Source organism: Monodelphis domestica, chromosome 1 (assembly GCF_027887165.1).
Source record: "Monodelphis domestica isolate mMonDom1 chromosome 1, mMonDom1.pri, whole genome shotgun sequence".
Classification (NCBI taxonomy): domain Eukaryota; kingdom Metazoa; phylum Chordata; class Mammalia; order Didelphimorphia; family Didelphidae; genus Monodelphis; species Monodelphis domestica.
Window position 1 is genome coordinate 741234311 of NC_077227.1, and position 144179 is coordinate 741378489.

The window sequence follows — 144179 nt, forward strand, 5'->3', positions numbered from 1 at the left end:
AATCCTTAGTACAATGTGCCATGTGAAGATTGGATTTAGCTATCTCCTGATTGTAACAATGAAGATACTTAGCTCTTCCTTTATAGTGAAGCTAGACTTGTAAGCTACAATATATTTTTTAGAATTAGATTTTAACTACAAAAAGGTGTTAAGAAGCCCAAAATGATATAATCTAACCAAAGAAGGTGAGAACTAAAGAATGGGCAGTCCTGGAGAAAAGCATCTGCTGTGATTGGTAGATGTGAAAATTTAGAGGAGGTGACACAAGAGAAAAAGGTCTTTAAATAGAGGATAAAAAGAATGAAGAGTTATTTGGATTCAGACATTCAGAGGAGTTCGGACACAGTCAGTCACCCAGGCTTGATGTGAAGGATCAGTCACTAGGAGCTGAAGAGAAGGTGGACATTCAGAGTCAGTCCCCTGGGCTTCGAGTGAAGGACAGAGGAGTTACTGGAAGAACCAACGCCCAGACTTCTTTTAGACTGTTACCATTGGTACGTGAAAAGCTGACTTAGTGACCCCACCTTTCTGGAGGTGTGAAGCCTCCAGGAAAGGCCCACTTCTTGAGCCTCTCTTCCCCTGGCTGTGGCTTCGAAATTCTAACTGGTATCAGAAACAGGCCAGAGGTTTCTCTCTTTCATTCTTTGATATCTTCCTTCTTTGTAAACATTGTAAATAAACTACCATAAATTCCATTTACTTTAGTCATTTATTTTGGGATTTAGAAATTAAATCCCTGGTGACCACTTAATTATAATGTATTTCAGAGTCAAAACAAAATTTAATTTTAATATTGCCCTCATGAAGCTTACATTCTAATGAGAAGAAATGCATAAATTGATAAATCAGCTTTTATTAAGCACTGTGTGCTATACATTCTGCTAAGTGCTGGGGATACAAAAAAAGGATGAAGGACAGCCCCTGCTTTCAAGTAGTTTATAATCTATGACAACTGGAAAGTCACATCACTTCTATCTATTTTTTCTCACTTGTGAATCTAGGATAACACTTTCACTGACTACTTCAATGAGTAAAGTTTTGAAAACTTTTCAATGATACAGAAAGTGGTATTCGTCTAGTTTATTTATTTCTAATCCACATCACTTTACTTTCCATTGCTCATTTCTCTCATCCATGTACAAAATAATTGAAAAATTGTTGGGAAATTATAATATCATAATTAATTGAGGTTGAGGAGTCTTGGCTGGGTTGGGGGCTCTAGTTGGAGTAAAAACCATAGTTAGGTGTTGAAGAAACGAGTTATTTATTGTTAGAAGGAACAGTGTGGATCAGGATCTGGTAATCAGGATCACTAAGAAAGAAAAAAGGGAGGCAAAATTCTGTCTATTTCACTTATAACCTGTATAATTTGGAGCAAGTTTTTTCAACTCTTGGACCTCTGTCACTCACATATGTCATAATGGGGCTTAGCTACACCATTTCACAGGTCCCTTTCAGGTCTAAATCTTTTATTCTATTTTGTTTTAAGAAATTCTCTAAATTTTGAAGTGATTCTACATCCCCAGGATACCAGGACCAATATCTATTGGTTTTATCTTCCTAGATTAACTTCTACCAGATGCATATTTTGTGTATGAATGTCTGATATACTGCACTAGACTTTACCCTGAGTAGTTTTCTCTGGCACAGACAACTTTACCAGCTCTCTCTCTCTCTCTGTCTCTCTCTCTCTCTGTCTCTCTCTCTGTCTGTCTGTCTCTCTCTCTCTCTCTCTCTCTCTCTCTCTCTCTCTCTCTCTCTCTCTCTCTCTCTCTGTCTCTGTCTCTCTGTCTCCCTCTCTGTCTCCCTCTCTCTCTCCCTCCCTCTCTCTCTCTCTCTCTCTCTGTCTCTCTCTCTCTCTCTGTCTCTCTCTCCCTCTCCCCCCCCTCTCTCTGTCTCTGTCTTCCTCTCCCTCTCTCTCTCTCTCTGTCTCTCCCTCTCTCTCAACCACCTTGGTTCCTGTAGAAAGTGAGTAAAAGATGGCTACTCTGCACATTTGCCCCACCATGCTTATTTCTGAGGGTAACAGATATTGGACAAGACACTCTCTTCCTGCAACATATACAGCCACTCAGCTACTCTGAGATGATTCATTTTCAGGCTATGTCTTGCCAGTCACTTCTTGGTGGTGGCAGTCTTCACCTGTTTTGCTGCTGAAAAAAAAAAAAACAACAACTATCTTTTGACTCTAATTCCTGGGCCTCTGGTGGACCTTCCCATTTTTCCAAGACAAGACAAAGTTGTAGTTTGGCCCCATTGTATCTCCAATGATCATTAACCTGAGGACCAAAAGAATAAACACCAGAAGGTAAAGAACTAAAGGAGCCTAATCCAGTGGGTAAGACATGGAAACTTTCAATAGGTCTTCTTCCATTACAACCAGGAAAAAGCAATTGTCTCTGGTTATTGTTTTGTCACACATACTCAGTTCCAATCTGTTAGTCAATTAAAAGACTTTTATTTGCTACACCATAATCAGACAGGAAATAGACCCACAATATTTGGAAATCTTCAGAATGAGAAAGCAGCCTTTCCATTCTGCATGATCCCACATTTTAAAGAAGCATCTTCGCCAAGGTTGCACCTGGCATATAGCAGGATGAACTCCAGTTCTTTTACTCCACTTGGTCAGCCCCCATTTTCATCCATAAATATACATATTGTCTCCTCTGATAGGATATCGGCTCCTTGTAGATGGGTTTCATCTTTGCATTGCCACTAAAGAGGATTACAAGGGAATGAGCATTTTTATATATCACCTACTATGTGCCAGACACTGTGCTAATGCCTCATAAATATCATGTCATTGATCCTACAACATCCCTGGGGAGTTGACATCGTTATTATCTCAGAAGTTGAGGCAGGCAGAGGTCAAATGATTTGTGCAGGATAACAAAAGGGTCTAAGGCTGAATTTGAACTTGGGTCTCCCTAATTCTAGGGCAGCACTCTCTCCATTGCACTGCCTGGTTATTTAGCACTTAGAAAAATAATTTCAGTATAGGAGATACTTAATAAATGCTTATTGGTGGATTAATCTGTTTATGTTGCTCCCTTGAACTCATATCAAAAAAATGTAGACTCTTTGAAGGTATGAGCATTTATTTCATTTTTGTTCTTATGATCCCAATTCCTAATTTTGTGCCTATGAATTGAGACATCATAATATTTGCTGAATGAATGAATGAATGAATTGTGGGGAGTTCCCAGAATATTTTTGGATAGTTAGAAAAGGAAGTACATGCCAAAGAAAGGAGAGTTCTACTGCTTTACACTATGGTGATGGTAGTTACCCTTTAAAACAAAGAGAAATCCCTCCTGCCTCTGATAGGATCACAGGACTCAGGAAAGGACCTTTGCAACCCCTTCATTATATAGCTGAAGAAACTGAGGGATTGAATTGTTAAAAAGCTCAGCACCCCTTTCCTGGAACATAGGAGCTTTTGCAGAGGCTTCTCACCCTGTCAGTGCACCTCTCCCACACTAAGGGGAACTGCTTTTCAGGGTGTGGCAATGCAAGAGTGCCATTGAGCTTGTCTGTCTTCTCTCTCCCTATAGGGCTCTCTGTGTTTTCCAAAGTGGCAAAGGAAGCAAACATTTCAACTGGTAAATTAACTCTGACAAATGGATCTGAGATGAAGCATAAATGGAAGGGATGAGGTCATGATAACAGAAGCTTTCTAGGGACAAGAGTTTCAATCTCTTACACTCTGCCTTAGAATCTTCTGGTCCCAGCAATTAGTTCTAAATCCTTCACAGGTATATAACTGTGTCTTTCCACTTTTATTTGACTGTTTCTCTTAGAATAGATAGCTACAAGGGGAAGCTAGGAAGGAAGAAAGGAAGAAAGGAAGAAGGGAAGGAGGGAAGTAAGCTCAGTGAATTGAGAACCAGGCCTAGAGATGGGAGGTCCTAGGTTCAAATTTGGCCTCAGACACTTCCTAGTTGTGTGAACCTGGGCAAGTCACTTGACCCCTATTGCCTAGCCCTTACCACTCTTCTGCCTTAGAACCAATACACTGTATTGACTCCAAGATGGAAGGAAAGGGTTTTTTTTAAAGGGAAGGAAAGGAGAAGGAAGGAAGGAATGATGGAGGGAAGGAGGGAAGGAAGGAAGGAAGGAAGGAAGGAAGGAAGGAAGGAAGGAAGGAAGGAAGGAAGGAAGGAAGGAAGGAAGGAAGGAAGGAAGGAAGGAAAGAAGGAAGGAATGAAGGATGGATGGATGGAGGGAATGAGGGAAGGAAGGAAGGAAGGATGGAGGGAAGGAGGGAAGAAAGGGAGGAGGGAGGGAAGGAGGAAAGGAAGGGAGGAGGGAGGGACGGAGGAAACGAAGGGAGGAGGGAGGGAAGGAGGAAAGGAAGGGAGGAGGGAGGGAAGAAGGAAAGGAAGGGAGGAGGGAGGGAAGGAGGAAAGGAAGGGAGGAGGGAGGGAAGGAAGAAAGGAAGGGAGGAGGGAGGGAAGGTGGAAAGGAAGGGAGGAGGGATGGAAGGTGGAAAGGAAGGGATGGGAGAGAGGGAAGGAGGAAAGGAAGGGATGGGAGGGATTTGTTAAATGCTGCCAAGTACTATGCTAAGTGATTTACAAATTTATCTCACTGGACTTCCAACAACCCTGGGATGTAGTTGCTATTCAGCCTCATTTTAAAGTTGAGGAAGCCAAGAAAGATGAAAGTTAAGTGGCTTCTCTATAGTCATACAGCTAGGAAGTATTTCAGATCATATTTGAACTTGGAAGTTCCTGACTATAGATACAGCACTTTATCCACTTTGTCACTAGCTGCCTCAAGGCTTGATAAATAAAGTGATGTAGGGGGAGTCCTAATGATCAGAATTCAAATCCTGTCTTAAACACTATGAGAGATAAATGGATAGACAGATAGATAGATATAATATATTCATTTATCACTTAATACATGCCAGTCATTCATTAAATAAGTTAGTCTAGACAAGCCACTTAACTGCTCCATGTGTTGGTTTCCACATTTGTAAAGCAAAGGGAAGACGGAATGTAGTATCCACTAATGTTTCTTCCACCTCTACATCTGGAATCCTTAAATCGCCCTAACACTCATATCTATTGCTAGTATCTATAGCTGGAAGGGACCTCTGTGATCTAGTCCAATGCCTTCATCTCATGGAGGAGAAGGATCAGAAAATCCAAGCAATTAAGTGACTTTTCTCCATCAATAAACCAACAAGCATTTCTTATGAGCTGGGTGCAAGAGATGTCACTACAAAAGGAAAACAAACAAAATAATCCCAGCCCTCAAGACTGGATTCTGCTGGCATGGGAGCAGGATAGAATGTCCATACAGAAAAGTAAATGGGACAGCAATTTATATAACACCAATGCAAAGTGGGTACAGAGGAAGAGGAGAGTGCCCTAACAATTAGAGAATCAGGAAAGATGTCTTAAAGGAGATACATAGAGTTGTATCTTGACTACAGGGTTTCTAAAAGACTAGAAGAAGAGAGGATGCATTTCCTGATATAAGAAATAGACTTTCATGTATAGGGAACAACCAGCAAACCAATGAAGTCAATCATACACTGGGAATGAGAGTAATTGCTAATCATCCTAGAAAGAGGGACAGAAGCCATTTTGGGAGGGGCCTTAACTGTTAAACAGATGAGTTGTTCATTTATTCCAGGGGCAAGTAGGAGTCTGTCAAGCTTTTGGAATCAGTTATTGTCGGAGGTATGCTTTAGGAAGATCAATTTGCTCTCTGTGTGGAGAATGGATTTGAAAGAGGAGGAAAGCAAAGTGGAGACAACATTTAAAGCCTATTGTGGTAGTCCAGGAAAGTGATGAAGCCCCAGATTAAAGTGATTGTGATATAAATGTCAAACAGACAAATAATAGGGAAAAGAAGAGTGAGTGACTCTGAAGTCATAGGATGTGGCTTCAAATCCCACTTCAGCACAGTAGATAGAGTGCTAGATCTGGAGTTAGGAAGAAGAATCAAAATACAGCTCAGACCCTTAGTAGCTATGTGATGCTGATAAAGTAAACTCTGCTTGCTTTAGTTTTCTTATCTGTAAAATGGGGATCATAATAGTACCTCCCTAGATAGCTTTGGGAATAAAATAGTATTTTTCAAGGGCTTTTCCAACCTTAAAGCACTCTGATAAATATCAGCTACCTAACTAGCTCTCTCTGTGACCTTGGGCATGTAATTTAAACACTATAACTCAGTTTCCTCATCTTTGAAATGAGTAGACAGAGTGAACTAAACGCTTTCTAAGATTTCTTATATTTTTACATTCATGTTGCTCTGGATGTGAAAAGTTAGACAGAATTAAGCTTTTGCAACTGATTGGATTTGGAAGGAGCACAAAAGAGGGGGTAGACTTCTAGGTTGCAAACTGCAATGATTGGAAAATGATAGTGACCACATCAGAAATAAGGAAAAGGAAATTAAGGACCATAGAGATAAAGAGACTTGTCCAAGGTCACAGGGAAGTGATGCTGATGCTGATGCTCTAATAGAACAAAAATGACACGACTTCAACACAATATGATTTATTCAGATTCATTAGCATTAGTTAATTTCCCTAGACTTTTAGTAGCTGATCTAAATCTTGGGGCATCTGTCCTGTTGCATTTGACTCCTTGGTTTCTGCAGAATCTTAGGAGTTATTGACTGTAGCTGTTGTTGGTAGACAATTCTTCCTATGGATATTGGTTTGCCATTTAAGGATCAGGTTTCTATCCTCAGGCCATATTCTCAGCCAGGGTAGACCAGCTGCTCCCACAGTGGGAGGCCTTCAGTTTCCAAGCAAAACTTTTCTCTGAAGCCCATGGTCACCATGGTGATCATCACCTGGGTGTTCCATCACCATCCCCAGGTTTCTCTTTGGGCCTTGGACAGTTCAATGCCCATTTCTTTCCTCTTGGTGTTATCAAAGGGCAAGCCCAATTACTGAACTCTCAGGCAGGAAAAATACATTTCTTTACTGCCTGCTGTCACCAGAGTCTGACATACAGCAATTAGGAAAAATTGCCATGTAAAAGCACCACTAGGGATAAACTCCAGTTTAGGGGCAAAAGGCAATCAATCATTCATTTGAAAATAAAAGCTTGGAAAGCTTCCCAAGCTTGATTTTGACACAGGAATACTTTTCTATTACTGTGGATATCTGCTAACTCATTAAGATCATTTCCTTGTTTAGGAAAGATCCAGATTCTTCGAAGGTGACTCAGAGGAAATAGCCGAGTGATATAGTAATACCAGCTTGGGTACTGGAGAACCCAGAGTCAACACCTATCTTTCCCACTACCTCCTTCCTGGCTTGGTGCCAGTGGCTCATGGGTATTGACTCCCAGCTCTCTTCCTTGGGCCTGATTATCACTTTTATTTTGCTCCATATCTGATCTTTTCTTTTGTATTTTGGTCTTAATTCATGGAAATCAATATTCTCTCCTTCTAACCTCTCACTCTACTAGACCAAAAAAAATAGTTTTTAAGAGATATGCATAGTCAAGCATAACGAATTGCCATATTGGCCATGTCCAGAAATGTATATTTCATTTTGCACCTTGAGTCCCTCATCTCTCAGTTAAAGGAAGAGAGCATTTTTCAATATTTGTCTCTGGGGGGGGGTGGGGAGGAGCTGGGTGGCTCAGTGGATTGAGAGCCAGGCCCAGAGCTGGGAGATCCTGGGTTCAAATTTGGACTTAGACATTTCCTAACTGTGTGACCCTGGGCAAGTCACTTAACCCCCATTGCATAGCCCTTACCACTCTTCTGCCTTGGAAACAATACTCAGTATTGATTCTAAGATGGAAAGTAAGGGTTTAAAAAAATTCTTGTCTTCTGGAATCATGGATGGCTATTGTACTGATCATAGTTCTTGTAACTTTCATTGTTTTTTGTCTTTATCATATTGTTGTGATATAGACTTTCCTCTTTTTTCTGATCATTTTATTCCTTATCAGGTTAAATGTCTTTAAAACTATTCATTTTTATAATTATGTCATGGGATAAATTTTGCTTCTGGTTGTGCTAACTTCATTCTCCATCAATTTATACAGATTTTTCTGAAATCCAGCTCCCCCCCCCCTCCTTCTTATAGCATAATGGTATTCCATCACATTCATACACCACCATTTTTTCAGCCATTCCCACATTGGTAGGCATCTCTTTACTTTAGTTTCTTGTTCATGTCAATATAGAATTTCTCTAAATATATATTTTTTTATTTATAGGAGCTTTCCTTCTTTCCTTGATGTCTTTGGAATATTAATCTAGCAGTACAACAGCTGGTTCAAAGCTGCTTAGTAATTGTGTGTGCACAAGCATGTGTATGTGTGTTTGTTTAATGTGTAATTCCAAAATCATTTTCCAAAATAGACCCATTTATAGATCTATCAATGTATTCTTTTCCCCACAATCTCTGCAACTTTCATCATCTTCAATTTTGTCATCTTTTTTTTTTAAAACCCTTACCTTCCATCTTATGATCAATACAATGTTCTAAGGCAAAAAGAGCCATGGGTGTTAAGTGTTAAGTGACTTGCCCAGGGTCACACAGTTAGGAAGTGTCTGAGACTAGATTTGAAACCAGGACCTTACATCTCTAGGCCTGGTTTTCAATCCACTGAACTACCCAGCTGCCCCCTATTTTGTCATCTTTACCAATTTTATGACTGTGAGATGAAACATTAGAATTGATTTAATTTGCATTACTCTAGTTATTAATGATTTGGAATATTTGTTTTAATTTAGTTATAGATAACCCAGGTTTCTTCCCTTCAGGGTTGTCTACTAATAACATTAGATTATTTATTGAACTGATTCTAATTTTTGTAAATTTTAATCAGTTCATCATGTATCTTGGAAAAAGACCTTTATCAGAGAAACTTGGTGCAAAGACTTCCCCAATTATTTTCTCCCTCTTAATCTTACTTTCATCATCACCATCACCATCATCATCATCACCAGTAGTATAATAGTAGTAGTAGTAGTAGTAGTAGTAGTAGTAGTAGTAGTAGTAGTAGTAGTAGTAGTAGTAGTCGTAGTAGTAGTAGTAGTAGTAGTCGTAGTAGTAGTCGTAGTAGTAGTCGTAGTAGTAGTAGTAGTAGAGTTAATATAGTATTTCTGTCCCTGTAGGTCTCTTTTGGCAGTTAAGGTGGGAGAGTCCGCATGCCCAATTAAATCCTCTATCAGGTTTGGTAGGAAAGCATAGAAATAGATATGATATTATTCATGCTTCCTTCCCTGCCTTTTTTCATGACTTCCCCACCTATCTTCTTTGTTTCCTCTGGGAAGACAGATCTATGTTCCTCTAGACCATGTATTCATGATTTACACTTTTGTAGCATCATCATTAGACTCACAAGAAAAAAAAATTCAATGTATGTGTTACTCTACCATCTTTTATGTACCTACCCTTCTATGCTACCAATCTTTTCCATTTAAAACCATTTTCTACTTTTTTGAGTGGGAGTCCTAGATCTTATCTTTCCTGTTCTATTTCCCAAGAAAACAAGAAAGGGACTGGGCTAATTTGGCTGACAACAAGATGCTTACATACAAGATTGGAAGAACTGCAGGGGATTTTGACAGTGTACTTGATTGTAGCTGTTTAGACACACAGAATGGAAAAATCTGACTTATGACTTCTGAATCGCTGAAATGTCACAGTGGATAATTTTGACTTATACATTTATCCATCCCTACAAATCCAACTCTGAAATAAAGTCCCTTTCAAATTCTCTAAAATGGTGGTTTTAGGTTAAGCTTGGAGTCTGTAAATGTAAGAAAATGGATGATAGATAGATAGAGAAGTAGGTAGGGAAGTAGGTAGACTATACTTAAGTACGTTTCCTTTCTACATTCAGGGAATTAGGGGTGCAGTATTCCTGTGATCTAGAAAATCTATGTAAAATATTCTTGACTTTCCCTTGAAGCCAGAGAAGAAATATTGTTTTTTTTCCTGATTGTTTTTTTCTTTTCCTTTTATGGAATGTTTACATATGCATGTATGCATTTATGAGTTATTAAATATAATTCTGTACATGTATTTTCATTCTATACATGTATTTGATGCATTGCTTAGTTTTTAAACTTTTTTCTGTGTCATCTGCTAGCCTTTGCATTTTATCTGTGGCTTCCACAAAAATCCCTCCATATTCCCATTTAGTTTTATTACACTAACACAAAATATATCAAAACTGTAATGGAAAAAGTCATAATGTGGGAGAGATGCTTGATTTTGGTTCCCTTTATAATGTATTTGATTTTATGTCTTTGCAGACATTATTCTGAAAAGCATTCCAGAGACTTCACCAGATTGCCAGAGGTTATATAGAAAATGTTGAGAGTTCTACCTTAAAATCTAATATCCATCCTTAGAACACTACCTGATATCCACAAATCAAAAATCAACAAGCAGCACACGAGTACAAGTATGGTTGTGTTATATCTTTGGCCACCAATTATTTCTCCATCATCTTCTCCAATTTTCACACAAGGCTCTTCTTTCTTGTCATATTTGCAAATTAAAACAATTAATGACAACTGGAAAGTGTATAAAGATTAAAATGTAGGGGAGACTGAGGCAGGTAGAAATTAGTTTCTCTCTGCAAGGAGTATTATATTTTATGAGGTTTATTAAAGGTTGAGAATTTAAGAATATACAAGTAAGAAAAAACACGTGCCTAGTCCAGAGGCCTAGACAAGACCTCACCTACATTATGGAAAGAGCCACGTCTGCTCCAAACAGAAGTCCAAAAAAGAGCTCAAAAGCCTTTGCAATCAGGTTAAATCCCTTCTCGATCTTGGCATTCTGGGGAAGTGGAGCAAAGGCTTGTGTGGATTGAAGTCCTGGATCCCAATCCATTTTTATAAGTGTTCCAGATCACTCATTGCCTTCTCAGAAATCTGAAATCTATAAAGCTTTTCTCTCATATTTGACACATCAACTCCCGGGTTAAAACATTATAGGTAGTAAACATCATTTCTATTTTTTTTTATATATGAAGAAACTGAGATGTCAAGAGGATAAGTGCTTTACCCATGTTCATACTACCAAGTGTTGATGGCAGGAATTCACAGGTTTATAGCATTACAAATGAAGAGCTAGAGAGGACTTCAAAAGACTTTACAATTCATATATGGGAAAACAAAGCTCCACAGAGCAAAATTATTTTTCCCAAGGTCATATATACATATATATATATATGTGTGTGTGTGTGTGTGTGTGTGTGTGTGTGTGTGTGTGTGTGTGTGTACAACTACTATACTACATATAGTAGTTGAGGTAAGATTTGAACTCAGGTCCTCTGACCCTGACAGAAGTGCAGTGTTCTTTTTAATTCATTGCAGACAAGCATATTTACCTAGTAGTTTTCCACAAAAATATTTGCTAAGCCTTCCTTATTCTTGTGTATTTCTGCCGGATATGACTCTATCCCTCCTGTAAATAGCTTTATTCATGTACCCTTTAGGAAAAAAGGATGAAGTAGGTTTTGGTGTATCTACAGAAGCTGCAATGACTGTGGTTTATTTTCCTGGAGTACACAGAGGGCAAAAAGCTTATTTCTTAGTCTACATCCCTAACATAGCCACCTGAGAGTCTTCCACCATTAAAAATATCTTTACACTGGCCACTTTTTTTTCTTTTGTCTATAAAGGTGAGATGCAGAGATTTTTTAAAAAAGGAGGCAGTCCCCTGAGGAGGGGAAAGTAAGTTGAACAGTGCTTTCTCCTAAATAGAATTCTAGGGTTTTTCCCAACCCACCCCATTGTCCCTTAATCTCTCAAACCACTCTGACATTTCCTCTGTAATTAATCATATGCAAAATTGTATCCTAGTTATTTGTCTTACCCAACCTTTCCCTAGCCCTAATGACAAATTCCCTGAAGGAAAAACAAGACTGTTTTCCATCTTTGTATGTTTTTAGACTTGAACTATAAATGTTTCATAAGCACCTACTAGGTTGTTGGTGTTTTCCGGAGTTTGAGCTGTGTCCGACTTCCCACCATTGCATTTGGGACTTTCTTGGCAAAGATACCAGAGTGGTTTTTCATTTCCTTCTTCAGGTCATTTTTTTTTACAAATGAAAAAACTGAGACAAACAGGGTGAAGTTTACACAGCAAATAAGTGACTAGGGCTTAATTTGAATTCAGGGATTCTATTCTAGATGCTGTCTGAGAAGCACAGATTTATAATACAAGGTCTCTGCCCCCATGAGGCTAGGAATCTAGCAAATTTTTCTCTTTCCTTCTAATTTATGAGGAAGCAAAAATAATGTGCACACTTCTCTATCTTTAGGGCTCTTAAAAGGCAGGGGGGGGGGGTAGGTGGATATGACCTCATAATCAAATGGTTCTGGATTCTCTTTGATTTCATCTGCAAGTCAATAATGTTGGACTAAATGGCCTTTAATTCTTCTTAGCTATAAAACTGTGTTCTTGGCACCCAGCATTTCCAGGGCAGGAATTCAGTCCTGTTCCCTTTTTCCTAGTCTGTGTTGATTTGCAGACTTGTTCTTTTAGACCACAGAATCATGGAAGGTAAGAGCTAGAATTTACCTTTGAGAGCATCCTGCCCCACTTTTACTGTTAATAAAACAGAAGTCCAGACAAAAGAAGTAATTTGGCAAACAAATATGATAGTATGAAATGCCAACCAAATAAGTTTTATATTTGCAAGGGAAGACAGGAAAAGGAGCTCCATTAATTCCAAAATGAGCTGGCTATGAATTTAAGATAAGGATAATGTCTTGCAAGGAAGAGGAAGTTTTCTCTGCCCCTGTAGGGCTGCTGCAGTCTGCATTAGTAATCAATTGTCTGCTGGGCAGTTCAGCTATCTAATCATTTCTATTGTGTTGCTAGATGTGTTTCTGGGAATGGAAGAGAATCAAAAAATCCAGTCAAGTCTGATCATCTCACTGCACCAGACATTCAGAGAAAGAAGATGGAAGGTTACTTGTTTCCTATAGAGAATAAACCCATTTGGCTGCTAAAATGTCTGCAATAAGATGATTACTTGGAAGATGAGAAAAGCTTGTTCTGGTGTGGTCCCTAAGGGACTGGGAGATGAATTAAACCAGAAGAACTCAGTGATTATAAACTAGTCATCAAGCTGGAATCTGGGGCCAATTAAAAGAATCCAAGATGTGTATAATAGATGGAGTTAAGAAATATTTGTAAGAGCTGGGGTGGGGAGAGAATCATAAATCATGTAACCATGGAAAAATATTCTAAAGATGTGGAGATATCTCACTGACTGTCCTGGTAAAGATAACACAAGACATATATGGTTGCTTCATATTTTATCTCCTGTCTCTTCTTTAAATATATTCTTTGTTCAAATGACTCCTGTACATCCCCTGAGAATATTTCTGAGTACAAACATATCTCAGACAAACCTTGGTATCAAATTGATGAAAGATATGGAATCCCCCCATGGAGAGAATGTGGATTCCCCCACAAGGGTGTCCAATACCCTATTGTTAATGATTCATTGTACATCTAGGACTGGCCCATTTTAGCCCCAATTTTGATTTTAGAGGGTTTCAAGATTCCATAGCTGGTTCCTCCAATCTTAATTGGACAAAAATTAATCAAGTTTTTCCCACTGAGGAACCAATTGCTCGCTGGTATGGTCCCGAATGGCTTTCAGTCCTTTTGGTCTTTTTTGAAAACCCCTCATCTCCTATTACTCACTACTCTTTATGGAGACTAATTGCTTCCCTCTGCCCTGCTGTTTTATTGTGTCCCAGTGACAAGAAAGATCTTAGATCCATTAATGCCTGTATCAGGTCCCCTTATGCATTGCTTATTCAAACAAACAACAGCTCCTCATCTTTACAACGTAATTCCCCTACAACTTTTAAAATCTCTTGCTCAGGATGTATTTGACAAATTGTATTAACCCCTCCATCTCTGCTACCACTGTATTTGTTGTTAAGCAACCACCTTTTATCATGCTTCCTGTTAATATGACTACTGACTGGTATGATGATTCAGGCATTTATGCCTTACAATTAATGTCCAATAATTTAAGTAGCACCAAGCACTTTATTGCATCTCTTATTCTGGGTATCACTGCTCTTATGTCAGTCATTGGCTGCATCAACCACAGCTCTTGTTCAAACAGTACACACTATGAAATGTGTAGACAACCTTTCAAAAAATCTCTCTCTTGCCCTTTTAACTGAAGAACACATAGACAAAGGGTTAGAAGCCCACATAAATGTCCTAGAAGAGGCCATTCTTTATATTGGAAATCAGTTACAAAATATAAAAGTGAGATTTAAATCAAAATGCCATGCTGATTGTAAGTGAATAATTTGTGTTTCTCCCCTTCCTTATAATCAATCAGATGTTCCTTGAGAGAAGATATAACAACACATTTTTGGAATTTGGAACCTTTCAGAATTTTCTGTTAATCTAAAAACATTACATAAACAAATTATGGATATTAGTCACTCCAGTACCTCCCTTTATTCAGCCTCATCTATTGCAAATTCCTTTTATGACAGTGTCTCTTCCTTTGTATCCCATAATAATCTTATTCATACTTGTTTGCTTGTGGATTTACCCTTGTCTTATTTTTTTCTCATTCTTGTTTGCCTTCCAGTCATCATCCAATGTTTAGGGTCCACCATATGTCAAGTTCAAATTGAGCTGAAGTCATTCTAATTAAAAAAAAACAAAAAAGGAGGAAATGTGGAGAGCCATCATACCCCTGCTGTCTGACAGAGTCTCAGTTTGATAAAAATTAAGGTTGAAGAGCAGCCTTCAGAAAAGATGAGGCATGCACTGAACCCCCTCAGTGTGACTTCTCCCTCTAACTTCCCTTACTAATGGAATTGTTATGATTATTGTTTTCTTCCCAGTATGGGAGAAATAATATAAGAGCAAATACTTACAAGGTTAACACACATATGGCCCACTTTAATCCCACCAGATTATTACCCTAAAAAGATTACATTCACAGAATTAAAACCTAAAGATCATCACCCATTACCCCTCCCTTTTCCCTCTTCTCAGAGGTATACTCAGAGGCCCCATACCCACTGTTTGCCAAACGCACAAGCACCACAATCAATCACCCCTCTGAAACACAAGTTATTGACACACTTCTCTGGGCTATTAATGAAACACAAGAAAAATGTAATTTGGAAATTGAGAAAATTCCTAATTTTGGTCTGTCTTAAATTACCCTCTAACCACATACCTAGCTGTGAAATGTTTTGTTACCCATCTCTTAAATAATTGTGATTGTGAAAGCTGATCAAAAGCAACAACGATTCTCCTAGCTGGTCATCCCACAGGTCAGAAGGAACTAGCATCCAGATCACCCTATCCATATCATTTACCTCCATTGCAAACTTCTCTGTTGTAGCAACATAGTAAATGATCACAGAATGTTGACTAAGTGATTTGTTAATGTGTGACATATTCAATTATCTGTAGAAAATCGTGTATGTTGGAAAATGATTGTGTGCCAGAAAAGCATGTACTCACTGAAGTTATAAAACAAACCAACCCCTGTGCAATGACAGAACATTGAGTGATGCCTAAGCACAGGTCTGAGCACTCAGTTGTCTCTCATCTCTTATTCACCTGACCACTCCACATAGTCAGAAGGACCCTCCACTTTGGAAGATAGCAGGTTTGGCTCTCAAGATAAAGAAAAAAAGAAAAAAGAAAGAAATACTTGATACTTGGAGATGAGTGCAAGATGAGGATTAGGTTTTCATTTCTCCTGGATTTGCCACTGCTAAGTGAGATTTTCCTTCTAAGACTAGAAAGTCCATATCAGGGATAGGCAGTCAGTTTGGTGCAGTAAAATAATACCTTGCATTTGAAATATAAAAATGTAACCTTTAGGAGATCTCTGTTCTACAATGCACTAGAGCTTTGGTTTGCTAATCCAGAGAGTAAGTATAATGTATTTATACTTCTTGCTCCCAAATATACTCTTATGAAAATGATATTGCATTTGTGTATGAAGATCATTTTTAATCCCCAAAGACTGCATAAATGTAAACTATTAATCAGAGTGTAGTATAATGGAAAGGACAGGTTTACTACATGTATGAATTTATACTAGTCATTTCACTTCTCTGGGGATTCAATTTCTTCATCTGTAAAAAGTGGATTAAATATAGTGCTGGTTCTAAAGTCAAATATGTCTAAGTTCAAATCCAGTGTCAGACATTTACTAGCTATTTATTAGACAAGTTCCTTACTTCTGTTTGCCTCAGTTGTCTCATCTGTAAAGTGGAGGTAATAATAACCCTCATCTCACAAGGCTGTTGTGAGAATAAAATTAAATAATACTTATAAAGCATTTTGCTAACTTTAAAGTTATTTGTTGTCATTGTTGGTGTAATTATAATCTGTGGGATTTTATGTTGCTGTCTATAGTGATTACAGTACTGATCTCCTAAAATCCCACATAGTATATTCCTAAATTATTTTCTCAAAATGAAATCTTAAAATCTAGTTAATCTCCCCTCATAGAGTAGCAGGAACATCAGAGATTATCATGTTCCACCTATCCTTCTTGGGCTTTCTTCCAGTTTGCCTTCTACATATAATAAACCTCTCAGAGAAAGGAAGTGACTAGCTGAATTTCCCCACTTTTAATTACAAATTTCTAATGACAAAACTTGGACAATCTCAAGTTTACAAACAAGAGAGACATGGGTAAATGACAGTGATTAAGAAAGAGGAGGAGCTTTAGGGGATTTCATAAGAAACTTAGCTGGGAGGGGACAGAGTCAAGATGGGCAAGAGTCTAAACCTCTCTAACTAGCCTTCCTTAACAATCTTTAAAAAGCCCTAAAAAAAGACAGAAATTCCAACCCAACAATAGGATGGAGCCACAGGGCAATCCTGCTGTATAAACTTGAAGAAGGAAGGCAGAAAGAGGTGATTTCTGTGGTAAAAGGGGGAGAGCAGAAATAAGACTGGGCTGGCTAAACCCTTCCTCTAGCACCATCATGCTGAGACCTGAGATTATACACTGGCTGGCTGTGGGTTCCCAGAGTGGGGGCTACAACTGCAAAGGAGCACCTCAGATCCACCACACAAAGTCCAAGGCTCTGACAGAGGCTAATAGAGAGGAAATTGTGGGGAGGAGGGATCTGACTTGACATCCATGGCCTCCATAACACACTGACTCTGGTGAAGATTTGGCCCCAGGGCAGATTAGCTTGGCAGGTTAGTTCAACTATTCTAATCCTGTATACCAACAGAGGAGAGAGAAGATTGAAGATTCTGCTCCAAGGCAGAGCAACTCAAATGCCCTGGTCCAGGAAACCAGTAGAGGGTCTGGTTTAAAGTTCAGGGATGGGAGAAATGAGTAAATAAGAGAAAAAGAAAATAAGGCAATAATTGAAAACTTCTACAGGGATAAAGACCAAAAACAGAACCAACAGAGGATGGTGGGATACAAGGAACTTCAAACAAAACCTAAAAAAAAAAAAAAAAATAACACCCAGACAGCTTAAAAAGCAAAATAGGTCATCTGGAAATGGAGACACAAGAATAAAAACAAGAAAATAGTGCCTTATAAGCCATAATTGACCAACTGGAAAATGAAGCAAAGAAGTCAAAGGGAGAAAAGAATTACTTTAGTAGAAGAATGGACTAAATGGAAAAGGAAGATCAAAAGGTCATGGAAGACACTGCCTTTAAAAATTAGAATTGAACTATTAGAAGTTAAATATTTCATGAGACATCAAGAAATAATAAAACATAATAAAAAGAATGAAAAATTGAATAAAATATGAAATACCTTAATGAAAAAAAAAGGATCTGGAAAAAGGATCCCAGAGAGAATTTTTAAGAATTATTGAATTAACCAAAAGTCATGACCAAAAACAAACAACAAACAAAAACAAACAAAAATAAAACCCCTAAACATTATACTACAGGAAATTACCCAAGGAGACTGCCCAAATATTCTTTTTCCCCCATAGTTTTGTTCTTTTTTGGAAATTTTTATTTAATTAGTCAATTTAGAACATTTTTCCTTGGTTACAAGAATCATATTCTTCCCCCTCTCCTCCCCCTCCTCTCCACTTCTTTCCATACCCAAAGTGCAATTCCACTAGGTTTTACATGTGTCCTTGATCAAAACCTATTTCCATGTTGTTTATATTTACACTAGGGTGATCCTTTAGTCTATATCCCCAATCATATCCCCATCAACTCATGTGATTAAACATTTGTTTTTCTTCTATGTTTTCACTCCCACAGTTTTTCCTCTGAATGTGGATAGGGTTCTTTATCATAAATCCCGCCAAATTGTTTTGGACCACTGCATTGCTACTAATGGAAAAGTTCATTACATTCGACTGTAGCACAGTGTATCAGTCTCTGTGTACAATGTTCTTCTGGTTCTGCTCCTTTTGCTCTGCATCACTTCCTGGAGGTCGTTCCAGTTTACATGGAATTCCTCTAGTTCATTTCTCTTTTGAGCACAATAGTATTCCATCACCAACATATACCACAATGTGTTCAGCCATTCCCCAATTGGAGGGCATTCTCTCATTTTTGAATTTTTTTGTCACCACAAAGATTGCAGCTATGAATATTCTTTACAAGTCTTTTTCTTTATTATCTCTTTGGGGGTACAAACCCAGCAGTGCTATGGCTGAATCAAAGCTGCCCAGATATTCTTGAAAAACAATGTAAAATAGAGATTGAAAGAATCCAAAGATCACCTCCTGCATTAAATCCCCTAATGACAACTTCCAGAAATATTATAGCCAATTTTAAGAGTTCCCAGGCCAAGGAGAGAATATTACAAACAGCTAGAAAGAAAAAAATCAGATATAATGAAGCCCCAGTCAGGATTACACTGGGATCTGGTAGTCTCCACATTGAAGGACTGGAAGGCTTGGTATATGATATTCCAGAAGACAAGGGAGTTGGGTTTGAAACCAAGAATCAACTATTGTGAAGAACTTATTACTTCAACAAAAAAGAATGGCAAGCAAGTGCAAGCAATGGAAGCTTGAAGATCTGTAAACCAGGAAGATCCTAAGGAGAATGTGGCCAGGAGGAAGGCAGTTTGAATAAGCTGGTACAAAGTGTTTTACTCACCTTTTCTTCCTTGAATTCTGAGGAAGGAGCTATCAGAGATTTTTACACTACCTTTCTGGCTATTGGCTTCTCCGTGAAAGATTTGTGGCTCAGCTCTGAAGATCTTTTCAAGTTACTAACAATATCCCTTAAAGACTATTCAACCTTACTTACTTATATTGAATTTATTAATAGATTAGAGAAACCATAAATTCCCTCTATTCTATCCCAACTTCCTTACCCTTCCTTCATTTAAAATAAATTCCTATTTTCAGTATTATAGAGTGAGATTCGTCTGTTGAAAGCTACAGTCAATTTACCAACTCTGAATCACTGTTGAAACCAATAGAAGGAAGTAGGAAGTGGGAAGGAGAAGTGAGAATTCAATCTCTCCATTACCTTATTTCTTAGAGTCATTGTTCCAGCCTTTGCCTTTCCCTTAAATACCTTAATAACTGAGCCTTGAACACACTCCCCAGCAAAACTGACTGTATTCTTTCAGGGGAATGTATGGTCATTTAATAAAAAGGAAGATTTCCAAGCATTCCTAAAAAAAGACCAGACTTAAACAGAAAATATGATTCCCAAAGAAAAAATTCAAGAGAAGCATAAAATGATAAAGAAGAAAGAAAAAAAGGCTGAAGGCATATATTCTTATATGGAAGGTTATTAGTTATAACTCTTAAAATTGTTATCATTATCCTAGTAGTTAGAAATACACATAAAGGATATGGTAGTAAGCTATTTAGGATGATACATCAAAGCATATAAAATGGGGTGAAAAGAGGATAATTCTATAAGAAATGGGAAAAGAGAAGTAAAATGTGGTAATAATATGAGAAATAGGAAAAGAGAAGTAAAATGTGGTAAAATATATCACAAGGGGGCAGCTACATGGCTCAGTGGACTGAAAGACAGGTCCAGAAATGGGAAGACCTGGGTTTAAATCTGGCTTTATATACTTCCTAGCTGTGTGACCCTGGGAAGGTCACTTAACCCCCATTTCCTAGCCCCTAGCCCCTAACACTCTTCTGCCTTGGAAATAACATATCACATTCATTCTAAGATGAAGTTAAGGGTTTTGAAAAAATAATTAAAAAATAAAATATATCACATAAAGAAGCTTTTGTGATAGGGAACCAATACAATGGAAGGGAGGAAGATATTTGTGGCAGTTAATATTTGAACTTTACTCTCATTGGAATTGGTTCAGAGAAGGAGGAATAGCCAGATTCAATGGGGTATAAAATTTCATCTTACCCTATAGAGAAGTAGAAGGAGAATAAGAAATGGGGTGGTGGGGAGGGGAGTAATACAAGGGAGGGAGAAGTTATGGGGACAATCAAAAGGCCCTATAGTAAGAGGAGCCTAGGAAGGGAGGGGGATAAAAGGGGAGTAATGTAAAGGAGGGGGAAAGGGAGAGTCTGACTGAAAACAAAACACTGGAGGGGAGGGAAAGAGTGAGAGGAGAAAGGTCAGGATTAAAGGAAGAAGTCAAAATGGAGGGGAATGAACAGATAGTAATTATAACTGTGAATATAAATGGGATGAACCTACCCATAAAACAGAAGCAGATAGAAGAATGGACTACAAACCAGAATCCTACTATATGTTGTTTTCAAGAAACACACTTGGGGCAGATAGACACACAGAGTAAAGGTAAGAGGCTGGAGCAGAATCTATTGGGCTGCAACTGAGACAAAGGAGGAAGGAATAGTAATCATGATCTCAGACAACGCTAAAGTAAAAATAGAGTTGATTAAAAGAGATACAGAAGATAATACATTATGATAAAAGGCAGTATAAATAATGAAGAAATATTGGTACTTAATATATAAGCACTAAATGATATAGCATCTAGATTTTTAAAGGAGAAATTAAGGAGCTTATAGAGGAAATAGATATTAAAGCCATACTAGTGGGGGGGGGGGCGCCACTTCACATATCATAACTAGGTAAATCGAACCAAAAAATAAATGAAAAAGAAGTAAAGAGAACGAATGAAACATTTTTAAAAATAGAGTTAATATATATCTGGAGAAAATTGAATAGAGATAAAAAGGAATATGCCTTCTTTTAAGCAGCACATGCTACCTATACAAAGACTGACCATGTAGTAGAGCATAAAAACATCACCAAAAAAATGCAGAAATTTAATGCAGAAATATAAATGTATTTTTCAAATGATAATGCAATAAAATCATAATTAATAAGGATTCATGGAGAGTCAAATTTAAAATTAATTGGAAACCAAATAATCTAATTCTTCAAAACTGGTGGATCAAATAACAAATCACATAAACAATTACTGATTTCATTGAAGAGAATGACAATGAGGAGACTACATAACAAAATCTATGGGATATAGTCAAAGCAGCATTCCAGGGAAAATGTATATCCCTGAGTGCCTATATATATATATATATATATATATATATATATATATATATATATATATATATAATAGAGAGGAAGGAGATTAATGAAATGGATATGAAACTTAAAAAACTTTAAAAAAACAAATTAAAATTCCCAGATAATAATTAAGTTGAAATCATAAAAATCAATGGATAAATTAATAAAATTCAAAGTAAAAACCTATTGAATTAATAAATACAAGTCAGAGCTGGTTCTTTGAAGTAACAAATAAAATAAAATATTGATTAAGCTAATTTAAAAAAAATTAAAGAAGAGAATCAAATAGTATCAGAAATGAAAATGTCAATCTCATTTATAATGAAGAAGAAATTAAGGCAATTATGAAGAGCTATCTTGCCCAGTTATATAACAATAAATATGACAATATAGGTGAAATGGATGAATACTTACCAAAAAAAATTGTCTAGATTAACAAAAGAGGAAATAGAATACTTAAATAATCCCATCTCAGTAAAAGAAATTGAACAAGCCATCAAGCTTAAGAAAATTCATTTAAAGAATAACTAATCCTAATATTATACAAACTACTTGACAAAATAAGCAAAGAAGGTATCTTACCAAATTCTTTTTATGACAAAAATATGGTACTGATTCCTAAATCACAAAAAAAAGAAAGAAAAAAATATAGACCAATTTCCTTAATGAAAATAGATGGAAACGTCTTAAATAAAATACTAGCTAAGGGACTATAGTAAGTTATCACAAGAATATGCTACTTTGCCCATGGTATCAGCAGAACCCAACTGGACCATGCTTTATGGTTTGTGACAAGCCTTTATAACTATTTTGGTAGTCTCAGAGCATATAGTGCCCTTGTTCTTCAACTTCCTCAAAGTCATTTCCTTTCTTTACTTCTGTACTTTTCACACAAGACCTGAATTATTGCTTTGTATTTGAGGGGGTTATGAGGAGTATTAGAAAGAGAAAGAGTTGTTTCATCTTTTATATGACTTTTATTAATGTTAGGGGGAAGGGATAAAAGTAACTAATAGCCTCAATCTTTTTAGGAAGCATGATTGTCTACTGTTAATATGGGGATTTAATTAGATGGCAAAATGGAAAAAAAGGGGTCAAATGGACTAAGCATTGTAGAAAATTATAGATAGAATAAATGGATTATTGAGTAGTAACTAGGTCCCAAGCAAGATTATATAATTCCCCCAAATATAGTAAGTTAACATTATTTGTCAGTAATTTATAGCAACCCTAATGTTAATATGATAAACAATGGTGGGCTTTATCCATTAAGGAGGTACAGATTGGGAATGGCAAAAAGAAGTCAAAGACTTGAACATGTAATTCAAATCCATATAATTAAATCTACTTTGAAAATTCAAGTTCACCTGTGATATGTATTTGTTTGGGGATTTTTAGATGAAGGAAATAGAGATTGGGGATGTCAAATGTGTCCCACAAAAATTAAACTCAAATTTTCAAATTTAATATCCTGTGAATTAGTTTTACAATACAGCTATTTTTTATATCCATTAACTAATTTCACAAGCATTTATAAGGCATAGGCCAGGCATTATGGTTGGCATTGAGTATAAGGACAAGTGAGAAACTGGTTCTTTCAAGTTTATCTTCTGTTGATGGAATCAAGGCATGCTATTGTACTAGAGATGGGATTTGGTGAAGTAAAATTGGGAAATCAAAATATGTCATACCAGGAAGTAGTTGAATGAAAGAAGCTGAATCTTGAGCCCCTCCCCCTCTCTACCTCCTGTTCTTCCTTCACCAAGCAACCTCATGGAGGTTTTCCTCACAGATATTAAGTCAAATTCCTCTCTCTAATAACAATAATCCTTCAAACTAATTTCTTTGGTTAAAGCATATTTTATTCTTTTGGGGGAAAGGAAATAAGGATGAGATTGGGAAAGGGGGAAAAGGACTCCATATTTTCTAAATTTGTAATATTGGTTGAAGGCTTTGAAATAAGTCTTCAAAAAAAAGGAAATGAATATGGAAATGGATAGAGATTGAAAGATACAAAGAAGGCTCAGAATAAACTCTTGGAGTACATACACTCTTACAAAAGATGAGGGGCATGGGAAATAATCTACAATACCAAAATGAATTGATCAAAAGGGAATGGGAACCAGAAGAGAATAGGGTTGTAATAGGTCAAGAGATGAAATTGTCTAGAAATAAGAGGTGGTCCATTGCATCAAAGGTTCTAGAGAAGAAAAGGATATCATCTATTAAGAAGTCATCATATCTGCCAATTTAAAGATCATTGTTAATCTTCGCTAAAGGAGTGTCAGTTGAGTGATTTGGTTGGAAACCATGTTGAAGAAGGTAGAAGAAATAAGGAGAGAAGTAGAGATACAAATGTTACCTGTGTTTTTTCCTGGGACTTTGGCAATTCAACATGAAAGGATCCAGCAGTTAGAGAGATGAAATCTTAGAAATATGGAATCAAAGTACAAGGTTATTCCTACCATAAGACCATAAAATGAGTTATAAGTTTTGAGTTGGAAGGCACCTTACAGTTCAGTAAATCCAACCTTTTCATTTTAAGGATGAAAAGACTGAGGCTAAGGAGGAAGGCCATGATCCAAAGAAATCAAAGAATACTGAAGGAAGTGACTTCTAAAAGGATGTATAGGAGTTAGAGGCAGAGAGAACCAGCAGTATGTAGCTCAATAACCCATACATTCATCTTTACAAGACAAAGACATTTTTGCTTGATAGCAGACAGAAAAATACCATTTCAATCTCAACCCACAGAAGTCAGCTATATAAGTTTATTACAAGAGGGGAAAAAAGTCTTGAATCTGAGAAAAATGACAAATATTGATTCAACAAGAGATTTTTAGGATCATTCTTTAGAATCCTTCTCAGATCAGAATTTTTATTTCCAAACTGTTATGGGGTAACATGACAGAGACAGGATGTTATCCCAGGGTCCTGATCATAGAGTATATCAGTTATTCTAAAGGGCTTGGTATTTGTGGGGGAAGACAAATGCAGCTATTGATCTGGCCTGGCTGCTTTGGTTTGGAACCAACCCCAGTAATCTTATTACTGCAGTATGTTCAGTGTGCATTTTTTTTCTTCCTCTGCATCAGAATTAAATCTATTTATAGAACCAGCAGCTGCACTCTCAGCAAGACTTCAAGGTAGCTCATATACCCAAGAGCTCTCTTACCTGCCCATTTTCATTTACATGAGGGACTGGTGACAGATACCTTGTCTTTGACCCATGATTTCTGTAGTCCATAGCTTTCTTTCAGTTTACTGCTTATTTTAATTTCTGAAAGGAGAAAAGGTGCTGGATTAAGAGTCTGACAATTTTAACTATATTCTAACTCCTGACTCCAACCAAGCCTTTTTCTTACACATGTCACTTAACCACTCTAGACTTCAATTTTTTCCACTAGTGGAGTATCAGTTTTTGTTCAGCTGTTTAGTTGTACCTAACTCTTCTTGATCCCATGGACCATACTGTCTTGGAGAGCCTGGATGGGTTAGGAAGACCCGAATTCAAATCCATCCTCAGACACTTCTAAAATATGTGAACCTGGGCAAGTCACTTAACATTTGTCTAGCAAAAGCATTCACTAGACACACACATATACATATACAGATATATAAGCATATATATGTGGAAATACATATACACATACAAATAGAGGAGTCAAAAGGACTGGAAGCTGGAGATTGGGAAAGGAGAGGCCTCTGGGGGTAGAAACCTGTGCAATTAGTTATGCTTTAAAGGAAAACAGGGATTCTAACAGGTGAAGGTGAGGAGAGATAGAATATGAATCAAAGATGTAGAGGTGGGAAATAGATCATTGTGTGTAAAGGCCAGCACAGAGGTCAGTTTGGTCATAGAATGACATCATGCATAAGAAAACTGAAAACAGGAAGGGTCAGACTATAAGGAAACTGAAAGGATCAAGAGAGGAATCCTGATGATAAATGGAGAGATTCTAGTGCTAATGAATAGGGGAATATGTTACAGTGATGGAGCAGAGTGGGTAAAGGGAGTATCTTCAATATCAGTTCCCTATAGAGTGTGTATGTATGTGTGTGTTTGTGTGAGAGAGAGAGAGACAGAGAGACAGAGAGAGACAGAGAGACAGAGAGACAGAGAGAGAGATGAAATGACAAGTAGGCATCTCCTTGTTGTTGGGTTTTTTGTAGGGTGCAGGAAAAATCTCTAAATTAAAGTTCCTTGAAGACAAAGCTTGTGCCATTTGTGTATTTGTATTCCAATCACTTGGGGTGTATGGGGTGCTCAGGTAGGGGTAATATCTCTGGTATGGAGGGCTTGTCGTGCCTTCCTAGGGCAGCTCTCCAGCCTCTGACCCCCACCTGACACCCAGCTTTCCCTTGTGGCTCCTAGTAGCTGCTAGCATGCGGCAGCGGCCACACCCCTGGCAATGGCTTCGACAGGCTGACCAAACCTTGTGAGGGTAGCCATCGGGTCGTCGACCCCTGGTGAACCAGGGCTTTGCTCACCCAGCATGTGAAGACTGCTTCAGCCAAACAGACAGAAGAAACCAACAAGGAGGTTCAACGGCTGAGATGGCGACGCAGTAAGGCACTGTGGATTTCTTAGGGCATGTTGGAGCACAAAAGACAACACGGCCATCCAATGCAGCTGAGGAAGTCTCCAAGTGTAACGATTTTTCGTGCCAATGGGCCCAGGCTTCCAATGCCAAGAGAGTGGGACTGTCTCTGTGCATCGACTTTTCCACTTAAATCTTCATGCACAGGTGTCTTTGTGCACAAAAAAGCACGAAGACAATCGTCATCCTCGGTTCGAGAGACAACCAACCTGATTCCAAGCACTAGGTGCAGAAGAGTATTGGTTGGTTGATGACTAGAAGAGGATCAAAATTACACTACTGGCAATATCTTTTGAACATTTTTTGAACTGTGCATAAATGGGATTTAAGTGAGGGAGAGTTACACAAAGTCAACAACAGTCTTACTCTTCCTTCCAGAGTTCAATGGCAAGAGACAAGTCAAAGAGACTGTTGATGGCTCAGGATGCAGTAGATGACCTTAACTTCTGCAATGTCTAACCTAGCTCTAAATGCTCCGCAGCATCCATTTTTGCTGCCTTCATGGCCATTGGAACAAATTGTTCTCATCTGCCCTGTCTACCAACAGAAACTTTCACACATAATAGATACTTATTAAATGAGTTTTGACTGGTTACCAGAAGAAGAAGTTCTTAATGTATAAACTCTTTCCAATGCTGCAACTCAGAATTTTTAAAAATCTGGTTCTTCACCCTTTTTTGTATATTTCATAGACCCTTTGGGTAGTCTGGTGAATCCTATGGATCCCTTCTTGGATTTAATTTTATTTTTTAATAATTGAAGGGAATGTTGGTTTAATTAGCAAAAACTAAATTTAACTAAACTAATGATGTAATTATTTTTCCCAACCAAGGTTGCACCCCAAAAAAATCAATCACAAAAAGGGTTCAGGGTCCCAGGTTTAGAACACCTGCTAAAGAATTGCTAGAGGAGGAGAGGGGATAACTAGAGATTCGGTGACTTATCTATGATCACAAAGTCAGTTTGTTTCATAAGAAGTAATTAAAAGCATTTTTTTCCTGACTCTGTTTTGACCCTACTTTCCCTTTGCCATCCTGGTCATAGTAGCTTAGAATTCTGCTTGCTTCATTTACCATATACTACATTTGCAGTGCGTGCTATACACTCCCAAGTCAGGGGAGGGTAAGACAGTTGATCCTGGAGGACCCTGTCAGAATGGGTCTCCAGCATAGACTTCTTTGCTCTCTCCTATTTCTTGCTAGTTCAAATCAAAAGAACCAGTCAGAGTCATTGTATGCAACAGAAATAGCTGTCCCCTAATGGGCAATAAAGAATTTTGCTAATACTTGTAGGTAATTTAGCATTCTTGCCAACCACCCCACTCTCATCAAACCCCCATTCACAGCCCACCAGATGGGACTTTTTCTGCCCTAGAGCAATGGATTATGAACTGCTACAACAGCTCAGTACATTTAATAAAAGAATTGAATATGAGTATTTCTGTACACCTGAGTTTTATCACTCAAAAGGAATGAAAGAAGAATCTAGAAACAGAGCTAACCCTTTGAAGCCTAGAACTCAAACTGGGAGGGACCTCAAAGGTCATCTAATCTAACTCCTTCATTTTAAAGGTAAGGAAACAAAGGCTTGGAGATGTTCAATGAGTTGTTTCTAGTCATAGCTAGTAAAGAGGAAAGTCAAGATTCAAACCCAGATCCTCAGATTTCCAACTCAGCATTCTTTCCATTAAATTATTTTATAGCTGGCCTTCTGAGGTTACATTGTATGTGTATACACATGTGTATGTGGACATGTATGTATATTTGTGCATTGCATACGTGTTTGTATATGTATCTGTGTGCATGTAAATATAGAGGTAACATACATACATAAAGTAAATATATAAATATATTAAATAGGTATACAATGTTACTTAAATATCTATTGTCTTGCCCAATAGAATGTAAGCTCATTGAGGGCAGGCTTGATTTCTTTCCTTTCTTTCCATGTGTCTATGGTGCTTAGCACAATCCCTTGAGAAATATCTCTCAAGTCACATAGGTAATAAGTGGACAAGGTGAGAGTAAATGTGGATCCCAGAAATCCATACCCAATATGCCATTTAACTACTATATGCTGACTTTGAGATCTCAATCACAATTGACATTGTTTTCTTTCTTGTATGTCTATATGTCCCTTTCATTTTTCCTTCTCTCACAGGTAAATCCCTCTTAAACCTGACATTTTGGAGATGGGTACCAGGTCAGCTATTCACCATTCATCTCCTACCTCCCCTTCTGACTCCCTTGACTTTACCCCCATGCTGAAGCTACCTTCTCACTCTCAAACTTCCCTCAGTGTCTATGCTTATCTCACCTTCACATTCTCCTTCCTCCTGTTACTTCATTCTCCTTTTGCTGATTTTCTTCTTGAAGATCCATTTGAGGAAGGACTTTAAGCCAGTTTATCCACCATTCTTCTCCCAATGGCTTCTGATTTCTCAGACTTCACCACCATTCTCTTCTCACCTCACTTTTTAGCTCCATTTTCGGTTGTCTTCCACCACCAGAATTTATCTTCTTGAGGGCAGCAAATATATTCTTTTTTGCATGCCTTAGAACTTAGTACAGGGCCTGGAATGACTGCTGAAGATATGGTGTGCAATCCAGACATGTAACTTGAAATATGCAAGAAATTCTGAGTGAGGAAACCCTCGACCAAGACAAATCAGATCTAATCTTCAACTGAGTGTCTTGGTGAGTTTCTTGGAATTCTTGTTTAACCTGGGCACGGTTCATTGACATATTCAGGATTCCCTAGGCAGTATGGATCAGAGGCAGGCTTTGAACATAAGACTTCTTGAATCCTAGGCCAACTTGCTATATACACTATGCCTTTGTGATACTTATATAGTCAGTGCTTTAAGCTTTGTAAAGCACTTTATACACATCAATATCCTAAATTTGAATGAATCCTAATTTCATTATATGAAATTCATGTCTTCCCTATGATGGAAGCAGTTGATTTTAATGAATACCAATGTACCTTTCACCCTATTTTCTTAAAGTAAAGTCCTAATTGAATCCAGATAGCCCAGTTTTCATACTACTCATCTCACCTGCCCCGTGTGTGTATTCCATGAATAAATAATGCACAGAAGCATCAGCAGCCAAGTCACTGTCACTAAGCTGCCTGTAAATCTCAGCATTTCCATCCAGGCTGAATTCCACCCAGACTGCTTGTCCCAGCCATAAGGGCCAGCCTGTGTGAGATGCTTTTGTGACTAATCAAATATCTTTTGCTGAAACAACTTGAAAGACTCTTTAGAAAATGAAATCTTGTCTTAATCAGGATTTGAAAAGTGCTAATGAAATGTGTTTGCCCAAATGCCACTTTCCTTCTGTCCTTGACTAGAAGGTCACAGGCTCTGAGAAGGGGGGGTGTTCTACCCTTGCCCAAATCCAATTGCATTTTGTTCACATGGAAGTATCTAAAAGTCACCTTCTTCCACTTGAGGCTGACACTGCTGTTTCCCCCTTTATCTTCTGTAATCCAACAAAGAATCTGTACGAGTCTGTGAAAAGAAGGATGGCTGTGGAGTCAAAGGACATTGGTTCAAATTCTGACTCTCATATTTGCTATTCTGGATAAGGATGGCCTTGAATAAGCTTAATCTTTCTGGCTCTGTTTCTGTTTTATTCCTCTCCTTTAATACACCAATAATCATGACCCTGGTTCAGATCCTCATTGCCACTCTCTTAGATTATTTAAATAGCCACCTCTTTGGCATCCTGACATCCAAATTGTCCATCTTCTAAAGTAGCTTCCACATAGATTTTTTCGTAACACAGGTTTGACTGTGGTACTCCCTTGGTCAAGAAGTCCAAGTCTCCTTTTGTTGCCCACTCATTTTTTTAAAAGTCTCATCTGACTCTTCATGGTCCCCCTTGGAGTTTTCTTGGAAAAAGTATTGGAGCACCTTGCAATTTACTTCTCCAGCTCATTTTATAGATGATGAAACTAAGACAAACAAAGGTAAGTGACTTGTTCAGGGTCATGTAGCTAGAAAATACTGAGGCCAGATTTGAACTCAGAAAGATGAGTCTTCCTGGCTCCAGATCTGGTATTCTATACACTGTACCAATGAGCTGCCCATTATCTTCTAAAGGCAAATCTGAACATTTTCACTGGATGTTTAAAACCCCTTACCAAATGCTTCTAGCTAACTTCTCAGATTTACTTCAACATGATCACCTTAAGGCAGTCTTCATTCCAGATAAACTATCATTTTTCATCTCATTTTAGAAATGACTTATCTATGGCTGATCAGTTAGAACATCTCTTTCATCTGTCCCTTTCTCTCCACTCTTCCTCTATATTAGTTCCAATAAATCAACAACTCTGAATGGTTTTAGAGACTTAAAATCTGTATTTTTTCTATTCACTATTTTAAATTACTCTCCTTTTTACTCCTTCAATCTCAATCACCCTACTCTGTTGGTGATTCCCCATATGTAAAAGTCCATCTCCCATCTCCTTATATTTGCACCCCTGCCCTTCATATGAAGCTTGACCATTTTTCCTTAAATGAAACCACTGACTGGATCAATTTCATCGAAAGGGTCCTCCTTGTAATTCTCTATAAAAAAGCACTTTGTGATTGATGTAAAGAATAAGTTAGATATATATCGACCAAAATAGAGAAAATGCCAAACAACTAAAATGCTAGCATGCAATAGAACTTCTGACCTGAAAATTTATAGCCATGATCATTTGAGTCTTCATGAAATGATGAAAAATAATCCATGTCTCTTAGAGATAAATGACACATCCTGCTTTTCTCAAATGCAGCTAATGAGGAAGCAAAAGAGAAAAATCATGATAATAATTCCAAACCTACTCTAGTTATTGAATACCATGACATTTAAAAGGCTCATTACTTAACTATTCACTACAATAGCTTTTGAAATTTTTAGGAAAGTCCATTGATCAGATTGCCCTTATGAATATTTTGTTCCAGTGGTTGAGCTTCTCTCAGATTATACTATAAAAGTGAACCAAGGAGCTTTTGCTTCATCATCTTTGAAGCCTTTTATAATAAATAAGGCCTGGGACAAATGCAAGAACCACTGAAAAAGTTTCACTAACATGGTTGATGGCACTGAGAAACCACCATTCTGGTGGATGTAGAATAGAAATTGCAGCATTCATCTGCCTATGACCTGAATGGAGAGGAAGGATTCATAATTAACATAGGTTTTAGAGATAGACAGGACTTCAGAAGTTATCTATTATGACACTTTAATTTTATATCTGAGGCATTTGAAGATCAGAAAAGTTAATTTATCTGTGACATAAGATGGTATTTGAATACAAAACAAAGCTAGAATTTGATTATAAGTGCTCTGATTCCAGGTGAGTACCCTTACTCTATCCATACTGTTACCAGAAATAGATTGGATTTCAGGTTCAGAAACCAGGTTTCATATCACAAACCTATGCCCAGTGCAAATCACTTAACCTTTCTTAACACAGTAATTAAGCTTATAATGCCTACTCAAGGAATCGCTGTGAAGAAAGCACTTTGAATAGGTGTAAGCACTATAAACTAGAACATTGGTGCTGTATAGACAAACTATTACCAAAGTTAGGCCATTCTATAGCATCTAGCCTGTTTGAATACTTCTAATGATTGAGAACTAATCACTTTCCAAGGAAACTCACTTCAGTGTTGTATTGATCTAATTGTTTAAAAATAAAGAAAACAGAATATTATTTTCTGAAACATATAGCCTCTGGTGTCACTCTGCTTGGCAAATAGCACTAAGCATTTTGAGGGAGTGGGCAGATAGGTGGCTCAGGGGATTGAAAGCCAGGCCTAGAGATGGGAGGTCTTAGGTTCAAATCTGACCTTAGAAATTTCCTAGCTCTGTGACCCTGGGCAAGTCACTTAACCCCCACTGGCTAGCCCTTACCACTCATCTGCCTTGGAATGAATACACAGTATTGATTCTAAGGCAGAATGTAAGTATTTAAAAAATAATAAGCTTTCAATGGTTTTTTTCTTACATTTACCCTCATCTGACTCAATATAGCAGACTACCTGTTCAAGCCACAGCTCATTTTATTCCCACGCCATCTTGCCATCACTCACACGGACTTTTTCAAAACAAAATGCTCCTCCTTGACTATTACTCTCCAATATGTCTCTCTCTACAATTAAAATATACATTTTGGGGGGGGGGGCAGGACTTGTTTTCATTTTTGTATTTATCTTCAACATTTAATACAGATCTGGGAACACCATATACATTTTCAAATGTTTTTCTTTTAGTTCATTCAATTAAATTCTACTTTAAGAGTAACATGGAAAAGCCTGACTGTTCTAAGTGCCATTTCTTCAGTTGACCCAATGCAGAAGCCCTCTTTTCTCTAGCTTACTCTCTGAGTGACTTTCCTTCAGTAGACTATGCTTCCTGAAGGGCAGAATGGCTTCATCTTTTTTTCTACAAGAACTTCTGTACTGTAGATCCTTCATAAACATTTGAAGAAAAGAAACAAATTTCTTCATAAAACAGCATTTCCCTTGGTTTCTAGGGCTGACATTGTCAAAGTCGGATCCTCTATGTTGATGACTCCATATATAACACTGTTGCTTGCTGTTGGTACCCAAGTTTTGAAAAACTTCATCTGCAGTCCTCAATTCTGCAATATGTACCATGGGTTGAATTGGAATGCATATCTCTTCTTCTGCATGTGTTTTCTCAGAGATCTGGCTGCTACCACGTCTTGGGCTGGGAAATTCCACTCTCAGAACTCCTCAGATTACCCATGAGCACACAAAATACATATCTACATTTCCTGAATGGAAGGAGACTACAAGATTGCACCAGCCTGAGAAACATGTTCTCTATGATACAGACTGGTCTGTCTCATGACTAAAGGAAGATGACAAAGGAGTCCGAGAGAACACACTGGACTAACCGAGTCATTTTTATGGGTCATGGAGGGAGGGAGTTCTTTCAAAATGATTCTATCCTTCTGATTCTCAGCCAGTCAAATATTAGGAGCTTCAAGTTTCCTCTCAAAAAGGTAACAGTGGACATACACTCTCTAGGAAGGTACCCTCACATGCTTCCAAACAAAGAATAGCATCCTATGATATCATCATTTGAGTGACTTCCTTTTGTCAGTGCTCAGAGAGAGAAAAGAAAATGCTATGAGGAGAGAAGACTTGAGCCCTTCTCATCCAAAGGCTGATGTGTTCATCTTAAATGCAAACCTTGATTCTTTGCCTCAGTGGTTTTTCTCTCATTTTAGGTGAAGGGGATGACCATAATCTAGTAAGTTTTGAAAGGCCAGGGAAATATATCACTAGCAAATCTGAGAGTCAAGTTCACACTGGGTTTTGTTACTTGTCTTGGCTTGAGGTCAAGGGAAGACTGACCTTCAGCATCATCCCCAGATACCAAAGATGAAAGAAGAGAATGTTCCCTGAGGTATTGGGGAGAAATGTTTGTATCTCTGTTTTTGTCATATCATTGAGGCAAATATCTTTTTGTCAAACCTAAGAACCAAAACAATAAGAAAAAACCCTCATCAAATTGATCAAGATCATCTAAATACCACTCTGATGACTTTCTAGTTTACAAAACTTAACTTCCAACAATGTTGTAATGTAGGTAATCCTAGTGTTATTTTATTCATTTCACTGAAAACCCATTATCCTGACTCTGTTTACACTATATCCCACATGCACATATATGCATACACAAAGACACAGAAGCCCCCAAGTTATACATTCAACAGGGAGTTAGAGTCCAGTTTCACTGGCATACATTAATATGTACCTTTGAGAATTGTTCATCCTTTTATTTTTCTAATACCAGTTCTCTATCAGGCCCAATAATCCATACCCCAACCCTTCCGTAAACCTATGGGTAAAATGAAAGTACTATGCTTGTGAATTTCCTTAATCAATTACAAAGGGCCCACTAAGTGTCAGGCACCATATAAGTTAATGACCATACAATCCCAAACAAAAGAGTTCCTGCTCAGAAGACCCTTGTGTTTTTCTTGTGGAAGAAAATGGGTGCATAGAGAAGCAAAGATAAAATAGATATAGATTGGCTTTGTGGAGAAGGGAGAAGGGGCATAGTCTTCTAGAGGAGATGATTTAAATAAGATGAACCTTGACGGGGAAGAGTAATTCAAAGAAGTGGAGGTGACAAAGAAGAATATTGTAGGGATGGAGGACAAGCAAGAACTTGGGATACTTTGGGATACTTTTCCTGGTGAAAGACACATAGATTACTATGGCCAAATGTAGGCTGAATGAGGGAGAGGCATATGACTGGCCTAAAAATTTATGTTGGAGTCATCCTGGGAAGATCTTTAAGTATCAAATGGATAAATATGTATTTGATTCTAGAGACAGGGGAAGCCATTAAAGCTACTTAAATAGGGGGATTGACAGAACCAGTTGTGTCCTTTAGGAATAAAAATTTGGCAGTTTTGTGGACAATTAAAATAAATTAAAATTCATTAGCTCAGATTTATTAAGTTTCCAATAAATGCTAGGAACAGTTATAAGTGTTTGACGAGCAAAGATATTTTCTGATCCATTAGGAGGCTCTTGCAACAGTATAGGTTAGAGTTGATGAGGGCTTGAACCAGGATGTGAAAGATTCCACAGACATCAAATAGAAGGGACTTGCAACTGATTCAAACAAAATGCTGAGAGAGCAAAAACTCAGGGATAAACCAAAGACTATGGAGCTCTGAGAGTAGAAAGATGGGTAAGCCTTTGTCTGAAATAGTGTACAAGTGCAGATTTGGGGGTGGGGGGGAGTCTTTCTTGGAGCTATTTAATATAAAATGTCTATAGGCCATCCATGTGGGTGATTTCCAAAAAGGAGTTGGTAATATGGGACTGGAACCCAAGGAAAAGACTATGCAGGTATGAATAAGTTATCAATGTACTCATGGGAATTTGTGAGAACAAGAGAATAAAGGAAGGATCATATCAGAGTGGTGGTATATAGCCATATGCAGGAGGTGTGGCGTGGGTGGCAATCTGTTACCGGAGATTATCAAATGGTTAGAGACAGAGTGTTAAAGAGGAAGAGTAATGCTAAAAACACACAGAGTAAAGATAATACCCATGAGGTGGTTAGGTTCTAGCCAATAACCTTAAAAGTTGCAGAAAGGACAAGAAAGTTGAATCTTAAGAAAAAGGACTATTGCTAAGCTTTTGGGGAACCAGAACATAAAGGACTTAAAGGAGAATCAAAAAATGAAGAAATGAAAATAATGAATGTAGACTCTTTTTTGTAGTGTTTTTTTTTTCAATTACAGGGTGAAAGGAGATATAGAACTATGCCTTGATAAGATGGTAAGGCTAAACGAATATTTTTGAAAGCTACAGCAGATCTGGAAATATTTGTGGGTTTCAGGGAAGGAGTCAATGGATAGGATAAATGAAGATAAGAGGGGAATGACACAACTGAATGAGGCAAAGCTCCTAGGAGACATGGGGAAGAATAAAATGAGGCACAAGTAGCAAATATGATCTTGATATTGAGAAGGGCCACTTCCTCAGGAACTGGAACTAAAGAGGAGATAGTAAATGATGAGATGGTGAAATTTAAGATAACCTATTTGAGAAGAGGGAAATTAATGCAAATGATCTCCATTTTTTCCACTATTTTATGATTCTTGTCAGTTGCTTAATACACTACTCAGAGTTATCCACTTATACTATGGCTACTCAGACTCAGAAGCATATGGAAACAAATGGATGTAAAATGTAGCCTCTCTTTCTATATGTTACCAGCTTTCACTCGATAGCATTGTTAGAACTGAGTGTAATACAGCAATTTCCCCTTAATGTGCTGCTTTAGGAACATTTAGCAAAATGATAAATCAGGCTTTCCTTCACTATATACAAGATTACAAAATACCTCATTCTATTTTCCCTTTGCTGGCAGGATGACCTTTCAAAAGTTCATTCATTATGGGAGGAAGGGAATAAGCAATGATTGCCCAGACGAAAGCTCTGTGCACTGAATCCTCAAGCAGATAGATCAACAAGGTGGCTGGACAAAGCCAGTTCTAAGGAGACTAAGGAGTCAAGGATCATTCATCTCTGGAAAGTTCTTGTCATTCTGGACTTTTCCTCATCCCTTATTCCTTTTAATTACTTATTTAGCAGAACCCATTAAGTTCAACAAATCTATCAATCAACCAAAATGTATTAAGTAGCTACTATATTCTGAATATTAAAATATAAACACCTAAAGGCAAGAAATGCTTATTTTTGGCTTTGATTTCTAGTACTTAGCATAATGCCTAAAACATAGGTTCTTAATAAAATAAATATTAATCTTAATACATGTTTTAATTTGTGATTATGGTGTATAGTATATGGAACAGTGAGTAAGGATTTGAGGAAAATGCACATTTTAGACAAGAAGGCTTACCTACCCCCTAAGTAAACTTAGAGTTGAACACAGCATAAGAGGATATCTAGTCAAGGTGGCTGCCTAAATGGTCAGCAAACAGCCCAATTCCCAACCACCTATTCAAAAACCTAAAGTTTTCATTGAACTAAAAGATCGATATATCCAATGAGAAATTTCAATAGATGACTTCTATCCCAGAACCATAGAAAACTCCAGCCCCAAATCCAATACTAGGAAGAAAGATGACCCTCAGAAAAGCCAGCATAAAGCAAGGTAGCCTCCCAGTGAAACCAGAGACAAGTCAAGAACAGAGATTACACTCAAATCTCCTTATCTAAAGACAGAAAGAGTGGAAGGTTTCCCAGTGAAAGTCCCAGGTTATTCAGGGAATATGGGAAATTTGGAAGTATGGAAATAGCAGGTGTCAATGACCTGGGACCAGCATGGTGTTACTATGCTCAGACCAGGACAACACAGGACTATGGCTTTCAAGGTCTCTAATAACCTTACTGAAATACATGAGATGGTCTAAAATATCTAACACTCTGACAAAGATTCGGAGGTTCCTAATCCTGGGAAATAGATGACCTTTACTTAAATTGACAGTTATTAAATGATAACACCAGATTTCTAACTGATATCTCCTGATATTCACATCATAAGGCTCTTTTCCCTAACACTATTCCACCTCCTAACTTACAATCTAGTTCAAATTCTACCCATCTCACTTTAGAGAGACTGATAGTATCAAGTACAATAAGAAAAGGCCAGGCGACTCCCTTTGAAGGGGCATACATAAAACTCATGCAGAAAACATGCCACCTATTACCCCAATCCCCATTACAAGAAAATTAAAGAAACCCTGCCGCAATCCCCAACAATATACCATATGCCACAATGAGACTCTCTTTCCATCAGCAAATATGAGACAACAGAATTTTGCCTTGGCACTCCTGATAGAATCAGGCTTCTAAAAATGGAGCTAGAGTGAGGAGCATTTTGTAATGTTGAATTCAGTCCATACCAAGCCATAAGTACTCAATGGGTAGTAAACTTAATCTCTAAAAATACACTCCTGGATATTTTCTTCAGAAACAAATCATTTCATTTTTCTCCATGGAATACTCACTTAATGCATTTTAGTGGTATGATCATACAAATTAATGGATTTCAGCAAAGTGAGCCCCAATCCTGGAAGTCTTGAAGAATTCTTCTCTTGTTATATAGAAAAAGAAATCTCATAAAACTCTACTAAGCCAAAAGATGGCATGAAATAGACTATTCGAAGTAATTCAGTGGATATAGTCAATTTTCATATTCCTTCAAAATGCTACATTCTCTTATTTCAAAAGAAATTTTCATCTTTTTTCAATCTTAGAATTCTTTATTCTCTACCTCTCAACTTTGAAAAACATCCCTAGGGGATGTCGCTACCTTGTTAATAATAAAAAATAGTTCCAAAGTTTGTGATCCATGACAGCGGACCCAAAGCTCTATATTTTCAAGAGGAGTTCAATTCTTATCCTTTTTTAAAATCTGATTTTTGACTCATTTTCCTCAATCATTTCTCTCTAGGAATTTCAGAATGTGGCTGACATCTTGGTATCAATTGTTACAGGTAAATAAATCCTATTTATAGTGCAAGCATAGTAAGAATATTTAGGAAACCAGAGTCAGCAAGAAAGGTGCAAATCTTCCCTCAGGCATTTACTCCTCTGTGACTTTGGGCAAGTCATTGACATTCTCTCAGCCTCAGTTTCCTTATATGCAAAATGAAGGTATTGAAACTAATATTCTCTAAATCTTTTTGCAGATGTTGTATTATCCTATGAACCTTTATTTAAATCAGTGCTTCTTATGCTGTTTGGCTCAATCTACATGAGTCAAACCAATGTATCACTTATCAAATGATTGGTTCAATTCCAAAAACATCCATTAGGATTTATTGTATATGGAATAATATGATCTTTATGGAACTTAAAATGTATAATTTTTGGAAAGATGTATTTAAAGGCAAATGATAAAATAATATTTCAAATAGGATAAAAAGCAGACAATTGTATTATGTGATGAGATTGTGAGGTAAAAGGTAAGGGACTCAGAAAATCCTCTAAGAAAGTAATAATAATCAGTGAGTCAACTGGCATTTGTTGAGTCATATGCCAGTCACTGTGCTAAACCCTGGGGATACAATGAAAACAAAACATGCAGACTTTTCCTACAAGTTGTTTATATTCTAATGAATAAATAAAATAACTCAATACACTTTGTAAATAAGAGGTTAATTCAGAGAGGGCACTGGGGGTGGGGAAGAATGCAGAAAGTGAACAGGGAAATAAATGTCTTCTGCAGAAGGTGGAAGCCTGCAAGGAAGTCAAAGAGGTAAGCAGGAAGCGGTCATTTGGACAGGAAATCAGAATCCAAGAAATAGACAGTTCAAATTGGGTGAGGTTGAGAGAGTGTGAAGGGAAGAGAAGAGTTCTAGTGCATGACAGATCAGAAGAGCATCCAGTTTACAGAACTTAATTATCCATGACCAAATCTAAGAATTGGGAGAGGAAGATAAGAGAAAGCCTATGAACAAGGAGAATAGAATGCTAAAGCAATAGGCCTGAAAGGCACATGTGACTTCGTGGAACCAAAAACTTCCATTTTTTACCCATAAGGATTTGAGAATGATTTGCCTCATAGGTTTATATATAATACTCCCCCCCCCATCTTCCTGTCTATATGAGAATGACCCTTTTATTTCAGTGTTTATTGAGAATGAACATAAACTTCAAAATTTTAAATTAAAAAGAAAAATAATTTCTCACCTTGTTATTCATTGGTAAAGTGGGGACTATAAATCATGTCCCCACTGTACCTGGCAACTCAGTAACTCTCTTTTTTTCTTCCTTAACAGAGTACTTTAGAGGATACTATTGAGAGTTTCTATTACATAGAAGTGATAGCTCCCTGAACTGGTTACTTCTCTGATGAATCTGACTCCTTATCTGTAAAATGGGAACAATGAAACCTGCCATACACCTATCTCACAGCATATCAAACTATAAGGATAAAAGATGATAATGTTCATAAAAGATGTAGAAAGGATAAAACATTCATTCAAGAGTCTGCTAGTCCTTGGGGGGAAGAAACAGGGGTTTATCATCACTTAGAAGTCATTTTGGCATGTAGCTCCCAGGTTTCTAGTAAGTCTATCCTACACGTGTTTATAACTACTGTATGCAAAGGGAAGCTTTGGTAGGACAGTGAATTGAATTCTGGGTGTGGACTCAGAAAAACCTGAGTTCTAATTTGGCCTCGGGGACTGGCTATCTGTGTTATCCTGGGTAAGCCCCTTGACCTTATTTGCCTCAGTTTCTTCATCTGTAAAATGAGCTAGAGAAGGAAATCATAAGCCACTTCAGTATCTCTGCCAAGAAAATCCCAAATGGGGTCATGAAGAGTCTGATATAATTGAAAAATGCCTGAAAGACAATTATGTACAAGTTGCCATATTAGCAGCTACCAGAACAGAAATGGCACAGACCTAGACTTCAAGGGTCTTATATTCTATTGTGATCATACAATATGCACACATATAAGGATCCTAATAAGGTCAATGGAGAAGTGGGAGAAAACTATGTTCTAATGGGTTTGGAGAAGGCTTCATGATGGAGATAATATATGAGCTGAGCCTTAAAGGAAGCTAAGACTTCAGAAGGGCAGTGGTGAGGAAATACAACCTTCTAGTCATGGGAGATAGGCTGTGCACATACATAGAGGCAGAGATTAGATGCTAAGTTTGGATTGAACTAGGGTTGACTTTGAATAGAATGAAGTGTGATCAGGATGTGTGCGAGAGAGATCATCTTGGGTGGTTATTGTAGAAAGTATCAAAGATGGTGAATTAAACAGGGCACAAAGGGTATGTCAGAGGCAGTATGAGGAGGGCTTAAGTCCCAAGAGGTCTATTTTATCTCAGATAGATTTTGTGCTGAAGGGGGACACAATTAGGTATGACCTTTGGGAAATTGTTTTGGCAGCTATGTAGGGGATGGATTGGTGCAGGGAAATGCCAGAAGAAAGGAGACAATTTAACAGCATATTATACATATTATACACACTCGACAAAGGATAAGAGCCCGAATTATGTTGGAAGTCATCTGAATGGAGAGAATGGAACCAAAAGGAAAGGCATGTTGTGAAGGTAGAATCAGCAATGGTCAACCACCATACTGTTATAAATCTATGATATAATCCATATCAATGGTCCATCTTACAAAATCGTTAACAGCTCATCCATGCCTGTCCATTCTGACTCTTGTCCATGTCCTTTCAAAACTTTGTCATGCCAGGTCCTGCACACCAGACTGGGGATTTTCCTCAACTTCTCCTGACATGACAAGGTAGTGATGTAGCATTTAGGCAGCTGTCTGTTGGTAATCCATCACAACAACCACATGGCCAGCCTATCTTCCTTCCCTGGGCACACATTTCTTTGTTGGCATCCTTTTTGTTCTTGAAGCAATGTTTGTAAAAATCATTTAGTTCCTCCAGCCAAGGGCTTCATGTAACATAAGGCACTGCAGTCTTTCTGTTGTTCCTAGAAAGGAAACAGATGAGATAGCTTGTTTTCTCATCCTTCATCCATTTCTAGTGAGGGCTGCTTTCTAACAGCATGAATGGTGAGGTAAAGAGCCATTCCCTGTTACTTTGAATAAACCTCATCCTGACAATGTTGACAGGTATCTAGGACTCTCCCTGCTCAGGAATACAATCTAAGACTAATGAACATGGGGGGAATGTTTGGAATCCTCTGTTTTTGTAAATTCTGTTTGACAATCACAGAGATGTGCAGAAAACCTGACATCTGCTACCTCTGTTTATTAGAGGTGACTCCATCACCTCTCACTCTGGTAGAGAATAAATATTAGCAGGGAACTGACACCTTGCATCCTCCTGTGGCCTGAAATATGTCAAATGTTTTAGAGTACAAAGGGAATTCTCTATTCACAATTTGTCCCTTTGGTTCATATAAATACATTTGAATAATCACTAAACTTAGTTTCCACCCTTTTTATTATTTAGAATATTTTTATGGTTACATGATTCATGATCTCCCCCACTCTTTCCTCTCTTCCTCCTGAATCTGACAAGCAGTTCCACTGGTTTATATATGTACCATTGTTCAAAACCTATTTCCATGTTATTCATATCTGCAGGAGTGAGATCCTTTAACTTCAAGACTCCAATAATATCCCTATCACATTATCGATAACATATTTTTCTAATGCATTTCCATTTCCACAGTTCTTTCTCTGGGTGTGAAGACAGCATTCTTTCTCACAAGTTCCTCTGAATTGTCCTGGGTCATTGCATTGCTGACATTAGAAAAGTCCATTTCATTCAATTGTGCCATAATGTATCAGTCTCTGTGTATAATGTTCTGCTCCTTTCACTCTGCATCAATTCCTAGAGGTCATTCCAGTTCACATAGAATTCCTCCAGTTTATTATTCCTTTGAGCACAAGAGTATTCCATCACCAGCAGACACCACAATTCATTTAGCCATTCCCCAATTGATGGACATCCCCTCGTTTTCCATTTTTTTTTGTTTTGCTACCACAAAGAACATGATTATAAAAAGTTTGTATGAGTCTTTTCCCTTATTATCTCTTGGGGATACAAAATCCAGCAGTGGTATGGCTGGGCCAAAGGGTAGGCATTCTTTTAAAGCCTTTTGTGTACAATTCCAAATTGCCTTCCAGAATGGCTGGATTAATTCTGATTTTGCCACATCCCCTCCAATATTTATCATTTTCCTTTGCTGCCATATTGGCCAGTCTGCTAGGTGTAAGGTGGTACACCAGAGTTACTTAAACTTGCATTTCTTTATTCAGGAGGGATTTAGAACACTTTTTCATGTTGTAAACCTCAAAATTCCTTAGACTTATAAATGTTGGAAATTTCACCATTGGGATATTTCATACTTGGAAAATTTCTTACTGATAGTCTATTGGAATGGGAACCCCATTGGCATGGGAGGTTCCTTCTCTTCCCTTCTTAAGATTACTTTAGGACAGAAACCCTTTGCTGAACAATGGAAAGGACTTTGACCTATGCTTAAGCATAGAACAGGAATTTCTTTGAGTCTTGATTGATTTTAGAATTGATACAATGGAGATACTTGGAATAAATCTCCACCCTATTCAGTCCTAATAGGATTGAGTAAGGGCTGCAGCCTAGATCAAAATTTAATTATTCCAATCTCTACCATACTCAAGTTAACAGGATTTAGAAAGGGCTGGAACAAAGGAGTAAAGATTTAATCATTTGAAAAATATGACCTTCAACAGACATGTGCAAAAGCCAGAAACCTCTGGGCGGTCCTGGGTTAAGCGAGAGCCTCCATTGACAGGGAAATTGATGAAGAGTGATTGGTAGATGTGAGGACTGAGGGGAGGCAACTTGGATGGTGTCCTTAAAGATAGGAGGGTCTGGAGACTCAGGGGGGAGGATTGAGTTTTTGGTCGGTGTGGTTCCTGGGCTCTGAGGAAGCTTGCTCTGAAGGAAGCTGAAGGTGGGGGCCCCTGAGACTGTTTCTCCATTTTGGACACGTGAGTGAAAGGGACTGATCTCTTTTCTTTGCCCCAGCTATCTAAGGGCTTGGGCCTTTTGGCCCAGCCTAAACAGAAGGGGTATTTAAGCCCTATTCCCTTCTCTCCCCTTTCTCTCTCTATATATATCTCTAATTCCTTTCTTGCTCCTATTGTAATTAAACTCCAAAAAAGGCTGACGGCTGACTTGAGTTTTCATTTAGGAATTACATAGCTGATTCCTTGGCGACCTTAAATTAATATATATCCGTCTTTTAAAGTGATTCCCTTGTAACATTGTGGCTGACCACACGGGAGTCTAAAGAATCCTCTCAATAAAACTTTTTCCTTGCCTTTTTACTATACTGTTTCACCACTTAGTCCTTTTTTTTAACAAAAAACTTGGCTTAAAGACACAGCTGCTAGAACACGTGAGTATAAAAAACTTTTTCTCTTTTCTCCTTAAGTTAAATTGGAATCAGCAGTTTTTTTCTTTTTCTTCCCTTTAATCTTAAGGGACAGCTGGGTAGCTCAGCGGATTGAGAGCCAGCCCTAGAGGCAGAAGGTCCTGGGTTCAAATCGGACCTCAGATACTTCCCAGCTGTGTGACTCTGATAGACAGAAAACAGCTGTTTTTAAATCTCAGCAACAGGACTCTAAAGTCCTGGCTGGAAGAACTGTTTCTAAATATCCTTTCCCTTAAGGAACAACTTCCTGGATTAAAAAAAAAAAAACCCTGTGGAAAGTTTGTTGCTTTGCCCTGCTCCCCACGTGTTTTGTGAAATTACAAAATATACATATAAAAATGAGTACTACATTCTTTGACAATTATATGGCAGCTGAAGAAGTAGGGGCATTGAGGAATGAAGGATACCTCCAAATTTTTATATTAATAGGTACTGTCATTTTTGTACTCCTCAATACTATATTTAGAGATGAAAAAATAAAAAATATTGAGGATAAAATAAAACAAAATGAGGATAAAATAAAACAAAATGAGGATAAAATAAAACAAAATGAGGATAAAATAGAAAATATTGAGGATAAAATAGAAAATGTTGAGGATAAAATAGAAAAAAATGAGGATAAAATAGAAAATATTGAGGATAAAATAGAAAATATTGAGGATAAAATAAAAAAAAATTGAGGATACAATAGAAAAAATTGAGGATACAATAGAAAAAATTGAGGATAAAATAGGAAATATTGAGAATAAAATAGAAAAACTTGAGGATAAAATAGGAAATATTGAGAATAAAATAGGAAATATTGAGGATAAAATGGGAGATATGGAAGATAAAATAGGAAAAATTGAGGAAAAAATGCAAGCCCAATTAGAAGATCTAAAATGTTTCTTACAGGATCAATGGGCAAACACCCACTCTACCAGAAACAGACCTGTTTCTGAACCTTTGAATGAGGAAATTTCCTTCCCTGAAATAGAGATGGAAAACACCTTCCCTATAGCCCAGTTAACAGACTGCTTCTCTCGTGCAGTGCAAATCTTGTCTGAATTTAATCCCCAAAACCCTTCCCCTGCAATCCCAGCTTCTCATGTTCCTTCTCCTACAGAAAACCAAATTCCAATGCAAGGGAGATCTTGTCCTCCTAGAGAAACCTGTCCTTGTCAAACTGACCCACAGGTGCAAAATCCAACTAGAGGCCTGTTTCCTCTAAGAGAAGTACCTGAAATAGGACAAAATGGGGATGTGGTGACTTTAAGACATAGGATACCGTTTACTCCCCAAGAAATAAATGAATTTACACGAAATATCCCCACATATGAACAAGATCCTTTTCTAGTAACAAAAAAGATGGGAGACATATTTTTTCAATATAATCCGTCTTACAAGGACGTTGAGAGCTTACTACAGGCTTTTTTAAGTGAACGTGAAAAAAATAAAATAATTGCTCATGTCAACAAAACCCGGGGGCGTAATGCAGCACATTGGCCATCTCAGGATCCCGAATGGGACTATAATAATCCTGAGGACTATCTACAACTATACCGTTGTAGAGAGGCCATCCTCACGGCCATGAAGGAATGTGCGGACAGTACAGATAAGTGGATGGAACTGGAAAAAATTAAGCAAAAGGAAAACGAAACACCCTCCAGATTTATGGACAGAATTATCGAGTTTGGGGACAGATACTTAGATTGGGACTTAAATAAAGAGAATAGTTTAAGACAAGTTAGAAGAATCTTTGTAAACAATTCTTGCAAAGTAATTAAAAATTATTTTAAAACACAATGCCCAAGATGGTCAGATATGGACCTTGAAGAATTGCGAAAAACAGCTATATATGTTTTTAAGGGAAACGAAGAAAAGGAGAAAGAGAATAATGATGACATGGAGGAAATGAAGAAAAAAATGAGATGTGTAATAGATAGGATAACTAAATTAGAAAGTGGGCATGATAATGAACCAACGACAATTGCCCCTCTCCAGAAATCCAATTATCAATCCATTACTTGCCACTTCTGTGTGAAGAAGGGCCACAAAATGATGGAATATAGAACCTTTCTTAAGATGTTTGGAAGGAATACACAGTTTAATAATGGTTTTAGAAATAATAACTATAGAAATTATGATAATGGTTATAGAAACCAGAATTCTAGAAATTATAATAATGACTATGGAAATAACTATAATGAATATAGAAATAAGAACTTTAGAAACCAGAATTATAGAAATAGGAATTGGGAATTTAATGACAATGCTCAAATTGAAGAAAATTTTAATGATAATACTCAACAATATATGAGAAATGGCGCTCGTCCAAAAATTACTCGAGGTGCTAATGATCCTCAGAGAGGTGCCCTTCAGGAGGGTGCCCAGGGAACTTCCCAGTATAATAAAGATGATTCTTCTTAGATTGTATTGATTTTGTTGATATTAATTAACCTTTTTCAGTTTTTTTTCTCCTCTCCAAATAGTAGGAAAGATGAATAAAGAACTTAAGACTATGATTGGCAAATTATGCACTGAGACCCATTTAAAATGGCCTGAAATTCTCCCTCTGGCCCTATTTTATCTTAGAAGCAGGCCTAGAGGAGACTTACATATTTCACCATTTGAGATGCTTTTTGGACATCCGCCTATACAGGCTAAGCCTTTCTCCCCGGCTTATACATCGCTATTAGGGGGAGATATTACTATTGCTTCCTATATACAGGAGTTACAGCACAAACTACGTGAACTTCATGAATCCGGAGCTGCAGTACAAGCTGGACCATTAGACTTTTCTCTGCATGACCTGAACCCAGGAGATAAAGTTTATATCAAGAATTTCAAGCGAACTGGAGCAACTGAACCTTCATGGGAAGGACCATTCCAAATATTATTAACTACTCCAACATCTATAAAGATTGGAGAAAGAGACTCTTGGATTCACTGCTCACATGTGAAGAAAGCATCTTCTGCTGAGACTGATTGACTCTATCCTATCATATGAATTGTGACTCTATCTTATCATAGAAATTGGAGATAATAATCCATAGACAAATGGATGCTGGTTTTTTTTCTTTCAAGAATATATTGAATTACTGATTTTTTTTCTTATTTTTTCTTATTTCTTTTCTTTTATTTTTTATCAGAATATTTGATTTTTTTTTCATTTTTGTACTGAAGGTACACATAATTAATATTAATTTTTTTCCCTGCAGTAATACAAGTTAATATATATACTCTTGCTATAATATCAATATATGCCTAAAAGCTTTAAACTATCGGAACCTGCCATTTATTGATAAAATATTATAGGACTGTGATTAATGTTTGTGTCTGATTCCAGGAAAAGGGATAAAAACAAGGAGCACAGACTAAACCTGAATAGTGCCAATAGAGCACACATGAAATATTAAAGTGAGACTCAAGGTTGCGACGCTTAACTTATGTTTAAGTCGTAGGACTTCCTTGTATCTACACTCTTTTTGAAGTACTCAAACAAGTAAAAAGCTTGACTATCATGCTGGCTCCCTATATCCCTGAGGAAAAATCAGACAAGGGAATGACATTTCCCCATCAAAATAGAATTCTAATTCTTTTCTTCTTATATTATGGCAACTTCCTGTAGTCTTGGCTACAAATGGCTAAGTGAAATATTACTGCATTCTGTCCTACATACTTGTGGGATAGAAATTACTTTAAACTGGACCTATACAAGGTCTATTTTGAAATTTTCTTATGTTTTTGATTATTTTTCTATTCTTTTGATAATTGACACATACACCCCCATAACTGAACATTGCATTCTGAGCTAAACTTGATATATATATATATATATATATATATATTTTTAAATACTTACTTCAGGGGGGATTGTATTTTAATTTAAAATCTAAGAATTTTTGAATTTTTTTTTGTTTGAGATTATATTTTTATAAAAATCCAAGACTTTTGTTTAAGATTTTACTGTTATAAAAATTTTCAAAGATTTTGATTTTGTTCGAGAAAAGATCTTCAAGAAAGAAGCTTGAAACTTTTATATCCAGAGAATGAACTGTTGCAGAAAGATGCCAAAAACCTACACTTCATCAAGAAGATCAAGAATGAACTTTGGATGTGATTGATTGGACTGAACTTTTGATTGAACATTTATTGTAACATTTATGCCAAAAGGGACTGCCCCTAATTTGGTTTTCTGTCAATGCGCCTAGCAAACATTGGTTTTGCTTTCTTTTCTTTTCTATTTCCTCTCTCACTATTCTAATTTCTCTTAGAAATTGAATATTGTGTATATCTTTAGTTAGAAGTGAATTTAGAACTACAAAATGATTATGTTAAATGATCAATGGGGAGACTAGTCTCCCAATGATCATCAGGGGGGATTGTAAACCTCAAAATTCCTTAGACTTATAAATGTTGGAAATTTCACCATTGGGATATTTCATACTTGGAAAATTTCTTACTGATAGTCTATTGGAATGGGAACCCCATTGGCATGGGAGGTTCCTTCTCTTCCCTTCTTAAGATTACTTTAGGACAGAAACCCTTTGCTGAACAATGGAAAGGACTTTGACCTATGCTTAAGCATAGAACAGGAATTTCTTTGAGTCTTGATTGATTTTAGAATTGATACAATGGAGATACTCCACCCTATTCAGTCCTAATAGGATTGAGTAAGGGCTGCAGCCTAGATCAAAATTTAATTATTCCAATCTCTACCATACTCAAGTTAACAGGATTTAGAAAGGGCTGGAACAAAGGAGTAAAGATTTAATCATTTGAAAAATATGACCTTCAACAGACATGTGCAAAAGCCAGAAACCTCTGGGCGGTCCTGGGTTAAGCGAGAGCCTCCATTGACAGGGAAATTGATGAAGAGTGATTGGTAGATGTGAGGACTGAGGGGAGGCAACTTGGATGGTGTCCTTAAAGATAGGAGGGTCTGGAGACTCAGGGGGGAGGATTGAGTTTTTGGTCGGTGTGGTTCCTGGGCTCTGAGGAAGCTTGCTCTGAAGGAAGCTGAAGGTGGGGGCCCCTGAGACTGTTTCTCCATTTTGGACACGTGAGTGAAAGGGACTGATCTCTTTTCTTTGCCCCAGCTATCTAAGGGCTTGGGCCTTTTGGCCCAGCCTAAACAGAAGGGGTATTTAAGCCCTATTCCCTTCTCTCCCCTTTCTCTCTATATATATATCTCTAATTCCTTTCTTGCTCCTATTGTAATTAAACTCCAAAAAAGGCTGACGGCTGACTTGAGTTTTCATTTAGGAATTACATAGCTGATTCCTTGGCGACCTTAAATTAATATATATCAGTCTTTTAAAGTGATTCCCTTGTAACAATGTGCTTATTAATAGTTTTGATTTCATTGTGTGAAAATTGCCTATTCATGTCCCTTGACCATTTGTCAATTGGCAGATGGCTTAATTTTTTTTTGTAAATTTGACTTAGTTCCTTGTATTTTGGGGAAATTAAACCTTTATCAGAGAGTATTTTTTTAATAAAAAAATGTTCTCCCAGTTTATTGCTTTCCTTCTAATTTTGGTTGCATTTTTTAATATAAAACCTTTCTAATTTGATATATTCATAGTCATCCATTTTACAGTTTGCACTATTCTCTATTTCTTACTTGGTCTTAAATTCCTTCATTTCCCACAGATTTGAAAGGCATGCTACTCTATGTTCACCTAATTTATACATTATTTCACTCTTTATATGTAAGTCCCATTTTTAATTCATCTTGATATAGGATATAGGATCTTGATCTAGACCTAATTTTTCCCATATTCTTTTCCAATTTTCCCAGCATAAACTTAGATTTAATGTTGCTTTTTTTCAAGAAAGAAGAACATAATGACCTGGAAGAAGATAGGAATAGGAAGATTGGCAATCAAGGGCATAGGTTTAGATTCAAGGACCCCTGGCCAGAATATAAAATTGGTTCCCTATTGTTTCTAGAATAAAATATAAAATGTTCTGTTTGGAATTCAAATTCACATTATGGTTCTAGCTTGCCTTTTGAGGCTCAATACAAATTATTGTCAATCCTCGCTGATACATATAATAGCCAACTTGACCAGTCTGCTTTTCTTTATATATACTATTATATATTCCATCTTTGTAGAGGCTTTCTCCTGTGATGCCTGAAATTCCCTTCTTCCTCACCTTCATCTGGTGCCATGTTGGCAAGCCTATGACATATGTGCTGGAGAGGGCTGCTCCCTTCCTCCTTTCCATGCACACCTGAGGACATTTCTCACATCACCTGCTCCTCTTCCCAATATCCCAATGGGAGTGCTTCCTCCCTCCTTCACTGTGATAAGACAGGGGTGCTTACATGAGGGTTGCAGTTTAGGCACTTGGCCTCTAAAAGGTTCACCATCACCAATCTAGTATAGCACCCAACTCTTTTTGAGGTCAGTTTAATGTTTAGTTCCTACAAGATGCATTTCCTGAATCATCTAGTTGTCTATGCCTCTTTGTACTACCAGAAATTTATTTTGTACATACTTTTAATTTAATTATCAATAACTGTTCAGAGTAGGCTAGAAGCTCCTAAGGTGGGTATCTTCCTTTTTTCCTATGTAGTCCTAGTCTAGGAGCTTGATTTACATATTAATGCTGGTTTGTTGATTGAAAAAGCTGATTACCAACCTGAATGGATTGCAACTTTTGATTGATCTTCCTGCAGTCAGTAGTTGTCTCACAGTCTCACTATCATGGTAGTACATAATCTCCTAGGGGCAGCAGATGAGGTATTCATTCTGTAAGCATAGAAAATGAAACACTTCCTATAAACTATCAGCAATAAGCAAGGGGTGGCATGCATGATAGAGTACTGAACCTAGATTTGATAAAATCCAAAATTTTTGAACTTCTCAGTTAATCTCTTGATATGTTATCTGGAACAAGTCACTTAGCTTCACATTCCTCATCTGTAAAATGGGGATTAAGCACTCTTTGCAGATGATATGCTGGTATACATAAAGAATCCCAGAAAAATCAATTAAAAGGTTAATGGAAATAATTAACAACTTTAGCAAAGTTTCAGGGTACAAGATAAACCCACATAAATCATCAGCATTTCTATATATTTCCAACAAAACTCAGCATAAGAAGGTAGAAAGAGAAACTCTGTTTAAAATCACTCTCGACAGTATAAAGTATTTAGGAATCTATCTGCCAAGACAAACACAGGAACTATATTAACACAACTACAAAACGCTATTCATGGAATTAAAACTAAGTCTAAACAATTGAGAAAACATCAATTGCTCCTGGGTAGGATGAGCTAATGTAATAAAAATGACAATCCTACCCAAATTAATCTACTTATTCAGGGTTATACCTATTAAACTATAAAAAACTTTTTTTATAGAATTAGAAAATATTATAACAAAGTTCACCTGGAAGACCAAAAGATCAATAATATCAAGGCAAACAACGAAAAAAACAAATGTGAAGGAGGATGGCCTAGCAGTACTACATCTTTAACTGTACTATTAAGCAGTGGTCATCAAAACATTATGGTACTAGCTAAGAGACATAAAGCAAGATCAATGGAATAAACTAGAGGTAAATGACCTCAGCAAGCTAATGTTTGACAAACACAAATACTCTAGCTTTGGGGAAAAGAACTCACTATTTGACAAAAACTGTTGAGAACATTGGAAAACAGTATTGGAGAGATTAGGCTTGAATCAATATCTTATACTCTATGCCAAGATAAATTCAAAATGGGTAAATGACTTAAAGAAAAAGAGTGAAATCATGTATAAATTAGGTGAACATAGAATAGTATACCTGTCAGATCTGCAGGAAATGAAGGAATTTAAGACCAAGCATGAAAGAAAATAGTGCAAAATAAGCACATGAAAAAGTGTTCTAAATCCCTCCTGATTAGAGAAATGCAAATTAAAACAGCTCTAAGTTACCACTTTGCACCCAGCAGACTGGACAATATGGAAGAAAAGGAAAGTGATAAATGTTGGAGGGGATGTGGCAAAATCGGGACACGAATACACTGCTGGTAGAGTTGCAAATTGGTCCTACCATTTTGGAGGGTAATTTGGAACTATATGCAAAGGAGTTTAAAAGAATGCCTACCCTTTGACCCAGCCATACAAATGCTGAGTTTGTACCCCAAAGAGATAATAAGGAAAAAGAATTATACAAAAATATTTATAGCCTTGCTCTTTGTGGTGGCCAAAAATTGGAAAATGAGGGGATGCCCTTCAATTGGGGAATGGGTGAATGAATTGTGGTATCTGTTGGTGATGGGATTCTATTGTGCTCAAAGAAATAATGAACTGGAGGGATTCCATGTGAACTGGGACGACCTCCAGGAATTGAGGCAGAGCGAAAGGAGCAGAACCAGGAGAACATTATACACAGAGACTGATACTGTGGCACAATTGAATGTAATAGACTTTTAATAGCAATAATGCAATGACCCAGAACAACCCAGATGAACTTATGATGAAGAATGCTCTGCACATCCAGAGAAAGAACTGTAGGGGTAGAAAAACAGAAGAAAAACATATGATCGAACATGTAGTTTGATATGGATATTATTGGGGTTTTGATGTTAAAAGATCACTCTATTGCAAATATGAATCACATGGAAATAGCTTTTGAACAATGAAACATATATAACCCCGTGGAACTGCCCCTAAGCATTTTTTCATGATGTGCTTTTTTGTTTCAATGTGTATATTGAACAGTGGTTTAGATTGAGGTTTGATTCTTGATTGACTAAATGTACACAAAGCATTTATAATAGTTAAGCTTTGAAATTAGAATTTTGGACTGAATTCCCCATCAGAAATCTTCTGTCCCACATAGTGTTGTCGTAAGTGTTAGATGAGATAGTATATGTTAATGTGCTCTGGGAATACTACCTCTTCTCATCCTATCTCCAGAATCTCAGGAGCCAGTGGGACTTCAAAGGCTATCTGGCCAAATCTAGACCTGAATAAGGATCCTCTCTGCAAAATGAATGAAAATGGGGTTATCTAAGTGGCACAGTGAATAGAATTCTTGCCCTTCAGTCAGAAAGACCTGAGTCCAAATCTGGCCTTGGACACTTACAAGCTGTGTGATCCAGTACAAGTCATTTAACCTCTGTTTGCCTCAGTTAGTTCATCTGGAAAATGTAATAGGATTGTTATGAAGTTCAAATGAGATAATCATTGTAAAGTCCTTAGCATAGTGCCTGACTAGGGTTTTGATGTTGACAAGACTAACTTGGAATTTCAACTCACCAACTTATTTATCTTTGCTACCACTTTCTACCCAAGGACCTCCAATTAGATGTGGTAACAAGAGCTCCCAACAAGCATTTCTTTAATGCCATAATGTAGACAAGAGATTTTCTTCACAAACCCCTAAGAGGTAGACATTGTAATTATTTCAGATAAGAAGACTAATATTAAAGGCAAGGTTCATCTCATGTGTGTCGTTCCATCCCTAGAAACTAGCAGAATGCCTAGCACCTAAGTGAAGCTTAATGGAAGCTAGTAGAACTGAATAGAAATGGTATGCTAGAAGTTTTGCTTTGCCAATGGAGACCACTGTTTATAGAATTGCGCTGGTTTATGTAAGGTTGTAAATAAGTTTTTCAAATGGAAATGTTCAAAATCATTCTACTTTTTTATATTTAATTACAGAAGCAGCTAGAGATCTAAAAATAAATAGCTCAAGTTTGGCCTCTAACTTATCCTACTGTGTGTCATATTCCTTAATCACCAAGTAAGATAGTCAACTTTCTAAGACAATAAACTCTAGAAGTGTCAACTGATTCTTACAGTTGGAATTTCTTTATCTGGGACTTCCCAGTGTTAATGAAATCACAAGTCTAATCCTTATTCGACTCCTATTAACTTGATTATCCTGTGGCTCCAGTAGATTGGTGGGTTCCTCCATCCCTGGAAGGTCTCGGGGAAAAGGTAGATGGCCATTTTTCAAGGATGTCCTGGGCATCTTTGTTCATATAATGGCTTGGTGACTTGAAGTTTGAGGTCCTTAAAGTATCCAATTTTTTTTTCTTTATTTTCATGTTCTACCCTATTTGACATTCTGACACTTTCAAGATCTGTAATTAGATTAAGTTGGGTTATCCCTCCATTGGTCCATTTATGTAGCAACCACCCAATAGCCTCAATACCTGACTTTTGGAAGTTGATATGTCCAGAAATTCATTGCCCCCAAACCAATTTAAAAATGAGTCTCCCAGGGCTTGGACCAGCTAGTTCTCAGATAACAGACACCCAGTCCACCTAGGAGGTGGACATGAACTTGAAGTTTTTTTTTCCACTTTGGCAGGCTTTTTCAGAGCTTGACCTCTCTAAGAAAACCTAAAGTCAGACCCATGCCATAAAGCAGAATTAGAGAAAGACTGATGAGTGGCCCCAGTTGATCAATTTGCAAGGAGTTTTTCTTTCCTTTTTTTCTTTCTCCATTTTCCCTTCCTCATGCCAAACCCAGATCAAAAGTTTCTTCTGTGTATTATAAGAATATCTATTCTAATATAGCACTTTTAAGAAATAGCTTCACTCCTTGGCTTGGAGCTAAGTGCTAATTAAATTCCAAACTTTCCCTCTACTTTTATGGAGGTATAAAATTCAAACACAGGACCTAGCATACCCAAATGTAATTTCTACTCTAATTGTATTTATGTAGAAGCAACAGAAACCTCAAAGAGACCACACTTCTCAGTAAGAGGAAGCCAATCTATAGAGTAGGAGGTAAAGGATAACCTACTTCAGCCCAAGAAGCCTGTACATCCTTGCAGAAGGATGTACCTGAGAAAGGCACAAGGCATGGTTTTGGAATATAGGAATCTATTACTGTGCCTTGAAGGAAGCTTCCAGATCACTTACTCTAAACTTCTTATTTTACATGTAAAGAAACTGAGGTGCAGATATATAAGGTCATATGAATAATAATAAGTGACAAAGCTGGGATTTAGGGAGGGAACAAGCATTTCTTGAGGACATATGAAATGCCAGAAATTATACTAAGCCCCTTACAAAAACTATAACATTTGGTGCTCACACAGCAATGCAGATAGGCACTCTTATTATCCTCATTTTGCAGTTTAGGAGACTAAGACATACAGAGGTTAAATTATTTGCCCAAAGTCACAAAGCTATTAAGTGTTATGGGCTGAATTTGAACTCAGGTCTTCCTGACTCTCAAACCATCATTCTATCTATTGTGTTACATGGCTGTCTGTTCCAGTGTCCTTACCAGTAAATGGAAATAATATATCTTCTAGCCAAGGGCAGCAAAGTGACTATTTGGATAGAATGCCAACCCTTGAATGAGGAAGACCTGAATTTAAATCTGGCCTCAGAAACTTACTAGCTGTTTGACCCTGGACAAGTCACTTAATCCTCTTTGCTTCATAGGTAAAATAAGTTAAAGAAACAAATGGCAAACCACTCTAGTATCTGTGCCTAGAAACCCCCGAATGGGATCATGAAGAGTTAGATGAGACTGAAAAGTAGGGAGTTCTTATAAGGAAAGAAATATGGGAGCTCTAGGGAAAGATGAGTAAATTATTCTAACTGTAATGTTTTTACAACTATAACCATGTTATTCATACATCATTGCCCCCTCTGACCCTTAATTTTCTTGTCTGAATAAGGTGAATTTCTATCTCTAATATCTTGTAGGGTGTGATTTGAAAGCAAACATTCCACTGAGGCATTATTCCATGCAGCATTTTTGTGGTAGCTTAATCAATGAAGGGCTTTTCCTATAGACCATAACCAATATATGACAATTAATTCAATATGAACAAGATCAGTTTGAATGGTATTTGAATCCTCAGCACTAGTATAGGACATGGTGTATCCTATATGCGGTAAGTATTTATCAAATGGTTGTTGAATTTGACTGGATGGAATGGAAACTATAACCATCTTTTCCTTTTAATAAAATCATTCTTCTTATTTCCACCAAGTAGAAACATTGGATCAACATTTAGAACAGAAAGGAAACTTACACAGCTATCTAGTCCAAGCACTTCATTTTATTGGTTCAGAAATTGAGAATCAGTGAAAGCTTTTCTAAGGACACCCAGATAGTCAATAGCATCACCTTAATTTGGACAGTTGCAGGGTCTACAGAGAATGAGTGCTATTAGAATTGTGGAAAGTAATTCTTCTGGATCCTCAAAACTTAGGTTCAGACCCTGGACTAGCTGTATGATTTTCAGTAAGTGACCACCTTACTAGACCTCTCTTCATAGAAAAATTCATGTGGCTAAACCACTTTTTTTTAATCTTGGCAAATCCTAGTGGTTTCTGACTAGGTGAGACAATTTCTTGGAACGTTGAACAGTTAAGCTTATTACTACTTGTTTTTTTAATACCTTCAGGTTATTACATTTAATATATAGGAATTGACATTACACGACAAGCCATATGTGTATTTCCTGAGAATAGGAAGCTTCTGGAATAATATTCTTAGAGCAGAAAGAAATTAATCATAATAGCCTGGGGCATTCCATAAAATTTTCTGACACCATGCAGTCAGTAAAAGCCAGGGAACCACACATCCTTCCCCTAGAAGGTGTTCAAAAGCAGGATCCCAGAATGTCAGTTGGAAGAAGCTTCAAAGTCTAGTTTTATGTAAATGGGATTAATCCCTTTATCATCCCAAATAAACTATCGTATAGCCAAACTAGGACTGTAGATTGAGAATTTTAAGTAACCTTCAAATCCATCTAGTCCAACTCTTTCATATTATAGTTAAAGAAATTGAGACAAAATGTCTAAGTGACTTGCCAAGTTCACCTGAGTACTAAATGACAGCACCATGATTCAACCTGAAATCTAGTGGCTCCAAGTGCAATGAGTACCATGAAGATGACCTAATACAAATACACATTTGATAGACAAGGATACTAAAGTCAGATTGGAAATAATTCATGAGAATCACACAAGTAAAGAGAAACACTGGAACTTGAAATCGGGTTTCTCGACTCAAAGTTCTATGCACCTTCCATTGTACTCATAACTTTACTCTAACGTTTCTCCCTTCTTTTTGTGCCTTTCTCACCTATATTAGCCTTGACCTACCTATACTGTTTTATATGACTTCTCTTCTCTACTCTAGTTAAACTAGCCAACTAGTCATTCTCCATTCCTGATATTTCATCCTGACCTTTTTATCAGCATCCTCTGAAATCCTTTATCAGTTCCCTTCTCACCCATTCTGCCTTTCACATGTCTGCCTGCCTAGCCAGCTCCACCTCAGGTGAATAGTTGTTTATTCTCTGTGTCTCTCAAAATTACTTCATATTCCTTTTATTTATCCATTTAATATGTGTGAAAATAGCAACTCAATTTCTAATTTCTTATCAGCATGCATGTTTTTATATTGTAACCCCAGTAGGAAATGTCTTTTGATGACAAGGATGGTCCCACTTTGGCCTTTTTCACCCAGGTGCCTAAAACAGTATCTAAAACAGAGTATCAAGTGTAAAAAATAGACTCGAATACAGGACTACAATCCCCATGAGCCTTTGCTCCACTTCCCCAGAATGCCTTGTAATCTCGCCTGGGCCGAGATCGAGAAGATATTTAAGCAAAGGTTTTTGAAGGTCTGGGCCTTTTTTGGACTTCCGTTTGGAGCAGAGGCGTCTCTTCCATGATGTGAGGTTATTTTGTCTAGGCCTCTGGCCTAGGCACATGTTTCTTACTTGTATATTCTTAATCTTTAACCTTTAATAAACCTCTAAAAAATATAGTACTCCTTGCAGAGAGTAACTAATTTCTACCTGCCTCAGTCTCCCCCTCTCCCCTAAATTTTAATCTTTACACAAGTCGATAAATTCTTGTTGAATGTAAGAAATTTTCATTTGTCTTAAGGATGATTTCATTTTTCAGATACTTACATGAGTAAGATCACCCCAAAGGTAATATAGCGTATATCACCATTAAAAAAATCAAATTGGCCTGGATTTCAACCAAAGATCTCAGACAGACATTGCTTAACCCAACCCAGACCTATCTCCACCCTCGGGAAAAGTTATCCATCACAGCCCTGGAAGGCTGTGTTCTTTGCTTTCTGCATAATATTCCCTAAGTCCTCATTCTAATAGAAACAGAGTGTTCCCTCCTCAGCAAGGCTCTAGCCTTAAATGACCTTGGAAAAGTTGACTAAGAATCTTCGTGACATGCAAAGTTTCCTTCCAAGGATGCTGGGAAAAGGGGGAGTCAGCGGAGGGAAAGGACTGCTCATCACGGAGATGGCATTGGACAGTTACAGATGAATGCAGTACTCCTTGTGGGACAAGGTTGTATCTAGGCAGCTGCTGGCAATGCTGCAAACTGAGCTTGCCTTAAACTACTGATGCATTGCAGATAAAATGCAGATCTGGCTGTCATTCTGCCAAGGACTCCCTTTGCAGAGAGAGCACTTTTTTCAGGACTGGAAAGAGAAAAGCCCTTTGGTCCCCATTTCCCACAAATGACTTCCACATACCTCAGGAGACATGAAAGTGAGGGGTCTGGTGCCAGTGAAGGAGCCCTGACTCTGGAGAAAAGGTCATACAAAACTGTTATTTCCATGTATTCAATCAATAGGTGTGGCCCTTAAAACATTGACAATGAAAGTGAGATGGAGGCTCCCTTGGGTGGGTAGGGGATAGCAGAGGAAGGAATGCTGACATCTCCCAAAGGATCTCATGTAAACTTTATTTCTCTGAGTAACTAATAGAGTGCTCTGTATACACATAGAGGAAATGCTTCAGAAATGTTTGCTGACTTTATGGACTGCACTCTTTGTTGCCCTTTGAATTTGGTGTCCCAAATCTTACTTGTGTGTCTTTTCAGGGTCTCTCCTCAGGGTGTAAAGTTCACCCCTTCATCAGTCTGCTTCCTAGAATACTGATCTGCCTTCCAGGTTCAGCTCATGTGTTGCCTTCTATGTGAAGATGTTCCTTTTACCCCTAGTAGGCAAAGTTCATCCTACTCAAACTCACGTGTGTTCTTAAATATGTTTCCATGGTGCATCTCCCAAATATAGTTGGAACTTCTTGGAGGCAAGTACTGTTCTTCATTTATTTCTTTGTCTCCTTATGACAAGCCTGGTGAAGAACTCACAGCAAGAACTTAATACGTGCTTGGTCATTGGTTCCCAGCACCTAGGACAGTGCTTGGAAATATTAGATGCTTAATAAATATGTATTTGGGTACATTTCAAATAATGAGGGAACCTTAAAGAAACCTACTAACGTAATCTGTCTAAAGAACTTTCAAAGCCACAACCCAACACTGATGATACTAATACATACAGTGTTAGATTAGGGAGGAACCTAAGAGGCACTGGTCCAACCTAATGCCAGGCCAAAATATTTCTTCTACAGAATCCTTGAGAGAAAGTTATTCAGTCTCTGATTGCACATTTCTAGTGATAGTGATGTGGTATTATGGAAAAAAATTATGGTATTATGGAATTATGCTGGATTGCAAGTCAAGTATCTGTGCCCCAAACCTCACAAGATAATAAATTGCTTATGTGATCTTGGACAACTCACCTTCACTACATCTCAGTTTCCCTATATTCCTAGAAATTTAATGGGATGGGCCAATTGCCCTCCGAAGTCTATTGGCAGGTGATGCAATGGAGAGAGTGCCTTTCCTGGAATCAGGAAGATGTGATTTCATCCAGCCTCATGTGCATACTAGCTGAGTGATCCTGGATAAATCATTTAACCTCTGTATGCTTCAGTTTTCTTATCTGTAAAGTGAGGATAACAAAAGCACATAACTCCCAACTTTTGTGAGAATCAAATGATATCAGTAAAGGACTTTTCAAAATTTGAAGTACTGGATAAAAGCTATCATCATCATCATTGTTGTTATTATTACCATTTCTCTTGGGTTTTGTCTTCAAGGTCCAATAAAACAGATGTTCACCTTCTTTTCTTTGATAGTCTTTGAAATGTTTGAAGGCAACATTCACCCTACTTTTAACTCTTTTATTCTCCTCATAGGAAGCAATCCTCACAGGAAGTGACTTTGAGATCTTTTACCATTCTTGGGATGATTTCTGGATACTCTTGAGATTATCAATATTCTTAAAATGTGGCATACAGAGAAGAACTGGGCACTCCAAGCATGGTCTGAATAGGACATTATACATTGGTTCTATCACCCACCTATTCCCTAACTCTATGTTTGCTTATTTATTGTCAGAAAAAAAAGGGTCTAGATTTCTAATTTCATTAGATTTCATGGAGCAGAAACTCATCCTAATCAAGGCAGAATGACTGGCTTTATCTTCAAATTAAAATCTTAGAAAGTTACTTATGGCACTGAAAATTTATGACTTCTGTACACATACACAAACACATACATACACACACAGAAACATTTGTAGAATTATACTTGTTCTGTCTTATAAGTATGGAATTGCGGGGTGGAATTCACCTAAATATAAGATTTTATATTTATGTCATATATTATTTTTCAATTAATATTATATCCTATTAAAAAAAAGTTAATCCTTACTCTGTTAAAGTATGCTGGATAGCTAGATTCTCTTTGTTTTATCTACAAATTATTTAAGCAATGCATGGATGCATGAGACAGACAGACATATAGAGAAGGTAAAAAAGGGGGGGAAGTTCTAGAAAATTGAGATTATAGTGCTATGAATAGCAATTATGATTTGGAATCAAAAGTCATGAATTCCTTTCTTGGCTCTGCCTCTTCCACCCTATGCAGTCTTGGACAAGTCATTCAACATCCTCAGTCTCTCTATTCTCACCTACCAAATGAAGAATTACTACTAGGTATCTCCTAGGGTCCTTTCCAGATCTAAATATATTATATTTTATTCATTTGACCTGAGTTTGAGTCATGTCTCCGCCATGCATTAGTTTTGTATGAGTCATTCATCTTTTCTGAGTTTTGTTGTTCAGTGTCCTCAGTCCTGTCTGATTCTTCATGACCCCATTTGGGCTTTTCTTGGCACAGATACTTGGAGTGGTTTGCCTTTTCCTTCTCCAGGTCATTTTGCAGTTGAGGAAAGTGAGGCACACAGACTGTATTAACTTGCCCTGGGTCAGATAGCTAAATGTATCTGAGGCTAGATTTGAACTCAGTAAGACAAGTATTCCTGACTTCAGGTCTGGCCCTCTATCTATTGTAAGACTTAGTTCGGAGTCTTCATTCACTCATATGTAAAGCAGAGATAGTATTATTATAATTATGACATGAGATATCAGAGTAAGGTTTATCTAAAATGGAAGTACTATGATTAACAGGAGTGTCAGTAAAGAATTTAATGAATCCCTGAATTAAGCCATATCCCAGGTTATTCTCAATATTTATAGCTCTGCCTGATCTTAAGATTTCCATAGCTGAGAAAACCAGAGCCAAGTAGCCCAGTTCTCTTTGTACCTCAAAAGTGTAGAAGAACAAATTGTGCCCAGTCAGTGCTCCCACCCTCACCCACTCATCAACCAAGGGAGGCAGCCTAGAAATGAGTGATCTTCAAGAATCATTGTCACTTTCCCGTGGGTCTGCCAGGAAAGGGAACAAACGATCCTCAGAGCAGACTGCTAACAGTAGATATTTCTGGGTGTTTTCGAGCTCCAAACTTTTTTCGGTGAACTTGGTGATATGTGATGCCTGCTATTGTCATCATCTAGTTGAATTGTGGTAGGTCAGACCATGGCCTGGAGATCAAGCTAAGAACTTGGGACTTAGACATTGCTTACGTTTATCAGCAAATTTGGAGTCAATCAGTAGCCTTGTAGATTTATCTATCAGAGGGCATAAAGCATTTTAATTGACTCAGATCAGTATTCAGTGAGTATATTTCACTATTTCCTAGGCAAGTATAAACTAGAAGCCAACATGGGTTCACTAAGAACCAATACATTTCATCCTATTTTTACTTCCCTGACCCATCTAAATGCCTAATTAACACCCATGTGAATGCTCAAAATAGTCAAGAAAGCAATGTGGCACAATGGGAAGAATCTTACCTCTAGAACCACATGACCTGAATTCAAATGCCACTTCTGATGCTTCCTATCTTTGTATTTTGGGCCAGAACACTTAATTTCCCTGAGCTTCAGTCACCTAATTTATAAAATGAAGACGAAATCAGACTGGATTGCCTCTGAGATCTCTTCCAGTTCTGTTGGGTCCTCTTCTGATTTTGTATTCCTATTTTAAAATTTCATGTATAAATGTAATCATATCACTCCAGAATGGCATGAAAGAATTGACTTGACTAATTAAAAATAAATGAATAATAATTTTAAAAAGAATCTCTGATTAGGAGTCAGATGATCTGAGTATGAATTTAGATCTGAAACTGTGACACTGGAGAAGTCCCTTAAACTCTCTTGACTCCAGTTTTTTTTTTCTTTTATATTATAATAGCAGTTTTGATAGTCTTTTCCTCAACACTATAGAAATACTTATAGTATTTTAGGCTTAGGAGGTCTGTTCATGTGAGAAACGGGAATTCAAGAGCATAGAATTCTATAACTCAGTCTACCTAAATAGTTTGGGCTAATTCATTTATTCTCCCAAGGTCTCAGTTTCCATAAGAACTGACCATATAGTGACTGAAGTCATTTCTAGGCTTAGTATCCTATGATACTTTTATGCCCAAGCCTCCTTACATCACTAAATTTATGACCCTACAATCTTTATTTTATAATACTTTAGTAGTAATAATAATAATTGACATTTATATTCTACTTTAAAGTTGGCAAAACATTTTGTCTCTTTGGGTTTGACAAAAGTCCTGTGCTGGCACAGATGTTCTACTAATGCTATTTTCCTCACTTTACACATGGGAAACTGAGGCTGCAATGTTATATCATTTGCCTGTCCTAACCCTGATAGTAAGTATCAAAGAAATGGAATGTTAAGTATAAAGAATAGTAAGATCATAAAGTGAACTCAGGTCTTCCTGACTCTACACCCAATCCTCTGCAATCAGCTATTTTTATTTTCATGTTTTGCTGAATTTTTGTGTATTTCACTGTAAGGCCTACATGTATAATTTCTACATACTCCCTTTCCCTAGATATTGTCACTTTAGAATGGATAAAGAGAAGTGAAAGGAGAGGAAGGAGAGAGATAATTGCAACTATTTAAGATGAGGAACCCGGTCTGCCTTCATTCTCAGTATCCTTCATCCATCTTTGAAACTATCATTCCTATTGACTAAAGAGCAAGGGAAAGTTAATTGGAATCTAAACTCTCCTAAATCCAAACTCTCCTAAAACTTCTTCCATTTTTTTCAATAAGTCCTCTTCTCCTTGACAAGTGATGCTTAGGCAAGAGATTACAGTAAGGCCTTGAATCTTCACTAAGTCTCTAAAGGAAAGAAGAAAAACATAATTTCCAAATGATTCAATTGGATTGCTTACAGTTAGGATTTATTTCCTTTCAGTTGTCATGTTTAGGTCCTAAAAGGCCTTTGACTTTAGGGTAATGATTGCTGGTGGAGCTTTCAAAGTCTTCCTTTTCAAGTCTTCCTGGGGATTTGGGGAACATTAAATGTTTTGGAGAAGTAAATGGAAACCACTGCAGTATCTTTTCCAAGAAAACCCCAGATGGAGTCACAAATAGTCAGACACAGCTGAAATGACTAAACAATAATAAATGTCTTGTAATCTTCTACCACCTCTCTCCCAGATCACAGGAGGTCCAAAAGTTTTTAAAAAGTAAAAGATTCTTTAGTTTAACCCACTTTCTTCTCAACAAAGAAGATTTTTCATTTGGAGTTGCATCTCCAAGGTGGAGATGCAAGGAAGGGTGTATGGTAATTTTATGGTTCTCATCTTGCCAGGAATTCCCTATATAATGCATCTGAGAAGAATCCATCTAGCCCAGTTGACAGAACCTAACTCCAGTGGCAGAAAACCTACTCCAAGAATCAACTAAGTTCAATTTTGAATAGCACTAATAAAGAAACTTTTCTTGAAAGCAAGCTTAAGTTCACCCATTTGCTACTTAATTCTGTCCTCTGAGGCTAACTGGAATAAATATAATCCTTCTTTTACCTTCACAACCTTAATTAGAGAAATCACTTTAATGGACCTAAATTAGGAGGTCATTTTTTTTTCTGGGAGAAGGATAGTTGACTTTCTTCCTGCTCCATGCACTGAGCAAGGTAATTTGGTCTGAAATCAATCAAGAAATATTTAGTAAGTACATACTATGTGCTAAGCACTAAAGTATACACCAAGTAATAACCAAACCAGTCCATACACTGACATTGCGATTTATCACATGAGATAATATGATATTCAAAACATATTAATTAAAATAAAAGTTCATTAAAAAAAGTAAAATAAAATAAAAAATAAAAATTGGAAAGAGGAAGACAGTAGCAACAGAGAAGATCAAGAAATGTCTCTTCATTTTTGGGGTTGCAAATGTGGATATGGAAGGAACTTCAGAAGTGGTTTTTGATTTAAGGGTAAGGAAGACCAGATATTTTAAGAAGCTAAGATGTGGAGGCTCTGCCTCCCAGGCATCAGGTATAACTTATGTAAAGATAAAGAGACTAGAAATGGAGTGTTAAGTATAACTAATAAGATCATTTTGGCTGCATGGTACAGATTACAAATGTGTAATGTGTAAGAAATTACAAATGTGTAATGTGTAAGAAAACTTGTTTGGCAGCTGTCTAAAGGAGTAATTGGAATGGAGAGATATTAGAGGAAGTAAAAAAAAAATGAACAGCTGCGTGAGTAAGAGTAAGAGATGGATACAAGATATGGTGTGGAAATACAAACCAGATGTGGCAACCCATTATCTATTTGGAATTAAGGTGAATGGGAAGGCAATGATAACTCACAGGATAGGAAGGGAAGTGGGGTCCTCAGCAGAAGTTCAGAAAAAAGGTAGGGAAGCAGGAATGGAAGATAATAGATGTTTGTTTTGCCCATATTGATTATGAGAGACCCACAGAACACCCAGCTGGGCACATTTAGTAGACAATTTGTAATGAGGGAATTGAGTTCAGGAGAGAAGTTAGAGATAGATATTTAGAGTTAGGAATCATATAAATAGAGATGAAAATGAAGGCCAAAGGAGTTAATGAAATTATCAAAAAGTGTAGGGAGAGAAAAGGGCTTTGGCACAAGCCTTGGAGTAGAACAACAGTTAGTGGAAATCACAAGAATGAAAAACCAGCAGCACATCATCATTGCTGGCTGAAAATTCAAACCTACCTCCTCTACCCTTCCCCTCTCTCCCTTCCTTTGCCTATCCCAATACTCTTTCTACTCTTACAAAAAAAATAAATTCTAAGATCCTTAATACTAAGTAAGGGAAAATCAATTTGTGCCCTGTAAGGCAAAAGCCTAGACCTAGTGGAATATATAATTCTCTGAGGTCTCGGGGAAATTACCATATCAGTAGAATGACTCAGTTCTCAAACCATATTCATCTGGCCAGATCCCAAGTCTAATCTCAACTCGATCGATGCAACTCTGTCTGTAACCCTACTTTGGCATCAAGGTTTTGAGCGTATACTATCCTTGGCAAATGGCTTGCCTACAGGAGGTATGTTTGATCTCAGGAGATGTGTATTAATTGATGGGAAGTTGCTTGTGTATTTAAGAAGCAGTGCTTCTTTTGGTTATAGAACCACAAATTTATAACTTAAGGAGACTTAGGGAATATCTAGAAAAGTGTTTTTATTTTATAGAAAGCAAAGCTGAGGGAAAAAGAGAATTAGTACCATGCTCCAGGTCAGATGGATAGATAGTAAATGAGAGGTGAGACTTGAACCCAGTTCCTCTGACTCTAAGACTAGCTTTCTTTACAATGTGTCATACTTTCTGGATTCACAAAAATTGAGGGGTCAGTATCACTTCAGATGATCCTCACTCCATGATGTGTTGGGTGAGTCATTTAACCCCTCTATGCCTCAATTTCTGTGCCTGCAAATATGGATAATAAGAGTCTCTATCACAAAGAACCATTGGGAAGATTAAATGAAATAATAAAAGCAGAGCACTTGGCAATCCTGAAAGGCCTCTGAAAATAGAAGCTTTTCTTATAATCATTGAATAGACCTAACATGACGGGGTCTGGGTCTTGGGCTTCTGATCTAAATGGAAAAGCCTCCAATAAACGTGAGTCACTGAATGCACATCATCAGAGAGCACAAACAGACTGAGAGTTGGGCTGCTTCACCCTCTAGACTTCCCCTATCTGGGGGTCCCTCGTGTTGTTTGGCAGATGTAACAGATGTCTGATGGGACCATTATCTTCACCTGGTCACCAGAGAACTCCAGTGTAGACCTATAATTGGCTCGCAGATTCTTACACCTTTCCATACTTTCTTCCTTCTCCCTCTTTAGGGGTCATGCACATAATAATAAGTCCAATAATAGATCCAATAACTCTTTAAGGTTTGAATTATCTAATTTTATTCCCACAACTCTGGGAGATAAGTGCTATTATTATGTAGAAACAGGTTGGATAACTTCCCCAAGACCACACAGCTAGGAAATTATCTGAAGCTAAATTTGAACTTGGATCCCACCTCCAGAGTTTCCAATACCTCTTATCTTTACTGAGCCCATCCTTTGCCTTAATCCTTAGTGATGCTCCTAGCTGCTTTGCTGGTCAGTGGCCCAAGGAGAGCCCAGACATCAACAGATGCTCTCTTACTTGTTTTCAGGAGTAAACTTTAACTGTCTACACAGCCTTCACTGAAATGGCATGCAGGAAGACAAATGGCTAATGCTCCAATTGTACTTCAGCATGATTTACTGAATAGTATTTTTTTTTCTTTTCTCCAGGAGTTAATCGCTTACAAAGACAAATTAGATTCAAGGCTGCAGAACATTCCTCACCTTTGCATAGCTTTGCCCACCCATGCATCTGCTGCTATAGTTTAACCTCCAGGAAAGGGCCATCACAAGATGGCCATAAAAAGAGACAAAAGTGCTGCACCTGGATTGAGGAGAGACATAGGTTCATCCCCTGATAAATATTGAGTGGGATCGTAACCAAATCACATCATATTTCCAGTATATAATATTAAGACATTCAGTACTTTAAGGTTTTCAAAACATTATTTGCTGCTTTGTACTATTTATGCTGCTAGGTAGTACAGTGGATAGAGCCCTGGGTTTGCAATCAGGAAGACTGATCTTCATAAATTCAATCCAGCCTCAGATACTCACTAGCAATATGACCCTGGGCAAGTCACTTAACTCTGTTTCCTTCAGTTTTTCTTCTGGAAAAGGAAATGGAAAACAACTCCAGTATCTTTATCAAGAAAATCTCAAATGGGGTCATGAAGAGTGAGACATGACTATAAACAAGCGAATACTGAACAAATGTGTGCATATATACATATAAAATTGTGAGTGTGTAAATATATACATCCTCACAACAAAGAAGAGCTATTATTGACATCGTTTTACAAAGAGGGAAACTGAGGTTAAACAAAGTCAATTGAACATACAGGGGTGTCTAAGGTAAGGTTTGAACTCAACTCTTCCTGATTATAAATCAAGACTGATACTTTATAATACCATCTTTCACGTGCATCATCTGCATTAACTTAAAAGCTGAAGAGACATTTAAAGTTATCTAGTTTAACAACTCTCATTATGTATGTAGAGTAACTGAGCTTCATAGAGATTATTAGGTGACCTCCCCAAAGCCTTATAAATTACTGAGATAGGATTTGAACCTTTTCTCTGTGACTTCAAATCCAGCACTCTATGTCACGCTCGCTTCTTCCATTCACCCAAAGACCTCCCCAGTTCAGCCTCTCATCACTTCTCCCTTGGAAAAATCTCACTAACTTCTCAATTGGTGACTCTTGCTCAAGTCTTACCCCACTCGAGTCCAGCCACACAGCTGTCAAAATAATGTTCCCAAAGCAGAAGTTTGCCCTTGTTATACCCCTATTCAATAAACTTCATTGGCTCCCTATTACCTCCAATATCAACTATAACCTCTTTTGCTTGGCATTTGGAGTTCTTCATAATCTCACCCCTTCCTATGCTTCTAGACTTCTCTGTCACTTGCCTCCATACTTTATGTCAGCTATACTGCCTACAAAGATGTATATTTTTACCGATGAGCCATGATTAATCCTCATGCTTCGAATGCTCTCTCTTTACACTTCTGCCTCTTGGAATGTTTGACTTTCTACAAGACTTGGCTCAGACCAGAGGGCCTTTCCTATTCTTCCCAGCTGCTGATTCTTCCCTCTAAGTCACTTTGTGGCTACTCTGCATTACCATTCATATACATATAGACTCCCTTGCTAGAGTATAAACTCCCTGAAGATAGGAGTAGGGTTTTGTTTCATTTTTACTTGCTTTGTATTCCCAGGATTTGTTCTCTTCCCATACTTTCTCTTCTTTCTTTCTTTCTTTCTTTCTTTCTTTCTTTCTTTCTTTCTTTCTTTCTTTCTTTCTTTCTTTCTTTCTTTCTTTCTTTCTTCTTTCTTTCTTTCTTTCTTTCTTCTTTCTTTCTTCCTTCCTTCCTTCCTTCCTTCCTTCCTTTCTTTCTTTCTTTCTTCCTTCCTTCCTTCCTTCCTTCCTTCCTTTCTTTCTCTCTTTCTTTCTTTCTTCCTTTCTTTCTTTCTTCCTTCCTTTCTTTCTTTCTTTCTTTCTTCTTTCTTTCTCTTCTTTCTTTCTTTCTTTCTTTCCTTTCTTTCTTTCTTTCTTTCTTTCTTTCTTTCTTTCTTTCTTTCTTTCTTTCTTTCTTTCTTTCTTTCTTTCTTTCTTTCTTTCTTTCTTTCTTCCTTCCTTCTTTCTTCCTTCCTTCTTTCCTTCCTTCCTTCCTTCCTTCCTTCCTTCCTTTCTTTCTTTCTTTCTTTCTTCCTTTTCTTTCTTTCTTTCTTTCTTTCTTTCTTTCTTTCTTTCTTTCTTTCTTTCTTTCTTTCTTTCTTTCTTTCTTTCTTTCTTTCTTTCTTTCTTTCTTTCTTTCTTCCTTCCTTCCTTCTTTCCTTCCTTCCTTCCTTCCTTCCTTCCTTTCTTCTTCCTTCCTTCTTTCTTCCTTTCTTTCTTTCTTTCCTTTTTTTCCTTTCTTTCTTTCTTTCTTTTCTTTCTTTCTTTCTTTCTTTCTTTCTTCTTTCTTTCTTTCTTTCCTTTCTTCTTTCTTTCTTCTTTCTTTCTTTTCTTTCTCTTTCTTTCTTTCTTTCTTTCTTTCTTTCTTTCTCCTTCACTCTTACTATCAATTCTAAAACAGAAGGACTAGGACTAGGGAAATGGGGTTAAGGTACTTGCCCAAGGTCACACAACTAGGAAGTGTCTAAGGCCAAATTTGAACCCAGTTGCTTTCCCCTCTGGCCTTGACACTCTATTCACTGCATCACATAGCTATCCTCATATTACATTTGTTATTTTTTTCAGTTGTGTCTAACATTTTGTGACCTGATTCAAGGTGACTTTGGCAAAGATATTGGAGTGGTATGCCCTTTTCTTCTTCAGCTTATTTTACTGATGAGTGAACAGAGGCATAAAAGATGCTTACAAAATGCATGTTGATAATTTCCTACTTCTGAGAGACAATTTCCTCTTTAACAAAATAAAGATACCAACATCTGCATTACCTAACTCACAGTATTATTAAGATCCTCAAAGGAGATGATAATAGCTGACATTTATATGAAACTTTAAAGTTTGCCATGTATATTTGTAAAGTTTAATGTATGTAAAAGAACTATATAAATTCCAGTTATTATTATTTTGTGAATACCTTCCTCTGAAGCAATCACATTTCTGCAATTTGCAGACAGGTCTCTTTGTCTTTATCACATACACCCCAAAATGGTTGGGGTAGAGTGGAGTCTCTATTGGCAGACTTTTCTTCAGCTCCCAAATTGTGCTAAGCCCCTCAAAGAACATAGGATTTTTTTGTTCTGAACATTTCTGAAATAATAGCTAAAGAGGATGGAGATGAAGTGTTGGTAGCGCCAGGTTTCTATTTCCCACTTTATTCATTTTAAAGTAAAATCCCATGTTGTCTCTCACCCTACTTTGACTTTCCTCTATACCCTCTTTCCCATCCTATTTACTAATTATAACTCTAAACATAATTCTTCCATTTCTAGCCCGCCTATCTTTTCTCCTCCCCACTTTTGTTCTCAGCTTCCCTCCATCTCTTTTTCACCCTTCCCAATGCAATTTCATTAATAGAATTATAAGCATATATCAAGAACAGGTTTGAGGTAGAACTCATATGTTGTATTTGATACCAAAAAAGCCTCTTTACCATTACATGTTGTGACTCCACTAAGGAGTGAAGATGGAAAGAAAAGGAGAGGGTGGGAGTAGTAAAATGAAGGACAGAAAGAAAAAAAGAGGAAGGGGGGAAGAGAAAGGATGGCTCAGAGTGAAAGATAAAAAAGAGGAAAGGGAAAGAGAAGCAAAGGAGAAAGAGATGAGAGGAGGAATGAAGGGATAGAAAGAAGCCAGAGGAGGAAGAGAGAAAAGGAAAAAGAAAGAAGCATGAGAGAAGAAAGGAAAAAAGGAATATGATGTGAGAGTGAAAGAAATAAGAGGAGAGAGAAAGAAAAGAAAATAAGACAAAGCCACAAAGATAGGGATAGTGATAAAAAGGATGGGGGGAAGAGAGAGGGAGAGAAAAGTTGAGAGAGAGAGAGGAGTAAAGGGGATAAAAAATAGAGATGAAAGAAAAAGGAAGAAGGAGGACCAGGGGAAAAAAGGAAGAAGAGACAAGAAGAATATAACAAGGGTGAAGGAAAAGGAACAAAAGAGACTAGAGGAAAAGATACTTTAGAGGAAAATAGTGGAGAAGACACATAGAAGAAGGGAAAGGATAAGACTTCAAACAGTCCTATAAGAATAGAATCTCAGATCCATTCACTAAGTGTATATAAGACAACGTAGGTAAAAACAGTGTGTGTGTATGTGTGTGTGTGTGTGTGTGTGTGTGTGTGTGTGTGTGAGTGCATGGATGCTCCTCCTTTTACTCTCCTTTTTAACACTTGCTTTTCCATCAAGCACTGCCTCCTCTAGGAAGCTTCTTTGACAATCTCAACCAATGCTAATATTTCTTTCCAGAAATCTGGCACTTATAGGTTGAACCATATGGTTTAGCCCCTATTTACAGACTGCCTTCCTTTGTTCTCTAATTGGTCCGCTTCCATATGTCTTGTCTCTGGAAGCCCGTTAGGGAAGAGACCACTACTAATATGTCCCTTGGATCCTCTTACAGAGCGCAGAATAAGGCTTCAAGAGATACCTACTGGCTGATGACTCATCTCCAAGGCACTGAATGTCCTGCCTATATTTTGTGTTAGTCCCTAATGAGTAATAGAAACTTTCAGAATCAGAATGCCAGAACACAGTGGCCCTTCATCCTCTAGATGGATTGCCCAGGATCCTTTCCTTCCTAATTATGTCCCCGAAGGCTTGTCTCTGGAGGCCCACCTCCAGTTATTGGCTGGCTTAGAAACGTGTTTGTTTGTTGATTTTATTAGGAATCTGATTTCTAACACTAATTATCCAACTGCTTTATGGAAGTAATCAGTTCAGGGCAGCTGCCAACAAGCACGCTATGAATTCATCATTGCTGGAAACCTGACTCTGCCAAACATTCACAGAATGTATAAAATATTCAGTATCAAAGCTGAGCAGAAAATATCCAAGCAGATCTCAGGTCTGTTTAGCGTAGAGTCTGCCTCAGAGACAGGCAGACTCTACTGGCAAGGGGAAATGTTGTTCCTCTAGCCAAAAGAAGAGGGAGAAAGCAATTGGGACTGCAGAGACCCTATCCCCCAAATCTGGCTAGTCAGTGAGAGGGACCACATCGATCTAGAAAAGTCATCTCAGACTCAAATAACCGGCTTGTTTTAAGTTTGAAATATCCTTTGTTTTGTGCCGATATTATATATCCAAAGAGTTACTTTGGTGCAGCATGAAGAACATGGAACTTGTACCAGGGAGTCCAGGATTGGAATTTTAGTTTTAGCATGCCACACACTAGTCATGTGACCTGGAGGAAGGCATTCTTACTTAGCTGAATCTCAATTTCTTTATAAAATGGGAATGGATCAACAGATAGAAAGTTGGTATTGAAATCAGAACAATCTGAGTTTGTAACCACCCTTGGACACATACCTAGCTTTGAGATCTTGGCCAACTCACTAAACCTCATTCAGCTTTATTTTCCTCATCTATAAAATGGGGATAATAATAGAACCAACTTCAGTGTTCTTCTGAGGGTGAAATGAGATAATCCATGTAAAGCACTAACAAACTAAAAATATCATATAGATGCTAGCTAGTGTTATTGTTGTCCTAAAGGGATCCTCTAATCTTTCAATTACATTTGAAGGTTTGGAACATAAAGAATCGTATTCATATATCATTTGAACAAGTATTAATTAATACTTATCTTTGTTTTGAGGCTACAAGGACAAAAACAAGAGACTTTTTTGGCAAGTATCTTATACTCTACCTGTAAACTAGGTTCAAATCCTGCCCTATCCCTTAACTATGTAACTTTGAGTGAGTCACTGCATCTAAATCTTTGGATCTCAATTTATTCATTTAGATAGTGATGCAGTTGGATTAAATTATTTCTAAGACCTTTACCAGGTCTGAATCAATTACCATATGGTCACTTGATTCTCTTAGCCCTCTGAGATATTCCTGTCTATTACAGCATCTCTCTTTTCTACTATCTCTTAGTTACAAGGAAACTGAGGCTCAGAGAAGTCATGACTTATGTAAAGTAATATAATTATTAGATTTAGGGGTGAGTCTGCCTCTCCTGATTCCAAGTCTAGTATTTTTTTCCTACCATATCACATTGCTTCTATAAAATCCACATAAATTTAAGCCAATGACTTCAATCTGTGTTCTGAACAAAAGCACAGAGCTGGATTAGAGAGTTTGAAGGGCAGCACTAAGGCCCATTTGGGTACAGAAGCCAGCTGTCCCTGCTCTAGTCCAGCAACCTTGGGTTTTAAGGGCATCTCACAGAAGAAACAACAACATATTAAATAGTCGGTTGTGGCAAAGCAATGGGTTCAAATCAAGAAAACATCTAATGCCCAGTGGATTTACACGTCGGCTATGGGGGCTGGGGGGGGAGGAAAAGAAAATGATCTATGTCTTTAACGAATAATGCTTGGAAATGATCAAATAAAATATATTAAAAATAAATAAATAAATAAATTGTCGGTTGTGGGACACTTTTAATAAGGTAATATTCACAGCTGAAGTCAAAAGGTTTAAGGCAGGGTGGGGGAATATGGAGAGCCTTGTATGCTTTAGCTTCAGTCACTAGAGTCGATAGAGGAAAAGCACTGAAACTCAGGTTTAATGCTCTATAAGCCAGAGTTGTAACTAGGATAAGACAACTTGGGTCGTGCCTCAAGTCTTCAGATGTTGAAGTGCTTTGACAATGAGTACACCCCTGCAATAGTTCATAAACAATTAAGTTTAGTATCTGAGTATTAAGGAAAATTGATTCAATGAACAATACATAAAAGTGTTTGTGAACTTTAAAGGCATAGAAATGTCATTTGTTAATACTTAACTAATCATTGGTTAAGGACATAAATTAGGGAGCAACCATACAGCACCTTCCTTTCTACCATTCTCATTTTGCACCCTCCCTATCAGTGACCCACTAGTGAGATACAGTGTCTTCTCCTCTCTCCAGAGAAGTAGTCTAGATTATCTTCTCAACTGAATTTAAATATAACCTGTAAGGATATTCCCTACTTCTTTCCCAAGATGCAGATTTTATTTTGTGCTAAGCATCATGTGACATGCTGGGGACAAACAGGCCAAAGCACAAGAGATCCTGTCTGCAAAGAGCTTTGGGGAGATTATCTCCACACATATAGGCAATAGGAGCAATTACAGAAGAGTAGAGATTGGAAGGCATTTGCAGAAGAATATGAATATCATGGAAATAGGTATGGAGAATGAAAGGGGGCCTCACTACTTTGTAACATTCTGCCATCAGACAATTTACAGCTGTTTCAGTGCATCCATCACCAATAAAGAGACAACAAAAACAATACTAGCACCCAAACAGTATTTTAGTGCTCTACTGTAAAAGGAGCACAAAGTGTGCTAGATTGCACTGTTGACCATGCCCAGAGACCATTAGCACTTTGGTGCCTTACAACATATCTCTGTGAGATTTAAAATGGTTGAGGTCTTAAACTGTAGTGAGTTAAAATGGTGGAAGATATAAATTGTGATAGATATAAGGAAGGGTGAGTAAATTTGACCGCAGAAAATATGTTTCACTACAGTGTCTTGGGTTTTAAAATCAAATATAAGGTGGTCGCCAGGGAAATACTCCCAATTATTCAAATACCCAAGTCAACTGGGTTTTGTAGAGATTTTAATTAATAATATAATGAGTAATCAAAGAAAGAGAGAGAGAGTAAGAAAGAAATAAGTATGAAGGGCCTCAAGCCAATATGGCCTAGACCTGAGTCTTAAGAGAGAAATCAGTCAGTTTTTTAACAGTCACCACAAGGTCTGACTAAACAAGGATTCTAGTAACACCAGGCCAGCTACATCTCAGCTGACTTCACCAGAGAGCCTTCCAGCCAGAGACTGTTCCAAAGGGCCTCTCTCCAGCGCCTCCAGAGGACAGAGTCCCCTTAGAGGAGCTCCAGGGAGATCTCCTTAGAGATTGTCCTCCAAAAGCTTCCCTTCTCCAGAGCCTCTCTCAAGAGATTCTTCCCAAGCAATCCTCATCAGAGATCCTCCAAAAGGATTTCTCCAAAAGGATCTCTCCTCAAGAGATTCTGATTTTTCTTATATAGGGATTTTTCTCCCATGTCACCTCCCCTAAGTCCCTACATCTACCTATCACTGTAGATGCTTTCCAAAGGACTGCCCATCCAAATTCCTGCTAAGTCGACCAATCTCCTCAGTAAGTCTGAATCAGAAAAAATGCTGCTGTGTCGACCAATCTCCTCAGTAAATTGGAACAAGAGAAAACACAGCTGAGTCAGCTAATCTCATCAAGAGAAAACTTGCCTGACCCTTTTAGGTACCTAGCATCCCATTGTATCAATTCTAAAAACAGGCCTGGCTCAAAGAACTCCTTGCTTTATTATAAGCATGGGTCCAAGTACTTTCATTGTTTAGCAAGGAGTTTGTTTTTTTTTCCCTAAAGCAGTCTTAAGTACGGGTGGAGTAGAGGTCCTCCCATTTCTGATCCTGTCGAATTCTCACATCAAAATGGGGAATGTTTCTCAGTAGGGAATTTGTTCCAATTAAGAATTCCCTGATGGGGAAATTTTTAACATTCACAAGTCTGAGAGATTTCAAGATTTACATCTCTATGGCAAATCAGGTCCTTATTCTTAAAAAAATTAAAACTCCTCAAAGACCTAAGTAGGATTAATATAATATTCCTTCTAATGTATTGCCTAAGTATTACCCAATTTAAGCTTCCTTGCAAATATGTGTTTCCTTACAAAAATATGGAGTTCTGAAAATGTTGTTATTCCCAGTTTAGAGATATAAGAAACAGACTCAGATGCATTAGTTAAAGAATTTGAACATGAACTAAAGTTTCAGAAGAAAGTTTTGAACCTACATCTTCTCTGACTGAATGTCACAGGACAATAAGATGAGCGATTAAGAACTGAAAGAAACCTTGGAGTCAATCACATAATCCCAACAATTTACAGATGAGGAAACCAAGGCACACACAGAATGTGTGGCTTTCCTGTGGTGTGTGTGTGTGTGTGTGTGTGTGTATGTGTGTGTGTACACAAAGATAACCCCTTTCCCAATGTATTTGTTCAGTCATTTCAGTCATCACAAACTCTCCATGACTTCATCTGGGGTTGTCTTGGCAACAATATTGCAGTGGTTTGCCATTTCCTTCTCTAACTCATTTTACAGATAAAAACTGAGATAAGCAGGGTTGAGTTGGGCAGGATCACACAGATAGTGAGTGCCTAATCCCAGATTTGAACTCAGGAGGATGTCTACCTGACTCTAGGCCCTGAATTCTATCCACTGTGTCACCCAGCTGCCCCATATGATTATTGTTAATAATAATTCTGCTTAATTTGCTACCCACATAAGATCCCTTAAACTCATTAATAAAACGGTGTCTGTTTTACTGACCAAGAATAGTATTGGGGAAGAAGGAATCTGAGCTCCTAGCCCATCAGCCAAAATGGTGAATGGTTTATCATTTTCTAGAGTTAATTCTGCCCTGCACACTAGGATATTTTGTGTTTGCATCATCATGATGCTCCTTGATTGACCATTTTAACATGATAATATTTAATTTTTAAAATAAGTTGCATTGACTTTATTTTTTTTACAATGCCATAGTCTCTCCCACTATCTCTCCCCTTCTCTCTCCATGAGCCATTCCAGATAACAATGGCATTTTTAAAGACAAAATAACAATGAGGTGCAGTATGTTGCCCCTTTTCCACCCACTGCACATAATTTTTATCAGTGTGGTTGGCTGCATGACTTTTTAAACATTATTGAGAGATGATTGGACATTTGCTCTCTTGTCTTCCTTATATATCTGATATCAAACAATGTTATTATCAACTAGTATTTGAATTTTTAAAATCTTCAAATATTTTGATCCATCTTTTCAATACAAGAAAAATAATCCCTCAAATGATGAAATGCTTCTGCCAATGGTTTCATTGTGAATCTTTTTGTTTTGAACTCTGAACTATCTTTGCAGCCACCAGCTTAATCAGATCTTTATTCCATAGCCCTTGTCCATAAGAATTCATCAATTTCTCTATACCGTTCTTTTCCACTTTGAGTTCCAAGCTTTTGCTAATTTTAAAGATGTTTCACCTTTGTCAAAACCAAGAAAATTGGTAATAAACTGCAAGTACACTTTCCCTTCCCCAACTCTCTTCCTACATAATACTGTTTAAGTTTTCCATACCTTAGCAATATTCTGGATTGCATGATGAATATTAAAAGACTTATCTCAATGTCATGGCTATCTGCATTCAAGCCTGGTCAAACGTAGGGTGTAATTGTGAACTCACAATCACTATCTGTTCCATAGACTGTAATAATGAGGTAGTTTTAATGGGAAGGGAGAATATTTCTTTTATTAAACTCATCTAGATGGGGAGGGTGACACGGGTCTTTATTCAAAATAGGTAGAATATTGAAAGGAATTTTATTTTCATTACAAAACTTCTCAACTTTGGGAATGAAGCAGTGCATAAACCATTGTTCAAGGATAACAAGGGCTATCCATCCATCCTTTAGGGTTAGGAAAATAATGCATACATAGTACAGCCTTGCTGACGCCTTTCAATTCCCTAGGATTTTTTCAATGGTCCAAAAGAATAGATTTTAATTTGCAAGTCCCAGATTCATTTCCTCCAAGCAGAAGAATAACTCTGCTTTTGAAGCTTTATGCTTCAGCATAGTTTGTTTCTTTTTTATTCCTCCATTAATATGTAGGTCTAAGATGACATTTGTTGATAAAACTGTCATAATTCATTTGCACTGAAGATCTGCTCTGGCAAATAGGTACCTTCATCTATTATTTTGTGCAGGAAATCTGTCCACGTCTTCAGCTATTTAAATATCTGTACAGGAGTCTTTTCTGACTATTCGTACATGATTTTTAAGTCATTCACACTAACCACTGCTTTCTGTAAACACCAGTGTTCCTTCAGGGTACTTTCCACTTTGACTCTTCAAAAAGGCTTTGAGCCCTGGCTTGCATTGCCATCAAGCTTAAAGGAATCTTCTTCTGAGTCTTGTCTCTTATCTGTAGTGTTAATATTTCTTCATGTCTAGAATAGCCCCCTCTCTTTGTTTTAATACTTCATGCAGACACAACCTTTTCTGTTGCCCCTTATCCAGATAGAATCCTACCCTATTTGTTTGTAATCAATATCCCATGTCTGAGATCATGTGCTGTCAATAGCTTTTGTCCTTCATATTTTCTAATCATTTTCATTTTAGTTCCCAAGTCTATTGTCTTGTGCTTATGAAGAATTTCACTTTCCCCCTTTAGAGCATGTTTGCCACCAGCCATGTGAAAATAAAAAGATCACTGTGGAGCACAAGGAGAGGCACAATATCACTCAGTGTCTGCTGACATCAAGGAAGTGACTTCAAGATGCTTGTCAGTCTCCTATCACCATTTACACTGCCTGTATCATAGAGTGTGTCTTTTCGTACCGCATCACTGCTTTCCATAAGAAATTTTCATAGGGGGCAGCTGGGTGGCTCAGTGGATTGAGAGTCAGGCCTAGAGATGGGAGGTCCTGGGTTCAAATCTGGACTCAGACACATCCTAGCTGTGTGACCCTGGGGAAGTCACTTAACCTCTATTGTCTAGCCATTACCACTCTTCTGCCTTAGCACCAATACATAGTACTGATTCCAAGCTAGAAGGTAAGGGTTTCTAAAAAATGAATTAAAAAAATAATGTTAGCATGGCAGAGTGGAGAGCATGATGGATTTAGAGTCAGTGGTCATCATATCATTCACTTCCTACAGTACCTTAGGTAAGTCAATCAACTACTTTAGGCCTCAGTTTCTTTCTCTGTAAAAGGAGGTCTCTGGAGTCCCATCTATCTTGTGTCAATGGCCTTTGACCTTATGATTTCAAATCAGGTCTTCCTGACTCCAAGATTAGTGCTTCTTATACTTTGTTAGCATTCATATTCCCAGGCCAACATCTCTTTTTCTTTATAGCATAGCTATAAACCAAAAGGAAGCTAAAATAGGAAAGTAAAAAGGGAGAAAAATGAAGACCGTTTTTCACCAGGAGGAAATATTTTGGTTTTTCCCTGCTCTTCCTCTCTGGGGGCAGACAGTCAGATACATGACCACAAAAGCAATCAAAATCTGAGGAACATTTCATATCATCCAACCAAAATGTTCCATTTGACAAGCAGTAGAAACTCTTTCTCCAAAGGTAAAAATAAATAAATGAAGAGGTCTGCAGATGTGATGTGCTATTTATAAGTTATGTCAGGGAATACTTGCTTCCAGCCACTAGAGAAATGAGTGCTATTGAAATAGCTCTGAGTTCATACTCTTATAATTGGATAGCAGCAGCATACATATTTCCTTCCAAGAAAAAAATAGAGTTTGATGTTCAGTGTAAAGCACCTCATGGAGTATTAGGGAACATATAAAGACAACCTTGACTTATCATTAATGTCCATGAATACCCTTGAATATGTTCTTTCTCCTTTAAATTTTCATTTAAAATGAAGGATTAGAATTCAGTACTCTCAAAGGTCCTGTCTAGCTCAAGGATAGGAAGACCTGGGATTAAATCCTAACTCAGACACTAAATAATCATTTAAACCTGGACAAATCCTTCAGCCTCTTGTTTTTGTTTCCCAATCTGTAACATGAATGAAGCTGTACCTTTAAGGTATCTTCCATCTCTTATTCTATGATCCTATTGATTTACAAGCACATCATTTAATTGGTGTGCCCTTACTTACACACTAAAACAATACTTCAAGGGTGCCAGGATCTCATGGATGAGAGAACTCCCTCTATTGAAGCCATGTACAACCATCACCATCTGCTATCATTTTTTACTCATGGATGTGCTCCCTCAGAAAGCCTCCATGTGCCTAAAGGGTTGGAAGCATTCCTTTTGGTTTTTATTCTTCTATAGTTGTCAGTGCAATACCTGGTGGTCTATCTACCATGACAGTCTCACTGCATGACCAACCCACTTCCATTTCTTTTATATGTTTTCTGATTGATATCTTTTTGTGATCTCCTTTTTTGGTAATCCACTGGCCACTTTTATTGCTTTTATCAGTTCAACTGTCTTCACTGCAACAGAGAACTTTGCACATAGTAGGTATTTATTAAATAAGCTTGCTGATTTGAATAAATAAATGATCCTAATTCTAATGGATTCTGCCTTAAAAACATGATGCAGTTGAGAAGACATGAAATATAGTGAAGATACTCATTATAACTAGAGAGGATTTACTAAAACATTATTTGAAAAAAAAAGATTCTCCACTAGGTGTTTACATCCAATTTATAGATTGGAAAGCCAAAGAATAGAAAGAGTGAAGCCAGTCACAGAGACTTCTCTAAACTTTGTACCTTTCTCAATGCCTAATACCAAGCTCTGCATGTGGAATATACATAGGGAATCACTTGAAAGGAAAAACAAGTGATACTCAGGTAGAATAATGGCACTTTAAATTAAAAAAAAAAAACATTAGAGGGCAGCTAGGTGGTTCAGTAGATTGAGAGCTAGGTTTAAAGACAGGAGATATGGGTTCAAATCTGACTTAAGGCACTTTCTAGCTGTATGTCTCGGGACAAATTATTTAACCCCAGTTGCCTAGTCCTTATCACTCTTTTCTCTACTGTCTTGAGTCTAAGGTGAACAGTGAGGTTTTAAGAAAAAGAACAGTAGGAAAAGAGAAGAAAAATAGGAAGCAAAGGAGGAAAGAACATAGAAGAGAGGGAAGGAGAAGAAAGAGGACAGAAAAAAGATTAAAAAAAAATATTGATGTAGAAAATGAGATTACTTATCAGACTAGAACTAATTTTCAGCAGAAAGTAATTGAACTTTTTCTTATTTTGAATTTTCTAGCTTCCAAGTCTCTATTCTTTATTAAAGTAATCACAAAAACAAAATGAAGAGGTTGTTGCACCAGGAATAAGGATGTATGAATTCCATTCTCAATCCTCCCAGTAACCACTTATGTGACCTCAAATACAAGTCTCAATTTCGCAGAGGCTTCATTTTTTAAAAAGAAGGCAAATCAAATTACATCATTTTCTTTCTACCTATGGGATAGTTTTTTCCACTAAAAAACTTCATGAAATTAGAAGAAACTTACAGGTATATATTAATAAATAAACATAAAAAACATATATAGGTATTGCATTCATTAGGCAATAATGCCATCTCTGGGACTGCTGAAGAGATATTTTGAATTCATCTCAGAGAAAGCAACTCAAAATAATTATTAAATGACCTTTAATTCCCCATCTTACCCTGACATTCTATGTTCTGTATTTTAAGGTCCACACCAACTCTTGAATGCTAAATTTTCTGTGCCCTATTCCATCCCTATCATTCAATGCAGGAGGATGCCCTTCAAGTTGTACATTCTATGTACTAAGGTCTGTTTCACCTCTAACATTCTATATTATGAGGTCTCTTCCAGCTCTAATATTCTATATTCTGAAGTTCTTTCTGGCCTTGGCACCCTATGATTTTACAAAATATAAGCATCTTCCTGGAACTCCCCCAACTCTTGGTGCTTCACAGCAAATCCTGAACAAAATGGCTATTGTGGCCATTTTTGATCAACCTTTAGCAGGCTTCTGAGAATCAATAATAAAAGCATTTCTTAATCCATGCATTAGCCATATTGGGAAGAAGAAACTGCTGATGTGATTACTTTCATAGTTGCATAGAAACCCAATATTTTTTTTTCTGGAAGTAGGCTTGCTTACAAGTAATTTAAAGTTGTCTGTGCCAGAGAAAACTACTCAGGGTAAAGTCTAGTGCAGGGTATCAGACATTCATACTGTCACACAAAATATGCATCTGGTAGAGGTTAATCTAGGAAGATAAAACCGATAAATATTGGTCTGGGTATCCTGGGGATGTAGAATCACTTCAAAATTTAGAGAATTTCTTAAGACAAAATAGAATAAAAGATTTAGACCTGAAAGGGACCTGTGAAATGGTGTAGCTAAGCCCCATCATGACATATGTGAGTGACAGAGGTCCAAGAGTTGAAAAAACTTGCCCCAAATTATACAGGTTATAAGTGAAATAGACAGAATTTTGCCTCCCTTTTTTCTTTCTTAGTGATCCTGATTACCAGATCCTGATCCATACTATTCCTTCTAACAATAAATAACTCACCTCTTCAACACCTAACTATGGTTTTCACTCCAACTAGAGCCCCCAACCCAGCCAAGACCCCTCAACCTCAATTAATTATGATATTGTAAAATTCCCAACTATTTTTCAATTATTTTGTACATGGATGAGAGAAATGAGCAATGGAAAGTAAAGTGATGTGGATTGGAAATAAACTAGACGAATACCATAATCCACTTTCTGTATCATTGAAGAGTTTTCAAAACTTTACTCATTGAAGTAGTCAGTGAAAGTGTTATCCTAGATTCACAAGTGAGAAAAAATAGATAGAAGTGATGTGACTTTCCAGTTGCCATAGATTATAAACTACTTGAAAGCAGGGGCTGTCCTTCGTCCTTTTTTTTTTTGTATCCCCAGCACTTAGCAGAATGTATAGCACACAGTGCTTAATAAAAGCTGATTTATCAATTTATGCATTTCTTCTCATTAGAATGTAAGCTTCATGAGGGCAATATTAAAATTAAATTTTGGTTGGACTCTGAAATACATTATAATTAAGTGGTCACCAGGGATTTAATTTCTAAATCCCAAAATAAATTACTAAAGTAAATGGAATTTATGGTAGTTTATTTACAATTTTTACAAAGAAGAAAGATATCAAAGAATGAAAGCAAGAGAGAAACCTCTGGTCTGTTCTGATACCAGTTAGAATTTTGAAGCCACAGCCAGGGGAAGAGAGGCTCAAGAAGTTGGGCCTTTCCTGGAGGCTTCACACCTCCAGAAAGGTGGGGTCACTAAGTCAGTGGTGTTGGTTCTTCCAGTAACTCCTCTGTCCTTCACTCGAAGCCCAGGGAACTGACTCTGAATGTCCACCTTCTCTTCAGCTCCTAGTGACTGATCCTTCACATCAAGCCTGGGTGACTTACTGTGTCCAAACTCCTCTGAATGTCTAAATCCAAATAACTCTTCATTCTTTTTTACCTCTCTTTAAAGACCTTTTTCTCTTGTGTCACCTCCTCTAAATTTTCACATCTACCAATCACAGCAGACGCTTTTCTCCAGGACTGCCCATTCTTTAGTTCTCACCTTCTTTGGTTATCTTTTTGGGTTACTTAAATCCTCTTTTGTTAAGTTCACTTTTTGTAGTTTCTTAACACCTTTTTGTGGTTAAAATATAAAAATAGATTGTGGATTACAATTCTAACTTCACTATAAAGGAAGAAGTAAGTACCTTCATTGTTACAATCAGGAGATTACAATTTTATCTTTACAATAAAGAAAGAGCTAAGTATCTTCATTGCTACAATCAGGAGATAGCTAAATCCAATCTTCACAACAAGTACTGTTTTATTTTTATCTAGCTACTTCCAGCCCCTAGCACAATACCTTGCACATGGAAGGTGCTAAATAAATGCCAGTTTAAGAGATTATCTTGAAACCAGGAAGACTTCGACTCAAAATTTAATTGAACCACACAACGTCATAGGCAGTTCTCTGAATCTATAAATTCCTTCCTTCCCTCCTTCCTTCCTTCATTCCTTCCTTCCTTCCCTCCTTTCTTTCTTTGGAATAGTTCCTAATTGCCCCCCAGAATGATTGGATTCACAACTTCATTAACAATGCATTAGTGTCCCAATTTTGCCACTTCCCCTCCAACATTCACCACCTTCCTTTGCTGTCATATTGGCCAATCTGATAGGCGTGAGGTGGTACTTCAGTATTGTTTTAATTTGCATATCTCTAATCAAGAGTGATTTAAAGCATTTTTTCACATAATTATTGAGAGCTGTTATTTCTTCATCTGAAAACTGCCTGATCATATGCTTTGACCATTTGTCAATTGGAAGAATGACTTGTATTCTTATAAATTTGACTTAATCCTCTATAAATTTGAGAAATTATACCTTTATCAGAGAAATTTGTTATAAAGATTTCCCCCAGTTCATTGCTTCTCTTCTTATCTTGGTTACTTTGGTTTTGTTTGTAAAAAAGTGCTTTTTTAAAATTCAGTATAATCAATATTATTCAATTTACCTCTTGTCATGTTCTCTATCACTTGTTTGGTCATAAAAGTCTTCCTGTTTCATAAAGTCTTCATGTTTCCATAAATATTCCAAGTAAACTATTCTACATTCCCCCAATTTACGTATGGTATCACTCTTTATAACAAAATCTTATACCCATGTTGATCTTATTTTGGTAGGGTTGAAGATACTGTTCTATACCTAGTTTTTGCCTTACCATTTTCCAATTTTCCCAGCAGTTTTTGTTAAGTAGTGGTTTCTTATCCCAAAAGCTAGGGTCTTTGGATTTATCAAACACTAGGTTGCCAAAGTCATTTATCTCTGTATATTGGGTATCTAATCTAGTCCATTGATCGACTACTCAATTTCTAAACCAATACCAGGCTATTTTGATTAATATTGTTTCGTAGTATAGCTTGAGATCTGATCCTGGTAAGTCATGTTACCTCATTATTTTTTATTCTTCACCATTTGTCCTTCCAAGTGAATTTTATTATTATTTTGTCTAGTTGTATAAAATAATAAAACTTGGTGGCTTGGTTAATATGACACTGAATAAGTAAATTAACTTAGGTAGAATATCATTTTTATTATATTAGATTGGTCTATCAATGAGCAATTAATATTTTCCCAATTGTTTAGACCTGACTTTATTTGTGTGAAAAATGTTTCATAATTGTGTTCATATAATTCCTATCTTTGTCTTTGCAAGTAGATTCCCATGTATCTTATGTTGTCTAGAGTTTTTTAATGGAATTTATCTTTCCATCTCTTGCTGATGAGCTTTTTTTGGTAACATATAGAAAGAGTAATTATTTATGTTGATGTATTTTATATCTTATTACTTTACAAAATTTATTAATTATTTCAAATATTTAATTGATTATCTAAGATTCTCTAAGTATAGCATCATATCATCTACAAAGAGCAAAATTTTAGATTCCTCATTGCCTACTTTAATTCATTCAATTTCTTTTTCTTCCCTTATTAGTAAAGCTAGCATTTCTAGTACAATATTTAATAATAGTGGTCATAATGGACAACCTTGCTTCATCCCTAATCTTTTTAGGAAAGTTTCTAACGTATACACATCATAAATGATGCTTGCTAATGGTGCTAGGTAAATAGCACTTGTCATTTTAAGGACTAACCCATTTATTCCTATGTTTTTTAGTGTTCTTAATAGCAATGGGTGTTGTGTTTTGTCAAAGGCTTTTTCGGTATCTATTGAGACAACCATATGGTTTCTGTTAGTTTGGTTATTGATGTGGTGAATTATGCTGATAGGTTTCCTAATATTAAACCAAGCTTGCATTCCTGGTACAAACCCCACCTGGTCTTAATGTATTGCAGTAGTCACCTTCCTACTTATTAAAAATTCTTATTTTTATTCATTAATGAAATTGCTCTATAATTTGCTTTCCCTGTTTTTGTTCTTCCTGACTTACATAGCAGTATTTGTTTCCAAAAAAATAATTTGGTAAGACTCCTCTGACTATTTTACCAAATAGTATATGTAGTATTGTGATTAATTGTTCTTTAAATGTTTGATAGAATCCATCTGGCCCTGGGGATTTTTTTTCTTAGGGAATTCATTGATGGTGAGGTTTTAAATTTCACAGAAGGTGCCAACCATATTGTCAAAGGCAATGTTGCCTCTTGGAAGTTTCCTACACCAATTCTAGTATTATTCTGTATTCTTTTGTATTTGGTGGCTAGTACTCATGGATTAATCAATCATAGTTGCTGTTTCTATCAATGAGAAATGAAGATGAAGGAGGGCAAGTCATCGTCCAAACTTCTAAGCTTTGAAGAAGCCAGATAATGGAGTTTTAATGGTGGCACCCAAGCAGCATGACAGTGTGATGAGAGAGTATGCCCTGATGTCCCAGCACACCCATCTGTCAAATGAAGGTACTTTATTAACTCTCAAGTCCCTGTAAGAGTACAAGTTCTATGATTCTACTAGATGGAGAGCCATCAATTTTAAGACTGGCTAGGCCTGATATCTCTGTGTTTTCTCACTTATGAAGTGGAAAATAACCTTTAAAGCCATCTCTGGATAATCAAGATGCTAAGATTAATGCTCTCATGTCTGTAAAGTCCATTAAAACCTCAATTAACCACAAGTTGGTTCATTGTTTTCCATATGGACTCATTGCTAAAGTAAAAGAGAAAAATTATTTAGAAGCCTTAATTCTTTCATCTGTAAAATGGGGGAAGTGATTGGAGTTCATAATTTTTAAGATTCTTTGTGTTAAAATTCTATAACTTATTTTAAAAGGTAAGCACTTGACTTGTGATTTCACTGGTGTAAGGAACTACCAGACAAGGAGACTCACTGTATCAGAACAGTTGACAACTTTTCTGTAACGCAATCTTAAAGGACAATCTAGATTATTATGAGAATAGGTGACTTAACCTGGGTCTCACAGCCAATATGTACCAGAGGCAGATCCTGAGCCCACATTCTCCTAGCTCCCAATCTGGCTCTCTATCCACACAGCCTCTCAAACCATCATAGCTATTGTTCCCAGTGGCAGCTGGGCTCCAAGAGGATAGATCCCTGAATCCTGGATTCAGGAAGCCCTAAATTCAAATCTGGCCTCAGACTCCTACAAGTGATGTGTCCCTGGGAATGTCACTTAATCTCTATCCTCAGCTATAAAATGGAGATAAAAAATAGCAACTACTTCTAGGACTGTTGTAAAGACAAAAATGATATTTATAAATAATAATAATATATAGTAAATAAAAACAATATTTGTAAAAAGTACTTAGCATAGTGCCTAATAGGCTCTGTATAAATGCTTATTGCCTTTTTTCTACTCCACTTCTCCCTACTCACCACTAATGTAAATGATAGATTTATTTTTTAAAGAGACTTCAGGGGGCAGCTGAGTGATTCAGTGGATTGAAAGCCAGGCCCAGAGATGGAAGGTCCTGGTTTCAAATGTAGCCTCAGACACTTCCTAGCTGTGTGACCCTGGGCAAGTCACTTCGCCCCCATTGCCTAGCCCTTACCACTCTTCTGCCTTAGAACCAGTACATAGTATTGATTCTAAGATGGAAGGTAAGAGTTTTTTTTAAGGGACTCGAAGTTATGACCTGGATTTCATAGCAATATCCCATTTATACTCAGAGATTAATTTCCAAAACTGACATTGCTGGGTCAAGTTCAGGTTCTACTATGAAGGAGTTGTGTGAGCCACAAGAAGTCCAGTTCCATTCTGTTGAATTCAGCATACCCTTCCTTTCAATACGGTATTTAGCCCAGACTGAAAATTTTAATACCTTGTAATTTAAAATAAGGACCCTGTAATAGCAGCCAGGGGTTCTATAAAGGCATGGAATTTGGAGTGAGAGAAGCAAAGTTACACTAGGTCTTGCCAATTACTACCTGTGTGCCTTTAGGATAATATCATCCCTACCCCTGGGTCTCAATTTCCTCATCACTCCAATGAATAGGTTGGAACTCTAGAGTCTTTACCTGATTTAAATTTATAGAAAGTTCAATCATGGTCACTTTATTCTCCACACTAAGCCAAAGATCTTTGAGAATCATTTTCAATAACAACAACAAAGAATACAAATTATGAGGACTTCTCAACTGGAAAAAAAATGAGAGGGAACAGAATGGCCAACTCCCATTTCTGATGAACAACAGTTTTATTCAACTGCTGATCCTTGAAAAAGTCATCACTCTCAAACTAATTCTCAACAGTCAGGTTGACCTACATGTCTTCCTTGACTGTTAACTTTCTCTCATCCTCCACATAGTCAATAAGCTGTTAAGTCCTGTTGTTTCTACCTTTGTAATATTTCTCACATAATTTCACTCTCCTCTCACATTGACACCTCCCTGGTACAGGATCTCATCCCATCATACCTGAATGAATGTGATAGCCTGTTGTTTGCTCTCTCTGTCTCAAGTCTCTTGCCCCTCCAGTCCATCCTCCACTCAGCTATTAAACTGCTCTATGTAAAGTGTAAGTCTATGTTACCCCATCATTAATTCAATAAAGGTAAGTGGTCCCCTATCACCCTAAGGATCAAATATAAAATTCTCTTTGACTTTTAAAGTTTTCTATAACTGGATCCCCTCTTACATTTCCAGTCTTCTTATACCTTAATGCCTTTATATACTCTAAGATCAAGTGATACTGACCTTTTATTGCTGTTCCTTCAATGAGACAATCCATCTTCTATCCCCCTCATGCCTGGAACTCTCTCCACCTCATCTTCAAGCTCCAGTTTTCTTTGTATTTTTCCAATTCTAAAATCAATTGTCAAATGTTGCCAGGAGTCTTTCTCAGCCTTACTTAATCTTGGTGTTTTCCCTCAGTTCTCTATCTCTAATTGATCTTTTATATATCTTATCTACACATTACTCCTTGTTGTCTCTCTCTCCCATTAGACTATAAGATCAGTGAGAGCAGATATTGTCTTTTGAATTTCTTTGTATCCTCAGCAACTAGTCCAATCCCTGACATGTCAGGTGTTTAATAAATGTTTGTTGGCTTAACCCACTGACTTTTTTATGTCTTTCTTTGATAAGGTATTTGCACAGCTACATCAGATCACAAATTATAAACTAAGGGAAATCTTATAAGCTCGATCCCATCAAACTATATATGTAGAATCCAAGGCCAATAACTATCCAATGATTTTTTAAAGTCATATAGGAAGTGGCAGAACTGTATTTCACACTCTGTTCCCTTTGTTTCAAACCCATCCCCCCTTCCTCCACATCAGTTTTTCCCTAGACAATCCTAGCTTTGTGCCATGATGCAGAAAACAAAAGCAGCCTCCCCAGCATCAATTCCATTTCTAAACACTTAGATGGAGAAAGAAACCAGAGTCTTAAATATAGAGGCACTGGGCTATTTTTTCCTTTCCAGAATAGCATTCCACCCATGGCCAGATTGTACCCTGGCAGAAAAATCATCCTAGAGGGAGTTGCTTGTCCAAATTTCCCAGAGCAAAAAGTCAACAAATAGAACAGGAAGGAAAAAAAGTAAGGGAAAAGGCAGAATGCTAATGTGACTGCAGCACAATGGAAGCAGACCAGATTCTTCTCATTAACTTCCAAGAGATGTCTTATGGTATTGTGCAATGTATCACGAAACTTGTCTTACAAAGTCTAGACAATATAAAGTCCATTAAGCCTTTCTCCTTGAGACTTGTGGTGCATAATGGAGGCTCCAGTTTGATTTGGTACAAAGATGTCGGACAAGGCTGATCAGTCAACATGGAATGTACCAGAGAGGGAACAGAAGACTAGAACTGAGTATCAAACCTCATCAGTGACTTGCTCTGTGACAGAAGGAAATAAATTCCCCCTTTACCCCAGTTTGCTACTCTGTGGGATGGAGATAATAATAGCAGACATTAATACAGAACTTTGAAGTTTGAAGTTTGGCAAATACTTAAAAGTCACTATCTCAAAAAAAAAAAAGTCACTATCTCCTGTGTGCTTCCTAACAACGTTGGAAGTAGGTGTTGCAGGTATCTTTACTCTCAAGTTACAGATGAAGAAATTAAGGCAGAGAGAGAAAAAGCAGCATATCCTTTTCATACAGCTAGTGACCATAAGGTTCATGATTCAAATCTAGATCTTTTTTACTCCACATCCAGCATCCTTTCAATTACTCCAAGCTCTCCCCCTAAAGCTACATAATAAAAATAATACAGGTCCTCCTTTTATCTGTAGATATTAGCACTTGCACTATCTGCTTTACTGAGCTATTGTGAGGGAATTTTTTGTGGTATTTGAAGGAGGAAGAGGTTGTTTATCATTATCAATTTATTAAGGCATTTGTATGTGTAGGGATTTTATTCATAACTGTAAATAGAAAATGAACTGAAGGAGAGTATCTCTCGTACCCTAGGCAATGCTGTTTCTCTCAATCTCTTTGAGTTTCTATATTTAAAAAAATTATTGTATTCTATAAAATATGTAGCTAATTGTCCTCAGCAAGTAAGGCTGAAGTCATTCATATTTGTCCTTGCACAAAGTGAAGTGTCAGGAGCTATGTCAGGAGGAATGACAATCATTGATCACATGGTTTGATGGTTATATGACTGGGGATTTTCACTTTAAATGATCACTCTATTGCAAATAATAATAATATTGTGAATCTTGAATTTTATCAGACTTGTTAATGTTAAAAATTTCCCCATTGGGGAATTCTCCATTGGAACAATTCCCTACTGGGAACATTCCCCATTTGGACAGTGAGAACTCTACTTAGATCAGAAATAGGAAGACCTCTATTCCACCCATACTTAAGACTGCTTTAGGGGAGAAAACTCCTTGCTAAACAATGAAAAATACTTACACCCATACTTAAGCCATGCCTATTTTTAGAATTAATTACAAAGGGGTGCTAAGTATCTATAAAGGTCAGGCAACTTGTGAATTTACAAGAAGCAAAGAGGTGAAAACTTATTCAGAAGTTTTTTCTGGTTCAAACTTACTAAAAGGATTAGTTGACTCAGCTGTGAATTCAGAATTGGCTGTCCTTTGGAAAATGACTACTGTGATTGGTAGATGGAAGAACTTAGGGGAGGTGACATAGGAGAAAACCCCCTATATAAGAAAAAGGAATCTCTTGAGACAGGATCTCTTGAGAAAAAAAGATCTCTTGAGAAGTGCTCTTGAGAAGAATCTCTTGAAGGACAATCTCTAAGGAGGTCTCTCAAGGAAGGCTGACTCTGGCTGGAACTCCCTCTGGGGAGACTCTGTCCCCAGAATCCTCACTTGAACAGATCTTATGGTGAGTGATAACTGACTGATTGATCTTTTCTTTTAGGACTTAGGCCTGGATTGGCCAGGGCTACCCTGGGCGAGTCTATCCTTTTCTCATTATTTCCCTTTTCTCTCTTTCTCTCTTTCTTTAATTCCTCATTGTATTATTAATTAAAATTCTCTATACAACCCAGTTGACTTGGGTATATTCATAATTGGGAATATTTCCCTGGTGACCACCTTATATATTGATTTAAAACAAAACACTGTAGTGAAAACATATTTTCTGTGGTCACACATTTACTCACCCACTCTTATATCTACTATAATTTATATCTTCCACTACTTTACTCACTACAGTTTACAACCTCAACTATTTTAACTCTAACAGTTTAAGGCTCCCACCTTTTAAATGCTACAATATGTAAAGAGGTTTTGAACAATGACACCTATAAAAGTCAGTGGAATTGCTCATCAACACTGGGAGGTGGGAAGGAAGAGAGAAGGGAAAGAACATGAATCATCGTAACCATGAAAAAATATTCTAAGTTAATTAATCAATTAAAAAAAAGAGAGAGAGTACTGGCATTTGAGTCAGAAGATTTGATTTTAATCCCCACTGCTGGATCTTGATAGCTTTGAGAGTTTGGATAAATCATGTAAACTTTTCATCAATGCCCTCTGTGAGGTCCATTATAGCTCTAAATCTCTGATTCTCTGATTCAACATATGATCTTTCCCCTCCTCCAGAAACAACCATTCCAACCTTTAAGATCTCTGTCTCAAAAGAAGCCAAAATATTTCATCCTTTATTGTCATAAAGCATGCCTAAAACTAATCATTGCTTATACTCTGTCATTGCTCCCAGGAATATTTTTCATTAAATTGGATATTCTTAATTATTTTAAAGGCTTCAATATCTAAATTAAATATTGTAATGATAGGATGCCTATGCCTGTAGGAATCTGATAGTAAAAATATCTGGTACAATAGGATTGGGTGCAATGGGTTTGTCTGTTGTGATTCTCAGAGTATCCCTTGCCATATCATCAAACATTTAAAATAAAAGCATACTATCTGGATTCTATATGGCAGGTTGGTGGCACAATGGATATAAAAATATGTCTGGAGTCAAGAAGATCTGAATTAAAATCTGGCTTCAGATAGTTACTAACTGTGTGACCCTGGGCAGGTCACTTACCCTGTCTGATTTGATTTTCTTAATTGAGCTAGAGAAAGAAATGTCAAACCATTATAGTATCTTTGCCAAGAAAGAAAGAAAGGAATAAAAGAAGGAAAGAAGGAAGGGAAGGAAGGAGGGAGGAAGGGAAGGAAGGAAGAGAAGAGAAGAGAAGAGAAGAGAAGAGAAGAGAAGAGAAGAGAAGAGAAGAGAAGAGAAGAGAAGAGAAGAGAAGAGAAGAGAAGAGAAGAGAAGAGAAGAGAAGAGAAGAGAAGAGAAGAGAAGAGAAGAGAAACACAAAAGGGGCTCTGAGGATTCTAAACTGACCAAACAACAGCAAAATCTGGGCTCTATGGGTCTACTAATGATTTGTGCATCATTATTTAATTCACTTCCTCTGTCTCAGATTCCTTCTCCCTCCCTGTAAAATGCAGGCCTTTCATGGTATTTACAGTCTCTTCTAGAGTTAACTCTTCTAAAGCTCCCATTCTCCTGTCAAATTCATATTCTCATCTTCATATCTCCTGTCTTCCCTAAGTACTGCAGTGCTGACATCATCAGCTCTCCAGAAACCAGCTCTATTTCTTGGCTGAATAAACAATGACAATTCAGCTAAACTTGGCAGATATTTCCCTAAGTCTGAGGCCGTAAGCAACAAATGCAACATTTTGGCACATGAGTCATTCAAGCCATAAGACAGAGCTCCCTCTCTTCAAAGGTGGGATGGTCACTCTCATGGGTTGTCCCATCAGCATCATTCAGAGAAAATTATAATGTTAACATGATTAAACCATCCCTTTATACCATACTCCACAGTACATTCTAAGTGAATGCGTGACCTTAACTTTAAGATCAAACTACAAAAAAAAAATACAAGAGAGAGAAATATATTCACACAGCTTTGGGTAAGAGATGTATTCTTAATCAAATAAGACAGAGGCAACTACAAAAGAGAAAATGGGTCATTTTGATTTTTTTTAATTGAAAATTTTCTGCATAGACATTAATGCCTCTAGAATTAAGAAAATGATAAAATGGGGGGAAATCTGTATAAAATTTCTTTAAGAGATTGGAAAACAAAATGTAAAACTATATACAGGGGGCATCTGGGTAGAGGTCCTAGGTTCAAATCTGGATTCAGACACTTCCCAGCTGGGTAACCTTGGGAAAGTCACTTAAGCCCAATTGCCTAGCCCTTACCACTCTTTTTCCTTGGAACCAATACACAGTACTGATTCCAAGATGGAAGGTAAGGGTTTAAAAGAGAAACTATATATATATATATATATATATATATATATATATATACATATATATATATATATATATGCATATGTATGTATAGTAACTGAGATTTCTTCTTATGCCCTGAAAATTAGCACAAAATAAAAATAAAAATCCCAAAATTTCAATAGACAATGTTAAAAGGGATTGTGAGAATAGACTAAAAAAAGATAAACATTGAGGTAATCTGTCTAAAAATTAGACAGAAAACAAATGAACAAAATAAACAAAACAGTGAGATAACAATGAAACTAGAAAAATAGAAGAGTTACCAAAATATTCTATGAAGTTATAGACTAACAAAGCTGAGAGTAGAAAAGAAATAGAGGGATATTTTTAAATAATAGCTGAAGCAGAATACCAAATATTGATTTTAATTACCCCAATGTCAGATAAAGAAATAGGACTATTTATAAAAAGAACTTTCATGGGAAGATAGAGAAGAAAATATTCCTGATGTTTTCAGAGAATTTGATCAAACATTTGAACAATTGCCATACAAATTATTCTTAAAATAAGGAAAGAAATTACCAATATAGACTCATTTTATGAGGCAGATATAAATACCTAAACCAGGGAAGGATAAAGCATAGAATGAAAATTACAAATAAACATAATTAATAAAAATCGATCCATTAAGTATTTTCAATAATAGGCTGATCACCAAGATTCATAAGGAAGTAACACAAATATCAAGTTAGTTAAAAGAAAAATGAAGGGTGGGTTGCACTGTCGATAGAAAGGCCTGTATTCAAGACTTGGTTCCAAATTTGTCCTCAGACAGTTCCTAGCTATGTGATCTTGGACAAGTCATTCAACTGCATTTGCATAGCCTTTGCCCTTCTATCTTAGAGCTTTTACAAAGGCAGAGTTTTAAAAACAAGAAAAGAAAAGAAAATTTGAAGCAGGGGCGGAATAGGGATCATGCAGTGATTTTATCTAGTCTTTGGAGGAAAAAGGAAAAGAAGAGATTAGAACAGAATTTTTCTAAGCAAAGCAATTTTCAGCTACATAGTACTGATTTGATTTGATTTGATTTTTTAAATACTCAATTCAATGAGATTTGATGAATGAGGGAAAATGTTAAAAATCATAATCTTAAATATCAAAAGTATGAACTCACTATTAAAACCTACAAAGAAAAAACTTACTTAAAATATAAAATCATGGAAGTTCTAATTTGAAAGAAAACTCAGTAGCTTTCTTGTTCAAGCCATAACACACAGAACACATGGAGAGGAGTAAAGGATAAGAAAACAAGAAAGATCTGAATGCCTAGGTTATAAAAAGCTTTAAAAACTGAATGAAGGATTTTTTTTTATATTTGATTCTGGCTGAACTAGGGAGCTACTGAAACTATTGAATGGGGGTGAGGCAGGGGCAGACCCTGGCTAGACTTTCACTTTAGGACAATAAATGTGTTACCTGTATAGAACATAGATTGGAGTGGGAAGATAATTGAGACAGAGAGACCAACTAGCAGGTCTTGTTCTTCTGGGCCAAAGAGAAAACCATTGAATCCTTCTTGTACTCAAAACCTTTTTTAGATACTTGAAAACAACTATCATCTCTCTTTTGATGTTTCTCTTGTCCAGGTTAATTACCTAGAATTCTTTCAACTAGTTCTCATTATATATATGACACAGAAGCTAGTCAAATTGCTGGTCACTCTCATCTGAACAATCTTGAGCTCATCTTTGGCCTTCATCAGTTATTTCCATCAGTACAATATCCCATGTCTTCTGACCCAGGCAAAGCACTGAGGACCTATTGCTTCCTTTTGGTTACTGTGGTTCAGCTGTATCTGCCTTTTCATTACCCCATGGACAGGGCTGTCCATGATTTTTTGTTTTGGTTATATATTTTGTGAAGATCCTGGAGTGGCTTGCCATTTCCTTCACCAGTAGATTAAGGCTTAATTAAAATTAAGTAGATTAAGGTTTAGTGCCTTGTCCTTGGCCATACAGTGAATAAGTGTCTGAGGCGAGATTGGAATTCAAGTTTTCTTCACTCCAGGCCCAGGAGTCATCTAGCTGCCTCCTACTTACTTTAGCTCAAATAAGTCTTTTAGTGTTCCCAACACCCTGATTTTGTGGGAGAATTTTGGGAAGGTTGCTGTGGGGAAGCTTGAGACTTGACTTCCTTATTTTCTCCCCAACACTAGGCTTAGATCTCTAGCCATTTTGTTACCTATTTAGGGATCCTAGCGATCCTACTATTCTTTGGCTTTGAAGCTCTAAGTTGATCAATTTCTGATATAGAATGGTTGATTCACCCTTAGGTAGCAAAGTGCTTCATTTCCCACTTTGGAGGACTCATTATATGGGTGATGGATTCAGTGAGGACACCCAATTGGCTTTAGCCTTATTGCAACTCAACTCTCTAGAACTCATGTGATTGGCCAGCCTCCATCTCCCCATTAGAAAACAACACAGGTGTACCCACTACCCCTGGCCACATCATTTTATTGATTCATATTAAATTTATAGTTTACTAAAAAAAATAAAATTGATAAATTATTGGTAAATTCCTATCTAATTGAGGTTTTCTTGGCTTGTAATTGCAAAAATATGCTTTTTTGAATTGTAGAATATGGTCAAATAATCAATGTACATTTATTAAACACCTACTATATTCTAGACATTATGCTAAGTGCTTGGGGATACAAAAAGAGACAAAAGACAGTCTTTTACCTTAAGGAGTTTGTAATCTGATGGAAGAGACTACAAATAAATACAGGTATCCTTTCCAAATCATGAGGGTTAGGGGTGAGACACCTCTCCCCAGTCACACACACCTGGCAAAGTAGAATATCCAGTAAAATATTTTTGATCTTCACTTCACACCAGAGAAGGAGTCTGATTTTTAAAAGTTTTTTAATTAGGTTTTATAGTACCTTAAATGCATTTATAAGTTGTGACACTTTTTAGGATAGCTTTTTATTTCCATCCTTTGTATCATCTGCTCACTTTCATGTTCTTTACACAAACTTTAACTTTTTGCTTATTTAACTTTAAAAAGTAAATTGTGCATATTTATACTATTATAAGATAAACTATTTTATTTTATAGTACAATTAATTTATTATTGTATTATACAACATAATTGTATTATATAAAACTATTATACTATTATACAATTAGATTTATTATTATATTATACAATATTTTATTTTTATTTTTATATAGTTTAGTAATTTCTGAGTTTCTAAGCTTTTTCTGCATCATATACTGGCCTTGCTGTATCATCTGCCATTTCTGCAAAACAACAAAAAATCCCATTTAATCTCTTATGCCAACCCATGATATATCAAAACCACAATGGGAAAAGTTGTGATGTGGATGGTATACTTATACATGGAAAGCTAAATACATAAGGAGATAATTAACAGAGGAGAGACCAAGAATTAAGAGGGGTTGAAGAAAGCTTCCAGTAAAGGAAGTTCTAGTTAGGACTTAAAGGAAGCCAGGAAGGTCAGGGAATGCTCAGGAGGAGGGAGAATGTTCCAGTCATGGGACACAGCCATAGAAAATGCCAAGAGATGGAGTGTTCTGTTTGTGGAAGAGTCAAGATACTGAATCAAGTTACTGAATGAAAGAGCATGTGCTGGGGACTTAGTGTCAGAAGACTAGAAAGGTAGGAGGCATCTGGTTTAAGAAGGGAGTTGAATGCTAGCCAGAGAATTTGGTATTTAATGCTGAAGGTAATAGGGAGCCATTAGATTTTATTCAGTTAGGGGAGTAACCAGATCATACCTTGTTTTAGGAGAATGCCTTTAGGGGCTGAGTAGAGAATGCAGAGAAAGATTTGATGTAGGCAGCATATGTGGGTCATGATAACAGTCCAGGTGGGAGACGATGGGGGCCTATATTAAAATGGTGGCAGTGCCAGAGAAGAGAAGCTATGTTTTTCAAAAGATGTTTCAAGGGTTAAATTGATAGGACTTGACGAGAGGTTGGGTATGGAGAGATAGAAGAAACCGAGGAGTTGAGTATGACTCCTACACTTCAAGCTTAAGGGACTAGAAGTATATTTATTCCTATTAAATATTATTTTATTTGACTACATTTAACATGCTAGTCTGATGAGATTAACTTGCGATGGGGTAACATGTCTTCATTGTCATTCTATTATATGTGCTCTCAGAAAATCACAAGTTTGGAGAGTTGAAAGGGACATCAATTATCATCTAGTCTAATTTTATGAATTGGACTATTTCTAAAAGAACCCTAATAGAAACACATTCTTCCAGTGATATATAATTTACCTAAGCATGATGTTTTCATTAAAGTAATTGATAAAAATATGAAGCATATGAAGCATAAATTGATCTTGGTCCCTTTCTGGAGAGCACTATTGAAAAACCATCAACTCTTTGAGTCAACTCATTAAACCAGTACCAAATCTGTCTAACTGTACAATTACTGAGTGCACATTTCTCCAATTTCTCCACAAGAATTGAATGAGAGACTTTATCAAATGTCTGTCTAGCATCTAAGTGGGCCATATCTAATTTATCCCTGATGGACCAGTTTAGTAACCCTGTAAAAAAATAAAAAAAAGGAAATCATGTTAATCGTGTAGCTGTTACTAGCACCTTTATAGAAATGCATTATGTGCCAGGGCATAGAGAAGTCATAAAATAAGGAAAGCCAGAAATACTAAGTGCTTTATTTATAGACCATAATGAAATAAAATCATAATAGATGAGGGGAAATGAACACAAGAATAAGATTTAAATGGAGTCTAAATACAGTAATTCTAAATAATGACTGGATCAAAGAACAAATCACAGAAATAAAGAAATAATTATATTAAACAAAATTATAAAAAGAGACATTATAACAAAATTTGTGGTATATAGCTAAAGCAATTCTTAAAGGAAAATTTATATCTCTGACTATTTATATAAATCTAAAGACACAAAGTATGAAATAGGCAGGAAATAAATTAGATGGGTTTTAGTCCATGGGAACAGAAGAAGGAATAGAAAATTGGTTGGGAATATATAGTACATGCAACAAGCAGAACACTTGGATCAATAGGGTTCCTTCTAAACAAAATATTTTGAGAGTAGGAAGTGGAAAAGAGTGTCTGTTTCTGAGAGAAAAGTTTTACATAAAGAAGGGAGGTGATAAAGGATCAGGAAAAATACTTTGGAGCAGTATAGCACAATGGACAGCTCATTCATTGTCTCCAGAGTCAGAAGAACAACCTTAATTGCACCAGAGGAACTTACTGTTGCTATGACCTTGAACAAGAACAACAAGCCTATGCCTCATTTTCCTCATGTATAAAATAAGAGAGTTGAAGGAGGACTCTTTGAGTACTCTTCCACTTCCAAATCTATGAATTAAGGCAAAAGGAACAGCTAATAATGAGAGTTCCCATTTCCCTGCTGTTTTATTGCTTACCAGTTTGCTCCTTCATGATAATACCCCATCAAAACACCAGAAGAATATAAGCTCTGTAAAAGCAAAAGCATTTTGTCTATTTACTTGTTTGCTTTAATCTTTATTTTCCAAAGTCTTTATTAGGAACTATTACTTTGTTTTTGTTATTTTTTTAATTGTTTCTGATTCTTTGTGATTCCATGGACCAGAGCTATCCATGGAGTTGTTTTTTGTTTTTTTTTTTTAATAAGGATATGTAAATTTTTTTTGCCTCTTTCTTCTCCTATGGATCCAAAAGACTTTTTTTGACAGGAAATCAGAGGTTAAGTGGCTTGCCCATTGTCACATAGCTAGGAAGTGCCTGAGTCCAGATTTGAGTTCAGATCTTCCTGACTCTAGGTCCACTACTGAATCACCTCACTGTGTCTTAGGCATAGAGAGATTAAGTGATTTGCCCAAGGTCACATAGCTGAGAAGTCTCTGAGGCTGGAATTGAACTTGGGTCTTCCTGACTCCAGCCCTGGTTCTCTATTGAACAATTAGTAGGCACTTAATTTTCAAAATTTAATTGGATTAAATTAAATTGAATTTTAATTGCAAAACCTGATAAGTAAAGTAGTGGTATTAGCCCCCTTTTCTGGAGGAACAGATTCAATTAAATTTTAAAGTATAATTGGTAAGGTGGCTATCCCTCTACAGTTGTATAAGAAGCGTATGGATGAAGAATTATTTTTTTAAAAAGAGAAGAGGAGAGGAAGGGAAGGGAAGAAAAAGAAAAAAATGTATGTAAGTGGCATAGAAATTGAAAGAAATTGAAAGGGCAGAAACAGAAGTATCAAAAAGGGAATGAGAAGAAAAATATATTAAAGAGAGCCAAGAAACTCTAAATAAATCTATTTGACCGTGACATAAACGTAGTTAAAAGCAAACACAAATTTTGTTTGCAGTAGAAGAATAAAAGCTAAAAGCACTGCCTACAGCCTTAGAGGAAGGTTTTGGTTGTTCCCCCTTCTCCCCACTAAAAAAGTCTGCTATAGCAGAAGCAATTATGAATTGAGAATCATGAGACCTTGATCTGAATTCCATTGTATCAATTATCATGTGACCTTCGGAAACTTTGGCAAGTCATACTCTCTATAGTACTTTCTCTTCCCTTTTCTGGAAAGTGAGAGAGTTGGACTAGATGATCTCTAAGGTCTGTTCTAGCTCTATGATCCTATGGTGGAAGAGAAAAGAGAGGGAGAACAGTATTTGAACTCATTGCTTTTATGGTTAGGTAGAAATAATCTTTCTCATTTCTCTGAAAGTGGGTGGGAGAGTTGAAAATATTTAACATGAAAATTATTTGTAATGATAAAAATGTGAGGATCAAAATAGAGAATGTATGAAGAAGCTTTGAAAAGGAAATATCAAGAGAAAAATTCAGAATTTATGAAGATCTATTCTGTCAAATTACGTGTATCTGTGGAGCCAAAGTTCTGAGATAAATTTTGATCTTCCAGAAATCAGGAACAAAGTTCAATTAATCCAGTTAAGAGCAATGTCACTCCCTACCCCTTTTTCAAACTGTATATATTTAAGAAATTTATTCTCCTGGATGCCCTCAAGTTGCTAATGTTGTGTTTATACTACTCAGAAACTCTTATCTCAGCCTTGTGCTCATGGTGAATCTTTATTAAGAATTTAGTCTTTATCTTCTAAATTCTATAAAATCTTGGGAGAAAGAGCTGGAGTCAGAGAGATTTTCAATTAACAGGGTCAAACTCTGCCCTATGTGCTTTTCTTTCCCTCTAAGAAAAAGAAATGTTTGGACTCACACAATGAATTTTTTCTCACCAATTTGTGCCAGATAAAAAGAATACTCAATTTCTCTTCCACAGATCAGAGAATGGTACTAGTGGAAGAGACAAAAGGAAATCACAAGAAAGCTCTTAGAACATATTAGGGCTAGGAAAGATCTCTGAATATCAACTATATAAAATATCCCACACCTGAAAGGGACTTTCAACTATTTCAGTGAAGTGTTGGGGACAGAACCCATGTCTGAGTTCAATGTCCCTAAAAACATGAATCTGAAAGTCTTTGCTTGGTGATCTTCCTTAATGAAGGGAAAACAAGATCAAGGAGCAAATGGCCAACCCAAGCTCATTCCAGATCAAACTGACCACATTTAAGTCAGAATAGGGAGTAGGGATATGATGGACTCTACAATGAAACTTCCATCTTACAGTCAGAACAGTCTCCTGTCTAAGTCTCTTTTTCCTTCATTTCCTTTTTTACTGCCTTTTTTGGTCCTTTGTTTCTAAGAGACCAATGATATCACAGGGTGATGTCTTGACTTGTTCATGATTGATTTAAATGAGACAAAAGTTGCACAAAGTCATCAACCTCACTCTCTTCCAGTCTAGTGGCAAGACGAAAGTCAGAAAGTCTGAAGATGAACTGGTATGCAATAGATGTCTTTAGCTTATTCAACATCAACAAGCTCTAAGCACTCCACAGAACCTGGTGTAGTCTCCCTCATGGCTATTGGAACAAATTGTTTTCATATGCTCATTTCACTGAAGGACATCTTCTCCTCAGACTTAATGGTTCTCTATACCTGGCTTAGCCTATCTGCCAAGATGGCTTACTGGGCTATGGCTTCTGGGCATGCTATAATTCCCTGGAGCCATAGGTGAGACTTGGGTGACCCTGAAAAGGGCTCAGCAAGGTCTCATAGCAGAGGCACTAGTCCTCCCTTATCACCCCATATACTGCAGTCTCTAGAACATAGCAGATTCTATATAAATATTTATTCCTTTTCCTCCTCTTTGGGAGGCAAAATGGAAATGGATCGAGAGAGGAATCTTAGCATGTTAGAGTGATAGATATCAACATTTTTAAAAGAAAAATAACTAAATAAGTAAAATAGGAATGCCTTTAGTTGGGTCCTGGATCTTGGACATCATTAAATTCACATCAGAGTACAACCTGATGAATGTGTGAAGAGAGGAGCTCAACCTTTATCAAACATGAAAGATTTCATTGTTTCTCTCACATAATAGTTCTAATAGTAGAATGGCTTAATGTAAACTACCAATACTTCAATTGTCCCACTTTTAGGATTGCTGTAAGAAAAAAATACTTTATAAACCTAAAGGGATTATGTAAGTGGGACCTTTTGTTCTGCGAAGGAGCATCATAGCACCTGATCATAAATTTTAGTTCTACTATTTACTACTCATATGACCTTGGATAAATCATTTCAAGTCACTCCTTCATTCTTCTCTGGGTTCCACTCAACTGCAGAGACTTTCTCTACCATGACTCAGAAAACTTCTCAGACTGGAAGATGACTCTTGCCTTTTAGCCCCTTTCTATAATTAGATACTCCTTCCAGATTTCCATATTAAGGAAGATTCTAAAGCAATCCACATTAACTTCATCCTTTCTCGCTAAATTCTGATCCTGACTCCTTCATTTCTGTCTGTGTGTATGCAGTTACCATAGCATATAACACGAATTAAGCATTAAATAAATAACTGTCTTAACTTGATGAGAACTTACATTTTGCTCTCAGTTTCTTTCTCTGCAAAATGGGAAAAATTGAACAAGTTGACCTCTATGGTGTGAAAAGGGAATTCTTTGTTCCCTTTGCCTATTTTGAGTTAACATACCTTTTGATTGAATCAACAAAATCTTAAACTATGTAGAGGAGCTCGAGCTCACAAACCACTTAGAGAATTCACACCCTTAGAAATCCAATCAGGAAACTGTGAACCTTTTGATGAGAAATTGACCTTCAGAGGCCTTTGATAAGAGTTGACACCTTCAGAGGATGAGTGGTGTGAATCCCACAGACCCTGACCCCTGAGCAGTGCTAGACAACTTGGAAACTGTGATTGGCCCTTGTGAAAGGGGGAAGGGATAAGGAGCCACTATAAAAGGCTCTAAATTTCTGGGGCTAGGGAAGTCGACTCTAAGCAGAAAGTCCACTTTAAGGAGTTGGATTTCAAGAAGTAAACCAGTTTAAGGAAGAAGGTCAGCTCAAGGAAGAAAGTCAGTCTCCAGAGTCACCTTCGGCTTGAGTCATCTTCTCAACTTTGAGCAATAATACTTTGACTTGGCAACCACCATTATTATTTACAATCTTCATATATTTAGTCAAAGCATTAAAATTTCATTCTTACAAAGGTCTATTCAAGTCCTAGTGCTTATGCTTTTATGATCTTGCTGTATGATTTTATCCTAGTAATAATGGTTTAGGTTATCAAATTATGTGATTTTAAACTAATGTCTTGGCTCACTCTAGTTCACCAAATAGGCTCATTTCAATTGTTTAGTCTTTAAGAGAAGAGAAATGAGCCAGGGAATAGGCAAATATTTAAGGTGTCAGATTGTGCCAGGCAAGTAGAGCAGGGGAAGTTCCAACTAAAATCCAACTTTCTGTAGGAAGCTCTTCTCCCATCTCTCTGGATGTTAGTGCTTTTCTTCTGTTGATTTCTCTCCCATTTATTCTGCATATAGTTGGTGCATACTTGTTTAGATGTTGTGTCTCTCATTAACCTTTGAGATCCTTAAGAGCAAGGACTGTCTTTTCATTTCTTTTTATCTCCAATGCCGGATGCATAGTAGGCATATAAGAAATTATCAACTAACTGCCTGGATTGCCTGAGAGAAAAAACTTTCTCCTTTGCTTCACCCACTAGAAAATCATTGTCTGCCATGTTATTAGCTCATTAAGGGCAGAAGCATAATTTGTGAATCTTTGTACTCCTCTCAGTGTATTGCCCAGAGTATGCATTATTATATAAATGCTTGAAAACCAATTTGTGTTTAAATAAATTCATCATTTTCCTGCAATCTGCTGTGTTTGAAGATATTCTCATGGTCTCATATTTCAGGAATCCTGGAGACTAGCCTGAATGACGTAGGGATTACTGGCTACCCCCTTGTCAAATTATGTTGGTGTAAATACTAAAGACACCCTCACTCAGTATAACTTAATCCCCTTGTGTGCAGGGACCATGTGTGCTTAGCATCTAATGCAATGCTTTGAACCTAGGCCATTCTATTACAGAGTAGGCTCTTGATAAATGTTTGTTCTTGAACCAAACAAAAGAAAATGCTTTTCTCCTGAGAGTGGCTAAACAGTTGTCAACCCCTTTAGAAAGAGGTTCATGTACTCTTCTTCAGCTTCACAGGTGGGGGCAGAGGGGGATGGGAAGGGTAAATTTACTTGGGAAAGTCACAGTGGCCAATGTTGGATGAGATCCCGAGTCTCTCTGACTCTCTTTCTGACCACACATTGCTATATTTGCAACCAGTCAATTTTCTGGCTGTTTTACTTACCCAGCTTAAGTGAATGCTTTTTGCTTGGCAGAGTTTGTACATTGAACTTCTCTGATGGGCAACAGACAAGGTCTCTATTGACTTCCAGGGAGATTCGATAGTAGCTCCTGGCCACTCATCAAGATATACAAAGCAATGGTATTTCCATCCAGTCCAGACAGGGCTGCTGCCTTCTGTTCTATGGCCAAAGTTTGGCATAGGCTGGGGAAATTATTTCCAGTGATTCTCATGTCACAGAAGAAGATTCTGACAAGAGAGCAGGTGCCCTAACAGTAATCATCGAGCAAATGATGGGACTGAGTAGCTTTCCAGGTGGTGAGCATAAAGGACATGTCTACTCTGGGAATATTGCTAGTGGAAATAAGGCTCCATGGGAAAAAAGCCCAAGTCTCTATGGTTACTTAGTGAACAGAACATTAACCTTTCCTTGCTAAAAGTCATTGTAATTAGAATGGAATAATTAGAACTTTGGACCAGGGTGCCAAACTTAGAAGATATCAAATATATTCCTTTAGAAGGTGCTAATAGTATCAATACCTATTCTACAGCTTACCACTTAGTTAATAAGAATAATTAACACTAATAGAAACCCTCCAGATGCCATATTGGGGTGAGTTCCTCCCCCATTCTGTGAAATTGAATGACTAAGCTTCCTAGGAATTATGTTCCCTGAAAATGTAAAAACAAAAACAAAAAACAACACAAAAAAACTAGAAGCCAAGAGCAATATGAGAATGCAATCTCCAAGTCAAAGGGCTAATCTTTTCAGAATATTCAAGAATTACACCAGTTCTGATTACAGAAAAAATTGAAACCATAGTTTTCCTCATGAAAGAGAATATTTAGATGACTGAAAATCAATCATAGAAACAGCATTTCAGTGTTGGAAGGACTTCAGTAGACACCTACTCAAATTATACTCAAAGTATTCTCTCTACAATATATCTAAACCTAGACATGCAGAGCATGTAGGTCAGGTGTGCTGGATAAGTCTAGGGTGGGGATTACCATTTTCCCATCCCTTTTCCTTCATGAAAATGGATAATATTAATCTTTACCCAAGCTTATGACTGCACATGTGAGCCCACTTGACTGATGCTCTGTGGCATGTCTGTATCTGATGCATCACTATTTGGCCTTTGCTTAAAGATCTCCAATGAACCACTACATCTCATTCCACTTTTGAAAAGTGGTCATTGCCCCCCCCTTTTTTACTTTGCCAATTACATGTAATAAAAAATTTCCATATCGGTCTTTCAAAGTTATATGATCCAAAGTGTCTCTCTCCCTCCTTCCCTCCTCCTCCCAGAGGTGGCAAACAATTTAATCTGGGTTATACATGTCAAATCAAGAGTGGCAATTGTTGGTAAGAAGTTTTTGTAGGCCTCTCTGTACCTCTTTGTTTGAAGCATCCTTAGAACTTCACTTGCTAGAGCTATCCCTGCCCTCTTGCCCTTTTCATCTTTAAGACTCATCCATGGGATTCTCAATTCTTACCTCATTACTTATTTTCTGAAGTATTGCATTGCCTTCTCAAATCAAGGTAACAATCAGTAATAAGGACTTTGCTCATCCAAAGCTCTAAAAATACACCACCCAGGATCTAGCTCAAGGGTAATAACTGAAACCCTTCTGTCTAGTTTATACTAGGCTATACTGATTATGTACATGCTTAACTCTTCTGCTTCTCTTCATTGGTATTAGGAACTCCTGCTGAGGAAACACATTCTACTAAAGTAAATGGGCAACTCATCTATAATTTACAATCTCAGAAAGTTGTCTGGGGTCACTGAAATTTGAATCAATTTACCCAGAGATATACCTAATTTTGTACATGTTAAAGCTAGCCCGAATTCTTCCTGATTCAACCTCCCTTTCTATAATACCACATCACAAAGAGGTGTGATGACTTGTACCTAGTTAACACAGATAGTTTACATATTAGGTGGGTTTCAAAATCATATAAGTCTTGTCTCTAAATCTGGTACTCCCTTACTCCCATAGGATTGTTCTTTTATGTCTAGTATAAGCCACTTCCTAGCTGTGTGATCCTGGTCAAGAATCTTAATCCCCTACCCCTTACTACTCTTATGCCTTGTAACCAATACAAAGTATTGATTCTAAGACAGAAGGTAAGAGTTTTTTAAAATCTCCTAGAATAGTATTAAGGATCCAGATTATTTAAAGATGAAAGATAAGACAAAGACAAAAGAATAGTTGATCAGAATTATACATGGATTCTGCGTCACTCAAGATATGAAATGAGTACATTTTGAGTCTGATGACTCATACACCCCCTCTGGAGAAGTAGGTTTTGAGTGGGTTGATGCACAGGAAGTGATGCTTCACTCCTCTCAGTGATCTTCATGCATCCAAACTATAGTTTACCTACCTTCAGACTCTATTCATCTCCCAGCACCATCCCTGAGATAGTGTCCCTCTGTGCTTAAGAGATTCCTCTATGACTCATCCAAACACCACCCAATGGGGAAAATAGATTTGCTTATTCTTTAATCCTCAAAATAGTCATGTTTCTTTTGGAAAAAGTAAGACTTTAGGGGAAGAAATTATAAGCAGATGATGGTTAGGTGGTTGAAGAATACTCAAGATTGTTCACAAGAAAATGGCTGGCAAGGAAAATCCCACAGCTGAGTTTATTTATCCTACATAGAAACACACAAAAAACATTTGAAGGACACTTGGCCTTTCTCCTATCACCCTAAAAACTCTATATACAGCTATAAAGAAGGGAGAAAAAGAGACCTCCCACTGTTTAATTCTGGAGTCTCTGACAGCAGAGTTCTCAACCCAGATGACTTCAGAGTTCCTCTAGTATAACCTGAAAATATAAAATGATTCCCATGTATGACACTGGTTCATTATTTAATCAACTATTTATCAAATGCCTACCTTGTATAGCCTAAGTGTTGATGGACATAGAAAAATTAGATAAGGCAACCTCATTATCCTTCTGGGATTAATAAACTAAAAGAATATAGTTCCCCATATCTGGGGCTACCTGTTAAACCTACTCTTGCAGATTGGGTACTACAAGGTACAAAGTATTCCATGTTCAACTTAGTTTATTGATCTATACCACTAAAGGTATAGCCCAGGAGTCCCACTGCTTTGATTACCTTTAAAAGCCAGCTGGCTGACATAATGAGCTCAAATTAGTCATATTGATAAAAGCTAACATTTATCTGGCAGGTTGAGATTTCCAAAGTACTTTATATATATATATATATATATATATATATATATATATATATTATGTCATTTAACATTTGCCGCAATACTAGCAAGTGGGTAATATTATTATCGTCCTCATTTTACAGATAAGGAAATTGAGGTGGACAGATATTCAGTGGGTTGCCCAAGGCACATGTGTAGTAAATGTGTAAGACAGGATTTGAACCCAGGCTCTCCTGATTTCAGATCAGAATCTCTAACCATTGCACTTTCTAGATGCTTCAAAGAAAATATGTACTAGAATTGCAGAATTAGAATAATAGTAAAAACAAATAAACAGGTACTCCTATCAGCCAGAAACAAATTCCTTACAATTACCAAAAAAAGAGGGGGGGGATCAGCGTGGGTATACACTAACAGAGAGGCTCATGCATATAGAATACACATGGCCCAGGAAACTCACATCCTCTACACTATAAGACCCTAATGGACTCAAGTTTATATTCCTTCTTCTAAACCCAGAGTTTCTGTTGGGCCTTTGTTTAAATTTAATACTTTCAGCAACTAGGTGTAGGGGAAATCAATGGGTTAAGAAGGTCCTCATCACTATCATTAAGCAACTGCACTATAATAAAAATAAGATGGTAGGTCTATGTTACCTTTTCAGCACAAAAGATTCCATTTGGGGGAATATCCTATGCCTATAAAGATGATAAACCATTTATGACCTAGTAAATAGGTCCTAAAATAATGTGAAAGAGATTACAAATGGGAATTAAATGACTTTCCCAGGGTCAAATAACTAGTAGATATTAAGAGTTACTACTGATATTGGCGTGTTGTAGTCTATAATTCAAAAAGTCACAGACCGGTAACTGTACTAGGTGTCAATGCCAATAGTTCCTGCCTTCAAGGAGATTACATTCTCCAGTTATGTGGATAGGGATCAGATCTGTAATTTTTCCCTGGTTCAGGGAATTCCCACTAAGAAACTTTCTCTACACAGATTGGCATTTTCTTTGCAATTGGGAATCTTAAAGATGTGTTTAGGGCAGTGATATAAAACTCAAATGTTATCATTGGTCCTCTTTGAAAATAGTTAAAGAGCAACAAACTCAAACAGAAACTGAGGCCACTAAACCATACATAAAGATGTCTACAGGCTATTATATTGACTTAGAAATGATAGGTTAATAGAAATGATAGGTTTTATTTTTACTTATTTTGTTAAACAGTTCCCAATTATGTTTTAATCTGGATGCAACTGTACTCAGGAATTACTGGATGCAATCTTCTTCATGTCTGATATCCTTGGTCTAGAATACTGAGATTTGCTTGTTTCATCTCATATAACAAGTATGTGTCAGAAATAGGCCACCAGGTGGCCTTGATTATACAGTCAGCTCTCCATCCATTATACTACCAAGCAACTCTAAACATATTACTTAATAGATGTATTGACCTTACCTCTTGGCAATGTACTATTGGACTAGAGGAAATGAATGAAGCAGCCACTTTCAAATGTGGATTTGACTTGCATGACTATTCTCATTTAAAACAAGAGAGGAATTTTATTTTTAATGAAGGTATGTACAGTTACAGATAGGAGAAGGAAACATGATAAATATATTCTCCCCTAAAAAGAAGAAAATAATAACAATGAGGCATCATACAATTTTTAAAAGGAAAATAAAAGGAAATTCAGATGGGGAAAATATGAACAATATATATACACATATATGCATAAATATATAATATAATGTTCACATTTAAAATATAATTGTGTAATAGAGATTCATTGTGTCATATAAACTCATATTTGTTCAATTCTGTTCATAAGGAAATGTTCCTGATTGGTGACATGAACCTCACTACTTCCCAAGACTGCCCATTTTATTTTGTAATATCTCTCACAGGTAAGCTTTCTCTGACCTTCCTCCCTCTACCTAATTCTTCTTCTACATGACAACCCTTCATGTATTCAAAAGAAGAGATTATCTCCTATCTAAGCCTACTCTTCCCCAAGCTAATACCTTTAGTTCATTCCATCAGTCAATCCCATTTGTCACCACTTCATTCCTTCACCATCACAGGCATTTTCCTTTGGACCTGTTATAGCTTGTAATTGACCTGCCTAAAATGTATAGCCAAAATGAATGTTATTGAAATAACTGATGGTAGGAAAATAGCATTAGAGATGTAGGCAAGTGTGTGCTTTTAAAAGAAACATAAAATTTGCATTTGGAACTGTTGGACTAAAGGGTATATTTTGAATGGGGTTGATGTATTTCTTCCCTCTGCTTCTATGGTACTATTATCATCAGTATATATTCAAAATTGAAGAGATTCTCTGATTCATTTGAAGCACTTTATCTACTTGGTTTTAATTAATGCTTTAGTTAGTGGTAGTCTCTCGGTGATCGAGTATGACTATTGTCTTTGTGCGGTTTCATCTACGGTGTACCCTCATGTGGCTTTGGAGTCCAAAGGCTGAGGCACACAGTTTGTGGCACACGGGGCCTGGGACGCCAGTTGTTATGGGAGGTGCAGTTGTGGCCTGGTGTCGGCGTTCACGCACAGCGGCAAGATGTCAACGTCACGTCACTCATCTTCAAAGGTGGTGGCGGCATGGTTAATGTGGGTTCGCCAGCTGCTTCGTCAGAGGCAGCGAGTTCTAGTTGCTTTGGTGTCCTGCCAGCCCACTTCACGTTGGACTTTAGCTGATCCTTGAATCTTCTCTTTGGCCGGCCTTGTTTCCTGAGTCCAGCTGACAGTTCACCACAGAATCCCTGTCTTGGTATTCGCTGTGGGTCCATGTGGATGACGTGTCCAGACCATCATAGCTGGGTTTTGAGGACCAGGACTTCGATGCTGGTGGAGTTGGCTCTGTCGAGGACTTCCTGATTGGTGATTCGGTCCTGCCATCGGATCCTCATGATTGACCGGAGGGAGCGTTGGTGGAATTGCTCCAGCTGCTTCATGTGCTTCCAGTACAGTGTCCATGTCTCACACCGTACAGGAGCGAGCTGAGGACCCTGCGTTGTACACTTTGAGCTTCATTGCAGTGGTTACACCGCTGTGTTGGAGGACTTTGGAGCGCAGCCGCCCGAGTGCCTGGCTGGCCTTTTGGATCCTGGCATTGATCTCGTGGTCTAGGGACCCGTCGTTGGCGATGGTGCTGCCCAGGTACTTGAAAGTGTTGACGTTAGAAAGCTGCGTGCCATCTATTGTAATGCATGGCTGGTTAATTGGCCTCCCTGATGCAGGTTGGAACAGCCCCTCTGTTTTGCTGAGGCTGATCGTCAGGCCAAACAGTTTTGTTGCGGTAGAGAACCTGTCCACAATGGTTTGGAGATGATTTTCTTGGTGGGCCATGAGAGCACAGTCATCTGCAGAGAGAGCTTCCAGGATGAGTCTCTCTGTTGTCTTTGTTTTTGCAGTCAGGCAGCGAAGGTCAAATAGTGAGCCATCCAGTTGGTATTTGATGTAGATGCCCAGGTCTAGATCCATCACAGCATGTCTTAATACTTGGGTGAAAAATAGGTTGAATAGTACTGGAGCGAGGACACAGCCTTGTTTCACACCATTGGAGATGTTGAAACGGTCAGAAGTCTCTCCACCAGATAGGACTTCCCCTGTCATGTCGACATGAAAGAGGTAGATCAGTTTGATGAATTTTGCTGGGCAACCGAGCTTGCTGAGGATCACCCACAATGCGTTCCTGTTCACTGTGTCGAATGCCTTTGTCAGGTCTATGAAGACAATGTAGAGACTCAAGTTCTGCTCAAAGCATTTTTCCTGCATTTGCCTCACTGTGAAGACCATGTCGATGGTGCTGTGATCTGGTCGGAAGCCACATTGTGATTCAGGCAGGTTCTGCTCTGAAACAGATGACAGGAGTCTGTTGAGTATAACATGGGCGAGGATCTTTCAGGTAGTGGAGAGTAGTGAGATGCTTCTGTAGTTGTCACAGGCTGATCGTGAGCCTTTGTTCTTGTATAGGGCTACGATGGAGGCATCTCTGAGTTCTGGGGGCATGTCTTCCTCTTCCCATATGCTGGTCAGTACTATGTGGAATGCCTGGAGCGCCTTTCCATTTAAGGCCTTGTACACCTCGTTTGGGATCCCGTCTTTACCGGGTGCTTTGCCTGTACTCATTTGTTTAATGGCTTTTGGGATTAATGCTAATTAATATTAAAACAACACTTTGATGAGTAATAATAAGTAAAGAATAAAAAATGGGAAGACACAAGCTTTCCAAAGAGGTTTGCTTGTTTCATTGAGGTTGTAAAGTCCAGGGTCCAAACCAAGAAAGGATTCTTTCTCTATCTGAGCCAGAAACTCTAAAGTTAAATAAATTAAAGACAAAAGTCAATACAGAGGTTTGTAATGGGTAGGATTAGAGACAGTACACACACACACACACACACACACACACACACACACACACACATACACACACACACACAACACACACATACACACACACACACACACACATATATATATATATATATATATATATATATATATATATAAAGAGAGAGAGACAGAGAGACAGAAAGACAGAGATGGATACAGATGGAGAAAAATAGATAAAGATAAAAATATTTATTTATAGATTCCTATATCAATGTATGTGTGTATATATACATATGATATACACAGGCTACATGGATGTTCAAGGACTTGCTCCTCTGGTGTGAGTGATTGCTGAGCTCTTTTCAAAACTGCTCATCCATGTTTGATGTCAACTTTCACATATGACTCCAAGAAGCTGTAACTCATCACTAAACCATTTCAGCAGATGGCTAAATCAAGTTGTGGGTAAATGTGAGAAATGAAGCCTTTATCAGAAAAAAAAAAATTACGATACAGATTTTTCCCCAGGTGGTTCTTTGCCTTTTAATCTTGGTTACATTGCTTTTGTTTGTACAGGTTTTTTATGTAGTCAAATTTATGTTTTTTTAATGTAGTTGAAGTTATGTTTTAAATTTCATAATGTACTCTAAGTCTTGTTTTTATTTAAATTCTTCCCTTATCCATAGGTCTGACAGGTAAACTATTTTGTGCTCCCCAAAGACACAAAGATTATTATGGTTATATTTCATGACTATGAGTCATGAATACTGCAATACAATGAATTAAATATGGAAGTTATTCAAAGGGTAATATAAAGGTTCATGATGGGTAAGATTAGGGACATCCCACCACTAATCAAATATAATATTATACAAATAGCATAAAGGAGCAGTGTCATTTTAGACACATATGAACCTAAAGGAAGTTTAGTTGGTTCTGTGGAAGAACAAGGGATAAATGATGGACATCTCATAAGCTCCATTGTTATCTGATAAATATGGAAATATGTTATCTATAAAATATCAAAAGGTATAGAGGCTCACTGTGTAATTTGGATAGATCTTGAGCAAAAGACCTATGGAACAATGTGGACAAAAGTCAAACAGGACAGCTTTTGAATTCTTGTGTTCATTTGTGTTCTGCTACAGTGGAGGGACACAGATCAAGGAATTAATGAATTTATCCATGTTGTCAGTATACTCTGATTGCAATTTCAGTTGTTATGACCAGGAGAGCACCAGTGCCTTCATTGTTGTAGTCCAAAGAGTTAGTCCTGAGTCATATGTATGGTTAACAATGCACACATTTCTTCTATATTATTTTATTGAATGGAAAACATAATTTTTATTAAAATAGTTAAACATTTAAATCTTAAGTAAAATTATATTTCATAAAATCACAGGATATTAGAATTGAATGGAACTCCTAGAAATCATTATTTTGACTGCATTATTTTTTAGAAGAGGAAACTGAAAGGAAATGTGTAACTCCCTTTGTTTATTTTAATTAATCAAGAACTTGGAGTGCCCCTCCTTTCACATTTAGTTAGGCACTTGAAGAACCTTTTACTAGGGAAGGATATTCACACCTTTAAAGACTAGAACTGTATCTCACAAGAACTGCCCTCCCTATGCAATGCTGGACAAATTAAGGAACTATGATTGGTTCCTGAGATGTGACATGGGAGAACTGTTGGGTGGAGAAAAGTGTTTATAAGGTGAAACCCAACAGGAAGTCAGGAATTCCCATTTTGGACTCTCTGATTTTGGATTCCCATTTCAGATTCTCATTTTGGATGTGGCATCTGATTTCCGCTTCCTGATTTGGACTTTGGATTCTGGTGAACTTTTGGATTCAGCTTGCTGGATTGGTGACTGGGGCTGAAGAGGGACACTTAATCTGGTAAGACTCTTGCCTCTTTGGCATTAGAGACTGCCTTCTGTGGCTCAGCCTCTTCAGTGTCAATCCTTTGGTTAGTGAAATGCTTGGCTGGAGACACTCTCATGGGCTAGTGATATTTGCATTCAGATTCTCATTTGTGGACTGTAGGCACTCAGATCCAGACTTAGGGTATTTAGCTAGTACATATTTTCTACCTCCTTCCTACATTTCCCTCTCTTTACTATTTCTACCTTGCTATGATAAAGCTACTAATGCTACTACTAACAGCCTCACGACTTCAGAGTTAATTTTATAAATGGTGACCACAACTTCTTTTTATAACTCTTAATTTGACCAAAACTAATTTTAACTCTTACAAAACTGAGCCCACAGTGGTGACTTAATTTGTCCATAACCACTATGTTAAGTAATGGCAGAACTTGTTTGATAATTGGCATTCTGAAGAGTTAGATATAAGGATCACAGATTCACAAAGAGAAGGGCTAGTAGAGGTTGATGGATACAAACTTCTCATTTTAGAAATGAAAAAAAAAACCTTAATCCCATAGAGGTTCAATGAATTATCCAACATCATGTAGGTAGTAAACTAGAGTCAAGATTTTAATTGAGTGACCCTAAAGCCAAATTTGGAATTCTTTCCACTATTTAGTAGTATGTAATGGAACATATCAGATGAATTTAAACAGAAATAAACACATTTCATCAAGGCATCCACTGAGAGTCCACAGTGGAGGAAGAATCTGCTTTCTTTATGCCCTGGTGTGAAACTTCTAAGAAAGGTGCCCCCAGAAAAGCCTCTCTAGAGTCAAGAAATCCTGTGGGTCAACATTCTTCTAAAAACCATAACATATTAAGACTCTACTAATGTGTTTACAGGGCATATAGAGGACACATTATTTCACATAAATGACTTGCAGCAAAGTGGCACAGTGAATGGAGCACTGGCTTTGGAGTCAGGAAAACCTGAATTTAAAGCTCAGACACTAACTGATTGTGTAATTCTGGACAAGTCATCTAACCTCTGTTTGCCTCAGTTTCCTCAGTTATGAAATAATAACACCTATTTTCCAGGGTTGTTGTGAGGATCAAAAGGAGTTTATAGGGTGTTCAGAGGAGACTAGTTTCTAGTATGATGGCTTGCTGTGCCCTTTTTATAACTGTTTTCCTCCTTTGGTGTCCACCTGACACCAAGATCTCACCTATGAATTCAAGAGGCTATAGCATATAATGTAGTCATACCCCAGTAAACTGTCTTGGCAAGCTGGCTAAACCAGATGAAGGTAACTTACAGGCCTTAAACCCATCAGTGAGTTAGGGAGGCATCTACCCCAAGTATGTGAAAACTTCCTTCAGTAGAAGGGACATATCATGATTATTTCTTTGAAGGTCCATAAAGGTGATGGAATCAGACACTGGGGAGATCTTATGACTTGATTAGACATCCAAGACACCCACTAATCTTACTCTAAGTCTCCCTTCTATTATCACTTCCTCATTTGAATGCTCCTGTAACTCTGATAGCAATAGTAGTTGACATGGTCAAAATCTACTTGCACCTATCTTCCATGATCCTCTAGCAATAACAGTAGTGGCAGTGAGTGTGACTTCAATAAGAGTCATGCCTGCATGAGTCTGGAAATTGTCTGTCATAGGGAAAATTTCCTCATCTGCTTTGATTCCTGGAAACTTAACCTACTTAAGAATCATGTCTAGATTCCCTTTAAAAAGAAAACCCTTACTTTCTGTCAGAATAAAAATCAATGCTTAGTTTTAAGGCAGAAAAATCATAAGGGCCAGAATATTGGAATTAAGTAATTTACCCTGGATCACATAACTGAGAATTGTCTGAGGCCAATTTTGAACTCAGAACCTCTAGTCTCCAGGCCTAACAGTATATACACTGAGCCATCTAGCTGCTCCCTCTAGATTTCCATTTAAACCACACAGGAAACTATAGGCAAATGAATACCACCAGGGAAGCATAATTTCCCAAGGATATCAGAGGCATACAAGTCCCTTCAAGGAAGCATGATAATTACACTTGGTGAGATAGTATTTGTCACCAAATGGAGAAGGGCCAGGAATACTGAAAGTACTGTTGGAAACTCATTCATAGAAAACACTCTTTGGTATTGAGAAAATTAACCAATGCCAAGATGCCTGTCAAAGCTCTGGTGGAACTTTATAATTATAGATGCATAGGGCTACTGAATGGGTGACACTATCTCACTGCTGAACCAGTCACATCTGGGTGGTGGGCTGAGTCTTTGTTTTTCTAGCTGCAAATGGGATGCTTCCTTTTAGGACTTTGGACAACAGTCCCTTTGCCCTGGTTGCTTCAGGACCACAGATAGCACCTGGCAACTGTCAAGCAGAGTACTAAAGAGGCTGGTTACATCACTGGAGGCCTTATGTCACTGGAACCCAGCCAACCACAGCAAACAGCAGGGCAATGGGTCTCTGCCAACCTAGGCCTGCATTTTGGAGACATGTCTCAGATTTGAGGTGAATAACATTGAGGAGATAACAAATCTAAGGCCTGAAATTGTTCCCTGACATATCTAAAGCCTCAGTGTCAGTATTTACAAAGTGAAGTGCCTACTATGTTCAGAGGTGTGCCAGGAATTGGGGAGAGAAAATGACAAAAGTAAAAATTAGAAAAGACCTTGCCCTCAGAGTGCTTTGTGCAACCAAGTCACTAGTCCCAAATATTTATAAACTGTTTTAGGATTTGTAGCCCTCTTTAAAATATTGTTTCATTTTTATGCCCTGAAAAACTTTGGGATATAAGTACTATTACTATCTCCATCTCACAGAATAAGGAACCTGATGCAAACAGGTTAAGCAACTTTTCCTTAGTCGTACAACTGGTAAATGTTGAAGCTAGCTTTGAACTCAAGTCTTCCAGATTGCACATCCAGTGCTCTAATCACTAAATGACATATCTGCTATTTACAAAAATATATAATTTTAATAATTATTCTATTTAGTGGTTGGTTATTTCAGGAGTAGGAGAAAGTTGCTGGTGGGAGGGTAGAAGGGAAATAAATGGTGAATAAGCATTTATTAAGCACCTATGCTAGGCACTTTCTAAACACTGTACAGATAATTGAGTTGATTTTTAAAATAGCATTGTGAGAGAGATACTATTATGATACCCATTTTACAGTTGAGGAAACTAAAGGAGACAGGTTGAGTGACTTGTTCAGGTTCATATACCTCACAAATGTCTGAGGCTAAATTTGAATTCATGCTTTCCTTTCTCCAGGCTCTTTGCTCCATCCACTCTGCCACTAAGGGCCTTGGTAGGATCAAGAAAGGCCAATGGAGCTTTATCTTGAAAACAAGGAATGATGAAATGCAGAACTGAGGAGGGAGTATAGTCTAGTTAGAAAAGAGTCATTGTAAAAAGACAAAGACAGGAGATAAAAGATTAAGTGTGAGGAGGATCAACAAATCCAGTTTGGAAAAATTGTAGAATGGGGAAGTGAAGTAATGAGCAATGACTCCAGAATAAGGCAGCAGATAAGGTAGTGAAGATCTTGATGTGCTGAAGAATTTATATATATTCTTAGTGACAATATGGAGCCATTGGAATTTATTGAGTACAAGTGTGATATTGTCATACCTCCATCTTAAGAAAATGACTTTGGAGATTGTCAAAGACAATAAGGAAATGGAACAAGATCCAACTTGGAGTTTCTGACTTTTTTTTTCAACTAGACAACTTGGTCTATAAACATAAATCTTACCAACAAATCTGCAAATTCTCCCATGTTAGAAAACTAACCACAGAATGCTGCTTTGCACTAACCCTTAGTTATGCAGCATCCATTTGAAAGCTTCCAGTAATAAATTCCAGTAAAAAATAAAATTCCAGTAGGAATAATTTTAGGTGATTATAAGCAGTCCCTTTTATAATCAGTGCTTCAATTTCACCACTCACATGCATATGTTTTCTTTCCTTTCTGCTTCCCCAATTTCCATTAAAGCTTCCCTCTAATTTTTCATGCTTACTGAGAAACTGACTGCTTGTAGCTTAAAATGTTAGCCATGCGAGGTTTCCTGCCATTCTAATAAAGATAAAAGTTTAATTTAAAAGAATGAAGCATTAAGTGGAATTTTAAGCATACCCAAATAGGATAGGAGAAGGATGAAACAGTATATTCCCAGATCTCTAAGTTGTTTGCTCTGAGCATATACATGAAACCAGCAGGGAAGAGATCTGCACTGCCCTGAATCTGGATGTAGAGCAGTGCAGCATTCAGGGAGTGGAAATGGCACCCATGGAAACTAGGACTTCTCATTTGCTACAGAATATGAAATAAAGCCCTTGCCTTTTACCAGCTCATTGTTTTTAAGCTCTGGTCAGAGGAGAGCCAACATTCTAGGGGAGTGGCCCTACTACCCTGAGTCTCATAAAAAAAAAAGAAGCCTGCAATGCTCAAAGGCACACTGCCAATCATAATGGAATGCATGTATCTGCAGCAGATAAATCCAATTCAATAAGCTTTTTATTAAGCACCTCTCCACCCCAATTCACCTGTAAAAAGTCCTACCCAAGGAACTAAATGTTTTACTGATGGATCAGTTTGGATAACATTCTAAGAAGCATGCAAACAAAACTTTGCCCATTATTTATCTTTCTTATTTCTTATAAACTGTCCATAGGGATAATAAAAAGACCTGAACTAAACACACACACATATGAAAAAATCAAGGTGGAATCAAATGGCAGTTCTAGCTTCTGACCTTCCAGTATTTAAGCACTACGCACTATTTAGCTATGTGTTGTCAAGGAATAGTTTAGCATCTTTGTTTCTGGGTACAGGATTAGGAATCACAGGTAAAAGTTACAAAGACCTAAGTTGAGGTTGGATGCTAAGAAGAACTTTCAAATAATCAGAGATTGACAGAAATGAAAGAAGCTACCTGGAGAGAGAGTGGGTTCAGTCACATTGGATTGTTTTGTTCATAGGATGGATGATCACTTCCAGGGTATGACATCATGGGAATTATTTTTAACCATCTGAGTTTGAGTAAATGGTACAGATGTTCTATAACTCAAGGGAAGCTAGGTAGCCCAGTGGATTGAGAGCCAGACCTAGAGATGGAGGTCTTAGGTTCAAATCTGGCCTCGGACACTTTTTAGCTGTGTGATCCTGGGCAAGTCACTTAACTCCCCATTACCTAGTCTAAGATTAGAGGTAAAGGTTTTATACATTAAATTAAACTTTAGAAAATAAATCCTGTAACAATGTGAGTCTGTGAAGAATGTCCTTTCACATTAAGATGCTAAAGGTACTATTTTTTTTAATATGCTAGTGAAACTTTTCCTTTGGTTCTTCCCTAGCCCTTCTTTGTTTACTGAAGCTGACTGTATCTTGAAGACTATACCACAGAATCTAAGATATGGTAGTGGAGTAGCTTGAAAAGAAGTTCGGGCTATATTGGAGGGCTATTGTCTGAAGGCATCCTAGCTCAATTTGGAGAGGCCAGTAAGTAGAGGAATGGCTCTCTTTATTCAATGCTAGAGTTCACAAGTTATCTGCTGGGCTATGAAAATATTCCAGTTAATATCACTAGAGGGAGTACTAACACAGAAGAAGAATGGTATGGTAGAAAAGGGATAAATTTTAAGTGCTTAACTTCCCATCATGGGGACTGAGTTCAAATTCCAGTTTTGACACTTTATCTCTGTGTGAACCAAAGCAAACCACTTCATATACTTCAGCCTCAGTTTCACCATCCATAGAATGGGAAGCAGGAATGAATTTCTTTTTTTTTTAATTTTTATTTAGAATATGTTTCCATGGTTACATGATTCATGATCTCTCTTCCCTTACTCTATCCTTCACACTCCCAAAGCCAACAAGCAGTTCCACTGGGTTATCCATGTATCATTGTTCAAAACCTATTTCCATGCTATTCATATTTGCTGTAGAGTGATCCTTTAACATCAAAACCTTAATCATATCCCCATCATATTACATGATTGATTATATATTTTTCTAATGCATTTCTGCTCCCACAATTCTCTCTCTGGATGTGGATAGTGTTCTTTCTCATAAGTTCCTCTGGATTGTCCTGGGTCATTACATTGCCACTAATGGAGAAGTTCATTACATTTGATTGTATCACAGTGTATTAGTCTCTGTGTAGAATGTTCTCCTGGTCCTTCTCTTTTCACTCTGAATCAATTCCTGGAGGTCTTTCCAGTTCACATGGAATCCTTTAAGTTCATTACTTCTTTCAGCACAATAATATTCCAGCACCATCAGATACCACAACTTGCTCAGCCATTCCCCAATCAAAGGGAAGCCCCTCATTTTCCAATTTTTGGCCACCATAAAGAGTACAGCTATAAATATTCCTGTACAAGTTTTTTTCCTTACAATCTCTTTGGGATTTTAAGGGCTAAATTTAGGGTTGAGAATGAATATATTTTAGTTGGTCGCCAAGGATTTAAATTCTAAATCCCAATGAAATACTCAAGTCAGAATGGAAATTTATGGTGGTTTATTTATAATAGAAGGAAGAATTAATAATGAAAGGGGGAGGGGAAAAATCTGCTCTGGCCTGTCTGAGCCAGGCAGGAGTTAAGAGGCCTCCGCCAAGGAGCCTCTCCAGAAAGCCAAGGAAAAGAGGAGTCAACCTTATCACTCACCAAGTGACCATCTAAAAGGAAAGCAGTCTGAGGTCTCCATGGTCGTGATTTCCTCCATGGTCATGCTCCACAGCCAAGTCCACAAAAGGCCCCTCTCACAGGAAGTGACATGAAATATAAAGACAGTCCTTTTATTTATTTTTTAAACTCTTTCCTTCTGTCTTGGAACCAATCCAAGGCATAAGAGTAGTAAGGGCTAGGCAATGGGGGTTAAGTGACTTGTCCAGGGTCACACAGAAGTGTCTGAGGCCAGATTTGTACCTAGGACCTGCCATCTCTAGGCCTGACTCTCAATCCACTGAGCCACCCAGCTACCCCCTAAAAGTAGTTCTTTATATTACTTCCTGTGTCTCACATGTACTAATGGTCACTTAAACTTGGCTTAGGACAGCCCAAGGGGTGAGTCAGTTGTTTCTGATTTGTCACTGGCTAGCACTCTCGAGTCATAGGCCTTCCTCCCCCACACTTAATCCTTAAGTGAAGGAATTCATTTAAAGTCCTTTGAGCATAGTTCTAAATTGTTTTTCAGAATGGTTGGACCAATTCACAAATCCACCAGCAATGCATTAGTGTCTCTTTTTTGCCACATTCCTTCCAACATTTATAATTTTACTTTGTCGCAATGTTGGCAAGTCTGTTAGGTGTGGAGTGGTATTGAGTTGTTTGAATTTGCATTTTTCTAATCAGTAGGTATTTAGAGCACTTTTCATGTGACTATTGATAGCTTTGATTTCATCCTGTGAAAACTGCCTATTCATGTCCCTTGGCCATTTGTCAATTGGGTAATGGCTTGCTTTTTGTACATTTGATCTAGTTCCTTATATATTTGGGAAATTAGACCATTGTCAGAGAGTTTTGTTCTAAACTTGTTCTTCCAGTTTGTTTCTTTCCTTCTAATTTTGGTTGCATTGGATTTGATTGTACAAAACCTTTTTAAATTGATATAATCAAAGTAATTCATTTTACATTTTGCAATGTTCTAGATCTCTTGTTTGGTCTTAAATTCTTTCCTTTCCCACAGATCTGGCAGGTATATTATTCTATGTTCACCTAATTTATTTATGATTTCACTCTTTATCTTTAAGTCATTTATCCACTTTAAATTTATCTTGATATATCTTTAGATAGATAGATAGATAGATAGATAGATAGATAGATAGATAGATAGATAGATAAATCTTCTGAGATTGCTTTTAGCTCCAGGTCTTTGATCCTAGCAGAAAATCCATTATGGATTAGCTAAAATAGGAAACCTAAGATGATACATGCATAACCCAGTTTAAATTGCTTTTCCGCTCTGGGAGTGGGAAGGGAAGATGCAAGGGAAACTATATGGATTGATTGCTTCAGAAAACTCATGTGGAAATTTATTAATAAAATTTCAAAATTTTTATTGTTCTGCTTATGATCTCTCCTTCCTCAGCTTCTCATAAGAAATCCTTACTCTTTGAATGCCCTGCCTTACTTCACATAATAGGCTGGAGAGACCTGATTTCACTGAGCCAGCCTCTGGATTAAAGGACTTAGTGCAGGATGGAGAATGACTAAGGAAGTTACTAATGAGGGCAGATTGAAAGCCAGAGTCTGTTGGAAGTTGTATCATATGGATGACTAGTGAAAGGAATTTTACCTAAGATTTTAGATAGATAGATAGATAGATAGATAGATAGATAGATAGATAGATAGATAGAGTTAGAAAAGGAGAGAGATAGTAATAGGTGGTGATAGATATAGATTTACACATACATATAGATAAAGAGATACATATACAAACATAGACATAAATATAAATATAAATATAGACATATTTAGGAGGACCCAACAGAGTCTGAATTTTCCAGGATACTGGAATGGGGTGGGAGAGAGGTGACATAGAATTAAACAAATTATCAGTTTGGAGATAGTGCCTTTTGAATATTACTTTTGCCTTTAGAAGTGAATAGGCTGGACTTGTAATAATTGTTAAAAATATCTCTTACCACGTGACCTCTCTCCTTGGCCAGACTAAGTCCACCTAATCATTGATTTTACTAATGTAGTCCAAAAAATATAAAGCACACCACAATCTATTGTACTGATCCAGATAAAAAGATTAAGCAAATAGGATTTGTGTAATTAATAAATAAAATTTATATTTTTATCATATCTTCAACTTCTTTATGTCCATGTTTCTTTACAGTTTCCTACAGGCCCACTTAGATCCCTTGCTCTTTCTTTCCTCTTATTTTGATAAGTTCTATAATTACATCAGTATAGGGAACTACTACTAGCAAGGAAGTCCTCCAACCAAATCAAGTTTATTCTGCAACTCAGAGTTTTAGAGGATCATCAGTGACAGATAGATTAAGTCACCTGTCCACAAAAACCCAACTATTTAATGTCAGATACCTCACTTGAACCAAGGACAATATGACCCTGGACCCTCTCTATTCACTATTACATGTAGCTTCTCTTCAAGTTAGGTATTTCTAACTCTTAAAAAAATCCTTACTGTCTATGAGACTCTGGGTAAGTCACTGAACCACTCAGTGTTCTAGGCAACTCTTGAGAAAAACTAAATTTCAGAAGAGGTGAACTGATAGGTTGAGTTTCTTCATGTTAGAGTTCCCTATACCAAAGAAGTTAAAGATATGGGGATAGCTATACTGGTGAAATAATAGGACCAGCCCTTCTCCTTATCATTGTTATCACTAGCATCATTTTTATATACCTAGAAGCCACTGTGGGAGAGACTGCTTCTGGGAGGTGGGATACAGAAGATACAGATGACAAGGCTGGGAAAGATAGGTTCTTAACTTTAATGTAGCTATCAGAAAAAGGAATATCTGATCATGATGTAATTTCCTCAGTTTCCATAATTATTCTCATTATGAATTATAAATTTCAGTTATTTCTCTGCTGCAGAGGTAGTGAAAATATTGCTGAAATATGAATGTAATAAATTTCTATCATAGTGTAGTCTTTAAAAATCACTACACTATTACTTTTTTGGCAAACAATGTGGTACCTGGAGCAAAGCCCTGTTCTCTACACCTTAGTTCTAGCTCTGAATAAGTCATCCTTTTTGAAGACTACTACAAGCTCAAAGCTAGCTGGCAATTCTGGGATTAATGCCCAAAGGAAATGTCCTATTCTGAATGTGGATCATCCAATTTTTATGGTTAAAATTTCTAAACTTCCACTTCAAGTGTCATAAGCACAATTTCTCATAGAATCACACTACATCTCTGATAATATATTCAATCTAGTGTCACAATGTTCTCAGTCATGGCAACCTCTCTCTCAACTGACACCAGGAGGGGTTCCCTTGATCTCACTGTAAATTGAAAGAACATAATACTTTAATTCTGCTTTACTGTAATGAAATCTAAGATGATTAAAAACTCAAAAATGATACTTAAGGCATGAATACAAATACCGTCATCTTCTTCAGGAAATAATCTCTATATTTACATCAGAAAAAATAACTTTATATTTTCCAATGTTTCAAAAACTTATGTGTGTATGTGTGTGTGTTTTCAGGTAGTTTCCTTCTCTCCCAACCCCTGAACACACTAATGAATGCATGGTCATTCCTTGGTTCTTTGGGAGCTTTTCAGAGCTCTTTGCCATCATCTTTCTACCCACTCTTCATTATTGTACGGAAACTTTACTTCCTCCTGAATTGTTGCAGACTTATTTAATGCCTTAAGAGTGTCTGGTACTCTGAATAAAGGACAAATCAGCCTATTCCCAAGGCACACCTTTGTTATTAACATAAAACATCATAGTTTGCAAGTTATATCAAATCTGACACTGTGAATCAATGAAAAGGACATTGGACCTGGATTCTTATGTATCTTGAGTAGAAATACCACCTGTGGGCCTTACCAGTTGTTTGTTCATGGACAGTCATCTAACATTTCTGAACCTCCATTTATTTATCTGTAGAAAGGGGGTGGGAGGTGTTACAGTAGAGTAATGAAACTGAGTAATTATGTCCAAGCAGTGATTTACTTCACACTACATGTAGATGCAAAAGAAATGGAGTCCAAGGCTCTTGATAGTCAAGGATGTAGAAGATTGGTTTCTCATAGTTCATATACAGTTTGGAGGGAGTGAAAAACAGGAAATACAGGATTATTGAGATTGAGACCTCTGGTTTCTTATTGTGGAGGATATTGGAAGACACTGAGGGAAGGGGGGAGGTCTATTCTTATGATATTCTTTTAGTCAGGTGACAATGGGGAGGAGTACTCTTGTGAAATCTCCTAAATCAGATGACTTCCATGCAGTTAAAACTTCACAAAATGGTGGATAAAAGCCAAATGGTATCATAACTGTTATATATATATATATATATATATATATATATATATAACAGAGGTTGTATCATTTGTATCATGCTGAAAAGAGGGCCAATCTTGCAATCTAGAAGTTCAGTGTTCTGCATCTAACTCATATTATACCAATACTGGCAAGTCATTTTATCTCCCAATGCCCCTTGCAACTCTGAAATGCTATAGTTGGCCAACCTGAATTTGTGGAGACTATTATTCAAGTGTTGTATTCTAGGAAAATCGTAGGTAGACCTGGAATAAAATAGGCATCATAAAACTTGTCCTATCTCCTTCACAAATTGATTGGGAATGTAACTCTTGGTGATTTTCACTTCCTCAAAAGCTACAAAAATATGAATTTTATAGGGACATCATTCTAGAGTCGGAAGAAATGTCAGGTGTCATCTGCTTCAAGTTCTCATTTTATGGATAAATAAACTCTTTGGAAGCCTGAAGAGTTTTAGTGACTTTTTTCTAATGCCATAACATGCAATAGACCGACCATATAACAAAAAGGGAAACTCAAAGATGTTGTAGGTACATAGAAAAAAAATTTGAGGTCATATACAATAATGGCTTCATATTACAGATGAGTAAACTAAGGTCAAGAGAAATTAAGCAATTTAAGTAATTGAGTGATAAGTTAAGTAAGAGTTAAATAAGTTAAGTAATTTTCTCAGAGGGAAGAATTTTGATACTGGAGGTTAGAGTCATATTATAAAGGAAAGAAGGGAACAAGCACTTATTAAGTGGCATACAACAATCTGTATTCCATACATGCATTGTGCTAAGTGCCTTTTGATCCTCACAACAACCCCAGTATTTTTCCTGATTTTACAGGTAAAGGAACTTAGGCAAACAGAGGTAAGGTGACTTGACCAGAGTCACACAGCTATTAGAGGTCTGCAGTTGGCCTTGAACTCAGTCTTTCTGAGTCCAGGTATAGAGCACTTTATCTATTGGGCTACTTGGGTGCCTAGTGATAAAGGAGTTTGCATTTAATCATGGAGATGACAAGGAGCCACCAGCATTTGATGTATAGAAGAAAGCTCCATGAGAGTAGGAAGTATGCCTTATCTAATTTTGGTATTTCCTCCAGGTTGTAATATAGAGATCTGAACATAGAAGATATGTAGTAAATATTTGCTGAAATCTTAAGTTTAAATAGAGAATGGGAGAATTGTATTTCAATTTTATGATGTTCTTGTTTAGTGAGAAAGAAGCTTGAGCAGACTGATTCAAATAAATGACTTAGTACTCAACTTCCATTGATGACTCCCATTAATCTTTATAACCAAGGTTCAAATGTATCCATTATCTTTTCCATCTTAGGAAGATAAAACAAAAAATTCCAGGGAACTGAAGTTTCTTTCTTTTCTCTTAAAGTCACAAAATAAAACTTAAATCTCCTAAAAGAGAAAAACTCACTTGTCCTTAGGTACAGTGTGCCTCTTGGCTGAACTCAAAACAACTCAGCAAGAATTCAGAAATCAGCCAGCATGAGCCAAGTCCTTTGCAAGGCCCTGGGGACCAAAAGACAACAATCATTTAGGAAGCCCCCACTGTGTTCCGGATACTTTACTAGGCACTGAAAATCCAAAGATTTCAATGAATCAGCCTCTACTCTAAAAGAAATAGAAAGTCTACTGATGAGATGAAACATGCATACAGATAGGTACAGCTAGGTTATACAACTGATAAAAAACTAGATTAAGAGTCAGGAATACATGAGGTCAAAGGAGGTGTGGGAACACTGTGCTAAGTATGTTATTGTATAATGATCCTCACAAAAACCTTGAAAAATAGGTGCTATTATACACCAATTTTCATAGATGAGGAAACTGAAACAGTGCAAGGTTAAGTGACTTGCCCAGGGTCACACAGCTCGTAAGTCTCTGAGTCTATATTTGAACTAAGATGTTTTTTTTTTATTCTAGGGGTCAATCCACTATATCATCTAGCATGTATTTAAATAATTCATTAAACTCTTTATGCTACTGTTTTTTTATCTCTTTATAATGAATACAATACTTTAGAAGATTCTTGTTAAGAGAATAGAGAAAAGTGAAGTTGAGTAAACTGCGAGGTAGGGGAAGGAAGAAAGACAACTTTATACCTCACAGCTAAATGGCACCAGCTTTCTGTATCCCAATGAGACCAAAAAAGAAGGGAAAGAGCCTCTATGGACAAATTACAGCAACTCTCTTTATGGTAAAGAATTGGAAATTGAGGGGATGTTCATCAATTGGGCAAATAGTTGAATAAGTCATAGTATATGCTTGCTCCTAATAGAATACTTTTGTGCTATAGGAAATGACAAGGGGAGGTTGTTTTCAGAAGGAAAAGAAAAGAAAACAACACATGGCAACACCTGAATGACTTGATGCAAAGTGGAATGAAAAGAACCAGAAAACATTGTACACAATGAGAGTGATACTGTAATGATAACTAATTGGAACCTAGTCAATTCCTAGATAAATTTGGTATTGCTTCATGCAAATTGGGATTTTCTTGGGTGTCATAGGAATTACATTTATGGCGTGGTGAGAAACTCTAGAGTAGGACCATCAGGATGGCAAAGGACCCTGGGGACATGCTATGCAAGGTTATGTTAAAGGAATTAGGGAAAGTCTTGTCTACTCTGAAAAATATGGTGATCCAAGACAATTCCAAAAGATTCATATTGAAAAATGCTATCCATTTTTTTAAGAAAGAGAATTAATGGACTCAAAAGTGGAGTTTGAATGGAAATTGAATGATTTTCTCACTTCATTTTTTTTTGCTTTTTTGTGATTTGGCTAATACTGAAATATGTCTTACATGATTTCAAATATATAAGATATATTGTTTGACTTCTCATTGGATGGAGGAGGTTGCAAGGAGGTAGATAATCTGGAACTCAAAATTCAAACATAAAAGTTTCCAAATAAATTAAAAATTTAGAAAAATAAAATAAATAAAGCTTAGCTGCATGAACTAGAGCAAGTCAGTTACATTCTCTGAAGCTTGGTTTTTCATCTATAAAAATGATTCTCACAGAATATACAGGACAAGAATGTTGGGAGGCTCAAATGAAACGAAAAGCACTATATTGTCATCAGGTATTATTATTATCAATCACCATCATCATCATTATTATTATTAGAATAGACCCACTCTGATACATACTGACTGTGTGGCTTGCGGAAAGATATTTAAGCATAGACAATTCTAATATTATTTAAGAGTGTTTTTCTTCCTTGGGAGTTCTCTTTACCAGTGATATCACAGGTCCACTCCCATTCCCACTATTATAAACCCTTAAATGCTATGGAAATGTGAGATAATATTGTTTCAAGGGGCCAGAAATATTTAGACTTCAAGGAATACATGAAAATGAGTGTATATAACAATGAGAAATTGTTCTCTTCCTTTTTATCTCCCTAGAAGGAGCCCTAATGGAGATTCCCATGGAGCTGTGTTCTATCCCATTCAATGAAATTTTCTTGTGTGTAGCCCAGTCAGATTAACTATGTGTAAGTAAATGCAGGGCTCCTTCATCTGTGTGCTTACTAAAATTCCACCCTACATTAACTCCATGCTTGGCTGACTTTGGGATTTATCATCATTCAAACTCTCACACAGATGGATGATGAAAAAGAAGATGCTAAAAAATGATAGAGCTTCCCATACCATATTACTTCCCAATTTATGTGGAGTGGCATCTTGGGGTTAAAAGGGTTTCTGGTATCATGTGCACCAAGGAGAGGAGTCTGTAGAAAACCTGTATTCACATTTTAGAATTTATTCCTCTTCCCTAGCCTAAAATAGTGAATGCATAGCAAAGTAGAGATATCATCCCAGAAAACACAGATGTAAAGATTTTGAATTCTTGGCCCCTACCATTGGCCAGAGATTTAACAGATGGATCACTGGTCAACTCCACAACAGTTGTTTAAAAACACAAGTTTAAAATACAACTGTATAGGCCAAGAGATGATCTAATGCCTCATTCCCTTTAGCTTGTCATTCATCCCAGAATTGTGAGCTGAGACTTATGGTTGACTGCTTCAGTGACTGGTTCAAGGTCACAGTGGTAGCAAGTCCCAAGATTCAAAGCAAAGTATTCAAAGTTCATTATCTGATTCATTCATTCATTCCTCTATTCTATAGAAATTTATTAAATGCTTACTCTATAGTATACTATGTAATATTCAGGGGAAACAATTCTTATTTTATAATATTACTAATTGCATTATATATATATATGTGTGTGTGTGTGTGTGTGTGTGTGTGTGTGTGTGTGTGTGTGATCCATGTGTGTACCTGGTAAATTGTCTTCTCCATATGAGTGGCCTTTCCCAGTGTAATAACACTTGGCAGAGCTTACTGCAGTGTGGAGTAATTTTGGACACTTTATTTGTTCTGCTATTGTGTTATTTTTTATTTTCTTCTGATCAATGTGATTTTTTCTGGTTGATAAATGTAAACATATTCATGAGGGTTTATCATAATTACCTTTGAATTAAGCTAGACCCACAGAATGCTTTGAATTTAGAATAGCTTTTCTGTGAATTCATACATGTAAGGAGCTGATCCAGGTGCTAGTTAGGATATTTGTACCTACAGAATCTAACACAGAGCCTAGGGCATGGTAGGCATTTCAGGAATGCTTACTAATGAACTGAATCTTTGCCAGTTGGTAAAAATGATAGATATCATTACTTAAAATATATTTCCTCACATTTTAGTCACATTAGATGAAGACTCTGCTTTATTTCCTTAAATAGAACATACAAAACTGAAGCTCAGGGTCTTTTTTATTCTTGAATATTTGTATCCCCATCATACCATGCATGTAGTAATAATTGGTCAGCTAAGAAGCATTAAGTAAGAACTTACTATATGCCAGGCATTTTGTTAAGTGCTGAGGTGTCCAAAAAATGAAAGAAAGAAAAAATAGTCCCCTCTTCAGGGGAGTCCCATTCTAATGAGGACGTTAGTATGTATAGTAATAGACACGTAGAAGATATCAACAGAGTCAAGTTGATAAAAGTGGAATTGGGAGAGGGAGATTGTAAATGGTCTACTCAAGGACTCAGGATCTGAGCTGAATCTTTTTTTTTTAAATATATTTTATTTGATCATTTCCAAGCATTATTCGTTAAAGACATAGATCATTTTCTTTTCCTCCCCCCCACCCCCCATAGCCGACGCGTAAGTCCACTGGGCATTAGATGTTTTCTTGATTTGAACCCATTGCTTTGTTGATAGTATTTGCATTAGAGTGTTAATTTAAAGTCTATCCTCTGTCATGTCCCCTCAACCTCTGTATTCAGGCAGTTGCTTTTTCTCGGTGTTTCCACTCCCATAGTTTATCCTTTGCTTATGAATGGTGTTTTTTTTTTTTCTCCTGGATCCCTGAAAGTTGTTCAGGGACATTACACCGCCCCTAATGGAGAAGTCCATTACGTTCGATTATACCACAGTGTATTAGTCTCTGTGTACAATGTTCTCCTGGTTCTGCTCCTCTCGCTCTGCATCACTTCCTGGAGGTTGTTCCAGTCTCCATGGAACTTCTCCACTTTATTATTCCTTTGAGCACAATAGTATTCCATCACCAACATATACCACAGTTTGTTCAGCCATTCCCCAATTGATGGGCATCCCTTTGTTTTCCAGTTTTGGGCCACCACAAAGAGCGCAGCTATGAATATTTTTGTACAAGTCTTTGTGTCCATTATCTCTTTGGGGTACAGACCCAGCAGTGCTATGGCTGGGTCAAAGGGTAGATATTCTTTTGTCGCCCTTTGGGCATAGTTCCAAATTGCCCTCCAGAATGGTTGGATCAGTTCACAACTCCACCAGCAATGAATTAATGTCCCTACTTTGCCACATCCCCTCCAGCATTCATTACTTTCCTTTGCTGTTATGTTAGCCAATCTGCTAGGTGTGAGGTGATACCTCAGAGTTGTTTTGATTTGCATCTCTCTGATTATAAGAGATGTAGAGCACTTCTTCATGTGCTTGTTAATAGTTTTGATTTCTTTATCTGAGAACTGCCTATCCATTTCCCTTGCCCATTTATTAATTGGAGAATGGCTTGATTTTTTGTACAATTGATTTAGCTCATTATAAATATGAGTAATTAAACCTTTGTCAGAGGTTTCTATGAAGATTTATTCCCAATTTGTTGTTTCCCTTCTGATTTTAGTTATATTGGTTTTGTTTGTACAAAAGCTTTTTAGTTTGATGTAGTCAAAATTATTTATTTTACATTTTGTGATTCTTTCTATATCTTGCTTGGTTTTAAAGCCTTTCCCCTCCCAAAGGTCTGACATGTATACTATTCTGTGTTTACCCAATTTACTTATGGTTTCCTTCTTTATGTTTAAGTCACTCACCCATTTTGAATTTATCTTGGTGTAGGGTGTGAGGTGTTGATCTATTCCTAGTCTCTCCCACACTGTCTTCCAATTTTCCCAGCAGTTTTTATCGAATAGTGGATTTTTGTCCCAAAAGCTGGGATCTTTGGGTTTATCGTATACTGTCTTGCTGAGGTCGTTTTCCCCCAGTCTATTCCACTGATCTTCCTTTCTGTTTCTTAGCCAGTACCAAATTGTTTTGATGACTGCTGCTTTGTAATATAGTTTGAGGTCTGGGACTGCAAGGCCCCCATCATATGTGTTTTTTTTCATTATTTCCCTGGATATCCTTGATCTTTTGTTCTTCCAAATAAACTTTGTTATGGTTTTTTCTAAATCAGTGAAGAAGTATTTTGGTAGTTCAATGGGTATGGCACTAAATAGATAAATAAGTTTGGGTAGGATGGTCATTTTTATTATATTGGCTCGTCCTATCCATGAGCAGTTAATGTTTTTCCAATTGTTCAAGTCTAGTTTTAGTTGTGTGGCGAGTGTTTTGTAGTTGTGTTCATATAGTTCCTGTGTTTGTCTTGGGAGATATATTCCTAGGTATTTTATTTTGTCTAAGGTGATTTTGAATGGGATTTCTCTTTCTAGTTCTTGCTGCTGAGCTGTGTTGGAGATATATAGAAAAGCTGATGATTTATGTGGGTTTATTTTGTATCCTGCAACTTTGCTAAAGTTGTTGATTATTTCAATTAGCTTTTTGGTTGAATCTCTAGGATTCTTTAAGTAGACCATCATGTCATCCGCAAAGAGTGATAACTTGGTCTCCTCCTTGCCTATTCTGATGCCTTCAATTTCTTTATCTTCTCTAATTGCTACTGCTAGTGTTTCTAGTACAATGTCAAATAGTAGAGGGGATAATGGGCATCCTTGTTTCACTCCTGATCTTATTGGGAATGCATCTAGTTTATCCCCATTGCAGATGATATTAGCTGTTGGTTTTAGATATATACTGTTTATTATTTTTAGGAATGACCCTTCTATTCCTATGCTTTCTAGTGTTTTTAATAGGAATGGGTGTTGTATTTTATCAAAGGCTTTTTCTGCATCTATTGAGATAATCATGTGGTTCTTGCTAGTTTGCTTGTTGATGTGGTCAATTATGTGGATGGTTTTCCTAATGTTGAACCAGCCCTGCATCCCTGGTATGAATCCTACTTGATCATGGTGAATGATCCTTCTGATCACTTGCTGGAGTCTTTTTGCTAGTATCCTATTTAAAATTTTTGCATCTATATTCATTAGGGAGATTGGTCTATAGTTTTCTTTCTCTGTTTTTGACCTGCCTGGTTTTGGAATCAGTACCATGTTTGTGTCGTAAAAGGAGTTTGGTAGAACTCCCTCTTTGCTTATTATGTCAAATAGTTTGTATAGTATTGGGGTTAACTGTTCTCTGAATGTTTGATAGAATTCACAGGTGAATCCATCAGGCCCTGGGGATTTTTTCTTAGGAAGTTCTTTGATGGCTTGATGGATTTCAATTTCTGATATGGGATTATTTAAGAATTCTATTTCCTCTTCTGTTAGTCTAGGCAGTTTGTATTTTTGTATATATTCATCCATTTCTCCTAAATTGGTGTATTTATTGCCATATAATTGGGCAAAGTAATTTCTAATGATTGCCTTAATTTCCTCCTCATTGGAGGTGCTGTCCCCCTTTTCATCTTTAATGCTGTGAATTTGCTTTTCTTCCTTCCTTTTTTTAATTAGATTGACCAGTACTTTGTCTATTTTGTTTGTTTTTTCAAAGTACCAGCTTCTTGTCTTATTTATTAAATCAATAGTTCTATCACTTTCGATTTTATTAATTTCTCCCTTAATTTTTAGGATTTCTAATTTGGTTTTCTGCTGGGGGTTTTTAATTTGATCGCTTTCGAGTTTTTTCAATTGCATTTCCAATTGATTGATCTCTGCTCTCCCTTGTTTGTTAATATGAGCTTTCAGGGATATGAATTTGCCTCTGATTACCGCTTTGGCTGCATCCCAAAAGGTTTGAAAGGATGTTTCGCCATTGTCATTTTCCTTGATGAAATTATTAATTGTTTCTATGATTTCTTCTTTAGCTAAACGGTTTTGGAGTATCATATTGTTTAATTTCCAATTGGTTTTAGATTTGGTTTTCCATGTACCATTACTAATCATTATTTTTATTGCCTTGTGATCTGAGAAGGCTGCATTCATTATTTCTGCTTTTTTGCATTTGTGTGCTATGTTTCTGTGACCTAATGTATGGTCTATTTTTGTGAATGTGCCATGTGGTGCTGAGAAGAAGGTGTATTCCTTTTTATCCCTATTTATTTTTCTCCATATGTCTATTAATTCTAATTTTTCTAAGATTTCATTCACTTCTTTTACCTCTTTCTTATTTATTTTTTGATTTGATTTATCTAAATTTGATAATGGTTGGTTTAAGTCTCCCACTAGTATGGTTTTATTGTCTATTTCTTCCTTCAATTCTCCTAGTTTCTCCATTAGAAATTTGGGTGCTATATTATTTGGTGCATACATGTTGATTAATGATATTTCCTCATTGTCTAGAGTCCCTTTTAACAAAATATAATTACCTTCCCTATCCCTTTTGATCAGGTCTATTTTTGCATTGGCTTTATCAGATATCATGATTACCACTCCTGCCTTCTTTCTATCAGTTGAGGCCCAGAAGGTCTTACTCCATCCTTTAATTCTGACCTTGTGGGTGTCAACCCGCCTCATGTGTGTTTCTTGAAGACAACATATGGTAGGGTTTTGGATTCTAATCCATTCAGCTATTCGTCTACGTTTTATGGGTGAGTTCATCCCATTCATGTTCAAAGTTATGATTGTCATTTGTGGACTCCCTGGCATTTTGATTGCCTTCCCTAATTCTAACCTTTTCTTCTTCGGCTCTACCTTTTAGTCCAGTGATTTACTTTGAATCAGTCCCCCTTGTCCCCTCCCTTGATGTTTCCCTTTTTAGTCCCTCCCTTTTTGTTCCCTCCCCCTCCCCCCTCTCTTTCCCTCCCTTTTTGTTCTCCCTCTCCCCCTCCCCCCCTTGGTTTTCCCTTCTCCTTACCCTTGTTGGGTAAGATAGAATTCAAGATCCCAATGGATCTGGATGTTTTTCCCTCTCAGAGTTGATTTCCCTGAGATTGAGGTTTAAGTAAACCCCCCCCCTCTCTTCCTCTCCTTCTTATAGGAGTTTTCTTCCCCTCCCCTTCCCCTGTGAATCTTTGTGTGACAACCATTATTCTATTTGGTCTTTCTTTACCCCCTATTTATACATTACATTTTCCCCACATATTAGTATACATAGGTTGATATAAATGTAGTCCTTATAGAAGAGAGTTTGAGTAAAAGAAGATAACATTTTTCCCCTTTCCTTAATATTTACCTTTTCAGGTATTCCTTGCTCTTTGATTTTCGGTATCAAACTTTCCACAGAGCTCTGGTCTTTTCTTTGCAAAAAGTTGGAAGTCTTCTATTTTGTTGAATGCCCATACTTTCCCTTGGAAGTATATAGTCAGTTTTGCTGGGTAGCTGATTCTTGGTTGGAGACCCAGCTCTCTTGCCTTTCTGAAGATCATGTTCCATGCCTTACGATCATTCAGAGTAGAACTTGCAAGGTCTTGTGTGACTCTGATTGGCATTCCTTTATATCTAAATTGTCTTTTTCTGGCTTCCTGTAGGATTTTTTCTTTTGTTTGATAGCTTTGGAATTTGGCAATTACATTCCTGGGAGTTGTCTTTTGGGGGTTTAGTGTAGAAGTTGTTCTGTGAGCTCTGTCAGTGGATGTATTGCCCCCTTGTTCTAGAATCTCTGGGCAATTTTCTTTGATTATATCTTGTATCACCATGTCCAGTTTGGTGTTTATTTCTGGCTTTTCTGGGAGTCCAATTATTCTTAAATTATCCCTTCTCCCCCTATTTTCCAGATCTATCACCTTGTCGGTGAGATATTTTATGTTCTCTTCTAATTTCTTGGTGTTTTGGCTTTGCTTTATTAGTTCTTGCTTTAAAGCCTGGTTTTCTTTTACAGTTTGGTCAAACTGGTTTTGTAGATGCGTGAATTTCTTTTGCATCATTTCCCACTTTTCCTCCCAGAGGGCTTCCATCTTTTTGGTCCTTTCTGATTCAAATTCTTCATGTGTTTGTGGAGAGTTTCTATTTCCTTTGGAAGATTTTGGAGAATTTTCTTGTATATCTTCTTCTATCTGCTCTGTATTTTGTATTTTGGCTCCATAGAATGTGTCCAGAGTCGCCCCTTTCTTCTTATTTTTCTTGGTATTTTGGGGCTTCTGTGCTTCTGTGGAGTTTGTCATCTCTGAACGTGGAGGATTGGCTTTTCTTGTCTTTGTCTGGTGATCAGAGGCTTTAGTCCTGGGCAGATGTTGGTTCTATGAGCGTTCCCTGGGTAAAACTGAATATGCCTCACTGGAACTGGAATGGAAGGGTCGGACCACGAGGCCACACTCTCCCCCTGGCTCGATTTCCGGAAGTTGCCTTCAGAATCCCTGGCCGTGAGGCTGTTTCGTCGGCCTGCGGGGGGATGGGCTGCCGCTTCCCCAAGCTCCGAGAGCACAGACTTTCACTGAGACTTGGATAGCAGGATCCAGCCCGTGAGGCTGTCTTGCCCGCCCTGAGGGTTGCTGTTGTTTTGACCAGCTCTCTGCAGCGGAGGCCCCAGGCAGTAACTTTCACCGGGACCGACCAGCTCTTTGCAGCGGAGGCCCCAGGCAGTAACTTTCACCGGGACCAACGGGCTCTCTGCAGCGGAAGCCCCAGGCAGTAACTTTCACCGGGACTGTAGAAGGCCCTGAGGGTTGTTGTTCCTCAGACCCTGCTCTCTGAGCCCAGCACGGCTGCCGCTTCCGGGAGCCTTGGACTCTGCGCTCCTACCCCTGAGGTCCGAGGGATCTCGGGTTCTGGCTTTTAAGGGGAGCCGTACCTTTTGAACCGGGTCCAGGTCCAGGAGGAGGGTTCCCAGGGTCTGTGCTGTTGATCGTTTTGAATTTCGGCGCCTTAGGAGCTTCTAGTTTGAGATCGGTCGGGAAGGGTTTTCCGGAGATCTGAACTTCAGCTTTCTCTAAGCCGCCATCTTAACCGGAAGTCCCCCCTGAGCTGAATCTTGATAGAAGCCAGGGAAAATGAAGCAGAGGTAAAAAGAGAAAGCATTTGAACCATAGGGAGTACAATGAGCCAATTCAAAGATACAATGGGGAGTGATGAAGAGTCAGGTCTGAGAACCATAGGAAGGGAGCCAGGGTAGGATGATTGTAGGTTCAGAAAGGGGAATAAAAGTTTAATGATTATTTGTTTGTTTGTAAATGTAAAAATATTCATCAATTTTTATAATCTTGCATAAAATTAATTTGAGAATGTTTCAAGCGAACGGAAAAAGACATTTTGTAACCATTCAAACATATGTTGTCACATGTTATGATTTTTAATTTGCAGCTTTCATTGCCTATTCCTTACCCTGACAATGTGTGCTTTAAGTGGTATAGCCTCCTGATGGTTTTTCACACATATGCTTGCAATTTTGTGTTTGAAAATCCCTAGGCTAAAGCTGGGGTGAAGGAGGGAGGGTGAAAAAGAGGCAAGCAGGAGGAGGGAGAAGAAGAGAAGGAAGGAGGATAGAAAGAAAGATGAAAATGACACAAAAGGTGATTAAAGAAGTTGTGAAATGGGGCAAATGGGTGACTCAGTAAATTGAGAGCCAGATCTAGAAACAAGGTCCTGAGTTCAAATCTGGCCTCAGACACTTCCTAGCTGTGTGATCTTGAACAAATCACTTAACCCCCATTGCCAAGCCCTGACTGCTCTTCTACCTTAGAATCAATATATAGTATTAATGATTCTAAGGAAGGTAAGGGTTTTTTTAAAAAAAAGTTGTGGAAGTTAGGAGTAATGGGACAGACACATAGAATTTCAGATTTCAAAATGACTTCAGGGTAAAATATTTCAATCATTATTTGAACAGACACTAATATATTCAACCAGCCTTTGCCCAATGATCACTTTAATTAAAGATTAGGAGAACCCTTAGGTTCTGAATCAGCCCATTTCTCCACCATCAAACAGCTCTATTTGTTTTGAAGATGTTTCTTACATTAGGATAAAAGCTATCTCCTCAAAATTCCAACACATTGTTCCTTGCCCTCCTGTCTCTCAAAGACAGTGTTCATCCTCCTAAATCTTTTCTTCTCCAGACTCTAACTCTTTGATTCTTTTAATCATCGCCCCTATCTTACAGCCCTCTCTCTATGTCATGGATGCCCTCAATCTTGTCAATGTCCTTCCCAAAATTTCACAACTCAAATTTAAGACTATCTCTTAGTATGTCCTGACCAGGGCAGAGTATTACAAGATTATCAAGTCAACAAATATTTATAATCCATCTAGTCTGTGCTAGACAATGTGCTAAGTGCTGGATGTAATACAGTGTTATGAATGTGTTGCAATACAAAGAAATACAATGTTAACTCATAATGAGGAATATAGTGAGGAAACAAGAGTATTATGCTCTTCAATATTTTAACCAATGACCTGAATGAAGGCATGCTTATCTAATTTACAAGTGATGTGAAGCTAGAATGTTTAATTAACAAACTTTTTTTGGCAGTTAAGAGTCAACAAAATATGGATAGGCTAGAACAGAGGCACAAGTCTTATAAAATAAACTATAATAAATATATCAAATTTGTTGTAGGTTCACAAAGCAACTTCATAATATAAGTTAGTGGGAGATGGACAAATAAGAGCTGATTTGAGGGAGATCTGGGAAACTTGTTGTATGGCAGACTCTGTATGATTTCCCAGTGTCATCTGGTAGCCAATTTGTATTCTTTCATATGCTATATTAAGAGAATGAGTGAAGTGATATAAAGGAAGGTCAATAAAAACTAGTCTCTTCCCACAAAGAGCTTACATTCTGATGGGGAAGAGAAAACATAAAAACAACTATGCATAAATGAGCTACATACATGATAAATTAGAGATAATCTAAGAGGGAAGACTGGACGGTCATTTGTCAGTCATGTCAAAGTAGAAAATTCTGTGAGTCAGGATGGGATGGAATGACCACAGCCCAATTAATGACTACTCTTTTATTTGATTGCTCAGCCAGTTCCAAATATGTCTATTTGTAGAATCGTATGTCTCACACTTTATATCTTTTATAATAGTTTACTAATTCAGTCAAAAGATGGAAATGAGATTAATCTGGTGTGACCTCTTCTTGATGAAGCCATGCTGGCTTTGAATGAAAATCATTTTCCTAAATGCTCACCAAGTCTTCACTTTAATAATGTCGCCCACAGTTTTGCCAGGAACCCAAATCAAACTCACTTGCCAATAGTTTGCTGCCTCTACACTCTTCCTTTTTAAATTAGGACAATATGTGTCCTTCTGTGCTGTGGCACCTTTTTTTCCATGCTCTACCTTTTTTTCAAAGATTACTGACAGTATATACATCCATTTATTTCATACCCCCAAAGAAGTACAGAGAGATATCAGGTGAGGGATCAGAAGAAAATGAACAAGACCATGGGGAGACTTCTTTTTCTCTGAAGAATCAGTCTGTTACCCTGTGAAATAGCTGTGAATTCTCCAAAAGAAGGACATTCTTGCAATATATAAAAGAAAATGATTTAGGTCAGTATTAGATGTGCCTATGAGAACATACTGCTAAAATTCAAAGTATCCAGACATTTTTTTCAGATCTCTTTTCACAGAGATTCCCACAGTTCCAACTATCTTATGAGAATTACAATTTTTAAGACGAATGAAGAGGAATGGCATGCCTTCCCACTGTCTTCAATAAACCAACTATCATTTTGTCTCATTTTTTTTTTTTGCCAAACCATGATGAGATAGATAATGAAATATTTTTTTCTTAATTCTTTCCCTACAAAACCATCAGAATCTTGAGGTCAGAAATAATATTTTTCTGTAAACTTTCTATCTCTCCAAAGGATAGCGCCATTGAATGTACATGTTAGTTATTTCATAAATGTTTGGTGAATGAACAGATATTATCCTGAAATTATCATTACAGAATGACTATTCGTGCAAAGGGACAGACAGCATATTTCTATGTATGTAGGACATATGTATGAAGAGCACACATATGAGAAACCTCTGTAGCCAGTGCCCATGTGTGAATAAAGAAACTTATGCTCTTAAGATTTTTGCACTGTTCATATCCTCATATTTTCAACATGGTACTTTTCACTCCTTTCTCTTTTATATCTCTATTATATTATATTTATGTCTTCTACTGAGTGCTCCATGTATGAGAACTTGTAGTCTCCATATTGATCATTGAATCTTCATTCCTGAAAGTCTCTAATAAATGAGCAGTTCTATTCTACATTGTCCTAAATCAGTGATGGTGAACCTATGGCACATGTGCCAGAGATGGCACACAGAGCTCTCTCTGTGGGCACACAGTCCACCATCTCTCCCCCACCCCACTCCCAGTGTTCATTACTAGAAATGCAGAAGGACTCAGGCAGAGCTGCTCCCTTCCCCCTCACCATGGTGCCTGATGACATTGTTGTACAATATCCATCCTTCCGCCCAGTAGCCCAAAGGAAGTGAATAACAGGTAAGGTGGGAAGCTCATAGCTAGCAGAACTGGAGAAGAGAAGAATGCTTGGGCCACTCCCTTACCCCTCTTAACCTTCTCTGAGGACATTTTTTATTTCAACTACAACTCTTCCCAGCATCCCAATGGGAGTGCTGTATCCCTCCCCTGTGTGGGGTAAGGTGGGGCAGGGCTTGGCACATGGTCTCTTAAAGTTTCATCATCACTGTCCTAAATGTTAATTTTGTAGAGTCATCTTCTAGCTTTCTACTAATATCTGTTAAGCTACAGTGCCTTTAAATAATGATACCTAACATTTCTATAGTGCTTACTATGTACAAACCACTAGGCACTTTACAATTATTATATCATTTGATGCTCACTCTAGAGATTAGGGGTCAAAATGACCCCCATTTTACAGAGGAAGAAAATAAGGTTAAGTTATTTAAGCAGGGTTACAATTAGTAAATGTTTAAGGCCAGATTTGAACTCAATTATTCCTGATTCCAGACCTGAGATTCTCTTCATTGTACCACCCAGCTGCCCAGAAAGCATATCCTTGATAAGGATAGGCTGAGATCCTTTAGTACATAGCCACTAAGTCTCTGAGCCAACATTCTTATTTGAGAGTAGCCAAAAAATAACCCAAAAGGACCCATTCAAAGTAAATTGTGTCTATCCCCTTCACTTACTTTGTCTAGTAGGGTTATGAAGTCTGTGGCATTAAACAGCTTATGTGGATTGGGGTTAAAATACTTTAAAATATTACTCTAAATTTTGTGTGTATATTTTATCCAAAACCAAACTGAGGACTCTACCACATACAAAAATATTCTCTTCACAAGAAAAGTGTGAAGGTTGATCAAAGGAAATCCACTTTACTTCCTCAATTCTCTTTGATAATTACAGAATGAAATGAAACAATAACAAAATATTAATGAAAGCAAGTTCATTACCATTGATTCCTTCTCTCCAGTATCATATTCCTGCCTTTTATGTGTCTTTCAATAATAAAAACAACAAAATTTAGTCTTTCCATTATATTCTGATTAGTGAAAATCTCACTAACTCTTTACATTTCAAAGCATTTTTACCTCCCTTTTTTAAAGGCAAGAAAATTTAGGCTCCAAAAAATTAATGGACTCATCCAAGGTTCCACAGTGTCAGCTAACATGCACCCCAGTTTTCTTTTTTTTTTCTCCCAAAACTAGGTTCAGAATTCTCTCCACTATACCAAGGGTGGCACATCTGAGCCTCTTCAGACAAGAGTCAAAATCACTTATAATTAGGTTACTAAAGGAAGATTTCTGAAACATAACTTTAAAAAAAGGTAAGTTGAGGCAGAAAAGTTCCAAGCATGAACAATTTATTGGTAAAGCATGAATCAATCCATAAATATGATTGAGTTAACATCGTGGAATTGAGGCTTGTGGAAAAATAAAATTTGCTGGAAGTATGGTAACCCTAGCAATTACCTCCTTATTCTCTCCTCCTTGGACTAAGAAGTGTTCATTATTTTGGAGCACCTGCAATATAGTGGCCCTGACTTGTTTGGCTAGCAAACAAGACATTCTTGAAGGATGTAGCTTAGTGGTGTATAAATACTATATCAAATTCCCTAATAGCCACCAATGGTCAACCAAATTCCTTGAGGAAAGAGTTGAACAATGATTATGAAGAGAATAAACTTAACCCATTAAAAATCATCTGCATTCTGAACTAAATTCAGAAACAGAGAATAGCGACTTAAACAGGAATAGGACAAAAGCAGTTATAGGACAAAATCAATTATAAATGGGATCAATGAGAAAATGATACAGAATCAAACTTGATCATTTTGAGGCAAAACAAATTTGAATTGGACCTTGAAGAATATGGAGTATTCTCAGTCTTGGTGTCTGATCATAAACTCAGACTCCTATTAGGCAAAGAATTGTTTTAGATGGCACAAATATTATTTCCAGAAAAATTTATGACTCAACTCTACAATCTTTGGGGCTATTCATAGAGAAAGCTGAGTGAGACAATGCATGCCAATTCATCTCTGCATAGGATAAAGATATTAAGTTCTTTCTTTATTGATTCCTGTTTCAACTACATATATGAAAAGCATTCCAGTTGAGGCACTTTACCTTATTTGATGTTTGAGCACTGTTATTTCATCTATCAGATGAATTAAATGGAATAGTGTTTGCTAAATCTATGAATAGCTACTACAATAAGCAACAGAAGATAGCTACAAATTATTATTAGTCTTTACTTCATCAGCACTAATCAAGCAGCATAAGTAGAGCTCCCCTCATCAATAAAATGAATCGGAGTCCAGAATCTCTAGCTTCAAATTCTTGTCTCAGACACATCTAATATCTATGTGAACCTGTGAAAGGGAATTTCTTTTTCATCTTAACTTACTCACATACTTGGAGTATTCTACCCTTTTAACTTAATCAGTCAGGAACTTGGGAATCCTTTTGATAAAAGTTCACACCCTCATAGGACAGGAGGTAGATCCCACAGACATTGACCCCTGGGTGGGGTTAGGCAAATTGAGAGACTTTGATTGGTTTCTGAGATGTGATAGACCATTCAGAGTGAAAGGAAGGAGGAACCAGAGAGACAGGAAGTGACTTGAAGAAAACTGCTTATAAAAGCCAGCTGAGAGCATTCTAGGTCACTTCTTCTGCTTCATTTGCAATGGTGGCTCTTGCTGAGGGAGGACTTCTACTTCTTCTGCACTGGTGGCTTTTGCTGAGGAACTTCTGCTTCTGTTGTGTGGTGGCTAATGCTGAGGGAGGATTTCTATTTCTGTGCTGGTGGCTCTTACTAAGGACTTCTACTTCTGCACTGGTGGCTCTTGCTGAGGAACTGCTTCTGCTTCTGCTGCAATGGTGGCTCTTGCTGAGAGAGGACCTCTGTGTTGGTGTCTCTGTATTGGAAGATTTCTGCATTGGAGGACTTCTACTTTGGAGGCTGAGGCTCTCCCACTCTTCTGGCCAGAGATTGAAACTTTGTCAGTGAGTGAGATCGATTTCTTCAGAGAAAACTGAAAGGGGTAAAATAGAGAATTCCCCAATCAACTTCCTACATTTTCCTCTTTACTATCTCTACCCTGATGAAATAAAGCTACTAAAGCTACTAACAGCCTCATGACTTAAGAGCTAATTTTATAAATGATGAGCACAATAAGTTATTTTTAATTCTTATATTTGTCAAACCTATTTTTAATTATTACATCCCAAGGAAAGTCACAACCTATTTCATCCATTATACCCAAAGGGCACTGAAAGACTACCTGCCCTTTGACCCAGTCATAGCACTTATGGGTTTATGCCCCAAAAAGATATCAAGGAAAAAGACTGTACAAAAATATTCATAGCTTCACTCTTTGTGGTGGCAAACAATTAGAAAACAAGGGGATGCCCTTTGATTGGGGAATGGCTGAAGATATTGTGGTATCTGTTGGTGATGGAATACTATTGTGCTGAAAGGAATAATGAACTGGAGGAATTCCATGTAACTGGAATAACCTCCAGGAATTGATGCAGAGTGAAAGGAACAGAAACTGAAGAACATTGTACACAGAGACTGATTTACTATGTCACAATCAAATGTGATAGACTTCTCTACTAGCAGCAATGCAATGATCCAGGACAATTCTGAGAGACCTATGAGAAAGAATGCTATCCACATTCAGAGGAAGAAGTTTGGAAATAGAAACACAGAATAAAAACAACTCCTTGATCACATGGTCTGATGGGGATATGATTGGGTGTATAGACTCTAAATGTTCACACTAGTGCAAATGTCAATAATATGGAAATAGTTCTTGATCAATGACACATGTAAAATCCAGTAGAATTGTGCATCCGCTATGGGAGGGAGGTGGGGATAGGGGAGAGAGAGAACAAGAATCTTGTAAAAATGGAAAAATATTCTAATTAATTAATTAAATTAAAAATTTCCAAAACATAAAAAACCAACCTGTTTAATCCTCAGTTACCTCATATAATAAAAGACTTATAAAAGCAACTACCTCACAAGGTGGTTGGGAGGATCAAATGAGATATTATGTATATAATGTTTTTGAAAAGTTGACAGTGCCATGAAAATAATGGTTATTATTATTATTAAAATTATAATTATTCCTGATGATAAATCCTCCATCTTCCCGATTCATGTAGTGAGTACCACCATCTTCCCAGTCTATCAGGTTCACAACCTTGGAATCATCCTGGACTCTTTATTATTATCCCCCATATTCAAGCCATTGTTTTTTTACTTAAAGTATTCTGATGTGCATAGCACTATGATATATTAATTCAAATGAGGATAAAATGGTGCTAGGAATAGCTAAAATGGAAAGCCATGAAATGGTTTCATCCAAGGCACCTTGTTTTTCCTGCACCAATAGCTGAGGATGGTATCTACCAACAAGCAGAAGATAAAGACAGTTTGCCATGGGATGTGGTTTTAAGAAGAAAAGAGGACTTTTCTTTTAAGATATCTGGTGGTTATTGTAGTAGTTCTGAGCCCCACGAACCCTCTTTGAGTTACTGTATATTATCTGTTTCAGAGGAGTAACGAGTTTGAGAAAACCAAGTTTTATGGGTTGTAAACCTTAAAATTTCACAGACTTATGAATGTTAAAAATTTTACTCCACATTGAGGAATCCTCCAATTCCCTACTTGAAATAATTCCCTACCAGATAGTGAGAACTCTACTTGAATGTGAAAACTCCTTGCTATGGGAGTATCCCTACTCCACCCCTACTTAAGACTGCTTTAGGGCAGAAAACTCCTTGCTAAACAATGAAAGTACTTGAAAACCATACTTATAAAGGAAAGGAGTTCTTTGAGCCATGCCTGTTTTTGGAATTGATACAATAGGATGCTAAGTGCCTATAAAGATGGGGCAACTTGTAAACTACTTAGACCTAAAAGGTGAAAACTTACTCAGAGGTGTTCTCTTAATTAAATTAGTCCACACAGCAGCATTTTTTTTCTGATTTACTAAAGAGATTAATCTACTCAGCTGTGAATTCAAAATGGGCTGTCTTTTGGAAAACATCTACAGTGATTGGTAGATGGAAGAACTTAGGGGAGGTGACATAGGAGATTTTGCCCTTAAAAATAAGAGCTCAGAGAAGAACTGGAGATCATTCTGAAACATTCAGATTGAGGAAGGAGGTCATTCTGAAACATTCAGATTGAGGAGGACTCATTCTGAAACATTCAGATTGAGGAAGGACTGATTCTGAAACATTTAGATGGAGGAGGGAGCTGATGAAAGCAGCTGAGATGATGCTGGCCTGGTGTCACTAGAATCCTCGCTTAGGCAGACCTTGTGGTGAGTGTTAAAAGACTGACTGATTGATCTCTCTCCCTTAAGACTCAGGTCTAGTACATGTTGGCTTAAGGCCCTTCATACTTATTCCTTTTTCTCTCTTTCTCTTTTTTCTT

The 144179-nt window shown here is 37.2% G+C and overlaps 2 long non-coding RNA genes across 4 annotated transcripts; one reads left to right on the forward strand and one right to left on the reverse strand.

The window, feature by feature from the left end:
• Positions 1-12362: 12362 nt before the first annotated feature.
• Positions 12363-12988, forward strand: LOC107650703 (uncharacterized). The gene is made up of 2 exons (XR_001626503.2): positions 12363-12520; positions 12842-12988. It is a non-coding gene; the product is annotated as an uncharacterized LOC107650703 (long non-coding RNA).
• Positions 12989-13129: 141 nt separating this feature from the next.
• On the reverse strand, positions 13130-76495 carry LOC103105881 (uncharacterized). Of its 3 annotated transcripts, none has more exons than XR_008915912.1 (5): positions 76419-76495; positions 50158-50267; positions 40742-41064; positions 24685-24749; positions 13130-14649 (listed from the first exon to the last, which is right to left on the reverse strand). It is a non-coding gene; the product is annotated as an uncharacterized LOC103105881 (long non-coding RNA). The 3 variants fall into 3 exon arrangements; XR_001626502.2 differs by having other exon boundaries at positions 24645-24749; XR_008915911.1 differs by lacking the exon at positions 76419-76495 and adding an exon at positions 59054-59238 and having other exon boundaries at positions 24645-24749.
• Between the last annotated feature and the right edge of the window lie 67684 nt (positions 76496-144179).